This window comes from Myotis nattereri (assembly GCF_964212035.1).
Source record: "Myotis nattereri genome assembly, chromosome: 12".
NCBI classification, from domain to species: domain Eukaryota; kingdom Metazoa; phylum Chordata; class Mammalia; order Chiroptera; family Vespertilionidae; genus Myotis; species Myotis nattereri.
Window position 1 is genome coordinate 65,344,088 of NC_138087.1, and position 144,179 is coordinate 65,488,266.

Here is a 144,179-nt window from a genome sequence, read left to right on the forward strand (position 1 = left end):
ATCGTCAAACACAAAGAACAGACTAGAAGTCCATGCACATCTTTCAAATGGATGGATAGAGCAGTGATTTTCACCTCCTGGCACACAAACTAATTGCTCAAACTCTGTGGCACAGCAAAAAGAAAAAATGTATTTTTTGATGATCTGAGGTATAATTTTGATCAATTCACACTGGATGGCGTTTGTCATTTTTTAAAAAATTGACTTCAGAGAGCAAGGGAGAGGGAGAGAGAGAAAGGTCAATAATAAGAGAAGATCATTAATCGGCTGCTTCCTGCACAAATCCCCTCTCAACCCCCCCCCCCCCCCCCAACTGGGCATGCACTTTGGCCTGGAATCCAACCAGGACCTCCTGGCTCATAGGTCCAAGCTCAACCACTGGTCCACACTGGCCTGGCTGTTGTCATTTTTAAATTTGACAGTCTAAGGGAAAAGAGAGGTGAGTGCCCCTGACTCAATAGTCAGGTATTGCATTTTTTTTTAAAGATTCCTGCGGCACACCAGTTGAAAATCTCAGAGATGGAGCAACACGTTCTCAGACAGTCTCAGGAACGTTTGAACAGCCCCGGGCGGCGCTGCTGCTCCGCCCCATTTGCAGGCGCGAGTTTTCTTGGGCAAACCGAGCGGGAAATCAAGGATTTGTTGGGATTTAAATTTGCTCCCACCCAAAACCGAGAGATCGTTTTCACCGCTCGGACTTGCCCTGCATCACGTGGGAACCGCGCCTTCGCCATCTGTGACTCAGCCGCTAACCGCCCGCGGCCGCTGGCGATTTCCTGCTGCCCCAGCACTGGTCGGGGACACAGTGGCCTGGAGGGGACACACTGCAAGAGCAGCGGTCGGACCCGCCCCATCCGCAGCCCGGCTGTGCCTGCTGGGTTCTCTTCCCCAGGCGGCGGCAGCTGAGCATTCTGAATTCCCGCCGTCCAGGAGCCCCTCCCCTGCAAAGGGCCTGGCCGCAGAGGCGCGGAGCAGTTCAGCGAGCATCCCAGCGACCCGACCCGGATGGGGGGGGCCAGGGGAGCGCCTGGCCCACCCGCCCCAGGCTCCCACCTCCCGCCCCGCTCAGACCCGTGCCCGGGAATGGAACTCCGACCCCTGCCTTTCCTCTCCTTCCACACCCGTCCCAGTTTCGCAGCCCCGGAGCAGGCAGCTACGCGGTGCGGCCGGCACTCTCTCCAGCCAACACCCCTTTCCGCCCTCTCCAAGAACTTGCAGGGCACAGAGGCGTCGGAACACCTTGCATCGCTTCCTCCGAGCGCAAGGCCGGAGGTTATTCAGCCAAAGGAGGGGGAGAGCCACGCGCAAACGCTCCGCCCAGGGTGTCTAGAAACTCAGCAGGAGGAAAAAAGGGGGGGAAAGGAGGAAAAAGCGCGGCCGGGATGGGGGTGGTGGTGGGGTCTTTACTTACTGGAGTCCGCACGTTCCGCTACCCGGAGACAGCGATTGTGACTGCGCAACAGAGCACGCCCGCCTGGATTTAAAGAGCATTCCAGGGAGGGCGGGGCTGCCCAGGGCGGGGCGATCGTGAGAGGGTGTGTGTGTGTGTGTGTGTGTGTGTGTGTGTGTGTGTAAACGCCTCCCATTGGAGCCCTGCCCGGATCGTGCTGTACCCGCACCAGTGTCCTAACTGGGGACGTGGCAGAAGGATGCGGCAGAAAGTCGGAAGAGCCGTGGCCTCGGGCAAGGAGGTGCGAAGACAGGGTCCCGAGGGGCCACAGTCCGGGTCTGGACCAGTGCTGGCCTGGTCCCCAGGCTCCTCCTCACCCCTGCAGCTTATCTAGCATCCACGCTTCCACCCCCGTGGGCGCCCGCGTCCAGGTGCCCTGCCCGCCAGTCCCGGTTTGCCTGATAAACACTTGCTGACCTCTGATGAGGCAATTCAAGGGCCCCCTCCTCTGTGTGTCCTTTGTAGACGCTTTCAGGTGGCAATGAGCACTCCTGCCACTGAGGGCCCCACCGCACCCAGCCCATGACAGGCCCTCTCTCAGACTCCAGATGCGTTCTAAGGGGGGGAGGGGGGTACGCAAAGGGAAGCCCCCGATTTTTCTATTTTTTTGATAGTGAACATTAAATATCTTTTTGATGAATAAAATGTGTTAATAAATATAAAATGCTAAGTCTAGTACAGGCCAGTGGTAACCCTCAATGAACGCTAGCGTCTAGTAACAATCTTTTGACCTCCCCACTGACCCTAAGTCAGTGCCAGGCCAGCCACACCAAGTCTCATTCAATTTCACTGACCCAATCCTTATCAGCCATGTCATGCAAATGAAACAATGGAGAAGATAAACCTTCAGAGAACTTTGGAACTTCCCCTTAATTTCCTCCATTTCCCTCTCTGTAAGGAAACCAATGTTACCAGGGCAGTGTTGCTGAGACCTAGAGCTTAGATCTGACATTCACATGTGAACCCTTGCACCTACCTGTATCATTTAGGATATTTTTTTTCTTGCAAGTTACACAACACTAACACTGGGTTAAAAAATAAGGCAGATTTCTCAGCTTATGTGACAGGAAAGCCCAGAGGTAAGATGCGCTTCAGGGTTGGTCTCAATCATGACCTGGCATATTCCATTCTGATTCACTGCTTTCCAGGCATCAGCATAATCTTAAGGCTTGTTGTCCTCATGGAGACCGAATGGCTGCAACCACTCTACTAACCTAAGAGAGAAAAATACCCATGTCCCCAAGTTCCTAGCAAAAGTCCCCTACCTCTCATTGATTGGATTGTTTCTAAACCAATCTCTTGCCAATTAATGATGGAAAAACTTAGGTCTTGGTTACCTAACCAATCATGTGTCATTGGGAATAGGATTCCTTTTTTTCTCTTTGCCAGGCTTTCAATGACCAAGGCACTAAGTGAAAGATTCAGAACTCAAGAAAGAAAACAACAACAACAAACAAACAAAAGAACAACCAAAACTTCTCAGTTTTCTAAGATAAGGTTAAGTTATAATCAAATGCTAGCTATACAGTATTGTCAGTTTAGCAGGAAAGGTTTGTTGTCTTCCAAAGCTTTCAACAAAGTTGTTGAAAGAAATATGGGTGTCTCTGAAAGAGTGTATATTGGATTGCCAGGGCTGCCATAACAAAGCACCATAGGTTCAGTGGCTTAAACAACTTATTTCCTCATGTTATAGAGGCTGGTCATCCAAGATCAAAGTGTTGGCAGGTTTGGTTTCCACTAAGCCCTTGCTTCTTGTCTTGCTGATGGCCTCCCTCTTTCTGTGTCTTCACATGTCCTTTTCTCTGCCCGGGCACATCCCTGATGCCCTTCTCCTCTAAGCATATGTCCACAATACATGCTATGCAAGAATAGTTACAAAGAAAGGAAACTACACATCAACCATGTCACAATAGTTGCCAACAGTAGTAGGAGGAAAAGAGTAGGGAAGGGGGCATTCTATTTTTTCAAAGCACACAGGAGAAGAGAGAGAGAGAGAGAGAGAGAGAGAGAGAGAGAGAGAGAGAGAGGAGAGAGAGAGAGAGAGAGGAATAAATTCAGTAGACCGTGGTGACAGTGCACCATAAACTCTGGTGAACTCAACTCTCTGGTCCTGTGGAACAAAATCAAATATCAGCTGTGAAGAAACCATAACACCCTGCCCCCACCTTCTTTAAGCAGGGTAGACAAAGAGAGATTTTGCCACATCCGGGTCCATGGATACAGGACAAACTACTTCCCTCTTTTTTATCTGAAAGTCCAAGTGGTGACATCCAATTGCAACATGTCCTTTCCCATTTGGGGCACGGAGAGCTTATGGTTTCCTCTATTCTCTAACAGAAATATTGCAAAGTAAAAAAGGGTGTATATGGTTAATGGCAGAGAACCAGATATAAAGACTTTGAAAAGGGTCTCATGCTTAGTATATCTGGTGGCAGACCAAGCTGGTTCCCTGTCCAATATGCATTCGCCCCTTTGTCTTTCCTACACATATCCCCCCATTTTGTTCAGGGTAGCAGTATGCTCAGTTAAAGAACTCTGCTTTCCAGGCGCCTATGTAGCTGGGGTTTTGACACAGTTCTGATCAATAAGACATATCCAGAAATGTAGTGGGTATGTTATTGTAACAAACGCAACAGATATGCATCTCTTGTCCTTTGTCCTTCCTGCCTGGAATGTGGAGGTGCTTCTTGGTGATGGGACAAACATTTTGTGACCATGGAGAAGAAAGCCACTCACTACAGGTGGTGGTAGTGGCAGAGAATAGGAATCTGGTTTCTTTTTTAAAAAATGTGTTATCTATTTTAGAGAGAGAGAGAGGATGGAAGAGAGCAAGAAAGAGAAAGAGAGAGAGAGAGAAAGAGAGAGAAAAAGAGAGAGAGAGAGAGAGATCCATTGGAGAGCAGCATCAGTTGGTTGCCTTCCCTATGTACACTGAACAGAGGATCAAACCCACAATGTGGACATGTGCCTGAACCGTGCCCAGCACCGCCAGGGGTGAACCTGAGGAGAGGCAGTGAAGACAGTCAAGATAATACAGTTGGGGCTAGGTAGGATCACTGTGCCTGGATGAGGAAACAGTAACACAGCCTGTAAGCTGAAGCTTTGTTTTATAGTCAGAGCACACAAAGCAAAGTAAGGGGAGTGGTCAACATGTTTACAATGTTCTTGTGAGTTTCAAATCTATTTTGTTACTCAAGCCTTGTTCTGGCAGCACTTGCTGCACCTCCCGCAGCCCATTAGCTACCTAGGAACAAGGGAGGACTATAAGGTCAAGCTTAATTGTGCTGGGAGGGCTCTGCCCTCCAAGCTGGGACTTGTATGTGGCTCTGCCACAGGTGAGTCTGAGTCTTGAACCTATAGCTGCTCCCTACATGTGCCCTGACCAGGAGTCAAACTGGTGACCTTTTGGTGCATAGGACTACGCTCAACCAATTGATCCACACCTGCCAGGGTGGGGATCTGATTTCTTGAGCCCTAGATTTCCTACTTTGGGCTCCTTGTTACATGGGGGCGGAAAAAGTGCTTTATAAGCCATTGTAGTTTTGGATTCTGGAACCATTGAAAACAGCTCTGACCTCCTGGGGATGGAATCGGCTAATCCTAAGCAACAACCTGGTGAGAATTTATCAAGTCCAACTGTCTTTTAGATGAAGGAACTATTATGGCAATTGTCAAGATGCTTTTCCACCCCAGCCCTTAGCCGTTGGGATGAGACTTTCCAAAGCTCACCTGGCACATATGGAGTGGATTTTAGGTAAACTTCTATAATTAATCATAATAATCCAGGGAAGTACATATTATCTTCCTCAGAGCCTGGGGAAATTGAAGTAGTAAGAGGTAAACAAACAAACATTTACCTCTTTAATTTACCAATCACATAGCTAGTGAATAGCAGGGTTGAGATTTGAATCTTAGTTAACATGCTCTAAAGCCCTGTACTTTTTATGTTTCCATTGTACCTTCCAATACAAGTGAGATGGATTCCTCTTGTAGGTAAGAACAAATTTAAGAAAGGTCATTCTTATGGGATATTTGTAAACTATTATTGGTAATGTTATTTCTGACATACAAATATGCTGAATGTCTTGGAATGTCATTTTCTCATCCTGACTTCTCTCAGTCTCTCCTCCCCCCACCTCCTAACCACTTGGATGTAATTCTGAGTCAGGGCTTCTTTCCACCTCCTGACGGCTGGAGCTGGGACTGGAGCAGAGAAAATACAGGATGAACCTGAAACATCTTTTTGTACCAGTAGGTAAGAAAGTTTGTAAAATATGATGGGGATGAAAACAAAAGGATGGGGGAGTGTCAAAAGGACTTAGAAACCATTTAAAAGGAGCTTCCATTGGCCAAATCTAAGACAATTTGAATATCCAAATGAATAATCAAATTAACATATTAGCATCCATATAGTTAACAACAGCAATTCATATATTGATGGGAGCTCCCGGCCCAGATAAGCAATAAAACCAGCCATGGCTGACCTCAAGACCAGCTGCATGAAATAATGATTCCTTGCCCTGGTGCCCACCAGTCAGTCAGTGGAGACCACAACCCTGAAAGGACACACCTGGAAAGCTACTGAATATTCTATTGAGATCTTCCCCAGGACCACCCCTAAGATCTCTGCCCTTAAAACCCTTAGGACCAAGGACCCAGTATATTAGAGCAGGAGTTGAAAAACTATATATGGCCCTCTGGTCCAATCCAGCCTATTGTCTAATTTTCTACAGCCTGAAAGCTAAGCATGGTATTTATATTTTTTAAAAGATTATGATGAAAAATACCTAACATCAAATTTACCACTTAACCATTTTAAAGTGTGTAGTTCAAGTATTAACTATTTTCACATTATTGTGTAACCGACCTCTAAAACTTTCTCATCCTGCAAAAACAAAACTCTATGCTCCTTGAACAATAACTCCCCATTCTCTTCTCTCAAGCCCTGGCAACCACAAGATTACTACTATTTCTGTGAGTTTGACTACTTTAGATGCCTATATAATGGAATCTTATAGTATCTATCTTTTTTGGTGGCTAGTTTATTTCCGTTAGCATGTTCTCCAGTTCCATCCATTGTGTAGTATGTGACAGCATTTTCTTCCTTCCTTCCTTTCTTTCTTTCTTTCTTTCTTTCTTTCTTTCTTTCTTTCTTTCTTTCTTCTTTTAAGGCTGAATAATGTTCCATTCAAGTGACTAGAAAATACAATTTATAGATTATTCCTATTGCATTGAATACTATAGATCACCTTTCAATGGGTGTCTGGTTCATAGGACAACTTGTGTTCATAGAGTAGGTATAAGAAAGGAATGAAGGAAGGAAGGAGGGAAAGAAGGAAGAGAGAGAGGGAGAGAAGGTGTCAAAGAGAAGACAAAAAAATAAAAGAAATTATCCCAAATTTTGGAAGGTAAGGAGGCAGTATTCAGAGACATTTTAATCAGCCCTAGCTTCTCCTTATTACAGAAAGAAATCTGTCCCAAAGCTTCTTTAGTTTATTTTAAATCTAAAGAATTTTGGGTGAAGGCAATTCTTTTTAGAATGCTCTTGTTACGTAGGTTGAAGCTACTAGGGATATAAAATTTATACATTGTTCAGTAACAGTTTGCTTTGTTCTTGTTATAACATTAAAAATAATAAAGTGCTGTGTTTTTGTGACTAGGCATTTTCTAAAATGAAGGTAAATTTAAATTGGAGCCTGCCGATCTAGTCAAGTTCAGGGAAAGTCTCTCTGAATCAGCTTGTGACTTAGCAACTTTCTATTAAAGATATTTACTTAGGGAGTGACTCAGTAATTCATTAATTACAGATTGTCTTTGACTTGTTTTAACTTGTGAGTAATAAAAATCATGTTTGCTTTTCTTATTAATGACTGTGCACAAAGACTAACAGGTATCTGTACCAAGGGTGGGGAGACCAGAAGAACTGGATTTGAATGCTGGCCTGGCCTCTTACTTGCTTTGTACCTTGGGATGACTTGCATCTTTTTGGGGGGTAATAGCTTCATCTGTATCACAGAACAGTCCATACATGTCCATGTTCCTGACAGAGTCATAACACAATGGACATGAAAACACTTTCCAACCTCAAAGGCTACACAGCGCGCTCTGTGATAGGAATAAGCAATCAAAAACGCCGATTTTCAAGGAGAGACAGGATCCGCTGACCTATTTGAATTTCTGCACTTGCCCTCTAGATTACTCCCCAACCTGCTCTTCACCAACCCGGCCCCCTGGTGTGTCTGGTGATGATTCTCCCTGTAGGTTACTTGGGGTTGGTGGTGTCCCTCTAACAAAAGCCACAGCTCCTTCAGGCTGCCCCTGGGCAGCCTCCCTCCCTGCACCCCTTCTGGCCCAAGCTGGGTGGGGGTGGGGAATCTACTCAGTCCTTTACCCTTGTTTGTCATTCCATGTTCAATGTGGGCACAGAACAGATGACAAGAGGATGGTATCCAGAAGTTGGCCCCATAGCAAGTCCCAGACACAGAGGAATGGTTGTGCTGTGAGAATGGTCACCAGTAAGCATATTAGAGTCTTGCTCCTCCAAGTGTGGTCCCTGGGCCAGCAGCAACAGCAGCTATGAGCTTGTTAGGAATGGAAATGCTGAGCCTCGGGTCCTGCTTCAGAGCTACTGGTTCAGAAACTCCATTTTAAACAAGATCCCCAGGTGAGTCAGATGCACTTTCTACAGTTTGAGACATATTGTATTCAAGTTTTCTAGGTGCGGAGCCCAGAAAAATACTAGTCCTGCTTTCTTTTATTAAAAAATATATATATATATTTTAAAAAATGTATTTTTATTGATTTCAGAGAGGAGAGAGAGAAAGAGAGAGAGAGAGAGAAGAGAGAGACATCGATGATGAGAAAGAATCATTGATCGGCTGCCTCCTACACACCCTACACTGGGGATGGAGTCTGCAGCCTGGGCATGTGCCCTGACCAAGAATTGAACTGAGATTTCCTGGTTCATAGGTTGATATTCAAGCACTGAGCCACGCTGGCCAGTCTAGTTCTGCTTTCTTAACGGTCATCTGGGTATTAAGGTGCACATGTGTATATACGTGTGTGTGATCTAAATGACCTGCGGCCCCTAGGACTCTCCTCTTCACTCATCACTGTGGGCCACACTCCACCATCTCAGGAAACGTCTCCCAGCTCCTGCTGGGCATACTGGATCCATGTCATTTGTTCTGGAGGCTCTGCTTGCTATCTCGTGATCTTGTACCAGGTTAGCACCTCCCTGATGCTTGTCTGCTCCACACAATTCTACCTTTGCATCTCACTTCCACACCACCCTGGGGCAATCTCCTCCCACCAGTGTCCTACAAAACTCTGTTTGTTTGGGAGTCAAGTTTAAAGGCGAGCGCCATGTCCCACTGCCAGAGTACTACATGCCCAGCTAGGAGCTTTTGGCCAGGAAAAGTGAGTTGGCAAAAAAGTGATACATAGTCATTGGTCTTTCTGGAAGGCCTGGGAGGAGAAACCTCTCTGGGTTGGGTTCCAATAGCAGACACAGGGGGTTCTGCCTAGACCAGTGGTTCTCAACCTTCTGGCCCTTTAAATACAGCTCCTCATGTTGTGACCCAACCATAAAATTATTTTTGTTGCTACTTCATAACTGTCATGTTGCTACTGTTATGAATTGTAAGGTAAATATCTGATATGCAGGATGGTCTTAGGCGACCCCTGTGAAGGGTCGTTCGAGCTCCAAAGGGGTCGCGACCCACAGGTTGAGAACCGAGGGCCTGGACACTTCTGGCATGCTTATTCTGGGTGTGGCTGCAGCGCAATGCTGGTGTTTGGCAATGCCCTCACCGCAGGCCTTGGGCTTTGTGAAAGGAATTAGGAATGAGGAGCTGGTAGAGCATAAAGGTCAATTTTAATAATTGCTGGGTCTTTTATTTATGTGCTCTTCTCTCCCTGGTTTTGACTTTCTGGCCTTGTATTGCCGTGATAGTAGTGGGTATGAATTTTAGCCCAACTTAGTCCAAAGTGCTTCACTATTATTACTCCCTGGCAAATGCCTCCAGCTTCCTTGTTCTAGTCTTTTTCCATCAATTACCTTGGCATCCTCCCAACGCTAAATAAAACCAACTGTTGCCTTCTTCATGCCTTCCCAGGAGCATTACTGGAGAAAAAAACCACACAGCCAGACTGACTGGTTGTATTTTATCACAAGTGGTCAGAGAGGCACACTCATTGCTGCCCAGCAACCCCATAAATTCTCCAATATACTCGCCTTCTCACACAACGTCATAACAATTTCATACTTTCACTTCCATTTTCAAACCTCAGCCCTCGAGAGAGGATCTTACCTTATTGAGAAATAGAAGCCACTAGACCAGAGAGCTTGTCTTTTCATGGTCAACGTGACTAACTTATCTGCATCTGCACCCATTTTCTCCTTCCTTTCTGGGATGATGGAGGAAGTGTCTTTCCTCCCACTAAAGGTTAATGTACTTGAGTCGCAGCTCTTCTAACCTTCTTAGGCGACGTGGGTTATTTCCTTTCTTCTGCATAATCAACCTCTTCTGTAACAACTAGAATGCTTTCCACTGCAAATAAGACAAAAATCACATGTAGACTATAGGCTCCCAAATTTATTTTTTTCTTATTTATTTTTTAAAATATATTTTTACTGATTTCAGAGAGGAAGGGAGAGGGAGAGAGAGACAGAGACATCAGTGATGAGAGAGAATCATTAGTCAGCTGCCTCCTGCACGCCCCATACTGGGGATCGAGCCCCCAACCGGGGCATGTGCTCTGACAGGGAATCGAACTATGACCTCCTGGTTCATAGGTCGACGATCAACCACTGAGCACGTCGCCAAGGCCTGGGCTCCCAAATTTATATCTCTTTCCCATGCTCTGGAGCAAGACACCTGAGTGGGTATTATGCCAATTCATGTGTCCTTAAGCATCCCATGTGAAACCTTACCATAGGGAATATTTCTGAAATGGCTGTTTATCTAAACTTCACAGATTATTTAGATGAAACGTAAGTAGGAGTCGGCCTGCACATTGGAGATCTTTCTTTGCAAGTGTCTTTCCTCCTTTAAAAACAGTGCCAAACGCCAATGTTTAAATTGTATGTTTGGCTCAAAATTCTTTTAACCACCATCCTGTGATGATTCATGGCTCCCCCCCCCCCCCACCCACCCCTTTTACCTATGAAGCCAATCAGATAGATTTAGTTTCCCTAGTTACATTCTTGGCTTTTAAAAGTGCTTCATTCATGAATTGGGAGGAAAAGCTAAGAAAAAAGGGAACCATTCTAATTGTGGAATTTAGTCATTGTAACAGACAGTGCAGGAATGGGTAGCACCCTCTGGTGGACAAATTTGGAATTGGCATAGTATTTTGGGGAGTTTTCTCCAGGATCCCTCCACAAGATTTTATGGGTCTCTCTGGTGGTCAGCAAGAAAGCACTTGGCTTCTGTCTCCCTGATGACCTACTGGGCCCAGGTTATAAAGCCACTTGGAGTGGGCTGTGCTTTTTCTGCTTGCCCTAGAGAAGAAGCCAGAGGAGAGGGAGGATTGTGAAGTGGGTTTCTCCACAGAGGTAACGGAGTGGGCTGAACAGTAAAGAGTGAGTGTACGTGAAAACAACAGGAACTAACAGAGTCAGACCCTGTTCTCTAAGTGGATACTGATAGAAGAGATAAGGGAGAAACAGATATTAACTTTTAAAAAAAAAGTAGGCCTATGTCAACAAAGTAGAAGAGAGGTTCTATTCATACAAGTCTGACAACATTTAAAACTCAAATTGGCAATGAAATTTGTAGTATTCCAACTACATAAACCACCTCACTAGCAGACCTCTGGGCTAGCAGATATGACAAAAGGAAGTTTTGAGCAATGCTGGTTTTGAGTTAGCTCCCTCCAGTTTTATAATATTATTCAGTTTTTGAAAAAAAAAGAGCTTGTCGTACCAATTCCTTGTTTTTAAATATAAAGAATTTTAAAATACTGTAATATCCCAAAGTCACATGGAATAGTTGCTTTTCAATGTCTGATTTATGGATATGTAGGTGTAACTGTTGCTTACTTAATACAAATTAACTTTTCGGCCAAGTAAGTCAATAAAAGTATGAACAAAGTATACTGAATTTGAATAGAAAGACCTTGTAAAAGTCTTGTATCCAGAAATTATAACAAGAGTTCGTCTCTCATTTCAGGTAAATGGAGATTACAGATACATCTACAGTAGTCTATGACCTTTGATCAAACTAATCAGTAGTTCTCCAGCATAGTAATACAAATGCCAGCTATCTAGGAATTATGAATTATGACAATCCTACTGCTATAGTTGGACAGTGTAGGTCCATTAGGTTAAAATGAATAGTTAGAACAGTTTCTTATCTTTACTGTTTTGTCACTGGGTATGTAGACAAAGCCAATCAACTCCAAATTATCTTACCCAGATTGTTCATCTGACAGATTAGTTAACTTATTCATTAGTCAGAAAATATTTATTACATGCTAATTTTGTACGAGGCATTATGGGAACACAAAGAATTAGAGGGCATGGCCTTAATTTTTTAAAAAAAGACTTTCTAAAGAGCAGTTTTAAGTTCACAGCAAAATTGAGGGGAAAGTACAGAGGTTTCTCATATGCCTCTTGCTCCCACACGCATAGCCCCACCCATTATGCACACCCCCCACCAACTGCACTTTTGTTACAATTGATGAACCTACTAACTCACTGAAGTCATTTGGCTAAAGGTCGACTGTAAAGAAATCACTGTTTACTATGCGTATTATTGCTCCTTATGTATACCGTCTGAAGAAATTCAAAGTACAAATAGGTAAGAAATGGAACGTGGAGGTTACACCAGTCTTGTACTTTGGACTAAAACAAATAGGCAAAGGCCAGAGTTTAGGTAATAAGAATTATTTTTGGGGGCTTAAGATATTATTCCCAAAAGAAAATCTTAGACCTATGAAGCATCCGTTTGCTACGACTTTTGCTCTGAGGAGAGAGTGGGGTTGTCACAGGAGCACGAAGCCCACGGCTGAGGTGAGGAAGCTGTCCTCTGCTGAGCGCGAACAGCTGCCACCAACGCGGCGACAATCCACTGACTAGAGCTCCTAGGGCTGCCCTGTGCGAGTCTCCGAGGGCTGCCCTCACAAACGGCCGCAAGCCAGACGACTTCATACCACAGGCATGCATTCTCTCACAGAAATGGAGGTGTGGGCAGGGTTGGTTCCTTCTGGGGCCTCCGAGACAGGCTTAGTTCCAGGCCTCCCTCCTCACTCCCGGTGGTGCCTGGCGGTCCGCGGTATGCCCTGGCTTGTGGGAGCAGAACCCCGAAGTTTGCGTCTGTCTTCAGAGGGCTGTCTTCTCTGGGTGTGCATCCCTGTTTTCTTTCTTTTTAAAAATATGTTTTCCTTGATTTCAGAGGGGAAGGGAGAGGGAGGGAGAGAGAGAGAGAATCATCCATCGGCTGCCTCCTGCACGCCCCCTACTGGGGATGGAGCCTACACCTGGGCATGTGCCCTGACCCGGGATCAAACTGTGACCTCCTGGCTCATGGGTCAAAGCTCAACCATTGAACCACACCAGCCAGCCTGCATCTCTGTTTTCTTGTAATGAGCCACTGGACTAGGACCCACCCTTCTTTAGTGTGACTTCATTTTTAAAAAAATATATATTTTTGTTGATTTTTTACAGAGAGGAAGGGAGAGGGAGAGAGAGTTAGAAACATCGATGAGAAAGAAACGTCGATCAGCTGCCTCCTGCACGCCCCCTACTGGGGATGTGCCCGCAACGAAGGTACATGCCCTTGGCCAGAATCGAACCTGGGACCTTTCAGTCCGCAGGCGGAAGCTCTATCCACTGAGCCAAACCGGTTAGGGCAGTGTGACTTCATTTTAATTAATTACATCTGCAAAGACCCTATTTCCAAATAAGGTCACATTGGCAGGTCCTGAGGTTAGGGCTTGAACATATCTTTTGGGGGAGCCATAATTCAACCCACAACCGGAGCCCTCATCAGTGTGTTGGCAAAGACACTGACACTGAACAGGGAACGCTGCACATTGATCAATTTACTTGGAGTTAAATTCAGCGTTTTCCTTTTCCAGCCTGGCAGTGCGCCTCAAGCACCCTCTGTTGGCAGAGCTTAGCATCTAGCCAGGCAATGGGGAAACGCAGTCTGCGGAGCAGAGAAGGAGTGTGGGTTTACAGCTCAGGGGCAATAAATGCATAACAGCCACAGGCCCAAGTTTTGCCTCCTTTGAGGTGAGCCTTCCCTACGGTAGTTTGATCGTGATTACGAAGCTCAGCTGTGGGACTGTGACTTGGGAAGATTCCAAATAGAGGAGACACTGAGGTTGAGCCCCATAGGATATAGGAGGTGGGAGGGTGTCACAGAGATGAAATATCTTGGGCAGAGGGACCAGAATGAACAAAAGCAGATCCTAGATCAGCCGTGGGCAAACTACGGCCCGCGGGCCGGATCCGGCCCGTTTGAAATGAATAAAACTAAAAAAAAAAAAGACCCTACCCTTTTATGTAATGATGTTTACTTTGAATTTATATTAGTTCACACAAACACTCCATCCATGCTTTTGTTCCGGCCCTCCGGTCCAGTTTAAGAACCCATTGTGGCCCTCGAGTCAAAAAGTTTGCCCACCCTGTCCTAGATTGTCACAGAAGCCTGGAACCCATGCGACAGTATTTGAGAATGAAGTTGGGTAAGAGCAACATGACCACATTTGTAATGTAGACAATTTCCTTTCTCTCAAAGCAGCGTGGGGACATCTTCCCTTGGGAAGGAGAGCCCTGAACAGGTGGCAAGCAGCTTCTATGGGGAGCTTGCATGGAGGAAATGGACCGGGAAACCTGCATAACTCAAGCGCCCCCATGGGAGGCAAGGTTCAATGACAATAATCAAATGTTTCATACACAACATTGACAGGGTCCAATGGGGCGATGGCTGGCATCTCAAACACAACATGTCTCAAGAGAGTGCATGATCCTACACCATAAATCTTCTGCCCTTCCATGTTCCTTATTTCAGGGGTGGCGTCCAGTTGCCCAATCCAGAAACCTGGGCATTATCATGCCTCATTCTCCTTCACTCCTCCAGAACCAATGATTAAATACCACCCATTTTGCTTCATAAATTTATGTCAGCTTTTCTCTATTCTTTCTCCATTCTCAGTGCTCTGTTGAGACAGGCCTGTAGCATCTCTCACTTGGAATCTTATAACTGTCCCAATTCATTCTTATAAATGTCCCCACTCATTTTCTCGGAGTAATTATTCTGAAAAGCACATCAGAAGGTGCCGCTTTACTACTTGAAAATTCCACGCTGGCTTTCCATTGCTCTTAGGATCACATGCTCTGCTTTTGCTCACTCTGTTCCCTCTGCCCAACATGGAATAAAATGGCCCCTCTGGCCTTTTCCAGTTTCATCCCCTCTATTCCTCATCTCCACCTACTCTTATATGGGCTGCTTTTATTTCTTGAAAAGCTTCTTTTTATTTGCCTATGTCTCATTTTTTTCTTCTTGGTACTTATGTTGCAACTTCCTTATCCCAAAACCCCTCCCTCACTCTCACCCTTCAATTCATCCTCTATTTGTCCTTCAAAGTCAGTGTAGATGTGAATTCCTCCTGGAACTGACCTTAATGACTGACCCTGACTATAATAATTTCAGGTTAGGTGATTCTCCTATGTGTTTCCATTAATTCTATATCTCTCTCATGTATATTTGATATATAGTGTATGGTATATGCGATATAATCATATATCTTTACCTTGTTTCATTTTCTTTTTTAAAAAAATGTTTTTATTGATTTTCAGAGAGATGAAGGGAGAGGGAGGGATAGAGTGATAGAAGCATCAGTGATGGGAGAGAATCATTGATAGGCTGTCTCCTGCATGCCCCCTACTGGGGATCAAGCCTGCAACTCCGGCATGTGCCCAACAGGAATCCGACTGTGATCTTCTGGTTCATGGGTCGATCGATGCTCAGCCACTGAACCACACCGGCCAGGCTTGTTTCATTTTCTTTTCTTTCTGTTCTTTTTGTTAATCTTCACTCGAAGGTATTTTTCCATTGATTTTTAGAGAGAGTGGAAGAGAGAGGGAAAGACAGAGAGAAACATTGATATGAGAGAAACACATTGATTGGTTGCCTCCTGCACAAACCCTGACCAGGGCCTGGGCCAGAAAGGAGCCTGCAGTCAAGGTACCTTGCCCTTGACTGGAATCAAAGCCATGACCCTTTGGTCCACAGGCTGACGCTCTATCCACTGAGCCAAACTGGCTAGGGCTTGTTTCATTTTTGTAAAAGAACGTATTAATTACATATTAAAGTTTATTTGCTTATTATCTATCATCCTTCAGTAGAATACATGCTCCTCCAGGTCAAGAACCTTGCCTACCTTGCTCACCACTATGTCCCCAGTGCCTACGACAGTGCCTAGTTCATAGTAGAGACTCAATAAATATTAACTGAGGGAATGATAGAAACAATTTTTTTGAGGCAAAGATCTTCATGTTACTGTATAAGCTCATGTAATGTCTGGGACACAAATATTTGGGTAACCCAAAATTCAAATTTAACTGAGCGACCTGTATTTTTTCTGGCAACCGTACCCTCAGAACACACTTGGCAATATCTGGAGACCTTTTTAATTGTCACGCCTGATGGTGGTGTGTGTGTGTGTGTGTGTGTGTGTGTGTGTGTGTGTAAAGGACAGGGATGCTGCTAAACATCTTAACAATGCAAAGGACAGTCCCTACAAGGCTAGGAATTCTCTGGTCCAAGGTGTCAATAGTGTGGAGGTTGAGAAACCCCGAATAGATAGTCAAGAGTGAACGTACGGGTCCCTAGCAGGCAGGCAGCACCTAGAATCTCTAAATGCATCTTCCTTTTGGAAAGGCAGCATGCGGTTAGTGAGAGGAAGGCGTCCGGGGTGCAGACCAGGCTTTAAGACCCTGTGCACACATCCTGATGCTGACAACCAGAGGGCAAGAGAGCCCGACTACCCAGTGCAGCAGGTGAAATCGTGCTGCGGGAAAGATCGCGTGTGAAGGGCCTTGTGGATGGGGCAGCGCTCTGCGCACACTGGTTAGTGCTCTTTTAAATCCGACAAACACCAACCCTCTGGCCACTGGGGGGAGGAAGGCGTGCGGGGATAAAACGGAAGCTGCGGTCCGGCTCAGGCGTCCTTCCCTAGCAACGGTCGCCAAGAGCGTGGCGGCGGCGGCGGCGCCGCCCAGTGCGCCTGCGCGGAGGCGGCTCTTGCTGACTAGGTGCTGGACGCGGCGGCGTGCGGGAGCGCGGCTGGGGCGGCGGAGCGGCGGCCGAGGCCGGCATGGCGGCGCCGCTCACTGCACGCCGGGGAGCCGGGGACGCGGGCGGGCGCCGGGTGCTGCTGCTGCCGCCCCTGCTGCTGGCGCTGCTGCTGGCGCGGCCGGCGGGCGCCCTGGTGGAGGGGCTGTACTGCGGCACGTGGGACTGCTACGAGGTGCTGGGCGTGAGCCGCGCCGCCAGCAAGGCGGAGATCGCGCGGGCCTACCGCCAGCTGGCGCGGCGCTACCACCCCGATCGCTACCGGCCCGAGCCCGGCGACCCGGGCCCCGGGCGCACGCCGCAGAGCGCGGAGGAGGCCTTCCTGCTGGTGGCGACCGCCTACGAAACGCTCAAGGTGAGGCCTTGGGTCACGCGCGGGCTGCGGGGACCCCCGGGGGGAGACGCGCGGCGCCCTGGCCGGACGCCTCTACGACCGGTCGGATGCTCGCGCCTTCCCCACGTGGCCCTGGGGGAGAAGAGCCCCACGGCCCGTGGACAAAGCCAGGAAACCCCGCTGGCCTCAGGGGCCCAGCCAGCCCGCTCCTTTCCGTGACAGCCCCCGTCATGCCAGGGGTAACATACGTTGGGCATCTAACGACTTGGTGAAAGCGATTTACTAACGTGCGGCTCCCACTCGGGAGGCAGAGTGAGTCTCGGCACCGGGACCTGTGACGGAAACGCAGGAGGGGCCGTCCACCTTGGGTGACGGTGTGATAGCGCCCGTGTGGGGATGGTCCTCGTGGTGACACTCAGTTTGGGTTTAAGGGTCGAGAGGACACCTGCAAAGAGCCATGAACAGCCAGCCCGAAGACCAGATGTTTTCCTCTGGTCTCTGAAGCCCAGTGTGACCTTGGGTAGTGACTTAATATGCTGAGTAGCTGCTGCTTCATATTAAAATTAAGGCCAGGATACCTCCCCGCAGGGCTTTTATGAGGCTAAATAAGTGTGAGAAACCCCCTACATGGGGCCTGGAAATAGGTGCTTAATGACTTGGGATTCAAGACTCTGAGAGTGTCCGATATGAAATATTCTGTATGTGCGTATTGGACAAGGTTTCACGGAGTCCCCTGGGGAGCGGGAGAAGGAGCCTGAGCCTGTTTTCTTCCGCTGCAAAAATCAAACCATATAAGAAATCACAGAATATAAATCCTATTTGATGGAAGTGTTTCTGTCTCAGAGGCCCTATCGTGCTAATGTAACTGCAGTTGCTGTTGTATGGTGTTTCTTTTTATTTTTGAGGCCAGTTTTTCATGTTGCTATGTAGTCTGCTCTTACTGACTACTTTGAGTGGGTATACAATAATTTAACCATGGAATACTTTTCCAGATTAGCTTTCCAGAGCTGAAAATACTGAGTCACGGAGTTAAAGGCTCTGCATTCATGCGTCCCAGAGCAGTTTGGATAGTATGGAGTCATAAAATGAGCATGCCTAGCCCCCTGCCGGTTTAGCTCAGTGGTTGAACATATCCCCCCCCCCCCCCCTCATGAACCAGGAGGTCACAGTTCAATTCCTGGTCAGGGCACATGCCAGGGGTTTAGGCTTAATCCCCAGTAGGGGGCATGCAGGAGGCAGCCAATCAATGATTCTCTCTTATCATTGGTGTTTCTGTCCGTCCCTTCCTCCCTCCCTCCCTCCCTCTGAAATCAATAAAAATGTGTTTAAAAATAAATAAAATAAAATGAGCATGCCTAGTTCACCTCATTTTCGCTGCGTCGTTGGGGCTATAATTTTTATTGGCAGGTAACTGAGGAATGGGGGGGGGGGGGAGTGTGCTGGGAGAGTACTGAGGCGGGAGGGTTTAACTGCCTGTCATTTAGGATCAAGAGTGATTGAGGGAAGACTTCAGAAAATGGGAAGGCACTTCTCCGTCCGGGGCAGCCAGCCTCTGAAGCCCCAGTCTGAGTTTTTCTTCCGTGAGGAAAGCGAGTGGTCCAAACCAGCCTTCAGGAAGCCTGCTGCTGGCCCTCCCAGGCCCTGGGGGCGTATCAGGAGGCACTGGCAGATGGAGAACTTCCAGAAGAGAGGGCAGCAGAAACACTAGCAACTGCTCCTTCTGCTCTGGTTGGAGATGGGTATGTTTGGCCTGAGGATGGTAAACATGTTAGTGAAACATGTGCCAAGGAAGAGAGACAGTAGAGACATTCTTGCCGGGAGGAACCTCAAGATGTAAATACTCCCGACACTTTACGAAGAGACAGATTTAGAGGCTGATCTGGCGGATCAGTAATAGTTGTCTCTAAAGGTTTCTGCCCCTAAAGTTTAGCATCGGTTCGTCAGCTTATAAAAAGTGCATTAAAATGGCTTGTCCACTTGCGAACAAGGAACTTTTGGGCAGTTAAAAACGAGTATGTCTGGAGAAAGTAACACTCTTATTCTTGATTCCCACCAGTGGTTTGTGGTAGCTACTAAGCCTCCAAACAGGAAAACGAAATTGCAGTTGCACCGATGGAGGAGGGAGTGCGGGAGCGTCCTATGGTATTACTGCAAGAGAATAGGAATTATCTGGAGAGTAAAGGGATGTCTAAGGATAGTTGGATCCTTGAAAATCAGACTTAGCCAAGCTCTGTGAAGAGTCCCTTTTAAATTTATAGAAATAGACATGGATTCCATTTTCATTGGAACGGCTCAGGAAACTTACAAAAACTTGTTGCAGACGCCTTCTCCTGGAATAAGGAAAAGACTTTGACTTGCTTTGTGTCGAAGAAGTTATTAAAAACACACAGGGTGGTCTGATTTTATTTCTGTCATCCTGGAAAGCTGTGAGAATGTTGCCAGGGAGTAACATTTCTGGGTAATGCAGAGATCCGATGAACCGGGGCCAGTTTAGATGGCCCCCGCCTTCCAAGTTAGCTCTAGAGGCAAAGGGAGTGTAACTGTTTTTGCATGGATTATGTCTGCGGACTGGAAAGCTTGTGAAGGATAAGGGGTCCATATGGCCTCTGTTACTAAGAGGAGGTCAGATGGAAAGAAGAGTGGGAGAAGTGCGTGAATTCCAGTGGCTCTGGAAGGAAGACGAAATGGAGAAGCCCATCAAGAATTCCACATCTCATCTGGAGCAGGCACTGCAGACTTGGGCCACATTTCATTTGTTTGCTATTTTTGTTATACTCTCTCTCTTTCTCCATGAAGAACAACAGTACAACCCTGTGAGAGGTGTACTTATCTACGGAGCCAGCCAAAAAGGAGGGAGGGGGTTGGGAAGACTGTGCCCTTCACCACCGTGTTCAGTAGTTGCTCGCATGTTTGGAGGAAAAGGTTGATTTTATATTTGCTTTGTAGAATGCACAGGTAAATTTCATCTCGAACAGTGTAGCTAACAGAAGTTGTTTCTCTCTGAAATCTGAAATAATTTAGTTGTAAATTTCTTGGAGCTGTGAGCCTTTTTTCTCCCCCTAAATTTTTTTCATAGCCTTAATTTCTCTTATTATTGGTGTGTTCGAGTTTCTTTTATTATTTTTATTTTTTTATTTTTCAATTACAGTTTATATTCAATACTAGAGGCCTGGTGCACAAAAATTGGTGCACTGAGGGGGGGGGGAAGGGGGGCCCCCTCAGCCCGGCCTGTGCCTTCTCACAGTCCGGGACCCCTCAGGGGATGACCACCTGCTGGCTTAGGCCCGCTCCCCGGGGGATTTGGCCTAAGATGGCAATCAGACATCCCTCTGGCAGCCCAGCAGCCCTCGGGGGATGTCCACTTGCCAGCGGGGAGCAGGCCTAAACTGCAGTCGGACATCCTTAGCACTGCTGAGGAGGCAGGAGAGGCTCCCACCACCACCGCTGTACTGACAGCCATCAGCTTGGCTTGTGGCTGAGCAGAGTTCCTCCCATGTGGGAGTTCACTGACCACCAGAGGGCAGCTCCTGCATTGAGCGTCTGCCCCCTGGTGGTCAGTGTGTGTCATATTGACCAGTCATTCCCAGTCCTGTTGTTAGGGTCAGTTTGCATATTACCCTTTTACTATATAGGATAGAGGCTTGGTGCAAGGGCGGGGGCTGGCTGGTTTGCGCTGAAGGGTGTCCCGGATCAGGGTGGGGGTCCCACTTGGGTGCCTGGCCAGCCTGGATGAGGGGATGATGGCTGTTTGCAGCTGGTCACACCCCCTTCAGGGTGGGGGTCCCCACTGGGTGCCTGGCCAGCCTGGATGAGGGGCTGATGGCTGTTTGCAGCTGGGCACACCCCCTTCAGGGTGGGGGTCCCGCTTGGGTGCCTGGCCAGCCTGGATGAGGGGATGATGGCTGTTTGCAGCTGGTCACACCTCCTTCAGGGTGGGGGTCCCCACTGGGGTGCCTGGCCAGTCTGGGTGATGGGCTGAGGGCCGTTTTCAGGCTGGCGGGTGACTGAAGCTCCCAACCTCTCCTTTTTTTCTTTCTTTTTTTTTTTATTCTGGGATTTATTTACCTTCTATGGCTGTCACTGGAACTGAGAGCCGGGTTAGCTCTGAGGCTCGGCTCCAGCTCTGAGACCTCAGCTGCTGAAAGCAGGTATCTGGGTTTGTTTGGCTTCTATAATTGAAACACTGTTGCAGCTCCAGCTCTGAGGCCTGGCTGGCTGAAAGCAGGTTTCTGGGGTTTGTTTAGCTTCTATAATTGCAACATTGTTTCTTAGAGTGCAGCTCAGAGGCTGGCAGCAGCAGGCGGGGAACCTTGGCTTCCTCCATCACTGGAGCAAGCAAGCATCCTATTCCCTTCAGCTTCCTGGCTGCCAGCTGCCATCTTGGTTGGAAGTTAATTTGCATATCACCCTTATTAGCCAATGGGAAGTGTGTCGGAGGTATGGTTAATTACCATGTTTGTCTATTATTAGATAGGATTATTCTGTATTAGTTTCAGGTATACAGCATAGTGGTTAGACTTTTAGAGTCTCTTAGTATTTTTAACATATATGATATAAGAAGCTATATTATATATTCATAACCTAAAGTGATGTTCCATCAAAACTTCTAAATCAAGGATCTCTGAATGTGCGTAATACTTCACCAGATGGGAATATATGTGTGTAAGATTTAGTGGATTTATGATGCTAAGGTTGTCTGGATCAAATAAATGCCTCTTTGAGATTTTTTTTTTTTTAGACGGTGGTTGTTAAAAAATAAATACACTAATGTTATTTAAATACATTTGGTAAGACAAGGAGATAGTATCACAATTAGTCATTGTTATTGTTTTTTTCCTGAAGCATCAAGTTTATTACAAGATTTGGCAGAACCAAATACTTTAATAAAATCACCCATAAATGGGAGAAAACAATAGCAGGGCCAGGGAGAAGGGCCCCAGGAAAAAACAGTCCATTCTCTGAAATCTCATTCAAGTGGAGGCCAAGGGGTGGACCCACAGTGAGGACAGCCTCTCCTTTTGACCCCCAGAGGGCTCCAGACCATCCTCAAAGCAGAGCAAGAATTTTGGATAAAATGCTTCTGAAGGCCGTGTAGGTACCAGATACCTTCCTGATACGAACCCTCTCACTCACAGGTTTCTGCACACACAGCATGTATTTATTTCTAGCACCTCTCTGACCCGCGGCTGTTTGCATCCAGCCTCTGGCTGACCTCCCTGAAGCTCAGCATCTTGAAGTTCAGCATTTAAAATGCAGGGAGTGTAGCTTGACTTCCCTCAGAGTCTTTGACTATGGCCCTGCCTTGGCCATCCACAATTTAAAAAATTATATTGGCTTGACTCATCCTTTAGACATGCTGCTTGTTAATGGATGGCTTGCAGTACATGAGTCTTAATAGGAAACTGAAGACCCTCCTAGCCACCCCTGCTGGCCCTGACTGGCCAGAGGAAGAACTGGGGTCCACCATCAGGCTGCTCAGCATGGAAGGAGTTTTTGTTGTTGCTGCTGTGGGTGGAAGGGGATCCCCTAGGCCACGCTGGAGGGCTGGGCTGAATGACAGGCTCTTTGGTCTTCTCTCTGATGGAAGAACCTCTCAGGCTGGGGAAGGACTGCAACTGTTGGGTGAAGGGAGCACCAGGTCTTACCCTGATAGTGTGGCCCTTCACCTTGTATTCCGTGGAACTTATTAAGATCAGGTACGTGTTGTACTTTCTGTTTCTGATTCCTGGATCTTGTCCCACTCAAATCCCAGATTCTTCATTATCTCTGTTACTTGGGGGTCCATGTGGCCCCAGGGTGGCTCGCTGTTAGGCCAGAGTTCCTCCTCCTGGCCCATATTGACCCATGGGTCCTTCAATATATATTCCAGGGTTCTTCTTTTGCTGGGGTTGAGGGTCATTATTTTTAAAAAATGTTTTGACATTCTATAGACACAAGTGTGGTACATGGAAGTGCTCACTCTATACCTGCTGCTTCAGTTCCAAAAAGTCCTCCCCCACAACTATTAGAGTCCCGTACAGAACTACCCCCAGGCTCCATACATCAACAAGAGGGCTTCCCTGCTCCATCCATTCCTGTGTTCCTCCCCCAGCTCATCACGTTTGCCATCTTCATAGCACCGACCACAGTGGGGCTGGTTCTTGTTTACTGTCTGTCCTGCCCATGAAGGAGGGGCATGACTAGTGTCCCCTGTATCTAGCACAGTGAGTAGCAACAAAATACGTGTTTCATAAATGTTTGTTGACTGGATTAATAGAAGAGTTTGGGGGAACAAAAGAAGATATGGCCAACTATTTAATCAAAGTGATTCTTAAAAACATCTCAGAAAAAGTCATGTACTGTCCTCACTCTGCTTTTTGTGCAGATAAGATAGGAAAGAGGGGGGCTGAAGTCTGCATTTCCCGATATGTGGGCGCTTGGTGAAGCGGAGGGAAAGCCAACAGGTAGGAGCCTTGCTGTAAAGAGTAAAGAAGAAGATTCGTCCTTCCAGTGGCACTTGCCGAAGGATGCTATGAATTTGGATCTGCAAGGAGGCTGCAAGGCATTTTTACACTTTGAATATCCATCAGCAGATGAAAGAGGACTTCTCAGGTGACCTTGAGTAGGCCATTTAGGTAAATTTCTGTTACTTAAGTGAACCATCTCTGTGGAGAGAAGTGATGATGAGACTTGTTAATTTACATTTGTAAAAACACTTTGAAATCTCTGGATGAAAGAATTGCAGTAAAGGTACAAATTGTGAGGTAATATGTTTGGTCAAATTCTACCTTATTATGAAGGACACTTAAGGGGAGTCTCTGGCACATTATTTTTAAGAAAGCTCCCTACTCTCATGTATAAGTTATTATTTGAGTAATTATTTTCCTTGAACATTTCTCTTCTAAAATCTCAGCTTTGTGTAAAGGGAATCTTTAGAGGGATTTGCCTGTGTGGTTTTCCCTCTACGACACTTTAGTTTGTTAACTTTTACCTTACGTCAGTGGTACTCATGACAGTCTCTTGTTGAGCTGATTGGGACCCAACTGGAATCATTTAATCAATTCTAGACAGATATTCACAAGTTACAGGTCGAGATTAAAATAAGTTCAGAAATGAGAGAAGAGAATTTCAAAGAAAGCTGCCAGTCTATGAGTTCATTAAATCCATTTATAAAAAAAATAGTATTAATAGTTACTTAAGAAATAATACCAATGGAATAGAACATTTTCTTGGCATAATGATCTCTTCCAGCAAGGTATATACAGACCGAAAGATGAGACATTTATTGTAAAACTGCCAAGGCAAAAGCCAAGCTCTGGATAACTTTAATTTGAGGTCTCTAGAGTCTGGGGTGTTCAGTCAGGTGAATGAGGTTCAGGTTTGGTGTCCTTTGAAAATGATTCATGTATCCTTTTAACCCGCGCCTCAGGCATTAGTTAACATTACCTGGTATGGTCCACTGGAGGGCGTCCGTGTGGAGATGTCTTTTTGATGGACCATGTTCCATGTTTACACCAGGATGTTCGGTGTCATCTCCCTATGGAAAGATTGCTCTCTGAGCTTGCATTAATTTCAAGGACCTTTGTAAGTTCTTTGCAGTAAGTTAAAATAAGGCAGGTTCCCACACTCCTGATCTAGCTTCATAGGATAAGCCTTCCAGTAACAATTTTAAAAGGGGACAATCAATATATACCAAAAGGAATTGACCTTAAGCAATACCAAGGGAAAGGCTTTAAGCCAAGGCAGATGAAAAGTACTCTGACACAGAACTGGTATTTGGGTTTCTCTCTCTGTTACCAGTAACTTAAATAAATCCATTCCAACCTTAGTTTGGCCACACATAAGATTTTCTTTTTCAAGATTCCTTTTCTACGAACCTTCTGCAACACACACAAACTTTCTGCAACTTTTATAAACTTCTATCTTTTGTTCTATCTTTTTTAAAATTTTAGAACAATCATTTACTTTAGGACACAATTACTTTTATTTTCATCAATAAAAATGTATTTCCATTCCTCTTACCTTCTTTTACCAAGCGCACATCTTACTCTCTATATGAATCCTTTCCAGTCACCATAACATCCTAATGGGCTTTGTCACAAATGGCTCTTCATCTGAGGCATCTTGTGCCCTTCTCGCCTTGTAAAATGGCACATTAAGGCTCCAAATTTATTTCCCGGGTTTCCCATCTGGCCTGTCAGTTACAAGGCTAAAGAGCAGACAACTACATCTCCTTAATTAAACCACTATCCTTAGTTTTATTTACTAAAGATTAATCTTTGATCATGTGCACTTTGAAAGCAGTTGCATTAGTTTCTGTTATTTCTCCAATTTCTATGAGTTCTCATTTATTTTATGCCTATTAAATAAGGCCCTTTTGCAATCTAAATTAGAATTTGGCAGTCCCATCTAGCGATAGAAGTATACCATATCTATAACAGACATACATAAACACACAGCACAGTACAAAACCCAAAAGAAAAATTATGGATTCAAATATGTTTCTGGGCAGATGGACCGAGTTGAGGTTTTGCTTATGTGGCCAAAGTTTTTGCGTGCAGTAAGAATTCCTTTAAAACTGTTTGTTGTTGTTTAAATCGAAGAATGCATTGCATTGTCTCTGAGAGCGTTGAGATTCTCTCCTTTAAAATTTCTCCTTAAGGTGGGCTTATCAACAAACACAAACAAGAGGAATAAAAGCAGGTGTCCACAATAAAGTCGAAAAGCTCCAAAAGTAAAGAGAATGGCCTCCAAAGTCCTGAATCTTAAAAAGTGCAGATTTTCGGGGGGGGGGGGGGCGGGGAGATTGAAAAAATGGCTCCCCGGGTACAGTCTAGGCATCAGATGTCTGCTGCCCACCTGGAGTCAAAGGTGGGAGGGGGACTAGGTGAAGGGTAGGCAGCTGGTAGGTAGGGGGGAGGAGCTGGAAAGTGAGGGATCACCTGAGGTTTTATTAGTAAACCTGGCTTTCATGTCACAAGCACAAGGGTCAGAGGAAAAGTTTTCCTGTTTTGCCAGCACTGGTTTCTTTTTTAATTTATCAAGGCGATTACCCAATTTAGAATATTGTTTTCTTAAGGGAGGTGATAGTAGCCTCTTGACTTTATTTAGAGTTCTCAAGGTACCAGTTTCCAAAAAAAGCATCCCATGGTTTCTGGGAGGGACAGTCCTTTCCCTGTTCTATTGAGCACACAAATAAACAAGCCTTGGCGTTGCAGAAGAGCCCGTCTTGCCAACAGAGCTTCCGATCATCTTTGTGATCTTTGTCCAGCGGCCTAGCCACTTGCAGTTCTCTGGGCCATAATTTTGGTCCATGTAATCAGCCGGAACCCCAAGCGGTGGCTGATTGGCATGTGAAGCTTAGAGCTTGGGTTACCCATTCTGCACTCCTTTTGGGAGGTGCCCCCCTGAGTACCTGTCAATGTGAGCGCCCTCCCAGAACTTATGGATGGATGAGGCCTAGTCCTAACCTGGAGGGTAGCCTCCCTGGGTACCAGCCTCCAAGAAGCAAAGCCTTCCCCGGAGAATACTCTCCTTGGTGCCCAACAAGACGGAGGGATACCCCTCCCAGTCACCAAACCCGAATGGTGTAGAGGGGCCCTCTAGGTCCAAACGGGCGAACCAGGGTCCCCCACCTAAATCGAATAGTCTCTGAGACCTCATCCGCAAGAGTGGGAGATCTCGGATCTGAGAGGACCTACCCGAGGCCCCCAGGCACCGCAGGAAAGCTACCTCAGGCATAAGGGGCTCGTGGTTTCTGAACGGAGACAGGACATCGCGTCAACTGCAGGTCGCTGGTGTCAGTTCAACACCAACGAGATCCTCCAAATTGGGGTGATGAAGAAGGAAAGTTGTAGTATAAGCAGCTCAATTGTGACAGCATGGCTGGTAGGTGGCCCCGGGCCCAGCCACTTCTCCGCTAGACAGCTCTGCTTGGCTCCACTTTTCAGAGTTTCAGCTCCAGCAGGGGACACAGTGTGCAGTCTCTTTTTTTAAAAAAATATATTTTTATTGATTTCAGAGAGGCAGGGAGAGAGACAGAAACATCAATGATGAGAGAGTATCATTGATTGTCTGCCTCCTGCACGCCTCCTGCTCGGATTGAGCCCACAATCCGAGCATATGCCCTTGACCGGAATCAAACCCGGGACCTTCCAGTCCACAGTCCAGTGCTCTAGCCACTGAGCCAAACCAGCTAGGGCAACAGTGTAGTCTTCAGTGGAAAGGGAGAGTGGTTCTTAGTCATTGTTATTTTAGCAACAAAGATTCTATCATTGTTACTTTAGCAACCAAGATTCCATCTGTGCATAGAGACTGGGAAAACACCAAGAGAAGGACGGGTAATGGTGGGAGGCAAAGGCACTGCTCAGTGCTTTCAGCAAGTCGTCCTAGTTCATGTTCTCAAATAACTTAAAATCTCAGCTTTATATCCTACGAATGAGTGAAAGCATATGGTTCTGAACTTTGTCTGACTTGAAACCTACATAACCTTATTAACCATTGTCACTCCAATAAATTTAATTAAAAAAGATAACTTAAAATTCCAGATTTTAGCAGGATTTCAAACCGTTAGGATCTCACCCACTGCTTTATATTTGCTTCATAATGACTGAAGACAATGACATGGTATTTAGTGTATTTGACTACTGGGGATTCAGGGGATCAAGGACTTGGGAAGTCCAGTAAACGGACTGTCACGCACTTTGTCAACACTGGGTCTTTTTGTGTGGATATAGCACTTATCACACTGCACTGTAAATACTGAAGCCCTTCACCCCTCGCCACTCAGCCACGCTCCTCAGCTTGTCTGTGTGTGTATCCGCGGCACCTAGCACAGTGTCTGGCATATCAGGTAATGAAAGTCGGTTAAGTAAAAACTCGTAGCTGGAGATTCAGATAAAAGTGGATTTCTGGAGTTTTTTGACATTAATATGTGAAGTCTGCTTTGGCATTTTACCCCAAATTAGTTGTTGTTTTAAAGAGTGGTACAGATAAAGTTGATTGGTTGGGTATGAATGAGAAATCCCTGCATGAGAGAAAAGTTGCACTTCTATTTTTTTCAGGAGAAATTGTGTTCTGAAGGTTTTTACGTCAGAACATTAATCCATTTTTGAATATAAATAAGAATTGTATAAAATAAGAAGGATGGCATAAAAATAAGCAGATAAAGGAATCGGTGGGAAGGATGCACTTAAAAAAAACTATGATTGGTAGAAAAAGCGAAAATAGCAGAATGTGACTGCATTTTGCGAGACCACACGAGAAGAACATGGGAAAGGTCTTGGAAGTGTCGCAGGAAGGCCCTGCGGTCAGTTAGGGGCGTGTGGGGAGCCCTCTGCTGCCCGAGCTCCTCTTGGCAGCGAGTCACGGAGCCCTTTAGCTCCTTTCCACCAGTCTGATGGCTGCGGCAGGGCTTTAGCACTTAGGGAGAATTGGGCAAAAAGGGGGATTCTGAACGCCCTGCCCTTTTATGTCACTGTGTATTGTTCTCCCAGAGTGTATTTTCTTACCCCTTTCTGTAACCATACTGACGGGTGCTGGGGGAGGAGACCGTCACAGCGAAAAGGGCACAGTTCCTGCGGTCAAGCTTTTATTATAACAAGGAGACAGATACTTAGTGTTTGGGTATTTAAGTTACATAGTAGAAATGTGTGTAGATTCTATCGCAGCAGCTGAGGGAATAGGGGGGTGGAGAAGGGTGTGCTCTTTGATCTGGATCTAGAACAGTCACCAAGGTTGACGACGAAGGGACATGCCAGACATGCCGGACATGCCGGCAGAGGGAAAACGATCAACAGCAACATGCAGTCGGAGTGTGAGGCCTGCTCCAGGAGATGTAGTTTGGTGCGGTGTTACAGCAGTGAGGGTTTTCTCCACCAAGGATCACTTTTATTATTTGGTTCCCAGGGACTCTTTTTTTGGGGGGGGGAGGTGGGGAGGGGGAAGGAACTGCACATATTAGTATTACTATTTTTCTTTCCCAGCATCAATCCAGATTTTAATCAGTTATCCTTAATAATTTAGTATTCATAAAAATAATAGAAATTATGTAAATGTCTGTATCAGTTGTGATGCTGATGAACAGCTGGAGAGCAGACAGTCTCTATTTCACACGCCAACTCTGTCTGGTCACGACTCCCTGGAACACTTGTGAATGTTCTGAGGCCTTGTCTGGATTCAGTGGGAAAGATGATAAGTTTGATAGTGATTTCTCCCACGGGCCCAGAGGGTATGGTACCTCATGTGCCACATTTGCTACTTCTGCTGTGAACCCGTAAGTGTTGTTTATTTTTACCGATCCCTTAATTTCAGCTGTTCCATACCCTATTTATGGCCAAGGTTGATTACACACCAGATGTATTTAATTCTAGTGCTGTGCCCATCTGACACATGGTGTTATCAACAACAAAGCAGATTAACACAAAAACTAGAGATGATGTAATTGTAGCCAGAAACTGAGCACTTGACATTTTAATTGAGCTTGTGCAGATTTATCATGGGTAAGCGGAGCATTCTGAGATAGTCACAGCACAAAGACCTTCTTGCATCTTCTCATAGACTTTAGGGGGTGTACTGCCTGTCGGTAAGAAGCCTGTCTGGGGCATCGTAGGGAGAATGTTTCGGAGGCTGGAACACAGTCTGGGATCATATGGTGAACAACCCTTTAGCTGTGTTCAGGGATTTGAAGTTCATGTATTGAATAGTTGCCAGAGGCTTCAAAGTGGAGAAGTCACACCAGTCTGATGTTTGATTCAGAAAGGAAATTCTGGGCACAGTTTTGAGGATGGTTGGGGAAGGCTGGAAAGCACTGGTGACCAAACTGATTATTTCGTCTTCTTCTGGAATCTCATCATTCCTCTTTGGGAACTTAAGACTCTCTTCGCAAATGCAGAAATTCGAATAGGTCAGCGAATCCTGTCTCTCCTTGAAAATCTGTGGTCACAGCTTCCTTCTTTTTCCACTGTTGACTGTCTTTCCTCATCTTCCTTTCATTCAAGCTGTCAGAGACGGACATGTACATCAGCACACGTACTGAAACTGGTCCTAGGTGAACATTGCGCTCAGCCTCAGATCTGAGGGCTCTGCGTTCTTCTTCCTGGGAACTTTGTGTGGCATTTGATGCTCTTGACCGTGCAGTTAAGATATTCTCCCTTGGCTCCCTTGATGCAGTACTCTCATGCTTCTCCTACCTGTCTAGCCATTTCTCTTGGGTCTTTAGAGTCCTCTTTTCCTCTGCCTACACTTTAAACATTGCTTTTCCTTCAAGTTTTATCCTTTTGGTACTTTCTTTTCTAAGCTTTGCCTAATGAAACTTAACTAAATCCTTGACAGCTCTAAAGTCTCTGTGTTCTCTAAGGTCATATTTTCAGATGTCTCTCATCTGTAGAACAGGTGCCCCAAATTAAACATGTCTGAAATCAGTCTTGTTAATCTTGGTTAAAGCAGAAATTTAAAAATACAATGTAATTATGACTCAGACCAATACAAAATGAACATGCACCAGATTTTATTTAACTCATTAATGAGGGAACGAGTAAGATATTAAAATTGGTTCAAAAGTGAAAAAAATGCCACACATTTATAGTCTGTAGACAAGGGCTGCTGACCCGCCTATAAAACTGGCCATTGTGACAAGGCAATGGTCAGTTGCATTACACCAGACACAGTTTGTCTTTCTGTGAACAAGAAGTATTTGCATGACTTCCAGTTTTCTGCAAGTTAGTTCTGTCTCTACAAAGTTAAAATAGACTTTTCAAAGACAAAGGTGTACCCCTCCTTCAGGACTAGATAACCCCTGGAGACTCCAAGAATTGGCAAGATGTCCCATAATTAATTTCCTCCCCATTTCAAAATTTTCCACAGTTTCCCCTCGAATCTTCTCCAGATTTGCTGTCTTCATCCTCTGTTCTTTATCTTAAGAGTAACATGGTCCACGCAGTAACTGTAATTAAAAACTTCACTGTCATGCTCCACGTGATTAATTTAGTCACTAAGTCCTATTCATTCTACTTCTTAGTCTCTAAAACCTGTTTCCCCTCATCCCATTCTTTACAATACTATCAGTTATCTTTCAAAAATACATACTTCTTTCTTCTCAATGCCATTGGTCTCATACTTGAAAACATTTTATTTTTGACTAGCACAGTCAATAACAGCCTAACACCTTAGCATGGCATCTCCGATCCTCTCCCGTTCTTACCCACACTTACCTTCCTGGCACACTGGCTACTCCCTTCTTTCTCAATTTCCCCAGTGCTCCAGCTTCACTAAATCTGCTATATTCTTTGATTCTTCTATACCTAACACTTGCTGTTCTCTGTACCTGGAACAGGTTTACCACACTTTCTTTGCTTTTCAAAATCAGCACTCATTCTGCCTCTTCTGTGACTCCCATTACCAGTGGTCTCGGGCAGGGTCAGTCCTGGATTCCTTTGCACATCAAATTGTGCTTTTCTTGCTCACTAGAGGCTTCTCGGTGGGAGAGTTCCTGAGCCCTGGGCCTTATCTTACTGGTTTGTTTACCCTCTTTTGAGTTCAACACAAGGCTTAATGCCTTGCATAATAATTTGCTGAATTGAAAATAAAGTTTTTAAAAGCTCAGTTAACCAAGTTGATGATGGTACTACGCTATTAATTGAAACACAGAGGTATAGATTTAGGTTTGGAGCATGTTGAATTTGGACATTTTTGTTACATTTAGGAAATGTCCAGGAGATACTTGAAAATAGGTGGACACAGGAAGGACAGGTGTGAGTGGATTATATATATGTGATGCTATGAATCATGGGAGTTGTTGAGATCACATGTAGACTGAGAAGAGAAGACACAGTGGCTAGTGGGCAGGGAACAAGAAGAAAAATGAAACTGATAGTTGTTAATTTTCATCATCTTTAGTAGGATGTAATGGCCTGGAAAAAAAAATTTAGGGTAACAGATTTTTTTTTTTTAAAAAGATCATTTGTGTGTATTTCGTTGAAAAAAGAATTAATACATATTTTTAAGGCCAAACAAAATATTACTATGTTTTCATACATTATTGATTCCTGGCCTTTACTATCCTAAAATGGTTTTTACTATCTGTGTAATGGAAAGTTTTTAATGTAAAACTGGCTGCAATATCAAATTATTGCAATTTATGTTTCTTAAGATTAAACAATTATTTCTCTCAAGGGCAAGAAATAATATATTTTTGCCTCTGGGGCGGGGGGACTGATCTTTTCCTAAGAGAGGGAAGGATGCAGTACTTTCTTTGCTTGTGGGTTTCCTTTTGTTCACTTTTGATCTAGATATTGGTGGTTATGTTCCAGTCCTCCTGCATATGCCCAAGAGGATTGGGAGTGGCGTGGACACCAGCAGCAGCTTTTTTCCTGTAGAGATTAGAAACCAGGAGCTTGTTGCCCAGCTTGCAAAGGCTCAGGACAGAGAGGAGGAAGAAACAAGTATAAAGGTTTTGGTTTTGGAAAGAAGTTGGAATCTTCCTGACCCTGGGACCTTAAGATCCACAAAATTGCTGAAAGAAAAAGTGCTACTTGTTGAAAGGTAAGATATTCAACTGTTTTAAGGTTTAAGCTATTTAAGCCACAGTAGCATACTCTCATAAGCTATGACATCAAGCAGTCGTGTCTGCTCAACTGAAGTTTTTTTGTTACATAATCACGCATCCAGCCTTCCTGGTGAGATGGAGACCTGTGTGGCTGGGAGATGTGTATAGTGAGTTATAAGGAGTTACAAAATGTCACTCCTTTTTAAAATGATAGTTCCTGAGTGCCAGGCATTGTGCTAAGTCTTGGATATACAGAGATCACTGAGTCACCCTACCGATCTTCTTACTCCAGGAAAAGAAAAAAACTGGTGATTACAGTGTGATAAGTGCTATAATAAATAGGTGATGTGTGTGATAAGGTGGTCTAACTCTGTCTGAAGCAGTAACATTTGTGTCCTAAAGGATTAATAGGAGCTCATGAGGTTGGAAAAAAGGGATGGGCATTTGAGTTCGAATTCTGTGTTCAAAGACAGGTCTGAGAGAGCAAGCTGGATTGGAAAAACACACTAAATTCCAGGAATTACTATCTGACTGTTTGCTGTGGACAGAAGAGGGGAGAGTGATGAGGTGTTGCTTGGTAAGATAGGGCCAGGTATGGAGGCCTTATTGGTTGCCAAGGAAATTTTAACTTACCTGATTAGCCCTGGAGATTTTTTTTTTTTAAATGTGGGAGTATCTTAGTTCCAAAATACATAGGAGAAAAAAATATAAATATATGGTGTTAAAATAAGTACGTACCTGTAGCTCTCTAACTGTGTTATAGTCTGTCTTTTCTTTTTTGCTAATATTCCTGGTATCCTTGTGTGCTTACTATGTTGATTCTAAACTTTGGGTTACTAACGAGTAGGATTTTGACTTAGACCGTTGAGAGCGCCTAACTCTCCAATTTGTGCCAACCTTGAACACCTGCTAAAGTACATTATGCCTCAGCCTAAAATCACTTTCTTCGTTCTGAGGGAAGGCTATAAACTGAGTCAAGATTCTGGCCGGTTAAATGCTGTAACAAGGAGGTGGCCAACCTTCTTGTCTCTAATCATGACCAAAAGGGGGTCATAAATTTATGGTGACTCCAGGGAAAAGAAAACCATCTAAGAGAAGTCAGACTTGGCCCTGAATGAAGTCTTTGCAGGAATGAGGTGGTGTGAGGGCTTGTTCGTGGGCTCTGAGTAGACTCTACAGGTTGCAGTGGCGAGACCAGACACGAGGTCTAGGCTTTGGAGTTGCTGGTTGGAGAGCATTGAGTGACCACCCTGTTAGAGAAGCTCAGGCCTTGATGATGTCACAAATCCAGGGACCAGTGGTAACATGGTGACCCTCCGGGAAGGTGTGGGTGACAGGCTTGAGGGAGGCTGCCTTCTGTGGAATGTGACCTTCACTAAGACAAGAGAACAAAGAAGAAAGGATAACTATTGGATGTATGACATTCACATAGTGGGTTTCAGCCACACGGAGACCAGAAGTACAGCCAGGCTGGGGAAGGGCCCATGTAGATAGTGATGCTGGAGGCTTTAGGAATCTGATCTCAGTGTGGCAGTCAATTTCAAAATTACCTCTCATCTGGTCGGAGAAGAATTACGTGTGAAGAAATACATTTTTAAAGGACATCTGCCAAGATTGGGAAGCTGAGTTAAAAGCCACGGATTTCAGGCCAAACGCAGAGCATTTCTATAACATTAGCCCCAAAAGCAAAAAGAAAAAGAAAAAAAAAAAGTGGGAAGTGGCAATTGCCACAAGAATTTTTTTTTTTTTTATAGAAATGAACATATAAGGAGTGAATTTGAAAATAATAACAGCCCTTCTTATATCACACACGGTTCTCATCTTGGTCCTCTGTAGTGTCATGGGGACTTACAGTATAGCTATATCTAACCATACTAGGTACTTAGTTTATCTAATTTCAAATTCTAGTCAGAAGTTGAAAATACTTTGAATGTAATGAAAGAGATTTGCCACTGAAATTATGCTCATTCAACTTCAGAAATCTTAGTAGAAAATATGCAATGACTTCAATGGCTACAGTGAAGGTTTTTGTCATTAGCAAACTTCAAACTTACTTGAAATCTATGAAACTACATTTGGCGGACTCAGGAGACCCTGAACAGACCCCAGGACCTCTGTTCGGTAGCAGAGCGCCAGGTGTAGATTTTGAAATGTCTTTGCCTAAGAATCTGTAACTTTATGGATGTTGAGTAATTCATCTAAAAAAGAAATCCTCTAGGTGAAAAAGATCTTTGTTTTCATAATGGTTTCTGTGTACTCACTTATAAAGAATTTGTTGTGCTTTTAGTTTTTAACATTTTTTTAGACACAAGACAAAATAGGTTTTTCCTGTGTGGTAAAAGCAATTCATAACCTAGTTTAGTAGCTCTTCAACCAATGTAGCTCAATAAGAGATTGGCATTTATCCCTGTTGAAAATTGATTAAAATTATGCAAGGTTTTAAGAAATGTTTTATTTGTGAACATTTGTAAACAGAGCAGCATTTCAGAGTGTCAATTATTTTAAACATGTTGATATGTTACCTTATTTATGAACTGGACCGTGACAAGGTTTGTAATAGTAAAGTACTGTGTATTTGTAACATGATTTTATATAATGTGTTATTTGATATTCAAAACAACACTGTAAGAGCAGTATTATCCCTATTTAAAAAAAAAAAAAAAGAGGCTGAAAATGTCACCCAAAGTCACAAAGCTAGACTTGGACCACCATTCTGCATAGATGTTTCTTTGAGATGAGCATAATTCAGTTTTATAGGCACAGACTGGCTTCGTCTGCTTTTTGTTCTCTTAATCATTGCTTTCAATAGAAAGCCTTCTACCTAAGGCTGGAAAATGATTGTGAATATTTACAATAGAAACAAACATTTTTTCCCATCAACAGTTATTGAGAGCAGGTGTCAACATGCTCTTATGTTATAAGAACACAAAGACATCCTTAGTAGCACAACACTGGCTAAAAAGGCATCATTAATTGTTGTTAAAGTGTTTTTATTTTTCTAGGAGGACTAACAGTACTCAAGAATTTAGGGAGATATTTTTTATTATACTTCATAGCTAACATTAAAGTTCTGGAAACACATTAATGTGCCTTTGAAGAGGGATGGGAAATTTTTAATAAATATATTTTTATTATTGATTTCAGAGAGGAAGGGGGAGAGAGAGAGAGAGAGAGAGAGAGAGAGAGAGAGAGAGAGAAACATCAATGATGAGAGAGAATTATTGATCGGCTGCCCCCTGCATGACCCCTACTGGGGATCAAGCCTGCAACCCAGGGATGTGCCCCAACCGGGAATCGAACCGTGACCTCCTGGTTCATAGGTAACCACTGAGCCATGGAAATTTTTTGATTTTGACAGTGCTTTTACACAGATTAACCTTACATAATTAAAAAACTCTAGATTTGACTTAAAAGATTATAAACTGAGGCCATTTTAGGAAATGTCTGTGAAATTGGACATCTTGTTATTTTACAGGATGAAGAAACACGAAAAGATTACGACTACATGCTGGATCACCCAGAGGAATACTACAGCCATTACTATCACTACTACCGCAGGCGCCTCGCCCCCAGAGTGGACGTCAGAATTGTGATTCTGGTCAGTGTGTGTGCCATCTCCGTGTTTCAGGTGTGTATTGGTGGATAGGTGTGTCTCTGTGTATGTGCTAGCAGTGGTTCTCAACCTTCCTAATGCCGCGACCCTTTAATACAGTTCCTCATGTTGTGGTGACCCCAACCATAAAATTATTTTCGTTGCTACTTCATAACTGTAATGTTGCTACTGTTATGAATCGTAATGTAAATATCTGATATGCAGGATGTATTTAGGCGACCCCTGTGAAAGGGTCATTCGACCTCCAAAGGGGTTGCGACCCACAGGTTGAGAACTGCTGTAGAGTGTACACTGCCTGGGACTAGTCATTAGAACTGAACTAGAGCCATGGCCCACGTGGCTCAGTTGGTTGGGCATCATCCCATGCACTGAGAGGTGGCCAGTTCGATTCCCTGTCAGGGCATATTTCCGGGTTGCGGGCTTGATCCCCAGTAGGGGATGTGCAGGAGGCAGCCAGTTGATGTTTCCCTCCCTTCCCCTCAACCACTGAGCCATGCCGGTCAGGCTATATGCTGAGTTCTTAAAACAAGTTCCTTACCAGTTAGTTTTGCCATTTAACGCTTATTTCAGTAAGTAGACTGTACTCTTGAGAGAGAACTAGAGCGAGATTTCTTAATAGTGATGTAGGGAAGAACCAGATAGTAAAGATGTGAGTTCGCAGGTGTGTGATTCCATTGATCTATCTAACCTCTCATCTTGGGTATCTCCTGTCTGATTTAATGGCTTTTTGGCTCAGCTCAGGGCTTACCTGACTTACCCAGCCTTGTATATAGAGGCATTATTCAGTTGTATCTTTTACTTGCAGTGTAAGGTTATTGAGGTCCCTGTTTTTAATGAGAATGGGCTTTGGGGAGGGGTGGTGCTCACCAAGATGAATTCTGGTAATAAAAATCACCCATTTTTATTTGTTAAATATTCTAGTTTTTCAGCTGGTGGAATAGCTACAACAAGGCGATCAACTACCTGGCCACAGTGCCCAAGTACCGCATCCAAGCCATGGAGATTGCTAAAGAGCAGGGCTTGCTCAGAAAAGCCAAAGAGAAGGGCAGAAACAAGAAATCCAAAGAGGAAATTCGTGATGAGGAGGAGAACATTATAAAGAACATTATAAAGAGTAAAGTAGATATAAAGGGAGGCTATCAAAAACCTCAGATACGTGATCTTCTCCTGTTTCAAATTCTCTTAGCTCCTGTTCACCTGTGCTCATATATAGTCTGGTACTGCCGGTGGGTCTATAATTTCAATATCAAAGGCAAAGAGTATGGGGAAGAAGAAAGACTATATCTCATACGTAAATCTATGAAGATGTCAAAGTCTCAGTTTGATAGTCTAGAAGATCATCAAAAAGAAACTTTTCTTAAAAGGGAGCTCTGGATAAAGGAGAATTATGAGGTGAGTAACAAGTCTTCTGTGATTTTATGTCACCTTCCATACCAAGGTAAAATTAGGTGTGTGATAAGGATCACAGATGTGCACTCAAATTTCTGAAATCCAAGAGCTAAATAATGAATACACATCTTACTTTGACCCTGGCCAGTGTAGCTCAGTTGGTTAGAGTATCGTCCTATGCACTGAAAGGTGGTATGTCAGGGCATAGACCTAAGTTGCTGGTTTGATCCACAGTTGGGGCTTTTACAGGAGACAGCTGATTGATGTTTCTCTCTCACATTGATGTCTCTCTCTCTCCCCTCTCTTTTCCTTCCCCTCTAAAAATTAGTGAACTTGTCCTTGGGTGAGTATTTTTTTAAAAAGGTCTTTTATTGAAAGTATGACTATATTTGGTAGTGGGACAGTGGATTTTTAAAAAATATATATTGATTTCAGAAAGGATGGGAGAGGGAGAGAGAGAGAGAAACATCAATGATGAGAGAGAATCATTGATGGGCTGCCTCATGCACAACCCCTACTGAGGATCAAGTGCCCTTGGCTAGAATTGAACCCAGGACCCTTCAGTCTGCAGGCCAATGGTCTAGCCACTGAGCCAAACCGGCTAGGGTGGGACAGTGGATTTTTAATCTGTAATTTGTTTTTTTAAAAGATAAATTTTAAATACTTTGCTGAAAATGTTAAGGATGGCCTAATTCATTGTGTTTAACTAGAATGGGGTGATAATGTATGTTTGCAAGGGTGTCACAACAACTCTCTGTTAACTGCACTAGCTAAAATTTGGTCTTCCCCAAATTTCCTTCCAGTCATGTAAACTTAGCCACAGAGATTAAAAAAAACAAAACACAGAGAGAAGGTATAAAAGATGGAAATTTTGTTTAAATAGCTTCATTCCAAACAAAATGAGCACAGACTCTTCTACATAGTAACTAACATATGTATTAAAAGTTACTTTTATTTTTAAATTAAATTGACTTACTATGTACCTCGAAACTGTGGGCATTTTAATAACTGTATATTCTATAGAGGTCAGCTACAACAGTGACTTCGAGGTGATCAGCTGCCGAGCTAAAGTCTTAAAGCAACTAGTAATCTCACCATAATATGTTAGGTTTGGGGTAAAGTTAATTGGTTAATATATTAAATAAAGGAATAAAAAACAGTGAAATCTTCCTAAAAAATCTGAACTATAATTGTTTTTTTAGTTTCAGAGACATTCCTTTTTATATGTCATATTCTAAATAGATTTTACTAAAAATAAAGCTTCAGTCTGAATTATATTTAAGTAACTTAACTTATTGAAAATTGCCAGAATGTTTTGGCAAGTAATTATATTCAGCCTGATTATCACTGACATAAAAATGGAAGGTAACATACTATTTTGCTCCTAAATTATCTGAAAGTTTTTTTTTTAAATTAGGTTAAGCAGTCTAATTCACAAAACTGTCTTTCATAGAGTACTATTCTGGGCTTAATTATCCTATATAGTAAAAGCCTAATATGCTAAGTGTCTGGTCGTCCAGTCGGCTGTTCAACCAATCAAAGCTTAATATGCTAATGATATACTAAGGCTGCTCAACTGCTCGTTATGATGTGCACTGACCACCAGGGGACAGATGCTCTGACTGGTAGGTTAGCCTGCTGCTGGGGTCCAGCCGATAGGGACTGAGTGAGACAGGCCGGACACACCTGGAGCCCTCCCGTGGTCCTTCCTGGCTGGCCAACCTCCCGCGTCCCTCCCCTGCCCTCATGGTGCACTGGTGGGGTCCCTTGGCCTGGCCTGTGCCCTCTCGCAATCCAGGCTGAGGGGACCCCATCTCCCCCTCAACCCCCCCCCCCCCCGCCGTGCACAAATTTCTTGCACCAGGCCTCTAGTGTTATTATATGAGATTATATATATTTGGTTATTACTTCCTAAATTTGGAAGTAGAATAATTTCTTTGTAAATTTGATGTAACTCTGAAACTGGTTATGAAAACTTGTCCATTTAATGTCAGTTGACATCCACTGAAAGTTACAGAGATGCATATGTTTTGTTCTCAATCCATGTGGTTTATTTAACCTTCTTTGGTAACTTTAGTACAATATTTTGAAAAACCAATATTTATTTTTGAAGATAAAAGTGGATTGGATGTAAGTTCAATTTGGAGACAAATGTATATACCAGGTCATTTTGTTCCTTGGTTAGGATCAACAAATACTGAAAGCCACCAGTTAAATTTACAGAAAAATACGTTAAAAAATGAAGTGTGATTCTAAATATTGGACATTAATTGCAGAGAGGGAATGTTTAAGTCCTTTAAACTCAGGTTGTGTATGATTTTAATGAGGGCTAGTCCTTGTACAAGCTGTTCTTTAGTATTTAACACTGAATGTTCAAGTGCTTAACTGCTTAGTATTTTTAGTGCATGGTCTTCAGAAGACAAACCAATACATTCATTGGACACTTTTATCTAAACTTATATTTGAAAAATGTAAATATGCCATAAAGCTTATGACAAATGCTTCCCTTTGGATTATAAAGTCAGGTAGTGTTTTTTATACTTACAGGTCTACAAACAAGAACAAGAAGAAGAGCTAAAGCAAAAATTGGCCAACAACCCTCGATGGAAGAGATACAGGAGATGGATGAGGAATGAAGGGCCTGGACGGCTAACATTTGTGGATGACTGAGGATTGCTGGAATGCTACTATGCCAAACCTTAATCGTGATATTTTCATAACTGAATTATTTTAGAAATGTTTCCCCTACTCCTCTGCAGTAACTAAAATTCCTTAAGTATTTGATTCAACAGAATAATGAAGAAATTTAAACTTTACCTTAAAACTTTATACATAAGACATTTATGATTGTTCAATTTTTATAATCTATTTGTGGATTTTGTTAAAAGATTTAACATGAAGACTTATAAGTTGCCATTTAAAATTTTATATGTTTGGTTAAAAGATTTGACATGAAAATTTATTAGATACCACTGAAAATGTTTACGTGTTAAGTACTTATTCTTCAAATTTGTTTCCGTATTCTCTGTTATAGTGCTACATTTTTCTGCTTTCGTGGCCTCTGATATTTTCACAAAACATAAAACATTATAATAGCATTTCATTATATTATTCTGAGTGTCTTTCTAGACACAAACTTCAACAAAATGATTTCAACTATAACGTCATCTTCTTTATAGTCATTCTGGGATTGAAATATGTTCAAAATATATCTCCAAGAGAGCCCTCTAGCATGTCTTTCCACTCTTCCTCCCCAGTCATAGTATCCCTAAGAAGGTCATAACTCTCCAGGAGAGTGACTCTGCGTTCATGTCCTTGTAGGATGAGCTTGATTACAGTCATTATAGGACTATGACTTTTTTCAAACATGTTTCCAGAAGAGACCTTGTACAAAGGCCCTTTGTACCACAGTATTGCTTTTTACCCCCACTTCAATTTTTAAAAAGCGACGAAGCAGAAATAGTGTACTGAAAAGTTGTTAGTATATTATAAAGTCCTTGAGTGGTAAAAAAAAAAAAAAAAAAAAAATCCATTGTATATGAATGCATTTACATACATTTAAACCAGAAAAAAAGAAGTGACTATGTGCTGTTCTTTCAATGAGGTATAAACAATGAGGTATGTTTTTATACATGTGGAAGTGAAAGTAATTCACACACAGGTTGGCTGAAGCATGACTTTCACCAAGGTATCAACGCACATGCGTGGTGGCGAATCAGTGGCTGTTAAAGGATTTATCCCAGGCGTCATATGAATAAAATGGTTGCAATATGTCACGTTTGTTGGTATGACATTTTAAATCAAAGATTAACATACTGCTTTTGTTACATAACTTTTAAAGATTAGGATAGAGAGATTATTATGAGAATTAAATAAGATAGGAGGAAAGTGCTGGCAAGTATGAGTGCTCAGTAAATGTTTTTTTACCTTCAGAGGGAACAGGAACCATTCATTCTCATTTGTTAAAATCCAGGGCAGGAGGGTGTCTACTGATGATTTAAAACCCCGTGTTTCTTTACTCTTTTAGTAGGTGTTTGAATTCCTCACCTTGTTCGAGGTGTAGTACTGTGCTAGAGTGAAAAAAGCGATGCTCCTTAGGGTTGGAGTTGTGTGTTTTAAAAGCAGCTGCTGGCCTCTTCTTGCCTTGGGTAGAAGGTGAAGCAGCTAAGATGACAACTCAGGAAAGAAACTTCCAGAGACATCAGAATAATCAGCTACTCACTAGTAGAAGGCCGACATTTACTGAAGGGACACTTTTAATGAGATAAACAGGCATGCTTGAATGGTTGCTCAAAAGGACATCAAGCAGCCCTAAATTCCACTGCCTCCAAAAGTCTCAAAATGCCTCTCAAGCGCTGGCCTGTGTGGTACAATGGTTGGAGCATCATCCTGTACATTGCAAGGTTGTGGGTGCGATTCCTGGTTGGGGCACACCAATGTTTCTCTCACTCGCTCTCCCCACTTCTGTCTCTAAAAATTTTAAAAAGAAAAAAAAAAGCCCATGAAAATCTCTCTCTACAAACCTGCTGGTGAATCAGGAGAGTTCTAAAAATGGGCATAAGGAAGTGAAATAATTTTCTATGGAACATTGTTTCACACATGATAGTTGATGTGTTTTCCTGTTTCTTATGAATCATTTTAGAAAACAAAAGGTATAATTGCTGTTTTCATGTAACATGGGCAGAAACACCTTCCGGTTTCACTGTTTTTATGGAGAAGAGTGGTTTTTAGCCCCTTTGCTGGAGAGATAACCCGCCGTTGGAAGGTACGTGGCAGAGTGAGGAACTGCAGGTGACGGCGGGGAAGCATGCAGCGTGCAGGCCGCTGGCGCAGCGCCGTCTTCCTGCGTGTGGAACGCGGAGGCGCTGGGGTTCCCGGCAGTTCCCACCCAACTGCCGCTATCGCTTACCTGGCTCCTCCCCGCGGGGATCGGGATCCGGGAGCGGCCGCCGGGCGAGGGTGCTGCGGCGGGGCGAGGCCGGGCGGCGGGGCGAGGCCGGGCGGCGGGGCGGGCCAGCGGCTTCCCCGCCCCGGGGCGGCCCCCGCTCCCGGCCCGGCCCGGCCTCCCGCTCAGCCCCGCCGCTCACCGCGCCGCGCCGCCCGCCGCCATGTCCTCCGGGGCCAGCGTGTACGCCCTGCAGCGCTTGGTGGAGCAGCTCAAGCTGGAGGCCGGCGTGGAGAGGATCAAGGTGCGGCGCCGGCGCCCTCTTCTCGGGCGGAGCGCGGAGGACTTGTGAGGCCGCGGGCGGGCGGCCGCCGAGCCGGGCGCGGGGCGCGGGGCGCGGGGCCGGGGCGAGGCCGCGCGGGGCGGGGCGGCGGGGAGGACGGCGCGCTGGCCCGGCTCGCGGCTGGAACCGCAGGGATGGGAGCCCCGCGCCGGGCCGAGCGGGACCCGGGGCGGCGGGGACGTGGGCCCGAGGGGAGGGCGAGGAGGCCCGCCGGGCAGACGGGCTTGCGGCGTCCGCGGGGGCGCGCGGGGACGGGACCGAGCGCCCCTCGGCGTTTCCCTGTCGGTGCGCGAGGATGAGGCCGGAGATGCGGGGGCGACGAATGAATGGGCGGCCTGGGTGATGGGCTGAGAGGGGAGGCGCTGCCCAGGGTTCCGGCGTCGTGACCGGGGATGGCGCGGCCGCTGGCTGCCGCCCCGGGAGGGAGCGTGGGGAGGGAGGGAGGGGGCGGCGAGGTCAGGTTTGGGTCCGGGGGCTTCGCGGCGACGTCCCGAAGGCCTTTGGCTCCCTGGGCCGAAGCGCAGAGGCCGAGGCTGAAGGAGGCATTGGAGGATACGGGGGCGGGAAGGCGTGCTGGTGGGAGGCCGGCATGGAGCCGGCACCTGCAGACGGGAGGCCGGGAGCAGGGCCGGAGGAAGCCCGGGGCGAGCGCCGCGTCCAGGGTGGGTCCAGTCCGCGGGGTGAAGGCATCTGCTGTGTGACTGTGTGGCCGCGGGTGGAGGCAGCGCCCTCTGCAGACCTCCGGGCCGCGTCTCCGGGTCCGGCACTATCCCCGGTCCTGAGCACCCGGCGATTCCAGGGGCGGAGATACACGGAAACATTGACCGTAAGATAATGCCAGACAGTGAGTGATGGGAAGCGCATAAAGCAGGGGACAGAGGCGTACGGCATGCCGAAGGGGTGTCGCGGGGAGGAGGCGCAGAGTCTGGATTGTAACACGGTAGGCACACTTCAAGAGAAGTCTGGCTTTCGAGAGGAAACACCTTTTCCTTTTTCTTTTTTTAAAGTAGGAAACAAAAAGCCATGTTTTGAGTTGAGCAAAGGAACAAAGGGAGAAGGAGATTTGGAGGGAGAGGAGACGGGGGGCCTGGGATTGCGGGGGACCCTTTGAGACAGGAAGAAAGGAGGGGTGGGGATATGCACACAGGTAGATGTTTCTAGGTAGGGACTTGAGGACTTGTATGGTAACAGTTTTCTTTGTGGAATAGAGGCCTTCTTTGGGGCAGAGGAAAGGGAGCCAGTGGACCCCCCAGAGCGAGGGTGGGGCGAGGGTGCCTGGAGGGATGGGGGGGGGGTCTTTCTTACCAGGCACATCCCTAGACCCCTCGTGATGTTGGAGACCCGGCTGCTGTGAGGGGAGACTCCTTGCACCCTTTATGACTTCTCTCACCCGGCAGCATTTGGCCACCCAGGGGTCTGAGTGCCCGCCTGAAGGGTAGTTGATCCAAGTAAGTGGGTTAGCAGGGAAGATACGCCAGAAAGATGGAAGTGGGTGTGGAGGGCAAGGGGCTTGAGGGTCCAACCGCCCAGGAGGAGGCTGAGCCTGGGCTGGATAGAGAAGGAACAGGGCGAACCTCCTGGTGTTGGGCTGGAGGGAGAGGGAGGTGGCGTTCTCTCTGAGAGCCAAGAGCAGGTGTAGCCTGGGGAGGAAGCGGCGCCCTCGATGGGTGGGGAGATTGTGATCAGACAGCAGGATGCTGGAGGGTAACGTTTCCGTGTGGAGCAGGTAACAGGCCTTGGCTGTGACTGCTGGCATGGAGGAGGAGGTTGTTTGAGGAGAGGAGGTCGGGGAGCTGCAAGAGGGTTGTAGCAAGTGTTCGGGAGGATGCAGAGACCTGAGGCGGAGAGGGGGACAGCCAGATGCCTGCGCTGTGAGGAAGCTGGGGAACCCATTCTTATCTACGCTAACAAAAATAATTATGGGAGATGACACCGAGATCTAGGGAATTTGAGAGAATTGTTCAAGGCACACAGATAATACACTTAGCTGAGGGATGTGCTCAGGGTAGCAGACCTGGGGTGCTTGGCGGCTTCTCACAGGCAGCACTTTAGGGAGTCACAGCAATCCAAGGTCTGGCCTCCTCATCTCTGGGCTCGATGAGCGTGCTCAGTGCACCCAGAGATGCCTTCTCCTCAACAGACTTGCTAGCTGGTCAACAACCAGGCTACCACCTGTTTAGTTTCCCTTCCTAGTGACTGGAATGCTCCACATCCATCCCAGCACCCCTTCTTTGCTTTGGAGAAGCCTCTCAGACATTGCTGGGTGAGCATGGGCGGAAACCAAGGGAAGTCGTGGAACCTGGGTGGGCATTATCCCACCTCCAGCAGCAGGCCACAGCTCCCCAGAGTTTGGGCTTGAGTCCTCCCAATCTAAAGTGCTAGGCAGCGGTTCGCAACCTGTGGGTCGCGACCCCTTTGGCGCTCGAACGACCCTCTCACAGGGGTCTCCTAGGACCATCCTGCATATCAGATATTTACATGACGATTCATAACAGTAGCAACATGACAGTTATGAAGGAGCAACGACAATAATTTTATGGTTGGGTCACAACATGAGGAACTGTGTTTAAAGGGCCAGAAGGTTGAGAACCATGGCGCTAGAGGAATGCTGTCCACTCTTACTCTTATTTTCTCTGCGTGTCCTCTCACCTTCACTTTTTGACCATGTTGTTAGGCAGGGGTTCAGCTAGTCCCGTTTTCCAAGGGGCCCTGAGAGGTAGTCTCCTTCCACTCATGTGTGGGGTCCACCTGTTCCCTTTGACACAGAGGGTAGCAAGCATGAGCACAATTGGTTCCAAATTTCTTTTGAATTAATAACTGTTCTATATAACCATTAACTCCAATTATAATTAATGTGAAATGATAAAACTTCTATTGAGGGAAAAGTAAACGTTATTCTGACAGTGTTTTGTGTTTAGGTTTATGTAACAAATGATTATTACATGAATGAAACCAAAATTCCTAAAAGCATTCTAGAAACGAGATCATAACTGTAACATGAGTTGATTTTCCAGTTATTTGGAAGCTTGGTAAATTAACACAAAGTGGTAGTAATTCTTGAACAGCAATTAGAATCATTTCTGTACAATATAGGTGAGTTTTTACACAAAGCACCTTTCAATGCAAGAAAAATGGGAAGTGCCTGGCCTGTGGGTCTCAGTGATTGAGCCTCGACCCATGAACCAAGAGATCAAGGTTTGATTGCGGTCAGGGCAGATGCCCTAGTTGCGGGCTCAATCCCCAGTAAGGAGCATGCAGGAGGCAGCTGATCAATGATTCTCTCTCATCATTGATGTTTCTATCTCCCTCCCTCTCTCTGAAATGAATAAACACATATTTTAAAAAATGAAAAGGAAAATGGGAAGTGAAGAAAGCCTTCAAATATGCATCAAATGGAAGATAAGAAAAAAGGCAGAATAACATGGAACCAATGCTGTGATTTAAAACATTAACTCAACGATTCTTAGGTCAGCAGTTTAAGCTGGGTTCAGCTGTATAGTTCTGCTGATCTTTGGTGCGCCCTCCTGTGCATCTGCAGTCAAATGGAGGGTTGGCTGGTGGCTGGGTGATATGGGGTGCCTTCACTCACGTAGCTGGGGGTTGGTAGGCAGGGGGCTGGGGGCTAGCTTTCTGCTGCTCTTCCACAAGGTCTCGGGTCGTCTGGCTTGGTATTATTAGATGGTGATTTTAGGATTCTAATCACAGCAAGAGAGAGAGAGAACTGCAAAGGCTCTTCTAGCCAGGGCTTGGAACTTGCCCATTATTTCTACTACATTCTCCTGGTCAAAGTAAGTTACCAAACAAGCTCAGATTCGAGAAGTGGCTAAGCAGGCTCCAGCTTTCGGTGGGAGGAGTTGCAAAATACTGTGACTTTTCTGCAGTCTGCCACATATATATTGCTAATGGTGTGGCAGCACTATTCTGAGTGCTTTGCCTGCATTAACTCAACCATCACATCAATCCCATGAAGTGGGTACTGTTAACTAAATACAGTTCACCGATGAGAAAACAAGTACTGAGAAGCTAAGAGACCGGCCCATGTCCGTACAGGTAGTGGCACAGCTGAATCTGAGCCCAGGCAGTCTGGTTCCAGAGGCTGCTCTGTTCACCAACAAGCTGTCCTGCCCCCGAGTGAGGCGGGAGAACTTGTTCTGAGCACACCGGATAAAACTCCAGCCTTGTGTACATTAAACAGTGTGCTCACTGGGCAAACAGGGATACATCCATGCATACTTTATGAGTGAAAATGTGTAAAGGAAACACTAGCATGAGCTATTTCTTTACCAATTTAGTCTCAGAACTAGGATACTAAGTGCATCAGAGACGCTGCTTTTTCTTTTGTTGAATAAGCAACCAAAAATATCCTGAATCAGAGTTCATAGCAATTGTAACCTTTCCTCTTTGGAGTTCAGTTATTAGAACTTTCAGCAAAAAGGAAGACTTCCGGCATCCACAGAAAGTGTGGTCAGGCTGCAGGCGCGATTTTCAGAATGTCGAAGGAAGGGCTGCCCGGTGGGTCTGGCTGGGGGCGGCATGTCAAGCTGCAGTCCTTTGGTTTCAGGTCTCCCAGGCGGCTGCCGAGCTTCAGCAGTACTGCATGCAGAATGCCTGCAAGGATGCCCTGCTGGTCGGAGTTCCAGCGGGCAGCAACCCCTTCCGGGAGCCCAGGTCCTGTGCTTTACTCTGAAGACCGGTGAGTCTTGATCCACCGTGCCGGCCTGGGGCCATGCCACTATCACAGCGCTTCCCAGAGGATTTGGGCAACTGTGTTTTGAATATCTAGTATTCTTGGGGGAATTAAAAAGGAAAGCATTCTTTTGAACATACAAAAAAGTACACAAATAGTGTGGGAAAGTGTTTCCTTTTAAAAGAAGAGTAACGATGAAAGGAAAAAGAACCTCTGACAATATCTTTTAACTAAGATAGGTTCATTTTTGGTTTTTTGTCTTTTACTTGACCTTCAGCATGAATTTGGTGTAGTGTTCATGGGAACCAAGACAGGAAAAATGGATACAGTGCAATAACCAGCTATCTCCGAGAATAAATCCTGTCTCTGAGTTGCACAACTATCCCTGAAGGGTGACTCTAATCTCTATTTACCCTGCCTATGCATTGCATCTAATTAAGAGAGTCTCAATCCTCTTGGGCACTAACTCACAAGATGTTAATATCTTCATGTACTTGAGCTCTCTGACCGAGTTAGCTGGTGGTCATTGCTTGACCTTAATCCTACTCTCTCTGTCCTTACACCATCCCAGAGTTGTCATTTGCTGCTTGGTGCTGTCAACCCACTTGCTGCTCTTGGGACAAAGGACTCCCCAGAGGAAGAGAGTTGTTCCTACTACCAGCTGTGATGTCTTTCAAAGGCTTCAGAATACATCTCTGTTTCACTTATTTAATATTTTATTGGTTTCAGAGAGGAAGGGAGGAGGAGAGAGAAATATCAATGATGGGAGAGAATCATTGGTTGGCTGTCTCCTGCAGGCCTCCCACTGGGGATCAAGCCCATAACCCAGGCATGTGCCCTGATTGGGAATTGAACAGTGACCTCCTGGTTCATAGGTTGACGCTTAACCACTGAGCCAAACTGGCCAAGCTATCTCTGTGTTTTAATGGAGGAAGCTTTAATGTAGCTACTGGGGGAAAGTGTGAGTCTGGTTCAAAGAGCTTTAAAAGCCGATTATTGAAATGAAAATCTCTCTTTGGTGGCATATTAGAAATGTCATGGGTTCTAATGCATTATGTGGGGTCTAATTCACATTTTCCCTTTTTTCTTTTTTTGGAAGAGTTCAGTGAGTAGATTATGAGAGTCTTTTGGGGCCAACATATTCAAATTTTGTGTTTGAATGGGTTTTCATGCAGTAATAATCATCTTAGGTCCGTTTTCATACATATAAAGGAAATTATGCATATTAAAAAGTAGTCATACTATCAGGTACTGTTGTACCTTTTAATAAAAAATGCCCACATTTTTGGTATTAAAGTAGTAGTTACATGCTGGCATGGCATTTTTCTTTTTACAGAGCACTTTCATGGGTGCTATTCCTTCAGTGTTGTTGTTTGAATGGGTTTTTTAAATTGTTACTCTCTGCTTTGAGAATACTAAAGTGTCCTATGAAATGCTGACTGTTAATTTCATGTGTAAATCTTACTAAAGTGAAAATGAACCAAATTCTCTTTCCATTAGGAAAGAAGTTCGCTAAGGAAGCCTTCAGGCACAAAGTGATGAATGACTGCCTCCAAGTCTCACGAAAACATTTTTCTCTAACCAAATGACTTACATATTCAGACCTTCCCTGTGGCCTGGTCCTATAGCCAAAATTCTACAGAAATTGATGAGTTTCAACTCAAATTAGGAAACTGGGTGAAGGAGAAGACTTTTAAATAATAATGGCCTGGTTTGTTTGGTGAAGTGCTTTATACTTAAGACAAAAACCCTACCACCAAATATACAAAAATGCACCTCTTTCATAAGTGAATTATTGGTGTTTCTAGACCTGAAATATTATGTATGTTTTATTTACATTTATGTTTACATTTTGGGAAGGAAAACATTTTTATTAAAAAATTGAATACTTGTAATTTGTTGTTCCTAAGATTTTTACACCATAACAAAATGTGTCCTTTTCTCATGAATTTATAATTTCAAAATGAAGGCAAGACAGTGTAAAAGTGGGGGAAAGAACAGACTTTATTAATCAAGTGATGTCTTGATTTTTGTGAGAAGATTGTTTTATTTTAACACTAAATATGGAAGCTGTTTCTTAGCAAACTTGTTTGGAAAGATTAATGTGTTGTGTATTAGATCTCCCCGTTTTGTGTATGCCACAGATCTGATCTTTGTCTTCTTAAGTTCCTCGACTTCATAGTTGTGGTTATACTTTAAAAAAAACACTACATTATCTCATAGCTTTCAAATGTTTAAAATGTGACTTACAGAACACTGCAAATGATTAAAGGCAAAGCAATGTGAAAATCTTACAAGCTAAATGGATTCTTAATGTCATAAGTGTTTTACTTTGATGATGTGCCTTTGATCTGAGACACTAAAATGGATACTTTGTGTTTGTAATAATTTTTGAAGAGCTTGGAAATAAAGTTTCTGCTTAACTCATTATTTTCTATGACAGCAACGTTTGGTGTCTGATTTTGTTTTAAGGTTTCACAGACTTCTGTTTGCTTGTGAGATTGAATGCTGGAAGTGGGAGATACAAAGTTTTGTTATAAGTACTTGTAGAAGTTTATAAATCGTATATGTATAACATACAGAAATATCTCAATTGTTGGCATTTGCTCTTGAAATAACTATGTGTAAAACCATAAGTAAATAAATGAAAATATTTTTTGAGCGTAAGTATTGTTACAATAGAGAAAACAGAAACCATTAGGTGGGTACTCCCTTAAGTTCTGGCCACTAAACTTCCAAATCTAAGCAATCTGAATGCCTTTCATTCGATCATAGTTCAGGTGTCCCTTTCTAGTTCTTATATGTATTCTCTGGATCTGATTCACCTTCTCTGAAATGTCACACTGTCAATTATCCTTTCTCTCCCTTATCTCCAGCTTCTCTATTGGATCTTTTCTATCATCATTTAAACATGTTCCATTCTCTATCTTAATGATAACAAGCATTTTTAAAAATCTCCATTAACAAATAAATTTCAGTTTACAAGACGAGTAAGTCCTAGAGATCTGCTTACAGCCTAGTGCCTATAATTAACAATACTCTATTGTATACTTAAAAATTTGCTAACAATGCAGATTTTATGTTAACTGTTCTTATCACAAAAATAATAAGAGGGCAGGGGGAACCTTTTGGAGGTGGTGACTAGGTTCATGGCATAGATTGTGATGATGTTTCACTTATCTCCAAACTCATCAAGTTGTAAACATTAATTATGTACAGGTTTTTTTTGTTTTTTTTTTAAATATATTTTATTGATTTTTTACAGAGAGGAAGGGAGAGAGATAGAGAGTTAGAAACATCGATGGGAGAGAAACATCGATCAGCCGCCTCCTGCACATCTCCTACTGGGGATGTGCCCGCAACCCAGGTACATGCCCTTGACCGGAATCGAACCTGGGACCTTTCAGTCCGCAGGCCGACGCTCTGTCCACTGAGCCAAACCGGTTTCGGCATATGTACAGGTTTTAATGTGTAAAATAGAAACAACTCACAAGAACTCCTCTTAGTCCACTTTTTCCTTCAGCAAAATCTTGGCACTATAGTACAAGAAAACTAGAGACATCTCACAAACACAGATGCAAATGTCCTAAATACAAACAAATCAAATCTAATAATATATCAAGAGGAGATACAATGTAACAAAGCTAGTTCAATATAAGGAAATCTATCAATGCAATTCATTCCATGAATGGTTTAAAGAAGAGAATCTATGCCAACAAGTAATTTGATAAAATTCAGTGGTTGTCCTGAATTAAAACTAAGTGGACTAATGACATAGGAAAGTATATATAGAAAAATAAGCATTTTCTACACTGGCAATAGCTATTTAGAAATGGAAATGGAAACTATATCCCATTTCCACTTTAATGACAAAACGATAAAAAATACTTGAAAATTTAACAAAAGTTGCAAGTTATAAAGAAAAGCTTTTATTGCTGTTTATAGAACAGGGTCTACATAAATTAAAGTTCAGCCGAAACCGGTTTGGCTCAGTGGATAGAGCATCGGCCTGCGGACTGAAAGGTTCCAGGTTCGATTCTGGTCAAGGGCATATACCTGGGTTGCGGGCGTATCCCCAGTGGGAGATGTGCAGGAGGCAGCTGATCGATGTTTCTCTCGCATCGATGTTTCTAACTATCTCTCTCCCTTCCTCTCTGTAAAAAAATCAATAAAATATATTAAAAAAAAAAGTTTAATAATATCATTAAATCTCAATTTCATATAAACTTAGTGGCATTCCTATTTTATTTCTTTTGAGGAAAACTGGTTAAAATATCTAAAAGTTCATATGGAAAAATCAAGTGTCCAAGATAGTTTTTAAAACCGTGTGTGTGTGTATTTAAAAATAAGGAAGGGTGAAACTTGCCTTACTAGTTCTTAAAATTTACTTTGCCTAGCCAGTGTGGCTCAGGGGTTGAGCGTCAACCTATGAACCAAGAGGTCATGGTTCAGTTTCCAGTCAAAGGTACATGCCTAGGATGAAGGCTCAATCCCCAGTAGAGGGCGTGAAGGAGGCAGCCAATCAATGATTCTCTCTCATCATTGATGTTTCTACCTCTCTCCCTCTTCCCTTCCTCTCTTTTGAAATCTGGCTGGGTTGCTCAGTTGGTTAGAGCATCGTCTCAATAAGCCAGGGTTATGGGTTCTCTACCCAGTCAAGGCACATACAAGTATCAACCAATGAATGTATGAATAAGTGGAACAACAAAGAAATCTCAATCTCTCTCTCTCTCTTTCTCTCTCTCTCTCTCTCTCTCTCTCTCAAAAACCAATAAATAAAATTTTTTAACAAAGTAAAAAAAGTTTTACTTTTAAGCTGCTGAATCAAAATAAAATGATTTTAAAAATGAAAAAAACACAAAATAAACTATTGTGGTATAGGAATAGGTAAATAGATGAATGGATTATAACTGTTCAGAAATAAATAACTTTTTTTTTCCTATTCAGTGGGAAAGTATGGTTTAATTAGTAAATGGTGCTGCCATTATTGGCTATCCATTTAGAAGAAAATAAAATTGGGTCTGTATGTAAAAAAACCTACATGGGTTAAAGAAAGATAATACAAAAGCATTAGAAGAAAAATTAGGATATTAATTATACCGGTTTAGGGTAAAAGCTGTCTTTGTAAGCAAGGCGGGAAACCCAGAAATCAAAAGAGAAAAGACATCTACACTTGCCTATACGAAATTAAATTTAAAAAAATTAAATAAGGCATTTCACTTAAGTGTTAAATTAGTAACTGTTGTATGGTAAACATAATAACAAACCAAATAAAAAAGCAAAAGACAGAAAAACATATTTTTTTCAGCCTTCATTTTGTATTGCTACAATTTGCTATCCCCATCCCCTTCAACTCAGGCTACTCCATTTGTTGGATCCCTTGTTTTAGGGTGGGGTTCAATATTTGGGGAGAATATCCAGGCTCCTACAATGAGAGGCAAGGGGTGGGACACGCCAGTGTTGATCCCAGGGGTATGCTGAGTTTCAGAGGAAAGAGGAGTATCTTATGTCCATCACAATTGGAGAGACAGATGATATTCTGGTGAGGTCTACTAAGTTTGAACTGGGCCTTGGAACTTGGGAGTAAGGCCTCTCACAAGACTTCAAAGGTCAGCATCACTATCACCAGCAATGAACCTAAATGCAAGTAACTCCCTCTAACATGAAAAGCTCACAGGAAAATGAAATACTCTCAGAGAAAGAATCGAAATTTCTATTGCAAGAGCCAATCTGGGGCGTTGGGGCTGTTCCAATCAATTCCACGTGATGAGGTGTTTGGGAAAGGACCTTGGAGGCTGAACTCACACTTTTGGCTCCCTAACAAGGGTCTATCCAGAATATTTGAATATGCAAACTATGGAGCAGAATGTATATTATGAACATTTAATATAGAAAACCAAGAACATCTAAGAAGAATTGCATTTTCTTTAAGGTATGACCAACTCTAAATCATTCTGTGATTGGTCTATCAACAAAAACAATGGGATGTGGCATGTAGCACTATTCTTTCTTTTTCAAAAAAACCTCAGACGAGTTTGTCCATCAGCTCTACCAGGGACTTTTTCATACACTAGACGTCGCTTTTTGAATTGTGGTAGTTGTGAACTCGTGAGATCTGTTAAAAGGAGAAAAAGGAAAACCATTTTAGTGCTGAAAATAATAAAGTGTAGCTATTTTTTCCAACTATTCAAATGGATCTTGTCTTTTCATCATCTGAAGTTTTAAAATTTTCAAACTGGGATAAAATAATGACTATTAAAATTAAATTTTTAGCATAAATGCACCTGTACCTCATGGCCCAGTACTAATTAGTGTTATAAACACATATTTGTATGGCCATACCTTATACAAATAACTAAATCTCTCCTGATTTAAGACTCTTGCCTTTAAGTTTCCCCTCAGTAAGCCTGTTCTTTAACCCATACATGTAATGTTGTAAAATGTATCCTGAACTAGTATAGATGGTGGTGATGTGTAGACTCATCTTACATGACTATATTCTATATGATATACACTAGCCTGAAATAGCCTGGATTGATTAAATCAGTATAAAAGGAGGCTAAAATTTAAAACCATTCTAGGATTATTCCTGGAAATATATAATCTCATAATTGCAAAAGTTGGATGCCATTACAAGCAAATTAAAAAAAAAATGTAGTAGATAGTTTTGTCATAGATATCACAAATAATACACTTAAAGGACAAATGGAAATTATCTTGAAGTTATGCTAATGGCTTTGAATAAATTTTTTAGGGCTGCATCAATATGAATTCAAAATGTGTTATATCTTAAACATATTTGGAGATAATGATGTATTAGGGAAAACCACAGTAAAAAGTCAAAAGTTGCCATAGTGATATGAAGATACTAACATCAAAGATTTATGTGAACTATTTGAATGAAATTACTTTATGAAAATAATTGGAAAGTATTTATATATAATTTAAATATATATATTTATAACTAAATTAATGACTATTCCATCTATATCCTAAAAGCCTAAATATTAAAATTTATTTTAAAATATTTTCTGAAGTCTCATTGAGAAAATGGGAGGATTATTCTATATTGGGGGCCCTATATTCAAGAACATACAATTATTTGTATGCTTAATTTGTCCCAGGGTGGAAAAAAGATGGAATTTTCATCCAGTTTATTTATGAAGCTGGAATAATCCTCATGTCAAAATGCAACAAAGCACAAATAACACAATAGATTAATTTCATTATGAATACAGGTATGAAAATCATAAATATTAGCAACCATGTGTAGCATATTTTAAAAATCACCCCTCAAAACCAATTCAATTTATTACAGAAATGGCAAAAATGGTTTAACACTATTAAACTTGTCAGTACAATCCTTGACATTAATAAGTCAGTGAAGAAAACATGCTTGATTTATCCCAATAGGTGCCAAAAAGAGTTTATAAAATTCAGCATCTGTTCCTCACAATAGTTCTTAAAAAACTAGGGATAAAATACTTAGTAAAATCAAGAACAAAGAAATTATGACCATTAAAGGGGATCAAATCCAAGTTTTGTGAGTCCTGGAGGTTCTCTTTTAATAAAAGAAAGAATATAAGATTTTCAGGACCCCTCTCAGGTTTCACAAAAGGGCCTATGCAAAAGAGGAGCTTTGAAGCTTAAGCTTCTCCCTTTTTCTCTCCCATCATGGCAAGGTCACCTTGTATGACCATTAGAACTTAACATTTTGTTCTAGATGTTCAGGAGGTAGCAATAAGAAATGGCACAAAAGAAAGGTATAATTACCATAAATGAGGAAATAAAATTGTCCTTTAAAATTTTGATATGATTAAATGTTCAAAAACATGAATTGCATAACAGAGCTAATAGTAAGTATCTATTTAACAGGATTGTCAGAATTAAATAATCCACATAAGAGGCCTAAAATGGCACGTGGCATATAATAAGCTCTTGTGGGTGGGTGGGAAGTAATCAACCAAAAAACGTGTGTGTGTGTGTGTGTGTGTGTGTGTATACACACACACACACCATGGTATGTGTGTGTGTGTGTGTGTGTGTGTGTGTGTATATATATATATATATATATATATATACACACACATACATACCATGTATATATATATATATATATATATACATACCATGGACACAGACAATAGGCTGGTGAAGGCCTGGGGCAGGGGTGGGGGCAGGCTAGAAGGGGTGAATAGGGGGGAAAGGGGGACATATGTAATACTTTCAACAATGAAGATTTTTTAAAATAGCAGCTCTTGATAAATTTTAGCCCATTCAATATCCCTGCCTGACAAATTTTCTAATTCACTGATATCTCTGTTTAATCTTTGTTGATTTTAATCTTCTGATTTTTAGATTTGTTCTGTGTTTTTCACTTCTAAAGTTGAATGCTTAGTTCATCTAAAGGTACAAGAATTTGATATATTTTCTTTGCATTTATTTTCTTAGCTATCTCTGATTAGAATTCTGATTTTTCCTTTGAACCAAAAGTTATTGAGGACTCTAAGTGTAGTCATTAAAACAAAAACATTTTTTTTAAAATTTTGAGATGGTTATATCATCTTAAGTTACATTTGAGAATAGTGTATTAACTATTGAATAGCATTACCTGTTAATGATTTCCTGTCTCCTGGGTTAGATGAAGGTTCAGCATGCCTTTTCTGTCCTAAACATGTTCTACCTCTTTGGTAGAAATAAAGACTGTTGAATTCTTTTTGATTTATATTAGAATCAGAAGCACAAAACAAATCCAAACTGGGGACAGATGGTAATTCTTTCCAGAAAGTCTCTTTAGTCCCAGCACTTGAACTTCTGTATAGGAGGCCTCCTAACTCATCTGATAGACATTTTTGTTGATTAGTGAATAAATTATCTTTCTGAGAGTACCATTTGTCACACACAGTCTCCTCTGAACCATACTGTAGGTTGAATGAGTGATTCTGTTGTTCCCATACATTTTCCTTAAAGTTCCAATGAGGAGGTGATTGAGAGCCTTCTAATGAAAAGACAGGGGCAAATTCTTCTTTATTTATAGGTCTTTTTGCTTCATGTGTTCCCTTTTTCTGATAATTTATAAAATTAAGGGCAACTCTCTTCTGAGTGTTGATTGGTGATATTCTGCTTTCACAATTCATTTGTGTTAGATCTAAAGAAAAGACATCTGTCTGTGAATCATTCTGGTTTAGAAAGGAGTTACCAGCTGAGTTCCTTGATTTCATATTAATCAGAAAAGAATTTTTCTCTATGTTAGGGTTACAACTGGAGTCTTTCCAATAGCTGGTCTGACTGTAAGAAGTCACAGGTGGTAAAACGCACGGCATTTCTCTTTCTCTTAGTTCCATCAGGGAAAAGTTATAGTTTGAAGTGCTGTTTGTTTCTTCCTGCACTGTCTCTCCTAAGTGTAAATTCTGGTAATATTCATGTTCTTGAATGGCAGAGTCTAAAGAGTCAGAAGCTGAACTCTGAGAAGGGAAGGTACTGGTTTGATTCCTATTTTCCTGAGGTGATGACATTTGAGGTGATTTTGTTATGGGAGAAGAACCAATCTTGAATAAGGAAGTGATGTCACAAAAATGCTAAAAATAGTTAAAAATTAATACAATACAAATACAATATGAACATCAGTCAAATAAATAAAAATAATAATGCTTATCTATATGAAAAGGAGGCTAAATATAAATAAGTAGTTTATTATAGGTATTATATTGACCCATGTAATATTAACATAATTGGGCTCTGTTAAAAGAAAAACATTGTAATTTGCATCTATTTTCTAGTCAGTTATAAAATAGTTTTTTAGTTACACAAGTTACACATGAATACCATTTCCTTGATAAAAATTTAACATTTTACCAATGAGGCTAAAGTTCTCTTTACTATAATGAAGGGTGTCAGGATTGTTTGGAAGAGATTATGTAAATCCATTTGAATAGAATGTATAATTAAATATTTGGGGGCACAATAACATTTCACAATGATTTAGATCGTGATAAACTGACTGTACTGAATTATGTGTATAAGGTAACTTTAAAATGTATAATGTGATTGACAGCCTATGAGAATGCTATATAAAATTTAGCTCAAGGAAATTGTTTGCTATGTGAAGTCCAAAACTATTACACTTGGATACCTTCATTTTGAATACCTTTATTGTAAAAATACATACTCAGATGGAAAGGAAATAAACCTTTATAAGAATATAGATCTCAAATAACTAACCTTTAATACTTTTTCTGGAACTTCAGGTAGGAGTTCCTGAAGTTGACAAAGAGTTGCTAATAATATCCAGTGGAGTGAAGGTCCTTTATGTAACATGAGCTGAGCCACCAATGGGTTAATACATGGGAAATCAAGTAAGTACATTTCTTCCTAGAAAAGAGTTTAAGGAATAATCAGCCATTGGTCTTTTAAAAGTGACCCATTTTACTCTACTCATTCTATTGGATTAAAACTTTTGTCATTGCACCTACATTCAATTTGAGATGCCTGGAAAAAAAGTATGGCTAGGAGGGAAAGAAACTTCCATACACTCTCAGTCTAATCACGCATTCAAAAAGATGTGTTACAGTTCACCTTCTTCACATGACAATTGTTTTAACCAATGCTACATTTTCTAAAGAGAAATCTTTTACAGGACTTCGTATAGGACCTCAAGATTTCTTTATCTCTCCCTTTGTATACCATATACTATCACTGTTTGATTAAGATAAACTATGTTTCTGATACTTAAGAGATGTTATAATTTCAGGAAAGCCTTGTTGTAAAGACTATATAGGGAGAACTTCTGTCGACCATAAATGACCTTGACAGTCTAAAAATGTATGTTTTCAGGTCTAGAAATATAGCAGCCATCTCTATATTCCATTTTTTCCTGAATTGCACTGGCTTTTTGTACCCTCTCTGATTTTTATCAAATGACAGACATGTGAGCAGATTTGACATATCTTGGTAGGACACACATATACATGTCATATAATTATACCCATACTTGCTGATTGTATTGTGTTCTATTTAAGCATGTAAAAGTTCTGTGATTTAATAGATATGAACATTTTATTTTATTAGTTTGTTTTATAATTTTAGTTTTTGAATAAGTAAAAATCACATGGTTCAAAACTTTAAAAGTACTGAAAGGTGAAAAGTCTCATTCCCACCCATTACTCCAGTTCTCTTTGGAGATAACCATTGTTATCATTTCTTGGTATCCTTCCAGAAGTATTTTATTAATTTATAAATAAACACATAAATATTAATTTCCCCTTGTTTTTCACAAATGGTAGTATAGTGCATGCTCTGTCCTGCAACTTCGATGTTTCACTTAACAATCTATCTTGGAGATTATTCCATATTGGTACATAAAGAGCCTTGTCATTCTTTTTTTAATGGCTTCATGATTTGGATATATTTTAAATATAAAGGTAACAGAAACACTGAGTTGGTATGAGGTCTTGGAAATATTTATGCTCAAACCAAAGGAATTTCTAAAAATTAACTATTTAATCTTATAAGTACTTTAAAACTCTACTTTGAGTTTCAATAATATAACTGAATTATTGACAAATCATGAAATGATAAAATTTTGCTATTCTCTTAACAAATTTACTATTCTTAAATGTTTAAATTTAGGAATTAGAAAAATAGTTATGTTTTAAAATATATTAGGCATTAAAGTCATTACATCACCCTATAATAACTTAGATTTGAAAGTTCATTATAAAAGATCTCATTAAAATAGTTCTGTGAAGTTAACAAATACAAATATTTCTAGAAAATGGTCTAAGTAAATGTTGTACATGATGGTTTTGTCATATATGCTCATGCAAGCACTGGAGAACAAAATATACTACCAGAAAGAGAATTCAAATACAGGTATTCATATTTGCTTTGAAAATATCTAACTTATTTATTTAGGAAATAAACCTTAGATGGTGAAACTTCAAGCCAGGATTTATCCAACCATTCATGAGGATCTCTCTTTGAAGTCATTAAATTGTGGTCAGCAATTTGTCGGATTATCAATGCAGTCTCTTCCACCCCTGGAGCAATTATTAGCTGAAAAATATATTTTAATGTCAGACTACAGAAAATATTTGGAAGTAAATTATATCATTCAAAAATTGTTTATAATTAGAAGAAAAAAAACCCAGCAGGGTCTAATCTTTGAGCACTATTTTAGATATAATTTATTAATTTGTCTATGTGAAACCCAGGACATTTTTTTGTGTGAGGATAAGCAATTTTCTTTCCTTCTTTAAGAATGATATCCTTGTAGTTTCCAATTTTTGGAACTAAATTGTTTTTCCTCACTTCCGTTGACATTTATCAATAACATCATTTAAATGTATTTGGTATTATATTTCATCTGTATTAGAAGAAAAAGCAATTTGGAAGGCAGCTATGCTCACCACTATACCACCAACGCTTTAGAAAAAGCAATTTGGCTATCACTAGTAATGTTTAATATTTTGCTTTTTCTAGGTTAACCTAATAGTTCTCAACTAAAATAAGAACTTCAAAAATACAGTGTAAGATTTGTTAAAAACAAAGTTAAATATAAAGGATATTTGCGGATGAATTTGAAGCTTTATTTTTTAAAAAAAGAAAAAAAGCCTGGCCAGCATGACTCAGTAGTTGAGCGTCAACCTATGAACCAGGAGGTCACTGTGATCAATGATGCTCTCTCATTATTGATGTTCCTCTCTCTCCCTCTCTAAAATAAATTTTTAAAAAAGGTTTTAATTTAGAGTAGCCTTCCCTAGCATTTTTGGCTTATTTAATACTAAGATAATGCTGCCAAAAATGTGTGTGTGTATTAAACTAAACTCTAAGAAAGAATTTCTTCATTTCCCCTGCTTCCTGTCTGTCACTTGTGTTTCCCTCCATGCCTTTCTTTCTTCTGAAATGCCAGTCTTTCTCTTCCTCTTTCATTTCTATTTTTATCTTCTTTTAGGTTCGGTTGAAGGAAAGATAGTTCATGGAGTAGCAGTCTAATGTGGACAGAGAAATAACTAGCCTAAACAATCATGTCTTAGAAATATAAATACGCTGTCCTGTAGTAGAAATTTAAAAAGCAAGGACTGTACCAATCTCAAAAAATAATTATGACAATTTTTTATTTCACAAGAATTTTAAATATAAAACTGTTGGTACATATCTGGGAAATATAAGTACTCTAAAGACAGATTTTCTCTAAATTATATTAAATATGTATAGAGTGCACAGAAGTACACTGAGTACAATTTTATTTTATTGTTAAGTTTTAGGTGTTTTGAGAATATTTGATAATAGAAGAGTACTGAGCCCCAGATTTGGAAGAATGTCTAAATTTCAGAGCAATGACATTGAAAAAAGAGCTAAGAAAGAAGACTAATTAGAGGTTACTAAAATATATGTCCTAAGATTTCCATTTTACAACAGATAAGAACTTAGTATATCTTTCATAAGTGAGCATTTTTTTAAAAATATATTTTTATTGATTTTTTTACAGAGAGGAAGGGAGAGGGATAGAGAGTTAGAAACATCGATGAGAGAGAAACATCGATCAGCTGCCTCCTGCACATCCCCCACTGGGGATGTGCCCGCAACCAAGGTACATGCCCTTGACTGGAATCTAACCTGGGACCTTTCAGTCCGCAGGCCGACGCTCTATCCACTGAGCCAAACAGGTCAGGACAAGTGAGCATTTTTGATCAAGGGATATGTTTATTTTTATTCATATCCTGCTATGATTCAAATAAATATAGGTAGTAATTAAGAGATAAAATATTATTTTATATTTATTAAACTAAAGACTTTTAGGACAGAAGTTTATGTGGAAAGAATATTCATTAATTTAAAAACTGTTCTTTGACTTTTAGGCAGTTTTGACTTACCTATTTAATGTTTCTTCTCATTGGGTATATGAGTTTGAGTATAATTTTGGTTTATGAAAAATACTTATGAACAAACATATGGGGAAAAAATACCTTTACATCCAGTTCTTCTGATTTTAGTCCAAACGAAACTAAAGCTGAGTAAATCAGTGCTAGGTGATGAAGTGTCTTTTCTGTAAGATAATACCTAAAAAGAATTATATTACTATACTTCCACTCACTTGACATCTGATTATACTTACTAAAAATGCATTGTTTTCCATATTTCATGTTATTAACCCTTTGTACGCCATAAGTGTCTGTAGATGCTTTAAAAAATTATTTTTTGTGAGAATTTTCAACTGAAAATATTCAAGAACACCTGAATTGTAATATATTTATTTTTATAATATTCATTGCAAATTGATTTTTTAAATTAAATTCAAAATATCATGGCGTGTGGGGATGGTTTCCAGTTTGGATGCTTGGCAGTTAACTGGTTAAAATAACCTGGCTAACACAATACTAGTATGGGAGACTCATGGGTATTTGTCTACTTAGTATTTTTCTGAAGAAAAAAAAAAATTTCCCACCTCCATTTTTAAAAAATATTGTTAAATCTAGGAGATGCTAGGGTGTGGGGAGGAAGGGGAGAAATTTAACTTATCCCCTTACTGGTCAGTGTCTTGGCACGGATTTTTTTTTTTATAATTCTTCATTAATGAAAAAAGTATAGCAAGATGCTCATTAGTTGGTATTTTTAATAAGGTTTTAGAAGTGATTTAAGAATGACTTATCTTTTAAGAGACAAGTATAAGAATTTTAAAGTAATAAGAAGTGAAATACTTAAAGCAGCAATTCTTAGGGAGGTAGAGGAGGAGAGGATGATTTGTACAGCATGTTCAGGGGAAACATATCTCCAAAATCTTGATTTGTTTGACTATGGGCATGCCTCCATCTTGAGAATCCCTGACTTAAAGCAAACTAGATGAGCAAGCAGAAAATTAGCATAGCTACTTCTATTCACAGAAGAGGACTGAATAAAACTTAAAAAATATGAATGTGACTTTAGATGAAGAAATGTTTACTTACTCTGAGTTTGTTTTTTTGGCATATAAAACTATCCAACAATAGCTGTACTGGAATGATAATGCCATCAGTCTCATAATGATGTTGTCTGATGCCTTCTCACAATTCAATTCTTCTAGATCCTACCAGTAAAAAATAAATAAAAAAGATTCACTAGGTTAATAGTTGTTATGAAATTATTTGTACCATATTTCAAAATCTATATTATATAGATTATAGCTTGAGGAGAAGCATGGGCCTGGGCTTCTATTTTATGAAAAAAATAAAATCACACTGGAAGTATTGGGGGGAAAGCTACTGTAGATATAAAACAACTAGTGAATTTCAACAAGAAAGGCTCATGAATCTCCCAAAGTCCTAGATATGAAGAAAGCAGCCTGCAGTGTCCCAATTTGGGTGAAGTCCTTTGTAGATAGGGGTCTGGCTACTCCTAAAGGCTACAGAAACTATGTTTAAAATAGATAATTTGCTTCCAATGCTTCCTTAAGGAAAATGAGAAAGCAGCAGTTAATGTGGTTCTAGGAATCTCTATGTAATGGTCTGGAATTCTTTTTTTCCTTTAACACAATCTTAGATCGAGCAAATAATTCAGGAAGTGGCTTACTCTAATAGTAACTTATGTAAGTGATTAAAACAGTTTCCCTAAACAATATTTTCCCCAAATAACTGCTTTTTAAAAGAATCTTAACTATACGAGACACAATATCTCTTAAGAATCCCTCTGCCTGGCCAGCATGGCTCAATGGTTGAGTGTTGACCTATGAACTAAGGGGTCATTGTTCCATTCCCCAACAGGGCACATACCCCGGTTGTGGGCTGGTCCCCGATGTGGGGCGTGCAGGAGGCAGCTGATCAATGATTCTCTCTCATCATTGATGTTTCTAACACTCTCTCCCTCTCCCTCCTTCTCTGAAATCAATAAAAATATATTAAACAAACAAACAAAAACAAATCCTTAAAAAAACAACAAACCCTCTAACAGAGCTTTGTGTTTTCATCATATAATTATTATATTGTTAACATTTGCTCATAATATTTCTCATTAATTTCTATTCCATACCGTCAAACTGGTTTCTTCAATTAAGCAAACATCAAGGAGATTCAAACAAGAATTTTTATATCTTAAATTACAAACTATGTGGATTTTTTAAGAGACCCTCTCTTGTTAAAAACCAGCTATTTATTGGCAATTCCAACTTACCTCACAGGAAATGCCATATTTCCGATCATGGACTAATATACTGCCCCCTTTTAAGAAACATAGTGGCTAGGATTTAGTTTTTAAAGTTTTCAACACTATACTTATTATATAAATGCATTTAAAAATAGGACAATATACAATATTAAAGATTCTATATTTGCTTTGTCTTAAAGTATGTTAAAAATTATAAGCATCAAAGCAGCTTGGTAATGGCCATTTTTCACAGTCATGATTTTGGCACTTGTGGCCCACTTGCAAAGTTTTGGAAGAAATTGTTAATAGATCGTGTTAAGCTCTCTATAGTAAAGCTAATAATAAAATTACATAGGTATATATCTTTTTAATTTATTTGATTTATTTTTGATTGTGTAGTTTTACCTGCAAAATTATGGCAGTGTGTTCATCAACTGTCACTACTACATAACACTCCATACCTCCAAAGAATTTCATCGACTCACTGCAGCATCTTTCCACTAGTGTGATATTATAGCTGTAAAATACAATATTTGGGGGTGACATAATGAAATGGCTAAGAAAATTCTTTAAGAAAAACTATTGTCCTCCTGCATATAAAATTATTTGAACTACTGTGCTTTTTCTCTTATACATCAATTTATTCAATTTTATCAATTTGAGATATGAAATTATGATTTATTCAGTATATATGACAAATTCATTGACTATGTGTTGCCGTAGGTACTTTGCTAAGTATTACTGAACACAATACTATTGCAAATATACTGGCCAATTTATTCTGCTCTTTAAATAATAATTAATGAAACCAAAACATCATGCTATGAGACTAAACATTCTGCATTTATCAGAATTTTCTTTTCTTTCTCCTTAAAACTGACTTAGATTTTAGCTACCTTTTTTTTTTTTAAATTACCTTTTATTAGCTCAGAAGTTTCTGTGAATGCCCCACAGCCTTGAGATATAAAAATAAAAGCACAGGAAGTAAATCTGCATTTTAACTAAGGTCACAGCACAGTCATCTTTCCTTGAGATAAAGCCCAGTGTTTAACATCACTATGACAACTGTGTGTCTTGATAAAGTGTTTTATGTGATTTTAAAATTCTCAGTGTAAAAATGTGAAAATTCATTTAGACCTTCATAGTCCTGTTTCCCAGGCAGTTTTAAAGTCCTCTAAATAAGAAGAGTCATTCTTTTATTTTTTTTAGAATAGTCATTCTCAATATTATCAATGACCCAAAGTTATGAATATATAAGTCTGTGAATTATAGGTTTTTATTTGCTAGAACCAAAAGAAATACAATTAAGATATAAATTTAAACAATAATGAAATATTTTTCTTCACAAAATTGATATGTTACTGAAAAATAATATTTAATAATTATTATGGTATACTAGAGGAAGAGAAATGTACACTGACATAAGCTTTCTGGAAAACTATTCCTGTGTGATATAATACCAGGCTTGAATCTGAAAATAGTACCATATAATCCTATATAATAAAAGTCTAATATGCAAATCGACCAAACAGCGGAACTAGTGGTCGCTATGACGCACACTGACCACCAGGAGGCAGATGCTCAATGCAGGAGCTGCCCCCTGGTGGTCAGTGTGCTCCCACAGGGGGAGTGCCGCTCAGCCAGAAGCCGAGCTCATAGCTGGTGAGCACAGCAGCGGTGGTGGGAGCCTCTCCTGCCTCCATAGCAACGCTAAGGATGTCCGACTGCCAGCTTAGGCCCGCTCCCTGAAGTCAGTAGGACATCCCCTGAGGGCTCCCAGACTGTGAGAGGGAACAGGCCTGGCACAAATTTCATGCACTGGGCCTCTAGTATAGAATAATATTTAGCCATTATATATATATACTTTGTTAAAGTTATGAAATCTATAACTTACTTGGATTCTAACAACTGAAGTATTTCTGGAGTATTAAGAAGTCCTTCAGATGCAAACAACACATATGGAACCTGGATTTCCAAAAGAAAACCACCAAAACTATCCAGCAAGTTGTTTCCTAAATAACAGAAAATTTATAAATATTTCTCTTTTTTCTCATCCCTCAGCTCTTTATAATTTTTTACTAAACATGTTCAAAGTGTATGTTCAAGGAGTCATATAAAAATAAAAACATATTCACTGTAAAACATCAGAAGTCAGAATAAAGAAAGTTCTGAAGAATAAAATAAAAACCATGTTATCCTATTACTTAGAAAGAAAAGGTAACAGATCTTACTAAAACTACTATATACTAAAACAAAGATTAGTACATACTTCCAGACTTTCTCCTATATATTTGCTTATCACATGTACACTCACTTAAAAAGAAAAAAGGAAAAGAAAAAAATAGGATTATAATCTAACAATATTAAAATCTGCTTTATTCACTTAAGTATATATTGGACATTTACTGTGTAAATATGCTGATCAAAATTTAAAATTATGTACTATAACCTATAGGAAATGATACAGATCAATAGGAAAAGAATAAATGCCTCGATAGATAAATGGACAAAGGACATAAACTGGCAACTTACAAAAGAATGGCTATACAAGATCAATTCACATCTGAAAAGATATGAATAGTCAAAGATATGCAAATTAACACAACTATAAAATATTTTCTGCCTATAATTATGTCAAATATTTAAAAGATTAATAATGCCGACTTATTGTAAAGATATGGGAAAAGTATCCTCTCACACTTTCTGCACAAATATAAATTGGAATAGCATTTCTTGAAGGATATTTGGCAATATATAAATGTGTGTATACATTTGACCCAGCAATTAATTTTACCTCTTGGAATTCGAATTTCTTAGAACAAGTATATCAAGATATATAAGATATAAAACCACTTTATCTTACAGTATAATAGTGAATTGAAGCATTGTAAATGCCCAAAGAACTGATTGAATAAATTAAATTCATCTTTGAGAAAATGAAAGAAGCTTCTAAATATAAACAAGCATACTTATCTTTTATCTTTTCTTGGGCCCATTCTTTAATTGGTTTATCAACTTAACATTTAATTCTAAATATCAAAGATTCTAAATAAGAATTATGGTGTACTTTAGAATTGAGTTGGAATGACTCAGAATTCAAACTTCCCACTCATAATTCAGTTGGATAGAAAGTAACTTATGGCAAATATTGAAAGAGAGATGCACTGGGAGTAAAACTCCATGGGCTTTTTCAATGAAATGGTCTGAGAATTCACAACCTTAGTTATGTGAAGTGAGAAATGCAAAGAAACCAAAGTGGCTTTGGATTATTTTCTAAGTATTTGTGCATAATTTTTTTTGTGTATTAAAAGTTTTCTGAATCAGTCAACATACTAATTATCCAACGTAATTTTTCCCTAAAATTCAATAAAATACTATTGAATAAAAGTATCAGATTGATATTATATATAATTATAATAAAAGTATGCTATATAAGTAAAATTTAGAAGTTAAAGGGATGAAGATAAATATGATCAGTAAAGTTTGCTTTTCAGATGAGGGATATGAGTATGAGATAGTTAAAGAACGTGCTCAAGGTTACAAGGATAGTGGTACGATTAGAGCTTAAACTCAAGTCTTCTCATGCCATAGTTTATTCTCTTTCCACAGATAAGAAACAGAGAACAGAAATTTCATTCTAATGAAATAAAAAAAAAATTAGTTTATATTCTTACTCTTTAAAACTGTGTCTGGAAGCATCACTTTAAAGGCCATGTATGGAATATTCAATTGCTCGCAGTGTTTAGTCCAACAAGAGTTTTCTACGTAATTGTATTCCACAACAAATGAGAAATTACTCCAGGGGAAATCTGCTCCAATATATTGATTAGGTACCACTACACAGGAACTTGTACTGAAGACAAAAGAAAGCCAAGAAAATGTAACTATACTTGTGCAATTATTTACTTCGAATGCTAAAAGATAACTCTTTTTGGCTTATGTTACTCTTCTCTAATCTATGTCTATTTATCTTGGAAAAGCACTGGTGTACTTTCTGTTTATTTGTTCTCCAATTGTTGCTAATCTATTTTTATCTTTTTTTTAAAAATATATTTTATTGATTTTTTTACAGAGAGAAAGGGAGAGAGATAGAGAGTTAGAAACATCGATGAGAGAGAAACATCGATCAGCTGCCTCCTGCACATCTCCTACTGGGGATGTGCCCGCAACCCAGGTACATGCCCCTGACCGGAATCGAACCTGGGACCTCTCAATCCGCAGGCCGACGCTCTATCCACTGAGCCAAACCGGTTTCGGCTATTTTTATCTTTTTTGATGGTCATAGTTTTTTTTTTTTGTTTTTTTTTTAATTCAAATATAAAAAACTGTAGACTAGCCCAGCTGGCATGGCTCCAGTGGTTGAGTGCCAACCTATGAACCAGGAGGTCATGGTTCAATTTCCGGTCAGGGCACATGCCTGGGTTGCAGGCTCGATCCCCCGTGTGGGATGTGCAGGAAGCAGCCGATCAGTGATTCTCTCGTTATTGATGTTTCTACCTCTCTCTCCCTCTCCCTTTCTCTCTGAAATAAATAAAAATACACACACACACACACACACACACACACACACAACTGTAGACTATTTCACATCCTCAAATGCAAGGGACCTTAATTTTATTACCTGAGTCTTATCCATAACAGACAATTCATCATGAGAAATCAATCTCATTTTCCTACAAATGTGAGGTTTTAATCTTTGAGAATCTATATAACAGAGTATTACCTGACAACTATGAAGTGCAGTTATTTTTTTTCCTCAGTGGGCTTCATAAGTGATTTAACAACAACAAAAAAGGTGAAAACTTAAATATTATAAAGTTATCTTTCCCATCTTCAAATGCCATATGACAGCACTTACTGTAATTAAAATTCTCTACCACTGCTTTCTACCCAGAGCAATGTAGACAGAAGTTAAAAGGTATTTATGTCTAGCTTCTATGGGCTCCTATTTGATTTACATTTTCTCTTTTTATTATTTAGATCCAATATAAAGAATAAATAATTTCTATACAAAATAAGGCAAAATAAAAACATTTTTAGTCAAGTCGACACTAATTTTATCATTAGCAGAACTTCACTGAGAGAATTTATAAAAATGTACTCTAGGAAGAAGGAGAACCCAAACAAAGGAAGGAAGTATAAAAAAATAACAATGCTAAACAAAAAAACTGGCAAGTCTAAATAGGCACTTTCTGTACTGACAATAACAATAATAATGATAATTTGGGGATATTAAAGCAAGACTGAACTAAATTTCTGGACAACAAAATATTTAACACAAGGCAATAAACTGAATTAAAGTGTTCTATGTGAAGCTTTTCTCAGGTACAGGTTAAAGACATTAACTTTATTAAACCTTTCTTTAAAAGTTTAATTCTAGGAGAAATTGTGCTTTTCCTAGGGAATTTGAATGTTTGCTCCCCATAGATGAAGAAATACATTTTTACCTATTTAAAACACCTTCAGATTCCAGAAAATCTTTTCTTTTGTTTGAATGTAAGACAGTCAATGTTAAACCTGTTGGAAAAAAAGAGGAATGAAAGAAAAATTTTCCCAGTGTTTTGTTCATGTGTATTTTTAAAGTGTGTCATGTATTCACTACCACAAAAATGAATGAAACATCTTTGAACAAGGAAACTGCTTAAAATACAATTTGGGAGATTATTTTCTAAATCTAGGGTATCAGGAAGTTTAAACCATGGGCAATATTTCTGTGTGAACGTTGTGTGTATAAGCATGGAAATTCTGAGTTTACTTTATAAAATAATAAAGTGGATCAAAAACTTAATTTTAAAATAACTAAATTAAACTTACCAATTCTGTGCAGTTAACTTTATTTAACTAAAAATTATGGTAGACTTTACCTTTTTTTTCCTCTGGTAAAATTTAAAGTATGTAACTAAACATCAGGGACTGCATTTCGATTTGATGTTACTTTTTAACAAAATATATTAAACTCCATTAAATTCTGTATCCACACATACAGTTTATTTTTTACAGACATATTTAAGAATAGCTAATTCTAGTTAAAGTAAATTCTACACTCTATTAATGTACTCTGTCAATTGTAAAGTTTACAGTTGTATGATGTAGTAATGACAAAGTAGTGCTTAATAATATCACATTTACTTGAATTGACATGACAATAGTTTTGGCAGCAAGAAGAAAGGAGGGAGTATGATTTTTCTTTTATAATTTATAAGGTCATATAATTTAAAAGTTAATCTCCTTAAGTGATTTGTGTTAGCTATGAATCCAAAGCAGATTACTTGCTGAGTGCATTACTAGGATCTTACAAACACATAGAATGATGGAACTACATTTTTACTTTCTAACACTCAATAGAAAAAAGGGCTTTGCTCCTAGATATAGAGGATAGTTACCAGTTAGAGAGTAAAAACATTTGTCAGTGTATAAAGTCAATATTTTTGTGTCAGCAGACCTTGTTGAAATAAAACACTAAGAGTAGTGATGATATAATTCCAAATACCAAAAGAAATAGGGATGTTCAGTGTGAAGCCTAGATAAGAGATATATGTACAGTAATAATTTGTCAATATATCTTAAGTGACATCAAAGAAAAGGTGCCCCATTAAGCAGGTTTAAGTATTCTTCTTTGTGGAGCAGGAATATTTTCTCAACTTCTTAAAAAAAAAATTCCTTTGGTTACCCAGATCCCCTCTTTTTTTCTTTATTGATTAAGGTATTACATATGTGTCCTTATCCCCCCCATTGCCCCCCCGCCCCTGACCCCACTCCCGTTCATGCCCTCACCCTCCTGGTGTCTGCACCCATTGGTTATGCTTATATGCATGCATACAAGTCCTTTGGTTGATCTCACCCCCTTACCCCCCCACTCCCCTACCAGATCCCTTTGTGTGTTTTTTTTGTTTTTTTGTTTTGTTTTTTTTTAAAATATATTTTATTGATTCTTCACAGAGAGGAAAGGAGAAGGATAGAGAGTTAGAAATATCGATGAGAGAGAAACATCGATCAGCTGCCTCCTGCACACCTCCCACCGGGGATGTGCCCGCAACCAAGGTACATGCTCTTGGCCGGAATCGAACCTGGGACCTTTCAGCCCGCAGGCCGACGCTCTATCCACTGAGCCAAACCGGTTAGGGCCAGATCCCTTTGTTTTTAATGTTAACATTGCTCAGCATTTTCCTAATTAAAAATTTTTTTCCCAATTACTGTACCCAGATTCCAGACAACTGTGGCAGGTTCAGCCCCACAACTGTTAACTATTGCTCTCACTTTTTGGTACTAGTAAGGATCTTGTGAATTTGGTGAATATGAACTCATCTCCCCAGGATTGGAAAACTGAATGAAATAATAAGACAGTAGGGAGAGAGGGAGAGAGGGAGAGAGGGAGAGAGGGAGAGAGGGAGAGAGGGAGAGAGGGAAAGAGGGAGAGAGGGAGAGAGGGGGTGTGGGGGGAAGAGAGAGAGAGGGAGAGGGAGAGAGAGAGAGAGAGGAGGAGAGAGAATCAGATTCTAAATGAGAAGAATACAGGGAAGCAGTGTCATCTGGGGAAAATCAGGTTTTACTTAAGACGAAGGAGGTGAAGAAGAGTTTACATGTAAGCGGTAGGTTCCACAGCACCAGGTGGAATTGGCTGGCAGAGGAGGCTGCAGTGGGTAGAAGAATGAACTGAAGAATAACAGTGGAACAAGAGAGACCGAGGTTCAAATTCTGATTCCCACACTTACTGCCTGTGAGATTTGGCTTGCTACGTTACCTTTATGAACTTTAGTTTCTTTATTTGTAAAATTGAGTTAGTAAAACCTATGCATAGAGTTGTAAGTAGTCACTATTATTTAGCAACTAGTAGACATTCAACAAAAGGTATCAACTGATAATAATAATAACAACATATGTATAAATACATTTAATGTTCACATAAGTACATTATAGAATATTTATATTTTGCAGGTTTATAGTCCAGATTGACTTAAAAACTGGTTAGGTATCACTGAGTTATTTAATTTTAAAGAATAAATTTTATGGTATGTTAATTATATCTTAATTTTAAAACTTGGTTAGGCCAAAACTGGTTTGGCTCAGTGGATAGAGCGTCGGCCTGTGGACTGAAGGGTCCCAGGTTCGATTCTGGTCAAGGGCATGTACCTGGGTTGCGGGCACATCCCCAGTGGGGGATGTGCAGAAGGCAGCTGATCGATGTTTCTCTCTCATTGATGTTTCTGACTCTCTATCTCTCTCCCTTCCTCTCTGTAAAAAATCAATAAAATATATTAAAAAAACAAAACAAAACAAAAAAACCAACAGCCATATTTGGAAAGGTTGTGTGTGGCCTTTAAAAAAACAAACAAACAAACAAAAAAACTTGGTTAGATCAATACATTTTTATGTTCAAGCATATGTTAGCAAATGAAGCATAATTTAAAATTGCATACCTTCCATTTTGTTAAGGATTTCAATGAGTAGATGTTTTTCACCATCTGAGTCCATTCTTATTATAATCAGCACCTGACCAAAAATAAGAATTTCTCATAAATGTATATCTGATTGCTTATTCTTTTTCATAGTTTTGCTACAGTGACAAAATAACAAACTTAATTGGTTATGAAACGAATGGCTATACGATTACCAAGTAAATATTCATGTTGTAAAAGATATCTTTAAATACAAAGTAAGGTCAAATATTAATGAGGAAAATATTTTGCAGTAGGACATTCTTGGCTTAGGGGTGGAGTGGGGACAACAAATCAATTTCAATTTTAAATTTCTTACTGATTATTTTATTTTAATGACTTACGCAAGTTGCCAAGTAACCATAAAGTTGGAGATAAAAATATAGGAGGGACAGAGAGGAAAAAGAAGAAAAAGGCCAAATTTGTAACCAGATTCAATGTAAAACATTTGAAATGCTTTTCTGCTTGTAAATATTTTTTAAAGTATTTTCTCTTAAATATTTATTAATGTAACTTCATATGCTTGAGGTAGGGTGGGCAAAAATTTCCAATATAATCCTAGGCATAAACTAAGTGCTTTTGTTGTTGTTGTTCTTTTGATAGAATCACATAAGATGAGATTTTGGCTCAATTTCTAAAAATAAATTATTATAGTTCTATTATTGGTAAATGTTGATGAACTTACAAGGACTTAACAACATTAATATACTTATAAGAACAGACACCACTTTTGAGTTTTGAAGAAGCAATCCATAAAAAACTGTATATAATAAAAATTGTTTTTTTTTAATTTAAGACATATGAATAATGATGGAAATCATCCTTTCTCTGGACCCGATTTTATTCTGTTAACTTAGAAGAAAACTATTGAGGGACCAAACAGTATAGATCAGTGGTTGGCAAACTCATTAGTCAACAGAGCCAAATATCAACAGTACAACAACTGAAATTGCTTTTGAGAGCCAAATTTTTTAAACTTAAACTATATAGGTAGGTACATTGTTATTAACTTAATTAGGGTACTCCTAAGGCTTAGGAAGAGCCACACTCAAGGGACCAAAGAGCTGCATGTGGCTTACAAGCCGCAATTTGCCGACCACGGGTATAGACTATTTTATAATTTCAAAATTAAATGTAAAAATTTATCTTACATCCAGTTCTTGTTTAAGCTAATTATTGTTACCTGCTTTAATCCAGTACTAACCTTAATTTGCTGTTCACTTTGCATCCGATTTAATATCTGACGTTGCAATTCTTGTATTTTGTAGTTGGTTTCAGGCATTTTTTCCCTAATAAACTGTACAATCTCTAGCTGTCTCCAAATGTCATCCAAATAGGAGCCTAAAACGCTTTTGTACACATCTTTTGCATTTGACAAATATCCTGTTAAAACAAAATTGGGCGGGGGGGTGGGGGAGACTTTTTGTTCTTTGAGAAACTCCATGGACAAAAAAGAATTAAAATTTCCTTTCATCATCTTGGTCTGAAACTCTGCATCATTACCCTTGAATCTTCCGGAGAGGTAGCAAACTGAAAGCTGTGAGAAAAGACGGAATTCTGGTAGGGAGCAGCGCAGGCAGCTAGACCCCCACAGACCTTTCTTCTGCCACTATAGAGAGGGAAGGAAAGAAGAACAACCTATCTTGCTCTTTGATTTCAAGAGGTTTAGAGGAGTGAAAAAGCCCTCCACTAAAAATGTCTAAGGCAGTTAGGTTACTCATTATGGCTTGGTATGTAGAGCTTACAAAGTTAGTTTTCCAACAAGGATTTTACTTTTATAATATTCTTTAAATTTTTTTCTTTATTTATTTCAGAGAGGAAGGGAGAGGGAAAGAGAGACAGAGACATCAATGATGAGAGAGAATCATTGATTGGCTGCCTCCTGCATGCCCTGAACTAGGGATCGAGCCCACAGCTTGCACATATACCCTGACCAGGAATGGAACCGTGACCTCCTGGTTCATAGGTCAATGGTTAACCATTGACCCACACCAGCTGGGCTATAATATTCTTCAAGGTAGCCAAATAGTAATGCCAAAGTTTAATTTAGTAAATGCATTTCTTTGAGAAGCAAAAACAATTCAAGTATATAGCTCTCAATGGTCTCACCTAATCCTAGGGTAAATTGTAGAGTACCTTCAAGCAATCCTCCATAATCTCTAATCCAAAGTTTTGATTAGTATTGAGCATAGGTGAGTCACAACTCTCTCTATAGCACAGGGAGCTCAGATATGCTAGAATCTGAAAATCTGCCTTACTATTATGCTTTAACATCAGCCTGACTGTTAATGGGACTGACAGTTTTTTATGAAGCCAGAAAGACTGATGAAGACAGGTAACTAAATAGAAGGGCATGTGACACTATACCGTTACACTAATTCTACTAGGTTCTAAAAATTAGGGCTATAGCTCCCAATCCTTACTTGTCTGAGGACAAAGATAAGACAACCTGATCCAGCATCAACACCCAAGTGGTTTAACTGGAAAAGAAAGGAAAAGCACCATGCTAGGTTCTCTAAGAGTAACTATAATTTAGTTCTAATACTTGGCTAGATAATATAATACTTAGCCAAGTATTATAACTCCCAGAGGTTGCAGAGGGAGTATAACTATAACTTACTGCTGCTTAATAATTATCTCTAAAACCTTGGATTAGAGAAATAATATTTGGGTCACAGATAAAACATCTGGGTCAGAAATCAGAGAAAATTTATTTTCACTTTATATTTAAAACTAGAGGCCCAGTGCACAAATTCGTGCACCAGTGGGGTCCCTCAGCCTGGCCTGTGGGATTGGGCTGAAACCCGCTCTCAGAAATCCCCCAAGGGGTCCCGGAGTGTGAGAGGGCACAGACCAGGCTGAGGGACCCCACTGGTGCATGATCAGGGTTGGGGAGGGACACAGGAGGTTGGCCGGAGGGCTCCAGGGCATGTCCAGCTCATCTCTCTCAGTCCTGACTAGCTGGACCCCAGCAGCAAGCTAACCTACTGGTCAGACCATCTGCCCCCTGATGGTCAGTGTATACCATAGCAAGCAGTTGAGCGGCCTTAGCATATCATTAGCATATTATTCTTTGGTTGAATGGACGACTGGACTCTTAGCATATTAGGCTTTTATTATATAGGATAGGTTCAAAACATTCTAAATTATAAAACATAATCCTATAAGCATAACATTACTAAATAATGCTCAATAATTCTGCAATAAGGGACTTAAAGTAGTAATGTAGTAAGACAGATTCTGATAATTTAGAAAAGATTTTCAGGATCATAAACTTTTCAACACATTTAAGTTAGTTTTATTTTTATCACTCAAATAGTTTATATCCTCATTTACACACACAATTTAAAAATTGCAGAAGGCATTACTACTAATAACTTAGTCATATTTCATCTAGCAAAGATTTAAAGCCACAGACATTTAATAATGGCCTAAAATGTATATGGAAAATATCATCTTATACTAAAAATTAGTGCATGATAATGATTATACAATCAAATCTGCTAAGGTCATTAGGATTCTGTAATTCAGGCCTAGATGAGGGAATCCTAAACCTATTTTTTTTTAGGCAATGATAGGTGTTACATAGAAGTATAAGAAGCTACATAGTTTCTTATAAGGTGCATCTTTTTCAGAAAATTGAAAGTTATTTCAGATGAAATATTTCAATAGGAAGAAAAGGAAAATTAAAAAATTTCCCTACTGACCCAGTGCTGTGTCCAAGCTACATGTTAAAAGGACATCTCGAATTGTGACCAGAAGGTGTAATAGACCAGCATGCCTAAATGTTGTTTCTCTTTCAGCATTTGTACCTAAGTAAGCAAAAACATATTTAAATGTATTAAAAAACGTAGGATATATATTAAAATTTTAGAATATGTATCAGAATGTTTAACAATAAAAGTGAATATTTATTATTGAGTGCTTACTCTGTGCCAGGCTGTGTATAAGGTGGTTATTTCATTAAATCTATAACAATAACTCTATCAGGCAAGTTTATTATGAATCTTATTTTGTGGATGAGGAAATAATCTTAAGGAGGTTAAGTAACTATCCAAGGTCAATTTGTGAATAAATGGTGGGGCTGACATTTAAACCCAGACAGCTAACCTTAGAGCTCATACTCTTTTTGCTTCCAAAGAACATTCAATTATTTCTACTCTTGGTGGGAAAACAGGTAAATGATTCCCAGTTATGAAACAAGAAGAAAATTAAACTCATAACATGCCAACTGGTTAAAATAAAGGTAGAGGATCAGCACATAAAGCAATACCTACAAGTGAAGGTAGACACCTGGAAATATCTGTCTAAAGATATGACTTAAACAAGAGATGTATTCACAAGGACAGGCCAATGGTCTAATCAACGTGTCCACATAGCTCCACAGCTTTTTGAGGGTGATAGCTTGGATTTCACTGTGTACAGAAGTGAGACATTCTGAACCCACTGCCCTAACATAACCAGAGAAGCTCTACTTTTCTGTTTAAATAGTGGAATCCCATGAAATACTTATTTGAACAGAGTTCTGCTAAAACGTTTGAAAAATGTTGATCTAATAAAAAAAAAAAAGATGAGGCAAATATGTAGTAGTTATTGGGGATCAAGAAGCAATAGGAGAACCAATTATGGGTAGTATCTTCTGCCCTGGGAAGGACTTGTGGAAACAAGTCACTCATGACCTGGAAGTGATGAGAACAGAACAGAGAAACCAGATTTGATATCATTTTTCTCCTCCCCTTAGGAGAACATTCCTTACAGTGTAAGTCTGCAGCTCATGAATTCTTTCAGCTTTTGTATGGCTGAAAACATCTTTAGTTCACCTTTGTTTTTGTAATATATTTTTGCCCAGTATAGAAAACTAGGTTGATGGTTTTTTCTTCTTCTTCAGCATATATATATATATATATATATATATATATATATATATTTTTTTTTTTTTTTTTAAATTCTCACCCGAGGATATTTTTTCCATTGAGTCTCAGAGAGAGTAGAGGGAGGGACGAGGAGAGAGAGGGAGAGAGAGTAAGTAAAAGAGAGAGAGAGACACACACACATAGATGTGAGAGTGACACACCAATTGGTTGCTTTCCACACATGCCTCAATGAGGCCGAGGTTCAAACCTGCAACTGAGATACATGTCCTTGACTGAGAATCAAAGCAGAGACCCTTCAGTCCACGGGATGGAGCTCTAACTATTTGGTCATACTAGTCAGGGCTTCTTCAGTATTTTAAAGATGTTACTCCACTATCTTTTTACTTGCATTATTTCTGACAAGAAAGCTGGTGTCACCCTTACCCTTGTTTCTCTTATGCAACATATCTTTTTTTCCTCTGGCTGCTGCTACAGTTTTCTACTTATTACTGGTTTTGAACAATTACTGGTTTTTCTGTCTCTTAAAATGCCTGATAACCTTTGACTGGATGCCAGACATTGTGAATGGACTTTAATCTGTTTTTGTTTTTTACTTTCCCCCTCTTTTGGGGAGGAAACTAGGTGGTTCATATGCTAACATTAATAGGGGTTAATTTAGTTTCTGTAATAGGAACCTGTCAAGTAATAGAGGGTGGGACAAAAGTTGGTTTACAGTTGTGAGTATGCAAAACACAGAATTTATTTTTGTATTATTACTTATTTTATTATTTTCCATACAAACAGCTGTAAACCTACTTTTTGCCCCACCCTGTATAAGTCAATGGAGCTTCACTAAGGAGCAATGCCAGATTATATTTCTTACCCTTTCTCCCTTACTTAGCTGATTCTCCAGTTTTGGTGTATGGGTGCTATATGCTGAATTGCAGTTATGCTTTCATCCAAGACTAATTTTTGCATATTCTATATTTTTACTATCTTGATATATAATCCATAAATTGATATCATTTAAAATAATGTGACTTTTATTTGCACTCACCTTGATGAATAGCATCACTTACTACTTTCTCTTGTTCCTTTAAGAGGAATCTTGTTTGGTCAAAAAGAACGGTGGCAAATTTCCAAGTAGCAACAGGGCGAGTACAGAGGCAGGCGAGTTTTTTTAAGATAGGAGTAGCTGCGGCTTCTAGGAGACAGTACGCGTGGCACTGGCTCTCTGTAAACACGAAAGCATTGGAGGAAGTGTTTTTATAAAGATTGCATGCTCTTTTTGACAAACCAACTGAACATGTTATTTCATGGAAACCTGAACTCTATCTAAATTTTACTGAGTTAAAATATCATGATATTGTACATAAGATTGTACAGAGGTTATTTTAATATATTTATGCTGAATAAACAAACTAGTAAAAACAAAACACCTTCCCCCATAGAATTACTATAATTTTATGGCTATCTTGTTTATTAGAAAGGATTTATTTAGTAACTTAATCAACTTTGCAACTATGAAGAGCCATATAAAGAGAATTGCAATTTTTTTTCTTTTCCCTCAACTATTAGCTTACAACCTTAAGCCGAACAAATTTGTAACAATGACAAATTGTTTCTAGTTTTCACTAGAATATCAATCTTTGAAGATTTGCATAATCACCTAAAGGTCATAAGTAAAATTGAACCAAAGGAATGAAAAGATATTCAAGAACTAGTAATATACTACTTTCTTATTGACTTTAATACTGAGCATGATGTTCTTACGCAGGCTGTTCTCTTTCTTTGGATTCTAACATTTAAATTATTTTGTACTTTTTCTTTTTTTAAAAAATTTATCTTTATTTTTGAAAGTATTACATATGTCCTCCTCCCCCCTTCCCATTGATGCCCTCTACCCTGCTCCCACCCCACAAGCAGGCTGTTCTTTAGGAGTCAAAGTATATTCTTCTTTACAGAAGAAGAAAAAGTGTAATCAGAATAGAGTTCAATAATAACTTATTTATAAATATCACCCTGATAAGGGATAAGGGAATAGAGAAAGCAACCATTAGCAGATCATTTTTGAGACTGGCATAAGAGTTGGAGCAGTTTGCTCTTTTCTGATGAATGAAGGGAAGCAGCAATTTAAAAGAAGAAATAACAATGGACTGGGGTAGGGCAAAGGGGAAGGCAGAGGCAGTGAACAGGGCCTTCCAAGTTTGGAAATAACTTGAAAGTAGAAGTGGAAATAAAGAAATATCTGAAACAAGCAAAGTTACATGGAAAATGAGGTATATTCTAGATACCCCAGAAAGGACTTTTAAATTAATTTGAATGTATCTTAAAAGCATAGCATACCTGATGCTTGAATCTCAATGACATTGTCTGCTCCCCTCTCCTGATTTATTTTCTCTACAGTTGTATTAGTATAAACAATAGGACTTTCTTCTTGAAGAGTCAAAGGATGTTCTTCTTTATCTTGAAATTCTGATAAAAATATTAATTTGCATTGTTCAGAAGAAACTTAATGTTGTTTTACTTAAACGTTTTCTTCTATGATGACCACCATTGTTAAAGTTCTTTGAAATACATTGTATTAAATTGAACTATTTAGCCCCGCCAGTGTGGCTCAGTATTTGAGCATCAACCCATGCACCAGGAAGTCAAGGTTCTATTCCTGGTCAGGGCACATGCCTGGGTTGTGGGCTTCATCCCCAGTAGGGGGAGTGCAAGAGTCAGCTGATCAATGATTCTCTCTCATCATTGATGTTTCTATCTCTCGCTCCCTCTCTGAAATCAATAAAAATATATTTTAAAAATATAGTATATAGACTAGTAAGACCTAAGTATGCTCTAACTCTTATACATAAATATTTTCGTAGTTATTTCATCTGGATAACTTATGTCAAACATATTCTAGAAGTAAAATGATATGACACATTATACTACCTTTGATATGGTTATAAGCAGAATGTAAAACAGTTAACTCAAACAGTTAAAAAGACTAAGCAATTCACCAGGCAAAGTGTTCTTAGTATACATTAAAATATAATTTAAATTTCTTTTTCCTCTAAAAGAAAAAAAGAATGGCAGAATGATAAAAAAAAAAGTTAGAAATATTATGAATCTGTATGGCTAAGTTGTAGAAAGCAAGTTTTACAAATAGTGACTTTGCTTAGAAGTTCAAATGTTACTTAAGACATTTTAAATACATATCTACATCTATATCTATACCCATATCTTTCTGCATGCACAATAGATATCATGAATCAAAAACATTTTCTTTGAGTTTGAAAAATAATATTTACTACCTGGAAGAGCTTTGTTTCTTTATCTTTTTAAAAAATATATATTTTTACTGATTTCAGAGAGGAAGGAAGAGGGAGAGATAGAATCATTAATGATGAGAGAAAATCATCAATCGGCTGCCTCCTACACATCCCATACTGGGGATTGAGTCAGCAAACCCGGGCACTTGCTTTGACCAGGAATCAAACCGTGACCTCCTCATTCATAGGTCGATACTCAACCACTGAGCAACACCAGCCAGGTGTTTCTTTATCTTCTATACTAAATTATACATTTAGTCCTTGAAGCTATCATATCTATGCCAAAATATTACTAAATTACCCACCATTTTTTTCATCACTATCTGTGACTTCAGTCTTTGAGGTACAAGTTTTATGTTTATTTCTCATCATAATAAAGTCACTCAAAAGGTCTAAATGATTCTCCCGCCTTTTACTACATTTAAAAGATGCTTTTTCAATTTTTGAAGAGGACGCTGATTCAGTAGATAGTTCTGTGTAGTCAAGTTCCAAGCAATCTTTATTTTCATTATTTTGGATTATACTACTAACTAGTTCTTGATCATCCTTTGGTTTTTCCTCTTTTGTTGGACTATGAACAGAGCTATATTCATCAGAAAAACACAGATCTGGTACTTCTGCTGGAGATGGACTTTTTTGTTGAAGTAATAAATTATCACTTGTAGATTCCTCATTCATAAGTACAATAGGTGAGGAACAACTTTTATGGTCTAGCCATGCTGAAAACAGAAAACAAAAATATCCAAATGATTTCCATGTCTAAATGAGTGTTCTATTAGGATAACTTTTAGTTATGGGTTCTTATTAATATAATTTAATCCAGCACTTTGTTTACAGCTTTAAAAATCAATTTTTGGTCTGAATAAACTAAAATTATTATAGAATAAAATTCCAGCACATCTTTTTTTTTTTCTACTAAAACTAGGTTACTGAGCAAAAAGGAATTCCAGAAAAGCCCTATTGCTAGTAGACTTATAAGTTAGAGCTTTGGAGGTAACAGTTACTTTATGGGTCAAAAACTTACATGCCAAGACCAAATGAAAGTACTTGCACTACATATACCTGAAAAAGAACTGTATCCAAAATATATAAAGAACTCCTATAACTTAATTTTAAAATAAAACCAATTAACAATTTGACAAAATATTTGAACAATCCTATCTAATAAAAAGAGAAACATGGTAATTGGCGTACGACTGCTACCCTTCCCATTGGCTAATCAGGGCAATATGCAAATTAACTGCCAGCCAAGATGGCGGCTGGCAGCCAGGCAGCTTGAAACTAACATGAGGCTTGCTTGCTTCAGTGATGGAGGACTCCAACGTTCCCCGCCTGGGGCTGCAGGCCTCTGAGCTGCAACTCTAAGCAACTATATAACAAATACAGAAGCTAAACAAAACCCCAGAAACCAACTTTAGTCTCCGGGCTTCAGCCAGCAGGATCGCAACATTGTAAGCAAAGGCCATGGGCCCCTGATACAGTTATTTACTTTTTGAACATCAGATTAAACTATCATCATAATGTTATTGGGTATCAAGGCAAATTATTTATTTTAACTTTAAAATAGTTACATATCATAATAAAGACTTTATATTATTTTATAGATTTAATACATGATGCTGTATATTTGAAGACACCATAAAATCTTCCTTTCCCTTTTCTTTGTCTAGCACTCTGACCTAATCTCTTTAAAAATTCTTCTACCAGGGATAACCATCTAGGCTTTGGGTAGACTGGTGTGCATTTGCTTCACAAAGTCTATTTATTCTTCTTCCTACTATATCCAAAGCCCTCTGTCTTCTGTTTTTGAAAGATCCCTTGCTGATAACAATTCTTACCCCAATTCTTATCTCCTTAAAGCAGTATCCTAACATCCACAATAATTTCTAAAATTCACTTTTAAATATATTTATTTACTCTATAATAAACTAAAAGTAAACTTTCCCAACTCAACTATTGTTTATTAAATAATACATATATACTTCAAAAAGATATAATTCATAGTAAGAATGTTCCATTTACTATAATGGCATATATAGCAACCAAAATAACTCAAAAGATTGAAATTCAAAAGACATTTTTGTCTTCTTAAATTATACAAGTAAAAAATGCTAAATGAGTAAGCTTTTTGGTAACAAAGGAAGATTTTCTATTGTTGAAGAGAGATCATAAGATATTATTGAGCAAAGTTCAGCTGTCAAAAAAATAACACTGCTGGTTTGTGTCCAGGCTACGTAAACAGAAACTGAGATGGCAATTGTTTGTAAAAGAAAACAAAGTCACTAATTGAAAATGGCTAGGAATTTCAAAACTGTAGAATTTCAGGACAGAAAAGGATTTTAGGATTTAGCTAGTCAAATTTTCGTATTTTTCCAAGGAAGAAAATGGGGCTTGGTGAAGCTCAAAGCTATAAATTCTGGCAGAGCCAGAGCTAATATTGAACGCTGAAATTTAGTTATATTTCCCCAATCACCTGTATCGAATATCGTTTCAACCTGAAAATGCTCATACAAGTGGTATTTACTATTATGTACTTACATTCTAGTTCAGGTACTTTTGTAGGCAAAAATACCTCCGTTTTAGTGTCATCAGAAGGTAGATCCTGATTGCTGACATATGTAGTCAGATGTTCCAAAGTTTCTGTCACTCTCGGATTTAGTCCTGCTTGTTTCCACCGCTCTGGGCTCACAGGAGTAACCACAAGGCTTTCTTCCTCAACTGAAAATTTCTTCTTCAAATCTGTAACTGAGTATTGATTGTTGGGTTCTTCTGTTCTTGGCACTTAAAAAACAACAATGCAAAAAAACCACAAAACACTACACAACAAATAATCTGAAACAGTTCACAGGGCAAAAGAGATGAAAAATACAATAAATAGGACCACTGAAAATTTCTCGTGAAATAGATTTTCACACATTAGGGAAAAAACGTGAAACTTAAAGTGATATCTGGTATTTCATCTTCCAGATGCTAATATGTGCAAAAATTCAAAATATTACAGCATAGTAGCCATATAAAAGATTTACTTTAATCTGTGGAAATATCATGAAGTTAAAATTATTCTAATATTTAGTAGGAGATGGGACTACTACTTGACTATTTTAGCATTTACTAAATTAGTACATTTGACAACATTTTTAAAGAGTTAACACAAGATATATTTAAACAGAAATTCTGATTCATTATAATGAGATTAAACAAGAAGATAAACTTGATCCGATTTTATGATGACTATCAGCTTAGATAGCAAGGCACAGAGCTTTCTGCTTCAATACCTTTAGCCTAAATAGGGACAAATCATAATAATGTATGTTGGAACTGAAGTAACTACTTATCATTTTTATCTGCATTTAAGCATCAACCCAAAATTAGGATTATGAATTTTAAAATTCTAATTTTAGAACTGTGTCTTTTTATAATGATGGTAATAATAACAATAAATATTTTATCAGACAATTACATTTCTACTGATTGTACATTTTTTGTCTATACACTTCATTTAGCATTCAAAATCAATTAATCTTTACCTGGAAGCAAAAATGAGTTCTGACAGCTTCTGCAGCTTTCAGATTGCCACTCTGTACAGTCTTCATTAGCTGATTTTTCAGCAGTAGGCAAACTACTGGGGGGTGGGGGGAGTAGGAAAGGAGTTAGAGTTTAATACATTAATAATATTATGTCTTTTTTGAATAATAAATATTTTTAAGAAAAGTAGTTCTTTACATTCAAAAGCAAAGTGAAGAATTAACTATTTTATAAATGTATAGCTGAAGTAGAGAGTTCCATAGACCAAATTTCAAATTCTTCCTTTCTCCTCCCCTGGGAAGGTTTGGCAATTTGTCAACCCTTTCATTGGTCCTGCTTGCCGGTCACTTAATTACTACTTCTATCTCCCTCAGTGAACCTGGAGCCAGAGGAGGCTGACTTGGGAGGGTTTTAGCACTTTATTCCATAAATTGTGCTAGCACCAACCCTATAAGTCACTCAAAATAATTTTTTTTTTACTTAAAATTGTTCTGCTTACCATACAAAACAGCAGTTTCAACACCAACTTTTACAAAATTGCTGTCCCCAAGTCCATTCTAAACCAAAAATTTGGAGCCTCTACTGGCTGAGCATCAAAACTATGAAAAAGTTCTGTCTGCTCTACCTTCTCAGGAAGTGACAGGTCCTAACATTTAGTTCAGTTCCTTCAATTTTGATGGGTGTGTGAGTGAGAGATATGTGTCTGTTTGTGCATTTTTGGTCCTAAAGGGAGAAAATATGCAATCAATATAAATTATAGCACATCAACAACTACGAAGATGCTAGCCTTGGTAGGGAAGTGAGCATTAATTCACAACCCCCTTAATCTATGCCCCCAAACTTCCTAAGCCCTCCTAAATAACAACTGATTGTATTCTGTTTCTCTCTTCATATGAAACATACTAGAGGCCCAGCACGTGAAATCGCGTGAGACCTAAACCCGCCACACCACAAGACTCAGAGTCCCTCCTGCCACCGCCATGGGACCCATCAATGCACCTCCTGGTGACTGGTCATTTGGTCGTTATGGCGTTACGGCCACTTGGCCTTTAATAATGTAGATATGAGCATGCTAATGATAAGTACTGCTAGTTAAATTGACAGTCCTGGGCTAAGAAAGCTAGGTTTTATGTCTAAACAATCCAATTTACCCACATAATAAAATAATCTGATATGTAGTGGCCAAATTTGAGAATCTAGACAATTCTTGAACCTTACCAAGGTCTTTGGCAACTGGACACATCCGATTGTAGGTAATTATTTTAAAGTAAAAGGAAGGGGAAATATTTAGGCCGGCCAAGTCCAACAGGAGACTGTAATATAGACATGTATTCTTATGCTTAATGGAAATTTCTGAAGCCATATCTGAATTTGATATCTTCTTTGATTATATATGAAAATATTCATAATTCAGAAATCAGTTAGTATGGAAATTAAGTCTTATGCCATACAGACTTTTCTTTTTAGTCCCATAAAATTTAGCATTGAGTTTTATAGGCGGTAGGCACTAAAAATATGTGTTAACTGGGTATATTTCCAACCAAAATGTGTCCTGAAACAAAGTAATTGGGGTCATAAAAGCAAGTTAAAAATACAAAAATATTATATATTATTTCCCCCTTCTGTTGTATTTTTATTTTAATACTTTTCCTCGTTGTTTGCAGTTTCATGGTTGAGGTGTAAATCCATTTTTTAAATAGGAATTTTTAAGTTTATATAACTCGCAAACCAAATGGAAGTGATATATTGCTTGTTAATGAATGTAGTGGTGATGAGACCACTTTAAATTGTTTTCAATGACCTTAGGACCTTGGCTAATTTTAGTCTCTTGTTCTAACTTTGGCAAGTTTTAATACATAGATAAGTTTCATAAATTATCATTAGATATTTGAGTTATAACAAAAATAGATATATAACTTATTTTTAAGTAAATATTTTTATATCAAATTAAAATTCAAGATTATACTAATTTCTGCTAGTTTCTGTTTCAGATTGCCAATCTGCCTTAACAGAAGGATCATGGTATGTGGAGTAAATAAAAAAATGTAAAAGAGCAATAAAAAGAAAGTATAGGTCCTACAAAAGGACTCAAACTACTTGGACAAATTATAGGTATTTTCTATATTTGTCCCATGCTGCTTTTAGAGAGCTCATGTCTGATACAGGGAGTTCTAGTTCATGGTAGAGTTCTCTGTATCAATATACCCTCCAAATGACCTAATTCTTTGCCAGGGATGATGATGATGATGATGATGATGATGATGATAATCCCTCAATGCCAGACCCCTTCACCTTATGCTGTGACACCTTTCTCAGAACATTACCAGGAATCTGCAGCTAGGGATGAGTTGCTCCTGGTAACCCAACAGCATTCTCCTCTGATAGATCAGCCAATCACAGCTAAGAACTCAAAACCCTGCTTGTAGCTCCTATGATGCCCACTCTCAGAATAATTCATTAAAGATTTATAGACTTTTTTTTGGTAATTTTTCTGAAAATGTGCTATTTTAGGACACATTAAATTCCAGGATTAAAGTAAGGAAGAAGGGGACTATACTAGTCATGTTCCTAGTTTTTTAAGTGGTATAAGAAACAGAGGAATGGGTGACTTTATTCCAGGAGAGCAAACTAATCTAACTTGGAAAATATTAAGTTACATGTATGTCACATGGTATAAAATTTTCAAGTTGTTTATTTTTAATAGTAATATATTAACATTCAAAATACTAAAAGTATAAAAGAGCCTGGCTCTATCACTTACTAGCTTCCATATTTCCTTTTGTGTCCTTCAAAAGATATTCTATGCATGTAAAACCAAGTATGTACATGTATATTCATATATTCCCCCCAGTTGCTTACTTTAGACACTGTTCTTTCTCTTAGAATGTTTTTCACAGAGGTATCTTAGAAATTGCCTTTACATAAAGAGATTTAATTAAAAACTGCTTGATCTGAATTGCAATTGGAGTTCTATATATAATCTTCACTTACATTTTACAAACAGGAGAAAATGGAAATGTCTGAAGGCCTGTACATAATGAATTCACAGAAGAATGTTGGTTTGCTAGGTGTAGAGGAGGCAATGGCATTTCTAACTCTTCTTCTAACTCTTCTAGAATGCATACAAATTTAAAAATCATAATATTACATAAACATTGAATAAAATTAAGTATAATTTAGAATTTTTGTTAGCAATTATTATGTTTGATCATTACGTTACAACAAAAAAATTTTCAATAAAAACTTGGCTTACTTGAAATACAAAATAACTTAATTTTTCATCTATATAAGCAATTACACATACATTTCATGGTGTCTCAACTGTGATAGTGGTGGTTTTTAAAAAAATCAATTGAGCCCAGCTGGCATGGCTCAGTGGTTGAGCGTTGACCTATGAACCAGGAGGTCATGGTTCGATTCCTGTTCAGGTTGTGGGCCTGATCCACAGTCGGGAATGTGCAGGAGGAAGCAGATTAATGATTCTCTCATCATTGATGTTTCTATCTCTCTCTCCCTCTCCCTTCCTCTCTGAAATCAATAAAAATATATTTAAAAAAATCAATTGACAACTAAACTTTATTGAGCTTATTATATAAGATAAATTCTAAGAGCTTTATATGTAATCATGCTTTGAATTCTGACAATTTTGTTGTCAGTACTATTTTAACCTCCAGAATAAATATTGGTGATGTTAAGTAAGTAGTATTAATGGTGGGTAATCCTTCACCTTAATAAGTCTGGGGTCTAGGTGACCTAGCAGAGTTGCATTTTAATAGGGTGGGCCTGACAAACTGACCCTTATTTATTCATAAGTAGTATGTTCCTATCACTTTCATAAATAAATAAGTAAACTTCCAAATAGATTATTAATATGATCCAATTATAAATTATGACTAAATAACATAGTTAAATATCATCAACATAGTTAAGAAACAACACAATTTGGCATTACACTGGAACAAAAGATTATTCTAAGATTCCAAATTTGATAAAATTATAACATTAACAATAATTATAAGATTGCTTTGAGAGATTAAAAAGGTTAAATTTATAAAAATATAACAAGGATTAGCAAGATTACTTATTGAGATAAAATATAAAATTTCATTTACTAAGTTATAATATTGTAAGATTCCTATTTTTAATATTAATGCTATTTCCTCTATTTTTCTTCCTTGATCTTTGTAACTCTCTCTGTAAAGTATTCAGTTTTGATGCTAGAAGGATAACGAGTTAGTGATAGTAATACATGTAAAAGAACAGATAAGAGAAAAATATAATACCTTGGATTACAATAATCAAATTTTAAACATGAAAACTGTCCCATAGTAGACTTTGTATGTGAATGCAGTGTACTTTTACATCAGATATAGGTAACCTCTGATAAAGTAAAGTATTTTATGTTAATCCTTGCCCAAGGATATTTTTCCATTGATTTTTAGGGAGAGTGGAAGAGAGGGGGAAAGACAGAGAGAAACATTGATATGAGAGAAACATACCAATTGGTTGCCTCCTGCATGATCCTGAACCAGGGCCCAGGCCAGGGAGGAACCTGCAACCATGGTACATGCCCTTGACAGAATCGAACCCAGGACCCTTTGATCTGCAGGCCAATGCTCTATCCACTGAGTCAAACTGGCCAGGGCTGGAAAACTCAATGATTTAGTCAAAATTTCTACCTGGTTTATGGTGCTCTGGTTTGCATTGGCTTTGAATGGCCAAATTCTCTGTGGAGCTGCATTTTATATCTTCAATGTCAATTGCATGCTTGGTAGTAGGATCTGGAAAGAAAAGGAAGGAAGTCTATTTTCAGCAAAAGTACTAGTATAATAAACTAGTGGCTTGGTGCACGGATTTGTGCACATTGAAAGGAAATTAATTAGAAGAAATATTTTAATATCGCTATTTGCCCTTTCTCTATAATTGAAGTGTCAGAGATGAAAGAAAATTAGTAAAATGCATATGAAAATAATATATAAATTGATTAATAAATAATAACATAACAGACATGATATAAAAACAAAAACATGATATAAAAACAACAAAAACATGATATAAACACTGATACAATGACTGATAAATTGATTAAACTTATTCTAATGTCTTCCTGTATACCACATTAAGAGTAAAAACACTTTCAGAGTGCTTGACTAATTTCCCTTGTGATGAAGTATTTACAACTTTAAGGTCACACGCTCTTCGAACTCAAGAGAAAGCAACATATAACTGACCATGTCTGAAAATGGCTTGAGGTAGGAATATTCCTACTCTGCCTATTCCTACAGTTTGTCCTTGTGATTTGTTAATAGTCATCACAAATGCTGACATCACGGGAAACTGTCTTCAAATTAATTTAAATGGGAGGCCAGTGTCAGATGGGGACAAATCAATTCTTGGAATCAGAACAACCTCTCCTTCCGCATATCCTGTCAATATTTCAGCTTCGATTATGTTAGGTCGCAATCTTTTGATAATAAATCTAGTACCATTACTAAGACCCCATTTACTATTAAGATTTCTCAGTAGCATGATGATTGCACCTACTTTCAATTTTAATTTATGACATGGCATTCTTGAAAGAGTAATACTATTAAGAAATTTGATGGGAAAATTTTTCTTTTCGGCATCATCCATTGAATCGATGGAATCATCCCTCAAATGGTATGTTGTGTCAATAATTGGTCTTCAGATACATTCTGTTGATGACGCTGGCTTCTTTTGGCTTCAGAGGTACACTGAGCCAATAGTTGCTCTTTAGACATATTCTGTTGACGATGCAGCTTTCTTTCAGCTTCACAATGTCAACAAAAACAACCAAATTCACGATCAACAATGACAGATTGAAACACATGCATGTAATTGGTGCCAGTGAGAGCTTTATATGTATCGCACATGTGCGAGTCAACATTTATTTTAAAATTGCCAGTGCACGTCATATGTACTGGCCGGTCTGTTGGTCGGATGGACATACGGTCGGTCACTTAGCCTTTTATATATATAATAGAGGTCCAGTGCAAGAAATTTTTGCACTCGGGGGGTGGGAATGCTCCTCAGCCTGGCCTGTGCCCTCTCGCAGTCCAAGAGCCCTCGGTGGATGTCTGACTGATGGCCTAGGCCTGCTCACCACGGGAGAGGCTCCTGCCACTACCGCTGCACTTGCCACAGCTTCTGGCTGAGCGGCATTCCCCCTGTGGGAGTGCACTGACCACCAGGGGCAGCTCCTGTGTTGAGCATCTACCCCCTGGTGGTCAGTGTGTGTCATAGCGACTTGTCATTCCACTGCTTGGTTGATTTGCATATTAGCCTTTTATTATATAGGATAGATGTCTTGTAATCTTGTTCATTCCTCCGTGGTAATGCCTCTTTCTTACTTAGTCACCATTGGAGCCAAGGAAATGCTGGGAGTGTAATACCACAGTCATCCAATAAAGTTGCTTGTCCTTTACCATTAGCATTCATAGATTTGTGTCCTGCTGAAAAGCCCATGGTCACCCTGCATTCTGAGCTCTGCTATATTTTTAAGTTTGGGTATAAATTTTATTCACATACTCAGGTTGATTTTTCATTCCCTTGCTTTGACTTGTAGGCTGATTAGTAATTCCCTCAATTTAGTTTTGTCTGCAGAATTCCTTCAAGTCTGTGGTCTATGGATAGCAAGCAACCCTGTTCTCAATGGGTATCACAAATCCTCCTTCACTCCTCTAATTTTCTATGTCTTTCATAATTTCAACTGAAATTTATGAGAGGGGAGTTAAATATTTGGGCCCAAGTTGTCTTAAAAAGAATTCAACAACATGTACCAAGTCTAACTGAGATGAAACCATCTAAGTTTTAGGTTATGAGTTTCTCTGTACTTAACTAAAGTTAGCACATAAGTTGTTAGTGCTTTGTCATTTTATATAAGAAAACAACTAAAAAAGTAGTACAGTCATAGGTATCTTAGCTTTATTAGTGTAATTAACTTGAAATGGTCAGATGAATTTCAGAGACATTTTAATTTGCAAGCATATAAAGAGAAAGATGAGAAAAGAGTCTCATCAATAATTCTGAGATTTTGCCATATAACCTGCAGAATCTTTTTTAAAAATCTGGAGGTTGAGAAAAAAATGAACAAGAATTTTTATAACAAACATTATTAAGTAGTTTTTATAAGTAATAAAATTTTAAATTAATCTTCACCTTTTTTGAAAAGCTTTTCATATTCATTTTCATCTTCGTAAGTTATTATTTCTGGCACTAAGTGTAATGACTCCTTCAGTTCTGAAAGTGATGGAATACCAACTTCTTGATCAAGTTTTGGAGCTATTAATTCACACTCAGAAAACACTGATGGCTGAAATGATATATAAGTAAAACAAATTTTTAGTTAAGTTTTGCAAATAAAGATTTCTGAATTCATAAAGTTATATTTGTTTAATTGATGTAACAAATTTTAAACCAAACCCACCCTCAAAAATTGTAATACTATGCATATCTTTAAAAAATAGAAGTGTAGCAGCCAAAAATATATTCTGCTACATAATAAGCAATGTTCTGAGTAATGTCTTGTATGGTCACTGATTATATTAGTGATGTACAATATCCATAGAGGCAGGAATGTCTTCTTTTGGGCTAATACATTTAAAAAATTCTAAATTTTTAAATTAGAACATGATCACTTAATGTGCTATACCAGGTTTAATGATTAAAATAATTGGGAGAGGTTTTAAAATTCTCTATAACTGGGCTACACACCAGACCAATGAAATCAGAATATATGTGGGTAGGACCCAGACTTCAGTATTTTATTAAAATTCCCCAAGTAATTCCAACGTGTTGCCAAAGTTTAGAACTACTACCTTAGAAGTAAGTTTGATTTCTCGGCTGATATGCATTCAACCCATTATCAAGTCTTTTTAATTTGATAATAGTAGATGGTCAAAGTATATTACTAAAATTTTTTAAAGTGTGCTTTACTATTTCTGTAAAAATATTAATGAAAGTACTATAGCTTCATTTAAACCTACTGTATCTTCTAGCTTCTCCTGACAAAAGTTCTCTTTATCCACATAAAAATCTTCTTTCATAAGATCTTTCAAATCTCCTTGAAAAGAGAAACATTCCCTTAACAAAAAAAATAAAACATTAAATTAGCGTTTACTAATAGCAAGTTACATGTAATAAAATGTAGCCAAAAATGATAGACAATAATTAAAATTAGAGTTGAAGTACAACAATGATAAAATATTATTATTGGTAACAAGTAGACTTGTAAGCATACAAAGAATATTTTCTCCTCTTACAAATATTTACAACACTGTGCAACTAAGTACCTGAAAAAATCAGCATCTGTGAAGATCTGTTCTTTGAAATCTAAAAGGGGGTCCTTTATCAAAAACAGTTTCAGCCTACTCAACAGAGTATCCAAGGTTGGTAGATAACTTTTATAGGTCATCAAATTATTTGTGAAAATTATTTCTTCATCATCAAAAAACAAATCTGAAAGGAAATAAGAAATATAAAAGAATAAGAAAAAAATCTGAAAGTTATACAAAAGGATCTAGTTACTATAGTGAGCCATTAGATAAAGTTGGGGTTTTCAAATACATGTTTAATTCTTTAATTCTTCATTGTACTGTGCATATAAAGCATGTAGCACGGTACTAGTAAGTAGGTAAAAGCTCAATAAGTTTTAATATTATTTCGTACACTGAGTAGTAACCAAATATCCTAAAAGAGTTATAATAGCTTATAACTGTTCAACAAAATTAGTTTAATCAATGGAGGAAAAGCGCTTGTGCCATGATTTAAGATAGCCATGAATAGCCTAAATAAAACTGTAAAGGAATGAAAGCACTTGACTTTTTAAAAATCCTCACCTGAAGTTATTTTTCCATTGATTCTTACAGAGAGTGGAAGAGACAAAGAGAGAGAAACATTGATGTGAGAGTCTCCTGCATACACCCTGACAAGGGCTGAGAATCGAGCCTATAACCAAGGCACATGCCCTTGACTGAAATCAAACCTGGGACCTTTCAGTCCATGGGCTGACACTCTATCCACTGAGCAAAACCAGCCAGGTCAAAGCATCTGACTTGTGATGACTATAGTCTTTTCTTCTCTGCATCAGTTTGCCTCCTAAAGTCCCCAGTTCATCCCCAGAGACTCTGACATGTACTAGTAGGAAATAGAGATGGTCTGCAAAGCCTACAAGTGAGACCAACTTTGATTCTAACACTCTAAAGTTGTCAAGCATGTTGCTATAAAATTAGATACAATGAAAAAGTTATATAGCTAAGTATCTACATGAGAAGTGTGATGTATCTTACATATTACTGCTAACAATTAATTGCTGGAATACATTTCTGTTCTGTCCCCATCCTACCATGTTTGTATTACTTTAGAATCTTAGCTAATTGTGTCAGGGCTTTAACGGTTTCTGAACCTGGCCCCATTCTTCAAAAACTCTTGAGTGGAAAGAGAAAAAGGAAAATGTAAGCTCAGATGAGGAACTACTCAGAAAGCCAAGCACCCCAAAGCAAAGGGCAGCTGGAAGGGGAGCATGGTCCCTTGTCCTGGCACTGGTGTTTCAGTTAAGTAACACTAGAATGGCATGAGAGAGGGAGCATGGAGCCATGTCTCCCATGACCAACCATATCACTGGTATGCTTGTGCTTAATGAATATGTAATGTAGAGCAGCGGGAACCATCCCTTTGACTGCTGCTAACTTCAAGTGTCAAAAGAGAACCAGTTAGCCCTGGCTGGTTGGGTTCATTGTATAGAGCTTCGGCCTGTGGATTGAAGGGTTCTGGGTTGATTCTGGTCAGGGGCACATGCCTGGGTTGTGAACTCGATCCCCAGTAGGGGGCGTGCAAGGGGCAGCCAATCAATGATTCTTTCTCTTCCCTTCCTCTATGAAATCAATAAAAAGATTTTTTTTTTTAAAAAAAAGAGGAACGAGTTATATAAACTAGCTTCCTAAAAGATTGTTTATCTGAACCTGTTATGTTCCTGACAATCTCCTGGGCAAAAAAATGTGAGCTTCCCAGAGCTTCCCATTACACACCAAAGAAAACTAGCTATTGGTTCCATGTCTAAGCAGGGCATATCTGAGAAAATTTAAAGATGGTTCATTCTGTAAATATTAATAATGTTATATTAATAGTAAAAACCCAAACAGCATTTGTTTATATCCCCATTTTCACACTCCACTTTCAAACACAGACCTTCTAGCCATCTTTCCTTCCTGATATCTCTGGAAGTCCACCGGGACATTCTTCCTTTTTAGATGCAGCCACTAGATGGCAGCAAACACCACAATTAATGTTCTTTATAACTACAAAGGTAGTTTTTTGTTGTTTGTATTTAACCAAGGATGCTATTTCTTTATATTCTTATGCCTATACAGCATTCCCTTGAGTTCTTACTTATTACTGTAACTCTATTATATGAACCAACACAAATATGAGACTATTTTCCTCTATTGTAGAAGAGAGTTTAAACTGTCTTTTTTTTTTTTTTAAATATATTTTATTGATTTTTTACAGAGAGGAAGGGAGAGAGATAGAGAGTTAGAAACATCGATGAGAGAGAAACATCGATCAGCTGCCTCCTGCATATCTCCCACTGGGGATATGCCCGCAACCCAGGTATATGCCCTTGACCGGAATCGAACCTGGGACCCTTCAGTCCGCAGGCCGACGCTCTATCCACTGAGCCAAACCGGTTTCGGCTAAACTGTCTTAAGAAAAAAAAAATTGCTAGTTAACTATGAAAAGAAGCAGGAAAAAAGAGGTCTACGAGTAGGAAAGAAGATAAATTTATTCTTTGCAGAAGATAATTTTTGTTTACTTAAAAACCCCAACATAACAGAATGAAAACAAATAAAGGAATTCACTAAGGTGCTGGTAAAAGTTATAAAATCAATACACACAAAAACCTAGTAAAAAAGACTAATGGAAAAACTAATTCATAATGACTATAAATATATTAATATTGAGGGAAAACATAACAAAAATGTGCAAAAAGTATATGGAGGAACCATTAAACTTTAATGAGGATAATTTTTTAAAAACTTAAAGAAAAGGTAAGATAAACCCTTTCCTGGCTAAAAAGACTATAGTAAAATTTCTACAAAGTCCCAATAACATTAAATTTCTCAAGAGGTCTGTTTTGGAACCTGGAAAAGTGGTTATAAAGTAAATCTGAGGCACTAAGCACCAGTAATTATTAAAGTGCAAGTAGAAAATATTGCATTTTTTGCCCATCACATTGTATAAATATATTATCACAACATCAGTAATAATATATCCAGTGATGATAAGGTTGGTGTACACAGGGTATTCTCATACCATACTAGTGAACATACAGCTAAAAAATATACTTATAGCAAATAATTCCATTTCCAAGGATTCACTTTAAAAAGGAAATAATTGCAAATGGAAACACATTTGAAATTAAAGACATTAGTGTTCTCAAGTGTATGAATCATAAATAAGATTAAAAACTGTCATAATAAAAAACCAGGTTTTTGAGGAAATCTTAGTATATGGTGAAATATTCCCTAGATAATGTTAACATTTAAAAATACTGTAACACATATACAGCATGATCACAATAGTAAAACAATTTATGTTTAGATTATAGGACTATAACTTTTTAGTAAAGAGACATTCTATATATTTAAGATGTAGATATCTTAATAGTTGTAGAAAAATGTTAGTAAAATTCAATCCTCATTCATGGTTAAATGCTCTTAGCAAACTCAGAACAAAAAGAAGCTTCCCCAACCCAATAAAGTAAATTCTCTAACATTTCACCATTGAGAATAATGTAAATATTAAAAATGATTCATTTAAAATGATGTAAACAATGAAATGATATTTACATCATTTTTAATGGCGAAAAGTTAAAGGACTTCCTTTATGTCAGAAACAAGAAAGGGTCTTGTTTTCCTCTGCTTTTGTTGAACAATGTACTGGAAGTTTCAGTCAGCACAGCGAGACAAAGAAAGTTATAAATGTTGTAAAGGAAGAAACAGATGGCCAACGAAATCACTATCTCGAAGAGCTATCTGTACTCCCATGTTCACTGCAGCATTCATTATGGCCAAGGTATGGAGCAACCTAAGTGTCCATCGACAGAGATGGATAAAAAAAATGTGGTGTATATGTATACACAAGGGAATATTGTTCAGCCTTACAAAGAAGGAAATATAATGAAATAGGACCGCTAACGAAATATAGGATATGAATAGTTCATATCTATTTAAAAATATTTGTTTATTTTTCAATTACAGTTGACATTCAATATTATATTAGTGTCATATAAATAGCATAGTGGTTAGACATTTATATAACTTACAAAGTAATCATCCCCCACCATAAGTCTAGTACTCACCTGCCACCATACATAGTTAATACAGTATTATTGACTCTATGGGAATATAGGGATATACTGTACTTTACATCCCCTTGACTTTTTTGTAACTGACAATTTGTACTTAATCCCTTCACTTTTTCCAACTCCGCTCCCATCTGGCAACTATAAGTTTGTTCTCTGTATCTATGAGAGTTGCTTTGGGAAACTCAATCATATTTTCATTCAGTGAATCATAAAGAAAATTCTAATTCTTGCAGACAGTAGCTATTATAAAATTTGCCAATAATAGCTTCTAGTTTGCCACATTAATAATAGCTATGTTTGGGTAGCCTGTTATTTTTTACAAACCATCTCTTTACATATGCATATACTAGTATATTATTTGATCCCCACAAAATTTTTATAAGAAATTAGAATAAGTTAAAGAAATTATAGAAGAAAATTGAAATCCATGACATTTTAAATAACTGTCCCAAAGTTGTACCACTTTTTAAGGGTGGGTTTGGACTCTGGTCAAAGCTTCTGATTCTAAATTCAGGCTCTTCCTACTATATCATGCGTTGAAGTTTAATCTTTAATGCAATCACTCTCTCTCTTCTGAAACTATAAGAGGGATTTAACTCTCTCTATATCATCACACACCTATTTGCCAATACTAAAAACTTATACACAATTTATGTATCTACATAAAAACAGCAATAAATCAATCAATTTATTTTCCATACTCAAACTATAGCATATCTTAAATGATAATACCAATTTAATAATAAAAGTTTAATATGCTAATTAGATCAGACGTCCTTTGGGACAAAGCCAGGGCTGTGAGGGAAGCCAGAGGGAAGCTAGTGCCAGCAGCCGGGGGAAGGAAGGCCTACTCTTGCACGAATTCCGTGCATCGGGTCTCTAGTTATATAAAAGAGCTTTAAGTTTTTTCATTTAAAAAGGGAATAGGCTTCCCTACTAGGAAGGTAGCTCTTAGCAAGTTATTATGAGGCTGGAAGAATTCAGCACCCTTTAATACTATGAAAGATTTGGGACGTATTTTGGATAAAATATACTTTTAATTATTACTTTTGGTAAATTTGTAAAAACTGGGCAAATTTCCTGACATAATACTGAAATTATTCCATCTCTACTTTGAATTATGGTTTCACATATGTGATAACATTGAAAATCTTTAGGATATTTAGAAAATAAAAGCATCACTTAATAATCTACTAATTTAATATAATACCAGGTTGCTGTGTCATCAGATCCGTACCCAGATGCTAATATTATTACAGCAATATGCTGTGAGCACACTATGATCAAATCTCCCAGGCTATTTTGAGGCCCAACACACTTAAACTCCAAAAACCTAACTTACAATAAGGGGATTAATATAAAAGGGTTAATATTTCCCTAATGTGACAAAGCTTAGAATTATAATTTTGCAGATGGATATTTTCAATAAAATAAAAATTTTAATCTAATAAAACAAAATTCACTGGGATAAATCTGAATATTAGTAAGAAATATTTTAAAACAATGGAAATAAATGTTTTACCTTGGTTCTGTGCTGGAAATGCTGGACATTTTTCTAAACACCTAACAGGTGTAAAGACTTCAGTGTAGTCCTTCTGAGTGTGTAAGATGGCTTCATCGACTTCAGTTTGGGAATTTGGGTTTGAACTTGGAACAATTTCTTCAAATTCAGAGTTAATCTGAGTCACCATTCCTGTAACTGTTTTTCTATGACATTGTAAAATTACTGATTTTATGTATGTCCTATTTTAAAACATCTTTGTTAACAAATAGCATATATTCACTGTAGAAAAAAAAATACCAAATTTCAACAAATACAGAGAAAAATTACCCAAAGCCCCACCACTTAAGAAATAAATTTTAAAATTATGTGTTTTTGTAGTTACTTTTAATATTTTTATTATATACATTAGAGGCCCGGTGCACAAAATTCATGCATGGGTAAGGTCCCTAGTCCTGGCCAACGATGAGGGCTTATCTGTCGGGTGACTAGTGGAGCAATCGGGGGCCCCTGCTGGCACCCGCCTTGGCTGGCCTGGTGCTGCCCCCTCACCGGTCCCACCCCTGACACCACCGCCTGTCGGGGCCTGCGGGCTGGGGGCAGCTCCAGCATTGAGTGTCTGCCCCCTGGTGGTCAGTGAGCATCATAGCAACTGGTCGTTCCACCATTCAGTTGATTTGCATATTAGGCTTTTATTATATAGGACTAGAGGCCCGGTGCACAAAAATTTGTGCACTCGGGGGGGAGAGGGGTCCCTCAGCCCGACCTGTGCCCTCTCGCAGCCTGGGATCCCTCAGGAGATAATGACCTGCTGGCTTAGGCCTGCTCCCGGGTGGCAGAGGGCAGGCCCAATCCCTAGGTGCAGCCCATGGTTGGGCTCAGAGCAGGGCTGATTGGGAAGTTGGGGCACCGCCCCCTGTCATGCACAGAGCAGGGCGGATCGGGAGGTTGGCGCCACCCCGTCATGCACAGAGCAGGGCCAATCAGGGGGTTGGGGCGCTGCCCCCTGTCACTCACAGAGCAGGGCCCATCAGGGGGGTTGGGGCTTCGTACCCTGTTACGCACAGAGCAGGGTCAATCAGGGAGTTGGGGAGCTCTGCCCTGTCACACAAAGAGCAGGGCGGATCAGGGGGGTGGGGCGCCGCCCTCTATCACCCACAGAGCAGGGCCGATCAGGGAGTTGGGGCACTGCCACTGTCACACTCAGGGCAGGGCCAATGGGGAGGTTATGGCTCTACCCTGTCACACACAGAGCAGGGCCCGTGAGGGGGTGTTGGGGCGCCGCACCGTCACACACAGAGCAGGGCCGATCAGGGGGTTGGGGCGCCTTTCTCTGTCACGAACAGAGCAGGGCAGATAGGGAGGTTGTGGCCCCGCCCCCTGTCACAGAGCCGCAAGGCGATCAGGGGGTTTGGGCGCTGCCCCGTCACGCTGATCCCGGTGTCGGGAGGCCTCACGGCTCCACTGATCCTGGTGCTGGGAGGCATATTACCCTTTTACTATATAGGATAGAGGCCTGGTGCACGGGTGGGGGCCGGTTGGTTTGCCCTGAAGGGTGTCCTGGATCAGGGTGGGGTCCCCACCGGGGTACCTGGCCAGCCTGGATGAGGGGATGATGGTTGTTTGCAGCTGGTCACACCCCCTTCAGGGTGGGGGTCCCCACTGGGGTGCCTAGCCAGTCTGGGTGAGGGGCTGAGGACTGTTTTCAGGCTGGCGGGTGACTGGAGCTGCCAACCGCTCCTTTTTTTCTTTTTCTTTTTCTTATTCTGGGCCAGCTTTAGCTCTGGCTCCAGCTCTGAGGCCTGGCTGCTGAAAGCAGGTATCTGGTTTGTTTGGGTTCTATAATTGAAACACTGTTTCAACTCCAGCTCTGAGATCCCGGCTGGCTGAAAGCAGGTTTCTGGGGTTTTGTTTAGCTTCTATATTTGTAACAATGTTTCAAACTGCAAGCTCAGAGGCCGGCAGCGGCAGGCGGGGAACGTTGGAGTCCTCCGTCACTGAAGCAAGCAAGCCTCATGTTCACTTCAAGCTGCCTGGCTGCCGGCCGCCATTTTGGCTGGCAGTTAATTTGCATATCGCCCTGATTAGCCAATGGGAAGGGTAGCAGAGGTATGGCTAATTACCATGTTTATCTTTTATTAGATAGGATATTTACTAGTATTATTGACAATATTACAGATGTCTCCCATTCTCCCCTTTTTACACTTTTTCACTCAGTCCCTACCCATGCCCCCAGGTCTTCACCACCCTATTGTCTGTGTCCATGGGCTATGTTGAATATTTCTAAACCAAAGTGGATTCACGTACATAGTATTCTGTAACCTGTTCTTCTGCTAAACAGTAAAGCATGAGTACATTTATATGTCAATCAATGTACATTTACTTCATTTTTGAATGGATGAACAGGATCCAATTATACTGGTAAATCATAATTTATTCAACCAGTTCCCTGTTGAAAATTTAAATTTGCTTAGTTGTTTGCTATTATAATGCAAGGGATATCTTTGTGTACTTGTCTAATTGTTTTCTCAAGATATGCATGGCAAAAAATGCCCATATATATTAAGACATAGTATGCCAACAAATTAGTAAAAGTAAAATAATTGAGGCCTTACAATCAATATTAAGAAGTAACAAAAATAGAAACAAGAAACAAAGAGAGGTGAGACAGAGGAAAAGCAAGATTTAGGAAATCTAGGTTGGGCTAATGATCAGGATTTTTTTCTTAAGTTCTATTAGCAGTGGCTCCTGAATCATTTTCTCTGAACCTACTGCTCAACTTTGCTGTGAACCAAAACCTACTATAAAAAATAGTCTATTAAAAAATTAAATTTTACTGCATGAGACAAAAATTGAACTCAATAGTGGCTTAAACACACACAAAACGTCTGGAGATTTGAAGTTCATGGCTAGCATGGCAATTCTACCATTGGTCAGGGACTGAGGCCCCTTCTGTTCAACTCTGCCATGCCTAGATTTAATTCTTATCAGTATGGTCCAAGGTGGTTGCTAGAACCAGTCGTTACATCTGTATTCCAGCATCAGGAAGGAGAAAACTGAAGGAGAAAAACATGCCACTTCCTTTTAAGGACATGCCCCAGAAATTGCAAAAGCCTCTTTTGCTTCTATCCCACTGCCAAGAACTTGGGTCAAATGGCTAGGTTTGGCTACAGGGAGGTTGAGAAATGTAAATCTCATTCTGGGTGGTGCCATAGGTTCAACCTGCTTTGCCATGGACTATATATTGGCACTGCAAAATGAATGGAAGGTCAGATATGATGGGGTGTCCATTCCTGTAGGGCCTCTCATTTCTCTCACACATGAATCTTTGATTTGAGCCAAGGTAGCCTGATCATTGCTTTTGCTAAGTACTTAAATCATATTCCTGCTTCTGGCCTTCAGACATGCTGTTTCCTTTGCCTGAAATGCTTCCAAGTAGTTTTCTCCTTCAATGTCTAGCTCAAGCTCAATTCCTACTTCTTTGTGAAGCTGATCTCTCTTGCTTATAAATGCACAGCCCTACCAATCTGACCCACAGAGTGAAGAGATCATCTTATATCTGGTTACTCAACATAGGTTGGGCACGAGCCCACAGCAGGTACAGTGGGGCCGGGATAAGCAGGAGTGGCAGGTAGGAGCTGCAGGTGGTGTTGGATTGCAGGTTTCGGACCCATCCCTGCAGGCCACCCAGAGGGACCCCACCCATGCATGAATTCGTGTACTGGGCCTCTAGTAATAAATAACATTTTGACAAGGTATGTTAGAAAACAGCCTTACATCTACAGGAGAAAAGACTGTTTTTAATATAAAGAATTTTCTATATACACTTTCTACACAAAGCATACTTATTGAATAAAAGCATAATAATATTTGCTTTATTTCTGTCTGTCTTTGTAACACAAATGCATAGAGAACAGTTAATATATGATAAATGAGGGAAGGATAAAAAGAGGATATAAGTCACTTCTATTAACCTCACTTTTGTGGTCAGATTAAGGCTTTTTCTTCTGGTAAGAGAAGATCTGCCTGAGATGGTTTGATTCATGGATAGAGCATTGGTCCCGGGTTCGATTGTGGTCAAGGGCTTGGTTGCAGGCTCCTCTCCAGCCCAGGCCCTGGTCAGGGCAGGAGTGAGGCAGCCAATCTATGTGTTTCTCTCACATCGATGTTTTTCTCTGTCTTTCCCTCTCTCAAAGATCAATGGAAAAATATCCTCGGTGAGGATTAATAACCAAAAATAAAAAAAGAAGAAGATATGTGAGGATATAAAGGAAAGGATCTTCTCTCTTTGGTTGTCTTGAGGACTTACTGTTTAACTTCTAGATGTAAAAGGTAAATTTGAGGTTAAGGACACATACTTCTCAAGGAATTCCTCCCCAATGCTTGCTTTCCATTGGTCCAAGATTGAGCTATCTGTCATTCCCCAAACTGAAACAGCTGAGACTAGAAAGGAGAATGGTAAACATTAGCTTTCAGAATTTTCTTTTATACTTAATACAAGGAAGCCAAACATTCAACTTTTACATTATGGTGTTACCGTTATTTGTTCATCATGTAGTTTTCCCCAAAGTTATACCAGATTCCAAATATTCAAACAATTATTCTCATTACTACAACCCCCACCCTCACCCAAATCCCTCAATTACAGTCAGAACAATATCACCAGAAGATACCATCCTATTTTTACAGCCTCTCTTTTGCTTATACAGCACTATCCTCCCAGGTCGTGCTGCTCAACAGCTCATATTACTCCTCATAAAGCCTTTATTAACCATTCCAACTCACTCTAATGCATTCGCCATGAAGGGCAGTAATATTGTCAGCAGTACTCCCTCTGGTACTTAATCATATTCAGTCACATATTAAAATTGTATGTCTCTATACTTGTCTCTCAAGTTAGTTCCTTAAGGACAGGAGCTGTGTCATATACTAATATCAAATAAAGCAACGGAGTAAAGGAAGAGTCAAATGACCTGTATTTTACTGCCAGTGTTACTTCTTACTAGTTTTGTTATCTTGAACAAATCACTCAACGTTTGAGTCTGTGCCTCACTGAAAAAATATGAAAGTTTAGTGGAAATCTTTTATGCAGAGTACAAGTTCTAGAATCACTCTGCCTGGTTTTTAATACTTGTACTGGTACTTATTAACTATATGATCTTGGGTAAATCTCTTAGCCTCTTTGTACCTCAGTTTCCTTATCTACAAATTAGAAATAGTAATGGCTTTTTCATAGTGTTTTTATAAAAATTAAATGTGATGAGACATTAAATGTAATTTGCTTTAGAACAGTACCTGAAATATTATAAGAGCCTAATAAATTTCGAGTGTTAATATTTTTTAAAAGATGAAAAGGAAAATAAGTAGGAAGAAATTATAAACTAATTTTTTCCCTTCTGCACTTTTAGAAAAACAGTTTGATAAAAGCTATTGCAACCCGATTGAGACCTTCAATCCATTGACCCTTCCGTTTTTGTAGTGTTCATCCTCTCTCATATCCTCACTTCCTTTCTCAGTTTAGGTTCCATGGCAGCCCCATTACCACTTCCTTGAAAGACTCTTCAGTTGCCTCTTTTTCTCTTGTACTAACTTACAAGGTTTCCCCCAACTCTCCACTTTGTGTAAGTACTCTAGAGCAGCTGAAAATTATTGGGGGGAAAGTCTCCCAGCCATGCCAAATGAACTCACTTGAAATTATGATCATAAATTTCAAAAGGGCATCCAATGTTGACAGATGATAATAATATAACCTCCTAATAAAACTGGCTTTCTCATTTTTGAAGACAACTAACTATTTAACACTTCTCCCCTTGAATTTTCCATTCCCTTACCAACTCTCAGTCTATGGCCTTGCTTCAACATAGAGAACTGATATAAATCAAGAACCACCTTGTCTTTCACCACCAACCCTTCCATCTCCGTGGCTCAGTCCCTAAAACCCCGCCTTCCTGTCCATCACAACGGAAGAACCGCCCTGCCTCTTCACACCAACTCCTCCAATTGCGCTCGATACTACCCCCTTTTATTAAGTTACCCTCTTTTCTTTCCCACATCATTCTTTTCTCTCTTTTTACCAAGACAATTTCCACTGGCAAATATTTTATAGTCTCTTTTCTTATCACGCACACATTTTTTAAATCACACATTAAAAAAACAACAAGAAAACAAAAACATGCTCTGTACCTCACTTCTCCCTTTTCTACTTTGCTTCATAGCAAAATTCATCGGAAGAGTTGTCTGTCTTTACCACCTCACATCCACTTCTCATTCTCTTCTCAACACACTCTAACTAGGCTTTCTTACCCAATATTCTAGGGAAATCTCTCTTACCGAGGTCAGCAATGCCCTAAATTTAGTCAAGCTAATGGTCAGCTCACTATCATCATCTTACTTGACCTTTTAACAGGGACCAATGTTTTCGACGACTACTCCTTTCTTGAAACGCCTTCTTCTTTAGAGTTCTACACCACCACACTTATTTGGGTTTCCTTTCTCACTTGTCTTCTTAAGTGATTCCTCTTTCTTTATCAGCCTTTTAACTGTTGGAATGTTCAAAGGCTCTGTCCTAGGCTCTCTGTTCCATCTATACTCATGCTTTCAGTGATGTCATCTAGTTCCATGAGTTTATGTGCAATTTACATATCAATGACTCCAATCTGAAGCTCTAGCTGTGCTCAAGATTAATATAATCAATTGCCTTCTTGATGTCTCCATTTAGATGCTTAATAGGCATTTTAATCTGGTGAAAGCAGAGCTATTGATTGCAGCCTATGAGATACAAATTGGCTTCCCTATGAGCCTTTTCCTACCTTAGGAAATAGCACTGCCATCCACCCAGTTGCTCAGGTCTGAAACCTAAAATAAATTTTTGAATCTTACACTTTTTTAACCCTCACACTGTGGGTTAGACTTCTAAAGTAAACCCATTTTCAACGATTTCTCACATATCCATTATGATAAGCTAGTCCAAGCCACCATCATCTTTTATGTATAGATTCACCTGATAGTCTAGATCAGTGATGGCGAACCTTTTGAGCTCGGCGTGTCAGCATTTTGAAAAACCCTAACTTAACTCTGGTGCCGCGTCACATATAGAAATTTTTTGATATTTGCAACCATAGTAAAACAAATATGTATATTTTTGATATTTATTTTATATATTTAAATGCCATTTAACAAAGAAAAATCAACCAAAAAAATGAGTTCGCCATCACTGGTCTAGACTCTGAACCACTTAAAATTACTTTCAGATTGACTCTCCTGTCTTCAACTCTTGCCTCCCAATCACTATCCCTTCCATCCTCTAGACAACTAGAATAATTTTTCTAAAGCTTAAATCAGGTCATGTCACTCCCTGTCCTAAAACTCTTCAATGACTTACCACATTAGCCATACTGTAAACAAACTCCATATTATGAGCTTCAAAGCCTTATATCTTTTAGAGATGCCTACTTCTCAGATCTCCATTTTCATGAGCCAGTCACAATGGCCTAATTTTCTGGTCCTTACACACATCAAGTTTATCCCTAGTCAGGAACTTTACATTTGCTTGAAAGGCTTCTCTCCATCTTTTTATGGTTACTGCCTTTTCATCATTCTGATCTCAACTCAAATGTCCACCTCTTCATAGAAGTCCTTCCCTAACCATATTCAGAAATAGCACTCTCTACTCCTAAAATTTCATATCACATTAACTATTGTCTTATCCTTTATTCATTTCTAGAATAAGCTTTTCAATTCCTTAGTTTGCCACCCAAATAAGTTCAATGTGTTTTATTTAATAAGAAAAGCACTGTATTTCTTAATTTACTGTGCTAAACTCTAAAATAATTTTTAAAATAGATTATTAAGAAATAAAAGTAAAACATACCTCTTGTCCATGGCCTCCTAAATTTATGATCAGTAACTTCTGCATAATAATTTCCATCTTTATATAAACATGAAGGGATTCGAAGCAATAAAGCATCTCTGCAAAATTTCTTTCTAACTACATTCTATGTAAGAAAGCAAGATTATAAAATATTTTAATATATTAAACATATTTACGAATATTCAGATTAAAATTCTCTATTCTTTAAAATATATGGTTTTTAAAAAAATCCTCAGATAACCACTGCTTTAAAATATATATATATATACATATATATATGTGTATATATATGTATATGTGTATATATATATATATATATATATGTTTTTATTTATTTCAGAGAGAGGAAGAGAGAGGGACAGAGAGACAGAAACATCAATGAGGGAGAAACATTGATTGGCTGCCTCCTGCACGTCCCCTACTGGGGATCGAACCTGCAACCCAGGCATGTGCCCTGATCTGGAATTGAACCAGTGACTTCCTGGTGCATGGGATGATGCTCAACCAACTGAGCAACACCAGCTGGGCTAAATGTATGTTATTTTTATTTAAAGGTAATATATGCTCATTATAAAACATAAAATAACACAGAACCACATACTGAGAAAATCAAGGTCCCTGGTAATATCAGTATTAGTTTGGTATAGTTTCCCACAGTCTTTTTTTCCAGGTTAGGCCAAAATATGTGTGTGTGTGTGTGTGGTGTGTCTGACAAAAAAAATGGGATCACATCATTTACATACCATTTAGCAATGTGGTTTTTTTCACTTAGTAAAACATAGCTGTCTTAATATTTTTCTTCTATGTCTTTGCATTATTTCACTTGTGAGAACCATCAAATGTTTTTCTAATTTTAAAAACTCTAATAGCCCTGACCGGTTTGGCTCAGTGGATAGAGCATGCAGACTGAAGAGTCCCAGGTTCGATTCTGGTCAAGGGCATGTACCTTGGTTGCAGGCACATCCCCAGTAGGGGGTGTGCAAGAGGCAGCTGATCGATGTTTCTCTCTCATCGATGTTTCTAACTCTCTATCCCTCTCCTTTCCTCTCTGTAAAAAATCAATAAAATATATTTTTTAAAAAAACTCTAATAAATAAAGCTAGTTCTTTAAAAGAATGTTAAATCAGCTAAGCAAACTTGTAAATTGAAGTTCTCTATAATTCCATTCTGCCTTTACTTTCCTGTTTTATCTCCCATTACTCTCTAATACTAACTGTTCTCTTTAAATAGACTTGTCTCCTTATTACCTCCCTTAACATTTAGCAGTCACTTCCTTACCAGGCACACCATGGTTATTGTTTGCCTCTGAAAAATGCCCCACTACTCCACTCTATCAACAACCTATTCGTCTTTTAAGGCTTGTCTTAAGCAATAGCTCCTCTAAGAAGTCATCCCTCAATGATTCTCAACTTCCCACAGAGTTCAATATTTTAGGAAGTTGAACAAGTGATTGTTTCGTGCATAATTCCCCAAGAGTTTTATGTTTGCTGAAGGTGTTAAAACATATTAAATAACAGATACTCATTATCCAAGAATAAATGGTACAAAGAAAAGATCAGTTAATTTATATGAGAATCAAAGGTTCACAGTAAGAAGGAAAAACAGCTCGATTGGAACTTTATCTAAAAGAAACACAAAACTTATAAAAAATTAAATTTTATACCTAACAAAATTTTGTTTATAATTAGTTTATAATTGTAATAGTTTTGTCATAATTTCCCTACAAACTGTATTAAGTGATGATATGCATGATATTAGTCATACTTCACCTTTGATCATAAAAAGATATTTTTAGAAAATATTTGAGGATTTAGTCAAATTTCCCCAAGGTATCTCTGACTCTGATATTCAAACCATTCTCTTCTTTTTGTTTGTTAACTGATATAATTTTGCAAGATCCTCATTTGATAAAAGGTTTACCTGCTTTTGAGTAGTTCTTCAACACTGTTTTCATGAATTCTACAAAATCCTGCATTTTTTGTAAGAGTTGCCATTTATTAGTATCATATTTGTACTGTATTTGAACAAGAAATTAAGGTACTATGGGCAAGATTAAAGTTTGAAGATGTTTGAGTATAGACTAATTTTGCAAGTGGCCAATCCTATATAATAAAAGCCTAATATCTAAGTGTCCGACTGTCTGTTTGACCAGTTGCTATGATGCACACTAACCACCAGGGGGCAGATGCTCCAACTGGTAGGTTAGCTTGCTGCTGGGGTCCAGCCGATTGGGGCAGGGCAAGATGGGCTGGACACACCCTAGAGCCCTTCCGTGGTCCCTCCCAGCCCCAATTGTGCACCAGTGGGGTCCCTCGGCTTGGCCTGCACCCTCTCACAATCTGGGACCCCTTAGGGGATGTCAGAGAGTCAGTTTCAGCCTGATCTCCGCTGGCCAGGCCGAGGGACCCCAATGGTGCATGAATCTGTGCACTGGGTTTCTAGTATATTCATAAATATATTTGTATAACAATGATCTCTGATTTCTTATCATATATATGTTATAATGACACATTTGCCTCCCTCACTTATGAAGGAGTAATAAAATCTGAAAATGCCTTTATTTTCTGTCAAATGTAACACAATTTTGGTTATACTGGAATAATTTTTTTTCCTGGGTAGATGGGGTCAAGGTTATAAAAAACCCCAAAAATTTAACTTGTGAATTAAGAACATAAGAACAGTGAACTCTTGTATGACAAGTACTCCAGTTAGTTCTTAACAATGTGCCTTGGTTGACTCTCAGCTTTGTACAAACTATTTGACTTCTCTAGACATTAGTTTCCTAACCTTTAACACTGTAAAACCTTTATAATAATAGTATCTACCTCAAGTAGTTATGATGATCAAATGACATAATCTATCACAAGAGCAAATGATCAAATGATATGACCCATCAAACAAACAATGTACCTGGCCCATAGTAAGTGGTCAATACTGTTATTTTATCATAAAGATAACTGAGATTGCCTTTCCCTCCCCCTCCTTTCAATAAAGATTACTCAAGATTATTCATAAAAGCAGCCCAAACTTGCCAAGTTTCCTTTTTTCCCCCTAAGAGTTTTAATTTCATGTTATATTGTCAATTATCTTTCCCAAACTGCCATTTTTAAGGTATATTAAAAGTAAAAAGTAATTTTAAATAAATCTCAAAGCAACTAGACTGAGGATGATTCCAAGGACAACTGCAAAATGTTCATAATCATGTTGTGAATGCAGATAGCACTGTTTATATCACAATTCTTAGTAAGAAGGTGGTGACCCAGTAACACCCTACCTCGTATAAATAGTCTATTGCACAATATTTGAATATTGAAAACATTTCTTCTTCCTTTCAAAGCAGTACAAATTTCAACACCTGGAAAAATAAAAATAAAATTAAATGCTGATAAAATAGCGAAGCCAGGAACAGACAAATCATTCTTAATCACAAAACTTTGGTCATTCATTAAAAAAAAGGCTCTGAATGATAAAAAAATTAATTATGAACATAATACTTATTAAAGACTTATAGCTAATCTATAAATATGTTGATATAAAATTTTCACATTGTTGAATTCACTCAACTTCTAGTTGGGAGATTGAAATATATTTAATGTGATCGTTTTGTTGCAAAAGAGGCTAGAGTTTACAAAATTGATAGAGTAGTTTTCTCAGGATAACCGTATTTCTTAAGTGACTTTAAAATTGAATAACCAAGGGCAAAACTGTGCTGAAGCAGTGGAGTAGGATTTGGGAAATTCTGCTTAGAAAATAAAAAGCCTGCCTTGGCTGGTGTGGCTCAATTGGTGGGGTGTTTTCCCATGCACCATGGGGTTGCCAGTTCAGTTCCCAGTCAGGGCACATGCCCAGGTTGTGGTCTCGGTCCCCGGTAGGGGGCCTGCAGCAGGCCTCTTATATGGATGTTTCTCTTTCTCCCTCATCCTTCCTCTATTTCTAAAAAGCAGTAAACATGCCCAGCCAGTGTGGCTCCGTGGTTGAGCATCAACCTGTGAACCAGGAGATCACAGTTTGATTCCTGGTCAGGGCACATGCCCAGGTTGTGGGCTTGGTCCCCAGTGTGGGGCATACAGAAGGTAGCTAATCAATGATTCTCTCTTATCATTGACTAGAAGCTCAATGCACGAAATTTGTGCAAGAGGCTCAGCCCTCGCAGCCCCGGCTTCATCCAGAAGGTCATCTGGAAGGAAGTCTGGAAGGTTGTTAAGGTATCTGGTCTAATTAGCATATTACGCTTTTATTATTATAGATGCTTCTATCTCTCTCTCATCCTTCCTCTCTGAAATCAATAAAACTATATTAAACAAAAGTTAAAAACGAACTCTACCTAGTTTATCCATTCAGTTTATTGTCAATATTTACCTTAAATTTTCCTTCCTCGAACTTCTTAAATTTTCCAGTATTTCTCTTTTAGATTCATCATGCCCATTGACTACCTTAAACAATAATTACTGTTGTATTGAACTTAATCATTTAAACTCATCTAAATATATAGTACTTAAATAAGACACCAAGTTATATACACTCATAGAATTCCTTTAAGCTGCAATTTAATTTTATTGCATTCTAGATATTGGAATCCATCTTATAGTGGTGGATGAATAGGAAGATAAATAGGCCTTATTTCTAAAATCAAAGACAAGGGGGGGGAAATAAGCAAAATCATGGCTAGAGAAAATGTATTTTAAAATAGCCACCTTCTGAATAGCAGCAGTTCCTGAAATATTTTTCCTGACCTGTTTTTAAATATTTTATTTCTCCTGTGCTACCTACTGACCTGCATTTATTGGGCCAAAATGGAAATAAATACAAATAATTAGGCCAGGTGCTTATGCACCAGGTGGAAAAGTACAGTTTCCCAAGATTTTTTCTTCCCAGCTTTACTGAGGTGTAATTGACAAGTTAAAAACTGTACATGCCCGCCTGGCGGCTCAGTGGTTGAGCACGGACCTGTGAACCAGGAGGTCAGGGTTTGATTCTGGCCAGGGCACAGCCGGGTGTGCAGACTCAAGCCCAGTAGGGGGCGTGCAGGACGCAGCCAACCAACGATTCTCTCTCATCGTTATTTCTCTCTCTCTCTCTCCCTTCCTCTCTGAAACCAATAAAAATATATTTAAAAAATAAAAACTGCATCTATTTAAAGTGTACATATATACAATGCACGTAATTTCCGAGATTATGTAAGACCACACACAGGCGCGTGTGAATCTCCTCCCACTAGCCTAAGGCATCAGATTTCTCCCCTTCCTCACTCCGCCACATAAAAACGGCACTTTCAGTAAAATCGCGCAAGAGCAAATCAAAATTTCAATATTCAATACTTTCTCACATTGTGTGAACTATGCAACTTCTAGTTAGTGGGTTGAAGTCCTATTGGCCTTTCTGTGCCCTTCACAGCCTCTGTTGCCGCCGAATAAGGTGAGTGGACGCTGGTTCTGAGGTCCTGTGACTTATTTAAAAAGCCCCATAAACCTGTTTTCCAGGGATTTCAGAGCTGCCATCCCGACCTTTCCTTCTCCTCACATCAAGAACACTCTCCCTCCCTTCTCCCTCCAGCCTCTCTGACCTTTTACTGGAGGTTAAAACAGCTTCCCACGGACCTTCGCTGGAGAAAATGCCCGCCCACAGCACCCGTGACCTCTGACCCTGAGCTCAGCGTCCCCATTGGCCAGCCCGGCCAGAACAGGCCCGCCCCTCAGGCTCCGGCGCTTCCGGAAGCGGTTGCTCCTTCCTGGTGTTCCCAGGCTCGTGGAGGCCACCAGAGGGCGGGACCTGGTCAGCGCCGAGGTCCTCGGGGGTGAGCAAAGTCCAGGTCACACGAGCTAAGGAGGGGGAAGGTGGAGAAGGTGGTGGAAGCCACGGGTGCCAGATGGGGAAGGTCCGGGAGACCTGGCGAAGGAGCCTGCGCCTCTTCCGTAGCGGCCACACCACCATTACGCTATAATCCTGGCCAGATGCGACGGGTCCGGGTCCAGGAGGAGGGCAAGGGCAGAAGCGTTCCAGCGGTGAAAGTCAGAGGATCTGACAACCAAACAGATCCAGGGAAAGAGCAAGCAAAAGGGTGGAGGCCAGCGTGACTCAGGTGTCTGGCTAGGTGTTGGCTGGGCCTTGATGGCGGAAGAACATGTGAGGAGCGGCCGGAAGTTAGAGTTGGGGCCTCGGGATTGTAAACCTTGACTGATAGCCACGCCCTCACTCGCACACTCATTGGGGAATCTTTAGGCCCATCTGATAAGGAAAGGAATTGTTCCTTTCTCTGTGTTTCTTAACTCCTGCCTTCCTTTCCATAACATAGCCAGACATGACATTCTTTCCCAGGAGATTGCAAGAAGTAACATGCATGTATTTATTTTACTAACACGTGGCTGTCTTACAAAGCTAATGATTAACGAAGTACTATTGTGAAAGGTCAGTCAATAAACCACATTACTCTCCTAAGGTACCTGCTTTGTTTTGTACAGGTTTGTGCAGTTTGCTCCAGTGATGTGGATTTAATTGTTGGGCAATAATCAGTTACAAAGATGTCCATCTTGCATTGAGGGACATTAATTATTTTGCATTCTTGGATGTATACCTTTTAATAAGACTAAAGTTACATAAAACAAAAGCAACACCTAGTTATACTCATTGTAACAAGTGAAATCATCCAAAGATGAATATAGAAAAAGTAATGTCCATTATTATCCCGATTCCCAGGCAACCAATGCTAGTCTGAGGTGTATTTTTTCACACCTTCTTACATATTCATACAAATTTATATAGACATGCATACACAAAATAGGTTGACCAATTATATAAAAATAGGTAATTTGTTTTTCTCACTAATCAATACCTCATAAACAAACTTCTAGATCAGGATATATAGATTTAACTCATTTTTAACAGCTGCATAATATTTCATAGTAAGGTAATGCCATGATTTATCCAAATATTATACCACTTTTGGATTTAACAGATTGTTTCCAGTTTTTTGCCTTGACAAATTATGCCACAGTAAGAATTCTTGGACATGTGGTCTTGAATATTGTTGCTTTTATTTCTGTGATGTAGAATTGTGTTGCTTTGCTGTCTCAAATGATAAAGCATTTCAAATGTAATAGATATTGTCAATTAACCTTATGAAAATTTGTAGCAATTTATGTTAATAGTGCCTGAGAGGGACCATTATCCTGAATACTCAACAGAAATAAATACATTGCTTTTTAAAAGTGTTTGCTGATCTGCATAAAAAATACAATCTTGTTTTAATTCACAGTTCTCTGATTACTGCTGAGATTACCCACTTTTTTAGATGTTTATGAGCTCTTTGGATTTTTCTTTCAGGAATTAATTGCCTAATGTGTATGTGTGTTTGTGTATATATATGTGTGTGTATGTATGTTTGTGTGTCTATGAGATCAGGCACTTTTTCTGTTGAATAGTTTGTCTTTTGGAAGATCTTATATACAGGCATATTAGTTCATATCAGGTTTGGCTATAGAAATAACATAAAATTCTAAAATAATACTAAATTTATTTCTCTTTCAGTAAATGAAGTACAGAGGTGAAATATTCGGAACTGATATGGCAGCTGTGCCCCACAAAGTCCTCAGGGACTTACCTTCCAGCTCATTACTCTGATATTTCTATGTTGTGATCCTTATTTTCATGGTCTCAGGTGGCAGGATCTGTTTCAGGCAGCAGGATAGAGAAAGGAATGAAAAAGATGAGAGGCCCAGGGCACAATGTTTCTTTATATATCTGTAATTAAAATTGTAAAATATAATATCTTCTATAATAATAAAAGTATAATATGCTACTTAGAACAGATGTTCTTCTGGACGTCCTTCCTGACCAAGCCGCAGTGGGCTGAGGCAGAGGCAGAGGCAGAGGCCCCGGCCACCACAGTGGGCGGGGGCAGAGGCAGAGGAAGAGGGGGAGGAGGCCGGGGGCTGATCGTTCGGGCCTCTAGGTCATATAGAAAATACATAAGATAATGTACAGTTTAAAAATATATTTTTTAAAAACATCCCTGCAGCCTCCACTCAAGTGAAGAAACAGCATTTTGAGAATTTCAGAAACTCTTTTTCCTTTTCTAATCACAACTCTCCCTAAAGGAAATCTCCCCTTAGACCTAGAGATTACTATAATCCTGACTTTATGGTAATCATTGCTTTGCCTTGCTTTAAAGTATGCATTTCCATGTATGCATTTTTAAAGGATATAGTTTTGCCTATTTTTGAATCTTACTATTTGTGTTAGTTTGGTTTTCGCTTCTATTCAATCGATGTTGTATGTATATGTAAATTCAATTTCCTGCTGAGTAGTATACCAGTGCATAAATATACCTCAACTTATCTATCCATTCTGCTGCTGATGGATCTTTGGGTTATTGCAGTTCTTGGCAATTACAAATAATGCTGCTACCAATATCCTTTTACACGTACCCTAGTACACATATACGTTTCTCTAGAATATAAATTTGAGAATGAATTTCTGGTTTATTGAGTATGCATAACTTCACATTTATTCAATATCACACTGTTTTCCAAAGTGATTGTACCAATTTACACTCTCACCAACACTGTTTGAGAGTTCCTGTTGCTTTGTATCCTCACCAACCCTTAGCAATGTCATACTATTTAATTTTGAGAATCTGGTAAGTATTCAGGTGCCTCTTAAGGAAGGTTCCCATAAGCTGCTACATAAGACTTCTGCTTCCATCTGATTGGCCAGGACCTAGTCACATGGTCACTCAGCTGTAATAAAGTCTAGCAGATGCATTGCTTATTCTGGAGAGTCCTGTGCATGGCATAAATATGGCAGATAGTCAGCTTGAGATGGAATTGCTGATTAGTCTGAACTACAAAATGCAGAAAATCTGGATATATGGAATGAAATAATATTGCACAAATGTGTTGCATAAGTAACTTGTCTTATGGTGCTAATTTATGGGTGTAGTCTCACATACTATCTTTTGATCAGTAAGGGACTATTTTACATCAATAGATTCAGAGCAAACATTTTAGCACACCATATTTAATATAATTAAACTAGATAATAATGCTAGAAAAGAGCTGTGGTAGCATCACCATGTAAGGAAATTCTCACAAGTATAGAAGACAAACCTAACATTTCATATTCGTGTAGTTTTACCTTTTTTCAAATAAAGAAGCCAAGTGCTATTGTAGCCTATATTTACAACATTTGTCTTTGTAAATACTGACATTTTTCTGTTCCATACATTCAACACCTCAACATTTTTCTAATTATGAGCCTATTCAGACCTTACATGTTTATTGGGTCTTTTACATACATTGAACAATTCGCTTGAGCTAAGCTTCTGGCCAGGATGAAAATTTTATCCATGCTTAGACCTGATTCTGTATCCCTGAAGAAGCCAGAGTCTGGAATAAATACATACACTTGAGTGTTTATTTCCTTGGGGAAAATGGAAGGGATAATTCTATGCTTTAAAATTTTCCTGGGTAACACTCTAATATTTCTCATATTGTTTGGTCCAGTGAGGATAAGCAGTTTGCCTATAATTACATAGATAGGTCTAGACAGGTCTTCTGACTTCCATCCAGTGAGTGTAGTTGTTCATTCATTGATTTATCCATTAGTTATTTTTAAGCACATATTATGTGTAAGGAACTATGCTAGTTGGGAAGAGCAAAGGATTCTACTCTGTCAATGCGGAGACAAATTAAGATGTTTGTATAAATGACTAGTTATTCTCTGGGGAAATTTATGTCGTAAGTTATAGGAGTATAAAAAGGAAATATAGTCATGCGCCACATAACATTTTGGCTAACAATGGACCACATATACAATGGTGGTCCCATAAGATCAAAATAGAGCAGAAAAATTCCAATCTCTTAGTGATATTGTAGCCATCATAGCATCATAGTGCAACACACTATTCACATTTGTGGTGTTACTGGTATAAACAAAACTCCTGCACTGCCAGTAGTATAAGCATAAAACATATGCCCTGGCCAGGTGGCTCAGTTGGCTGGAGCATCATTCCAGGTGCACCAAAAGGTTGCAGGGTCGTTTCCTGGTCAGGGCATGTACCTAGGTTGTGGGTTCAATTCCCAGTCAGTCTTGGTTGGTCTGGATAGGGGCGTTTATGGGAGGCAATGGATTGATGTTTCTCTCACACATTGATCTCTCTCTCTCTCTCTCTCTCTCTCTCTCTCTCTCTCTCTCTCTCTCTTTCTCCTTTATGTATTGTATATTTTATCATTTTTAAAGAGTGTATTCTTATTATAAAAAAAATGTTTGCTGTGAAACAGTAGGCCGACAGCAGACTCATACATACCATGTCCAGTTGCATCATTTTCTCTTGTACTTGACTTAATTTTGTGCTGCTTTGTACAGTAATATGTTGTGCAGGCTTGTGGCCTGGGAGCAATAGGCTGCACCATATAGCCTAGGTGGGTAGTAGGTATACAATCCAGGTTTGTTTAAATATAATCAATGACATTCACAGGACAAAATCACCTAATGACGCATTTCTCAGAATGTGTCCCTGTCATTAAGCAACACATGACTGTAATGCTTTATTATTTTAACAAATAAGTTATAGAGATACAGAAAAATAATTGATTAAATAACTCATTTCAGTATTTCCCCATGTTAACACACCTATGGGAAATCTAGTTGCTTGAACCACAAAAACCATAACAGCACTACTATGTCTCTAAAGGAAAATAAACTACCTTGTAAACATATAACTTCCTAGGATCTAAACTTGCAAATTTGAGCTGTAATAAGTTATAACAAGTGTTGCAAACATTTAAGGTAGCAAACATCATCCTTACAAAAGCTGGAAAAACTATTTTAAAAAATATATGTTTTTATTAATTTCAGAGAGGAAAGGAGAAGAAGAAAGAGATAGAAACATCAGTGATGAGAATTGATCGACTACCTTCTGCATGTCCCACACTTTGGACTGAGCCCGCAACCTGGGCATGTGACTAGGAATCAAACTGTGACCTCCTGGTTCATAGGTTGATGCTCAACCACTGAGCCATGCCGTGTGGACAACTATTATTTTTTTTAATCTTCAAAAAAGTCTTTACTGTTGTATGAGGCATTCTAGATTGCAGTTATGCTTTATAATTTTTAAATAGAGGAGATAGTTCATTGAGCTAAATTTTGGGAAGAAGGATATTACATTAATAACAATTTCATGTGCAGGAAAAGTTATTTTATGAAAAGCTGAGGGTAGGCTTTTCTCATAAATTAAAATATATTTAAACAGCAATTCTTGCCACTTGATGTTTTAAATTTAGACCCAATCTTATACCTCAGAATATAAACTAATTTAACAAACAATTTTTGAATACCTACTATATGCTCAATACATACAAACTAGAGGCCCGATGCATGAAATTCGTTCAAGAGTAGGCCTTCCTCCCCCCAGCTGCCAGCTCCGGCTTCCCTCTGGCACCCGGGATCCAGGCTTCCCTCACAGACCTGGCTTCATCCGGAAGGTCATCCAGAAGGACGTCTGGTCTAATTAGCATATTCTTTTATTACATAGATTATTACATAGAATTTAATGGGAAGTTAGATAACTTGTCTCTTACAGGAATAAAAGAAAAAAAGGAAAAAGAAAAGTAGTTAGAGGCAATAACATGTAGCACTAGTGGCAACCTTCTCTTTTAAATAGTCTCTTTTGGCTTCTAGCTTCCGGGTTTCTCTCACCAGTTCTGCTTCTGGACTCTTCATAATTTGGGGAGAAAATAGTAAAACCATAGAATCAGGCTCTTTGGTTTCACTACAAATATATGTTGTGCAACTTCAGGTAGACCTTCATTGTCAATTGTCAATCATTTTCCCCTTAATTTCATATCAGTATCTTTCTACGTATTTATCTATCTCTATCGAGAGAGACAGACAGAATCAGTATGTGCCAGCAATATTGCATATGTAAGGAATAAAGTCTCAAATAAGAAAATATCTTTAGGCCCCTTACCATATTCCAACAACACCTAGACCAGTGATGGCGAACCTATGACACACGTGTCAGAGGTGACACGCAAGCTCATTTTTTTTGGTTGAGTTTTCTTTGTTAAATGGCATTTAAATATATAAAATAAATATCAAAAATATACATCTTTGTTTTACTATGGTTGCAGATATCAAAAAATTTCTATATGTGACACGGCACCAGAGTTAAGTTAGGGTTTTTCAAAATGCTGATACGCCGAGCTCAAAAGGTTCGCCATCACTGACCTAGATCAATGGTTTTCAATTGGAGGTAATGTTGCCTCCCAGGGGACATTTCAGTCATGTCTGAAGATGTTTTTGATTGTCAGAACTGGGGAAAAGGTGCTACTGGCATCTACTAGGTAGAGGCTAGGATGTTGCTAAACATCCTATATGAAGAGGAAAGCTCTCTCATCTCCCTAGGAAAGAATTATCCAGCCCCAAACATTAATAGGGCCAAAGTTAAGAAATCCTGCTCTAAACCAACTAAACACCCAAGCATTTCCACACTCCTCTAGTCGTGCATACAAAACCTGTCTCATTCCCTGCAGATGACTTCACGTACTTCTTGAATGGGAAATTGCCTTCCTTCACTTTTCTCTTTTCATCTCAAAATGTCTGTGTAACCTCATTTGGCATTTTCTTATTCTCTTCTTTCTGTGAATAGCTGTCTTCCTTTCCCAAACTGTTACCTTTCAATATTTATGTCCTATCTTATTCCCCAAATTATTTATGCTACCTACAAAAAACTCGTGTATCAGAATAAAAGCAAATTAGAAATTAGGCAGAGAGTATTATTTTCCTTGGATCCTTTATCTCATCTCTACTCACCTCCAGAATTTAGTTCGTAGGTTATTTCTTCTCATGTATATACTAGAGGACTAGTGCATTTGTGCACTGGCGGGGGGGGGGGGTGGCGGGGTGGGGGGGGAGGGTGTGGGCGGGATCCCACAGCCTGGCCTGCACCTTCTTACAGTCCAGGAGCCCTCAGAGGATGTCTGACTGCCTGCTGCGGAGGCAGGAGAGGCTCCCGCCACCACAGCTGCGCTCGCCCGCCATGAGCCCGGCTTCTGACTGAGTGGTGCTCCCCCTGTGGGAGTGCACTGACCACCAGGGGGCAGCTCCTGTGTCGAGTGTCTGCTCCCTGGTGGTCAGTATGCATCAAAGCAACCGATAGTTCTGCCATTCGGTTGATTTGCATATTACCCTTTTATTATATAGGATCTTCATTCTCTCCCATATAATGTGTTTTCCCTCTGTGTCTAAAATGTGCTTAATTGTAATCTATCCTAAAACATTCTCTAAAACTTGTGCTTTTTAACTTTTTTGTATTCCCCAGGACTCTTAAACTACTGGAATTTTCTTCTAATTATTCTCCCAGCCTGTAATCTAACCTGCATAGTGCTGTAGAATTTAGATTATGTCCACTGTGCTCATCAGAGTCCTTTAGTAGTCAACCAATGCCTGTACGTGATACCAAATCAAGCTTCAAGTAATTACAAGAGCTATGCTTGGAACTTGGCTTCAATTAGTATTAGTATCGCCATCAAATAGATGAGAGATGAGGCTTAGAGAGGTTAAGTGACTTGCTCAGAACGACATAGCCAGGAAGTGAGGAGTCAGGTTTCAAACCCAAGCCAGTCTTATGCCAAAGTCTATACATTTTATACAGCTTTTCATTCCCTTAAGGATATAAGTCCTAACTCCTTAGTTTGGCCTCTAGGACCCTGTAATCTGGCTCCAAACTTTTTCTAGTTATTGCTGACTTTCACACACCACACACTTTTGTTAAAGTGCTGTGCTCTGCTACCTCTGTAGTTTTCTCCCCCCTTCTATTTGCTCCCTCTCGTATCATACTCTCTATGTTATCCTTCTCACACTTCTATAGAGGTCCAATACCTACCCACCTTTCAAAGCCCAATTCAAGCTTCCCAGCTGAATTCTCTAATCTTCTCTGATTCTCTCTCTCTCTCTTTCTCTCTCTCTCTCTCTCTCTCTCTCTCTCTCTCTCTCTCTCTCTTCTGGTGGAGTTTTTTCACCTTCAAACTTTGTTATTAGTAGTAACATATTTGTTTAGGATTTTGCAAACACTTTCATATATGGTAAGAATCTGGCAAAGGGTAGGAGCTCAATAAATGTACTTGTTTTGTTCTAATCTTCATAGCAATTCTCCAAGGTAGTATTATACTTTACTAACAGAAAAAAACCACCTGAGGCTCAGAGTGGTCAGGGGACCGGCCAAAAAGAAGTGTTCTAGAATGACCCAAACTAACCCAAGAGCTATGGCTCTAGGTGAGGGTTCTTTCTACTATACTTCCCATGACTTCAGAGTTTTGTTCTCCCCTAGCCGAGCATGTATGTTTATTAAATACATGCTGAGTGAACGGGTAAATGACTGTTATGAACATACTCTTTCAGATAGTCATAGAGATTTATTTATTTGCCACCAAGAGTAAGAGCACTTTAGGATGTGACTCATCCTCACACATAGAATTTAATTGCTCATTTAGGCAGAAGGAAAACAAACCATCCTGTTCTGATAAAAAAAAAAAGCTTAGGCAGCAAGAGGTTGAAGTCTGTATTACCCACTTAAGGACAACAGTGCCACACACCTTTAACAAATATTGTTATACGTTATTTCAATTCAGTAGGCGGGCCCAGCCCAGCAGGCTGTCTTCCTCTCATACCTGGGCTTTAAGACAAAACAAAAAACATGAAAGACTGCTGGAGAGGTTCAACAGCCTTTCTTTAGCCAGCTGATCTGAGATGCTGCAAAGAGAACCTTTCAGACCACAATTTGTGAGCCTTTTCCAAGTATGTGGTTGTTTCTGTTTACATGAATGGCTCCATATTGTCGGTGCCCAGCCCCTGCCCTTCTGTGGATCCCCTGTGTTGCTTTGGTGTTTTTGTTCCCATTTCTAGCAAAACAACTCTGGAGCCTCATTGGAGCTGTTTTGCTTTGGAAAGTTCTCGTTGGTGGGACCAGAGCTCTGAAAAACGTTCTGCTCCCGGATGGACGATGCACCTGCAGACCTTAGACATCAGTGGTGGCAGAACCAGTGCCTTTGTGGGGCTGCCTGGCCAGGAGCAGGGAGGCGACATAAATGGTCTTCCTTTCCTGTCATCCACGCCCCCTCATTTCTTCTCCATCAGCTTTTATCATTTCAGCATTCTCTCTGGTCCATCAGAGCCTCTTGGGTTCACGATGACAAATAGTTCTGGGCGGAGGTTAGGCTGCTGCATGCCATTGGGCCTCTGTAGGTTCTGCACATAGCAGCAGCCTTTATCAGTGCAGCGTTTGCGGGGTGCTGCTTAAACTATAGAGTGGGGCAGACACAGCAGCTCTTTTGGATCTGAAAAGTGTTTCTGATTTTGAATTGAGAGTCTTTGGAGAAGCCTAATGATTAGTGTTGTCAAGGTCAAAAATGCTAAAAAGAGAGCGGGATCTTTTAGTCTTGGCTACAGCACTCATGGCATGAACAGTGCTCCAGGAGGACGTCTTCATTCGGGATTTGCTTGTTTGTTTGCTTGTTTTTTCACTCCTGACCCCGACGTCTCTGGCTGCAGATTTGATGTGGTTCCTCCCTAACCTGTGCACCCTGTTAATAATAGGTACTGTACCGGGCTCTGTGTCTGTCACTGGGGTAGGACCTGTATTAAAACATAGGTATTGAAATGCTGTACTAACATACCATTCCTAACATTTCATTTTACTAGCAAGAAATCTCTGATTTCATTTTATTCTAGACACTAGATTGTAGTTTAGCCATACTGACATTTCTAAAAAAGGGATATATTTTCTTGCAGAGTGTTCAAAAAGAGATATGTTTCAGTCCTCGGTGCTGCCCTTCTACAGGTACAAGTTTTCTAGCTGAGAAAACTAAGATAAACTGTAGGCTGCCTCAAGTTCTTACGGGTCTGTGCCCTGGGCTGTTTCTCTGAGCCGCCGACAGTGGGACTGTGATGGTACAGTGTGCACAGGGACTGTTCCGACAGACTGGGATTTTCTGTACTGAAACCTTACTTAATATCAAAAGTTAAACTTTAGTACAATAAATAAAGGTCAATTTCTGTAAAAAATAAAATAGTAGGAAGAAAATTGAGAGAATAATATTTCAATTTTTGTTTTTATGTAGCCACATTTATCATTCTCTTCCTTACTGTTCCTACTTTCAGGATCATGCTTACAAAGGCCACCTCCATCCCTAACATTGTACAGATATTTAAATATATTTTCTTCTACTGATTTTATCACATCCTCCTTTACATTTAAAATCTCTGGAATTTTGTGTGTGTGTGTGTGTGTGGCATGAAATAGATTTATAATTTAATATTTTTCTTACATAGTTTAGTGATTCATTTATTGATTTTCCCTTCTCAGTTTAACACATCTTTATCATATACTCCCATATACTAAATTCTGATGAAGTTATAAATGTATAAACTTTCTAGGTGTGTAATTTGTTCCATTGATGGTTTGCTCCTGAGCTATCTTTATTTACTAATACTGTTTTAATTATTAAAGTTTAAACTTCTGGGTGGTATATTCATTCACTACTCTTCTTTTAAAAAATATTTCTAAGGTTTATTCTTTTTAAAAATATATATTTTATTGATTTTTTTACAGAGAGGAAGGGAGAGGGATAGAGAGTTAGAAACATCGATGAGAGAGAAACATCGATCAGCTGCCTCCTGCACACCTCCTACTGGAAATGTGCCTGCAACAAGGTATATGCCCTTGACCAGAATCGAACCTGGGACCTTTTAGTCCTCAGGCCGATGCTCTATCCACTGAGCCAAACCAGTTAGGGCAGGTTTATGCTTTTTTTAAAAAAAATATATTTTTTATTGATTTCAGAGAGGGAGAGAGAGATAGAAACCTCAATGATGAGAGAGGATCATTGATCGACTGCCTCTTGCATGCCCCTCACTGGGGATTGAACCGGCATGTGCCCTTGACTGGAATCAAACCAGGGACCCTTCAGTCCGCAGGCCAACGCTCTACCCACTGAGGCAAACCTGCTAGGGTATCTAAGGTTTATTCTTAAAAATAAACATAAAAATATTTTTTTCAAGATCCCACATTTTTTCGTACTGGGATTCTGATTGAAATGGAGTATAAGTTGTAATTTGGAGAACTGCCACATATTAATATAGTCTTCAAAATCAATGAACCTGATATGGTCTTCCATTTACTCAGGTCTTCTCTCATTTCTCCTAGTGGTTCTATAATTTTACAATTCATGTGAACACTTTAATAGAGCATGGTGCTTTAGAGCATACATGCACGAACGGACTGCATGGGTCCAAACTCAGCTATGCCATGTACTACCCATGTAACCCCTTTGTGTGCTTCATTTTCCCCTCCTATAATATGGGGATGATAATAATAGTTCCTCCTGGAGTTATTGTGAAGATTAAATGGGTTATGTATGTAAAGTGTTTAAACAGTATCTGACATGTAGTGCCATGTAAGTACTACTTATTATTCTATTAGAGGCCCTATGCACAAAATTCGTGCAAGAGTAGGCCTTCCTTCCCCAGCTGTTGGCACTGGCTTCCCTCTGGCACCCTGGACCCGGGCTTCCCTCCGGCTCCAGCTCCGGCTTCGTCCAGAAGGACATCCAGAATGATGTCCGGTCTAATTAGCATATTACCCTTTTATTATTATAGATGTGTATACATACTATCTGCACTTCATGTTTCTTATTAAATATATTAGTGCTTTATATACTGTTACTACAAAAGGGTTTTTTAAAATTGTGAAGTACAATGTCAATAAACACTAAGCTTTGAAATGTCAGCCTCCAGAGAGCTCTGCTTTCTTGTGAATTACTGTCATTTCCCACAGCTTCCTTTTAAAGAATTTTGTGTTACTAAGAGGCAAGTGATGAAACAGAAAATGAATGTCTGATTTCAAAATGCTTTTGAAAGGTCAAGTAAGATAAATAAACTCAACAGATGGTCCATTGAAAATACTAACAGAACACACAATCCTCTTGCAAAACTGATGAAAGAGAAAACAGCTGAAAATGCAAAAAAAAAAAAAAAAAAGAGGAATTAACAGAAAAACTTAAACATCCAAGACGTTTAAAACTTACAGGAATACTCAAAGTTTAACCTGTCAATAAAGTGGAAATTTTGACAAAGTAGAATATTATCTAAGAACTATAAATTATGTAAATTGATACAAGAAGAGCAGAAAAACTTAAACTGATCACTAACAGTAGAAGAAATGGGGCTGCCACCAAAGTTCTACCTCTGAAAAGACACCAGGTCAAGATGCTTTTAAACATGGATTCTATCAACAGTTTTAGGGACTACATTATTAACAGAACATTGAGAAACATGGAAAACTTTATAACATATTCTACAACTAACAACTATGAAAACAAATTAGTAAGAAATAGCAGAAGAAAAGGAAAAACTGTAGGCCAATCTTAATAATGAAATAATGGCAAAAATACTAAATAACATGAGCAAAATGATACAGCAGCATTTTAATAGTTAAATGTACCATGATCACATAGATTATATCCAGGAATGCAGAGATAATTAAGACACACATATCTTTCGACTTAGAGCTAAATAATGAGTAAATTTTTAAATATTTTGTCCTTTTCTCCCCGAATAGTATCCTACTTTGCTACTTTGTTGATCATCCCTGCCTAGAACATTTCTTACTTTTCTTCTCCATCCAGCAAACTTCTGCTTTTCTTTAAGTTGGTATCACTTCTGGGTCTCTTTCTCTGACCCCTCTTCACCTGAGACTAAGAAGCTGCTATTCTTGTGTTCATCCACAATACCCTGTATTTACCTCTATTGCAGCACTTACCATACTGTTTAGTAATTGCTAGTTAACTTGTTTGTCTCCCCTACCAACCTGTGAGCTCTTGAGACACAGTCCATTTATTTGTTTTCTGGAAGCCTGGCACGTAAAATCTGGCAGACTCGATTGAAAAATAGACACAGAACCAGACTGAAGTAAAAATGTTAGCTAATTACATACTATAAAAGCTGTATGGGAGGACATGGTTTTGATGTATGTCTAAACTGGACTTCCTCATATGCCACCTTAAAATTAAACTTCCCTATCATGTTGCAGGCAAATTGGACAACCTCAGGCCTCCCTGGAAGACACAGCTTCTTACCACATGGCAGAGAACAGGCCGGTGTTAAGCTTGTCTGTAGAGAGCCAGAAGATGCTGAACCGTGCGTTTCCCATTTCTTCTCCTAAAGGTACTAACAGTTAAGTCATCCCTCCCAAAGGCGAATGAAGGGGTGACGATAAAGGCCAGGAATATTATTCTAACTGAAGTTCTGCATGGAAACCTGTAGTGGATACCACTCCCCCCCCCCTCAAAACCTCCAGTAATATCTACCTAATTTATGTTTTCCTTTAGGACTTAGCTGCCTAACACTTCAGTGAGAAATTTCAATTGCAGCAACTATATTTAGCCTAAGTGTTCTAATATTAGCAGGTCTTTGTTCTTTAATTTATAATTTCATTTGTATGTGTCCTCAAATTTCTGTTGAAATAGGTAGGGTAAAATAGTGAGCAAAAGCACATAAAATTTTCTCACAAATTTATTTGCATTCTGTTATGTTCTCAGTGTACTGAAGATTGCTTTCCAGGCACTCTTAACAAGCTGAACTGTTCCTTGTGTAGCCTCATGAGATCAAATAAGAAGGAATTGTCATCACCATGTATTCTGGATCTCTTCAACCTAATCACATGCTCTGCTAATACTGGCGGACAGGGAAGGGCCTGCAAGAGGAAGAGAATGAGGATGTTCTTGACATACGAGCACTGTACATTCACTTAGCATTTGCCAGAGTAGCTTTTTTTCTCTACTACCGATACAACTAGTAGGTAAATAAATTCTGGGGATCTAATGCACAGCATAGTGATTATAGTCAACAATACTGTATTATATACTGCAAAATTGCTAAGAGATTAGATCTTAAATATTCTCACTACAAAAAAGAAATGATAATTATGTGATGTGATAGAGGTGTTAGCTAAAACACCTCTATGGTGGTAATCATATTGCAGTATATCATGTATATATCAAAATCAACACATTATACACCTTAAACTTATACAGTGTTACATGTCAATTATATTGTAACTAGAGGCCCGATGCATGAAATTTATGCAAGGGGGTTGGCCCTCGCAGCCCCGGCTTTGTCCGGAAGGACATCTGGAAGGTCGTTCGGATGTCTGGTCTAATTAGCATATTACGCTTTTATTATTATAGATAAAAATATATAATAATTTGTTTCCACCTGCTGATGGACATTTCAGTTATTTCTAGTTTTGAGCTTTTCCAAATAAAGCTGCTATAAATGTTTGTGTAGGAGTGAATGGCTAGGTCTTATGGTTTCTGTATGTATACTTTTTTATTAAGATATAATTGACATGTCACATTATATTAGTTTCAGGTGTACAACATAATGATTCAATGCTTGTATATATTGTGAAATAATCGCCTAAGTCTAGTTAACATCCATCACCACACAGTTACAATTTTTTCTTGTAATGAGAACTTTTAATATCTACTCTTTTAGCAACTTTCAGATGTATGATACAGTATTGATTTCAGAGAGGAAGGGAGAGGGAGAGAGACAGAAACATCAATGTTGAGAGAGAATCATTGATCAGCTGCCTCCTACATTCCCCCCACTGGGGATCTAGCCCAAAACCTGGGCATGTGCCCTGACTGGGAATCCAACTGAGACCTCCTAGCTCACAGGTTGATGTTCAGCCACTGAGCCACACTGGCTGGGCTACAATACAGTATTATTAACTATAGTCACCATTCTGTACATTACATCCCATGACTTATTTATTTCATAACTGGAAGCTTGGAACTTTTGATCCCCTTCAACCATTTCATACATCCCACCTCCACTTAAACCCTTCCTCTAGTAACCACCAGTCTGTTCTGTATCTATGACTTTTTTGTTTTGTTTTTTAGATTCCTTATGTAAGTGAAATCATACAGTATTTGTCTTTGTCTGACTCACTTAACTTAGCATAGTACCCTTAAGGTCAATCCATGTTGTTGTAAATTGCAATATTTCTTTCTTTTATATGGCCAAGTAATATTCTGTTGTGTATATATATATACTACATTTTCTTATCCATTCATTCATTGATGTACACTTAAGTTGTTTCCATGTCTTGGCTATCTGTATATATAAAACCCTAATATGTAAACAGACCCAATGGCAGAACAACCGAACAACTGGTCACTAATGACGTGTGCTGATCACCAGGGAGTGCGTGTGGAACATGGTGGGTGTCAGCAGCAGGTGGCAGAGCGCGGAACATGGCGGGCTTTGGCCATGGTGGGATGGTGCAGGTGAGCAGGGATGCCAGACCAAGGTGGGGTGCCAGTCGCTGTCATCGTGGCAGGTCTCTGGTGGTTACTGAAAATTCTTTGCTCCTGCACGCCACGGTCCCACCCAGTGCTCACACCTGCTGCTGGCACCAGCCCGGCTCACACCCACTGCCAGCACTTGGCGCTGGTCCCAATCACTCGGCGCCATCAGCGGGTGAGAGCAGCGGCTGCCAGCTCTGATTGCCCCTCAGGGCTTCTCCACCTTTCCCTGCTCCTGAGGGGCGATCGGGGCAGCAGCTGCTGCTCACACCTGCTTCCGGCACCAGCCCTGCTCACACTGCAGCTGGCACCGGAGCTGCTGCTCATACTTGCTGCTGGCGCCCAGCGTTGGTCCCGATCGCTCGGCGCCATCAGTGGGTGCGAGCCGCAGCTGCCGGCTCCACCTCCCCCTGAGGGGTGATTGGGGCAGCAACTGCTGCTTGCACCTGCTGCTGGTGCCGACCCCAATCGCTCTGTGCCATCAGCGTGTAGAAGCGCGGCTGCTGGCAGACAGGAGACCGGGGGCCACGGAGGGAGGGGCGGGGTGGGGGTGCGAAGGATGAGCAGAGACTCACCCCTGTGCCCACTGGAGCCTTGTGGCCCGCAGTTCCTTTCAAGCTGCATGAATTCATGCACTGGGCCCCTAGTTGTAAATAATGCTTCAATGAGCATGGGGGTGCGTATATCTTTTCAAAAAGAAGGTTAGACATAAATAAAAATTTTGACTTGCTGAAATATAATCCTTTATAGTTAAAAAAAATACTACATTGACCAGTAGAACTTTGGAGATGAGATTACAAATAAAGTAACCATATAAGTTACTGTCCAAATCTGAAACTTTTAAGAATGGAAGAAGCAAATTAATCATAATTGTAGGGCAACAGGAACAAACTGAGTTTAGTCACCCTAATTATAAAACCACATTTTGTGTGAACATGCAGGATTTCACAAGTGGAGGAAGAAGGAGTTCTGGAGAGTCTCTCTGCATTTACTGTCTCACTTTCCTTCATTGCCCTAAAGTTTCCCAGTGACTCCTCCAGTATCCCCAGCCACTTTTTCTCATTCTTGTACACTAGAATTTGAGCTGAATTCAACATGGAAATAAAACACTCAAAGCAGTTTGACACATAGTGGAATCTAGTTGACATACAACATTGTGTATGTTTAAGGTGTGCACATGTTGATTTGGTATATTTATATATTGCAATATGATTATCACTCTAGTGTTAGCTAACACCTCTATCATGTCACATAATTACCATTTCTTTCCTGTGGTTGTGGAGGAAAGACTGTCCCATGAAGTGACCACTGCCTGAGAGCTGCTGGACCTGCCAGCTAGATCAGGGGCAGAACAGACATTGCCTCCCTTAAATCCCCTCGGAGCCCGTCTGATCCACCCCTCCCCAGTGCCCCAGAGCCTGCTGGTGTGTACTTCTTCATTGAGCTGGCTGTTGCCCCACCCAGGACAAGCATGGTAGGCATTTCCCCTTATCTGGGGCAGGTACCCTATCCGTCCTGCTCTGTCCTATATATAACCTCTTAGCGTCTGCCACGCTGTGTGGAGGATATCCATGTTGTCTTGCCGCTGCTCAGGATGTGCCTTTTATGTCAGTTCCCTTAATAAACTCTTAATGTAATGACAGAATTGTCAGTTTCTCCTCTGGTCTCTCAGCCCCAGGAAATTTTCCCAACAGTGGTGAAGGTATTCTTGAGTCTATCCTATGTGGCAATCACATGGCTTTCATATCTCCCCCAAAAAAGAGAGAACAAGTCTTCCTTATTCATAAATTTGCATATCTGTGCTGAATTCTTTAGATGTATAAACCAAGTATATCACAAGACATGGTTATGTCTCACTAAGATTAAAGAAAGAAGGAAACCTGTGGCGGCCAGCCCAGTGCCCTCTGGGGGCTTCAAGAAAATGTCAGTAATTTCACATCAGATAGAAAGGTCAGAGAGAGTAAGCAGTACTCTCAAACAAGTTGAAAACTGGCTTTTACAGTGGGAAACAGTGTGTCCTATCCATAAATAGGACAAATCCTTGTCTTAAGTTCTTGGTATGAATGAGAGCGGGGAATAAAGTCATCTCCTAGTAGCATCTCCATATTGATTGCAGGCACACGAGAGTCATTGTCAAAGGAAAGAGGGGGCAGTCTTTTGAGAAACACTGTAATTAATAGCAGTGACTTAAAGAAGATCCAACCTGGGACTTGCTGTGAATCAGGGACTGTTCTGAATACTTTTCATATATTATCTCAGGAAAAACCTGGGCTTGGACTCATACATTTCTGAGTCTGAGTTCTGGTTCTGTCACCTCATAGCTGTGTGGTCATAAGAAGGCGGCTGTAAGCTCTCATATTAACTTCCTTCACATGTAAAATACTCTTAAGGTAGTTGTGGAAGCAGATGAGGAGAGTATGCACAAACACCAGCAGGTGCGGGCGCAGAATGGTGCTTTTCCTCTGTTGGATCCCCTGTGAGCCTGCAGGTGACAGATTGGGACCAACTGAACATTGTCTGAAGACCAGGGAGTAGATAGCTGTTCTGATATCACAGGATATGGGATATTCACATGAACGCTCATTAATTTTAAGAAGACTGTGTGCCTCTTTCTGCAATCCCTATTTCTACAAACATGGAAGCAGAGAGTCTGGTACGATTCACCAAAGCCAAAGAATAAGATGATGCATTTCCTTTCAGGGTCCTGAGATTTAAGATTGTGTTAAGATGAATGGAGAGGTATCTAAGTGTCTCCACGACAAAGAAATGTTGATTTCTTATGAACTGGCACTTGCTGAAAGAGACTGACCCTTATCTGGTTTCCTTTTGTCAAAAACTTCAGATATGTGACATTTGCATTTCCATTCGTACAATTACTGGTAAAGCAGGTAGATGGTTGATGTTCATAATTCTTAGTACTAAACGACTTACTAATTACAATAGTCAACAACCATAACCACTTTGGGAGTGAGGCTAGTCCTTATCATTAACCTCATTTTACAAGTGAAGGAAGGAACAGGAGCACAGAAACAGACATAATCTACTCAAAGCCATAGCTTGTTAAGGGCGAGAATAAAGATTAGAATTCAGTGAGCCCTGAATCTCAAATCACAATGCCTGTTCAACCTTAACTTCTGTAGGGATTCAGAATGAGTCACCCGAATAAATGCCTCTGTGGTATGAAGATCATTTTGAGCTAAAGGCAATCAAGACCCAGCAGGCTCAAGAGAAAACTTCTACGCTGTCCCACCCCATCCTCACACACTCACTCAACTAGAAGAATTTGAATCAGGAGCCTTGCCCATAATAAGAGGTTATCAGAGATAACTTTTTATGACCTTCTATAGGGCAGGGCAAACTTCTGTTCTTATTGTCCTGCAATGACTCCTCCCCTCTGAAGGCCCAGGGTGATCCTTAGCTCAGAATGTCATAAATACCTCATTTTCCCATTCTGCCTTCCAGCCTCTCATGTATGTGGGTCTCTGACTCTGTTAGTATATGGGGTTCCTATATATATGCATGTAATTAAATTTGGTCATTTTCTCTTGTTAATCTGTCTCATAGACAGATTATTAGACCAGCCGAAAGAACCTTGAGGATAGAGTGAAGTTTATTTCTCTCCATACCTTCAACAATTTTATGGTTCTTTTTCATAGCTATGCTTGTGGGATTCAGAGTGGGCTTTGTTGTTGTTTCTTGGTTTATATAATAAGCAGACAAAAAATTATATTTGAATCTATTTCTTTCACACACACACACACACACACATTTATTGAGAAAACCTTTTCCTAAGCAATGACTTTTCTGTCATATGTACTGTCAACGTAAGGCATATTCAAATCTATAGAGAATTTTTGTGAGTTTATTTGAGCCAAACTGATGACAGTTGCCAGGAAGCAAAATCTCAAGGAATTGAGAAAATGCTCCAGAGAATGGCAATTTTGCACCTTATTTTATACATTACAATAAAAAGAGAAGACGTTAAATTGGTTACATGAAATCCATTGGTGATAGATTAAGGAGGTGGGAGGAAGCAAAAGGGGTAATGGGGGAGGATCACCTCTGGAATAGGATAAAAGTAAAATGATAGACACATCTTTTGCATAGGTGGATACAGGATAGTTAACAGTCAACAGTTAACATGGTAACAATGAGGATTTGTGGTCTCCCCTCTGGTTCATTGGGTATGCCCTAAGGGGTCTGGAAAAAGGGAAGCTACCCTGACATTCCAAAGGTTTGTTATAGTAGACAATATACAGGCTTAATTAAGGTAAAGATTGACTTTTTTTCAGGGAAGGTTCTAGCCTAGGACATGACTGCACACCATAAACTGCTTTTAGTTTAAGTTTTACTTTCAGACCATCCTATGTGCATTGGGCCCCTAGTATTTTTATAATCATGTTCACAGCAGCATTGTTCACAATAGCCAAAAGGTGGAAACAGCCTAACTGTCCATCCACAAATGGATAGGTACTTTAAGTAAAATGTGGCATATTTATATGACAGACCCAGAAAAGCATTGAAATCAGGTGAAGCAACACCATGGCTGGCATCAGGACCAGATGCAATGATCAGCCACCCCCTACCCTAGTGCCAACCAATCAGTAGAAAACATGACCCTAACTCCCTTAGTCACCATGATTAATGATTTCCCCCTTGAATAATTCATCCCCTGGAAGCCATCAGGAGCCAGGTCTTTGAGCACTAGCTCACCAGTGACTCTGGGTGTGGACCACTTCTGTAATAAATTCTGACTCTTTGATGCAAGCTCCTGTTTGTGTCCTATAGGCCTTTGATGAATATAGGCAAATGGACTCCTTTTACCTGATAACAAGTTTGGGATGATGAAAAAGTTGTGGAAATGAATAGTGGTGATAGTCGTACACCAATGTGAATATGAACAAAAGTGCCACTGAATTATACACTTAAAAATGGCTTAAATAGACATTTTATGTGATAATATTTATCATAATTTTTTTAAGTCAAGGGGGGAAAATTCCCATGTCCACAGTAAGAAGACATAAATGCCTGAAAGACAGGCCAGTGGACCTGGAGAGGTGAAGACAAGGAGGCTGTAGAGTGACTTTGATGACTGGTGACCCAAGGGCACGCAGACATTTCAGCATGGTTATGGTGGAAATAGGCAACCAAAACAAGAGAAGTGAATTGTTCCTCCCAGCAGAAGCCACCTAGGTGGTTTGCTAATGGCATTTCCCATCAGGAAGGATCTGTGCAGCCTGAACAAATTATTGAGAGTATATGGCTTGAGAGGAGCCATAGCTCCATGGGATTTCTGAGAATTTTTTTTTTTTTTTTGTATTAGCTTTGACACAGGAGTTTTGGTTCTACCATTGTTAATAACAACCACACATTCTCACATCAGCTAACATTGAGGTCAATGAATATTGGGTCCTTTGTGTTTTAAGTGGTATATATAAGCTTGTTTCTCTGCCAAGGGGCAGAAGTCAACAAATCATTAGGATTTTTAACTGCATGTTCAGAAAACTTATTAACGGCACTGCAAAGATCTTTCAGGGTTTTTATGTTCAGCCAGAATGCTTCTCTTTACAGATAAAACTTCCCATAAAGAATAAGTATCTCTTTGAGGGGAATTGGAAGAATAGATGACAGGTATGAGGAAGACTTACTTTTCTCTATACCTCTCAAATTTGGGGCATGGATTTTCTTTTTTATTTGAAGAGTCTATGGAAACCCACCAGCTTTAACCTCTAAATCTTAAGTTGATAACATGACTAATGTTTAAGGCTCTCCTTATGGCCTTCCGGAACCTAAACCCAAAGATCCTGTTGACGGTGTTACAGAGAAGGCACCCAATAAATATTTGCCGACATTGTTGTTGTCAGTGTTGATAATGATTATGATAGTGCCAATGGTGAGATGAGCAAGCACTCTTTTTGTCAGTACACAAGCCAAAGCACTGCAGCTTTGTGAGGAGTCTACACTGATTTCCGCAGAATGGTATGTCAACAATGCAATTGCCCATTTCCCTCAGGGCTGGGCACTACCCTTGACAGGACTTCCACTTGCTATCAAGAGTCTCTCTCCTATACTTTCTCAGCATATTATCCTGCCCCCAAAGGGGGTTTTCCAGCTATCTCATCATCAGGTCTGGCAGCACTGACTAGGAATGCCCTCCACTCAGTGGTTGATGCTGTGGTTGACAGTGACCCAGGCATTTGGGAGGAATCTAGCCTTCAGGAAGCCATAAGTGCTCACTATTTGAGCAAAGCATCATGCATAGAAAGCATATTATTAAGTGGTGTGTTCTTATCTTTTAGGTGCCAAACACATCCACTAAAGCATTGTCTGGCAATTACACACCTGCAGACTGGAGGTGGGAGGAGAGACATATAGAGATCATTGCCACCTAGACATGCAATTTAGCGCAATTAATCATGCATCAGCTGTCTGAATACATATGGCCCACGGCTGATCCTGGTAGTCTATCCTTCATCATCACATTGACATGATCTTTGTCCAGAGGATTCTCCATCTCTTCTCTTCCCTCCCTTCTCTTCCTTCTTCCCTTTTCCCTTCCTTATCTCACCAGACATCCTTTGAACTATATGTACCACGCACTGCTTCAATAAAAAAGGTGCTAAGAATCATATGCCACCTTTAAATTTAGGAAAGTCTGAAAGACCCCAACATCAGGAGCTGAAGTGGGTTTATGTCAGACTCTGACTCAGGGATAAGTGGAACAAACGCCAATTAAAATTGAGCCATTCCCACCAGGGTTGCATCTGCCTGAGTAACGCCCGCTCCTACACCCACACCTGATTTGGTTATTAAGATTCTGTGGGCAATTATAAGTACAATGAATGGAAGTATCAGGGTTCTTTGAAGGAGGAACAGAAGGGGGCACTGCACAGTATGGTTGTGCAAGTTGGGTTATGCAAAGGAGTACCTGCTGGAGGTGAGTCAGGGCAGAAATCTGGCCATGCACCCAGCTGCCATGGCTCAGTGGTTGAGCATCGACTTATGAACCAGGAGGTCACAGTTCAATTCCGGTCAGGGCACATGCCCTGGTTGTGGGTTTGCTCCCAGTAGGGGGAGTGCAGGAGGCAGCTGATCTATGATTCTCATCATTGATGTTTCTTTCTGTCCTCCTTCCTTCCACTCTAAAATCAATAAAAATATATATAGATTTTAAAATCTGGCCCATGCTCTGCTCACTAGGCTAGACGGGTTAGGAGTGCAGAGGACAGGCACCTTTTTCTCATGCCCACAAAGGTACTGTATGTTTTAAGAAGCAGATCTGTGTTCTCTGATTGTAATTTCTGATGGGAAGGTCTGTATTATTACAGAGTTATAAGTCAGTCAGAACATGGGTTGGTGTGGAGAGGCACAGTCTTCAGAATGGACATCACCATCCGCATGAGGTCCCCTGCGCTGAAGCAGCCCAGGGCCAGCGTTTCTCTGAAGATCCTAATACATTTCTAATTTAGGATTCAGACTTCATAATGGGTCTTCTGGTTTCTAGTCACTCCTCATATTAGTTCTATTGATGTTTAACTTCCAAGTAAATACTTCTCCTGAACATAACTATATTATCTTCATCCTCACTGACATTTTTATATGGGATACTTCTAGAGAATCCCCAGAAATATGCAATTGAACTTGAACACTGAGGAATGAAGGAGATGTAGCTTAGAACTGCCAATTTCTCAGGGCCCTATTGTCACCTGAAAAATCTGCCTGGGAGAAAGATCCAGGTTTTAGTTGTAGCTTTCATCCTAACGCTATGCCTGTCCTTGAATAAGTCCTTACCTCGCTTTGGGCTTCAGTCTTTTGGCCAGTACAATGCAAGGATTGGGTCATTATTGTTCTGTCTGGCTGTGGTTATACTCACTTTGACTTCCAGAGATTAGAAGCATAAAAGCGACTTGGCAGCAAGCCTTGGTTGGTAGCCTTGTAGAGCCTGCATCTAGGACAGGAGGGAAAAATACAGTTGGGAGGCTCAGAGCCCTGTGCCTCTCTCCCTATTCAGTTCATGCCAAGTGAATCAAGGATATAATTGTCCTTGGCATAATAAACATTGCTGTACTTACTTCATCTCAGCTTCTCCTGTTGTTCATTAAGGCCTTGTGGAAGTTGCCAGCCCTCCCACCCATACATGAGTATGCAGGATGCTACAGTAAAAAAAACCCCAGGAGCTTTGAAGTCAAGGTTCCACCCCTATTAGTTATGTGATTGATTTCCCGGTTTCCTAATCTGTGAAGTGCAGATAATGTGTATGTGATGGAGTTACTATGAGGATTAAATGAGATTTTATCTAAAAAATCTGTATGTAGCAGAGGACCTGGCAGATACCTATAACTTTCTTTCCTCTTCTTCCCCTCTACCCTTCTTGCCCCCACCAGTGCACACATGTCAGTAAAGATGATTACAATTGTGCACCCTGGAGGAGTGGACTGACTGACGAATGACAGAAGTTCAAGCATGAAACAAGTACATACTTGACTATTTGTGGTTGAAATTGCACCCCTGCTATTGTTTCATTATGAGTTTCATCTGAAGAGATGTCTCATTAGAATGATAAAAGCATATATTTTCCTCTCTGAAGTGATGGATGCCTTCAGCTATTCTGGATGTGTTAATCCTACATGTGTGTATGGGAGAGGTTAGCATCCAGTGGATCCAACTGAATGGTATTGGGAAGATCCCTTAAGTTTCAACCTCACTGCTCCCTAAGTTGACTGTCTTCCACCATCATCCATGATTTGAAGACCCATTGTGTTGTCCCTGATACCCAGCCACTGCTTGAAGAATTTTACCCCCTCACTTAGGCAGCCCATACTACCTGTGGAGAGTTCTCTTTTAATGAAATATACAATCTGCAACAACCACATACCGTTCCTATCTGTATAAGACAAGCGAGTTAGTATAATGTACTGGTCAAGAGCAAGAGCTCCATATTTGATTTTGAAGACTGACTTTTCCACTTATTAGCTTTGTGACTTTGGGTATAAATTCCCAGTTTCCTTATATAAAAAATGGGGGGGCTAATGGGGCCAATCTGATAAGGTTGTTAAGATGATTAAATGAGCCAATATATATGTATAAAGTGTCTGATACATAAGTTCTCATAAATGTTTATTATTATTATTATTTTAAAAAAATATATTTTATTGATTTTTTACAGAGAGGAAGGGAGAGAGAGAGAGAGAGTTAGAAACATCGATGAGAGAGAAACATCGATCAGCTGCCTCCTGCACATCTCCTACTGGGGATGTGCCCGCAACCCAGGTACATGCCCTTGACCGGAATCGAACCTGGGACCTTTCAGTCCACAGGCCGACGCTCTATCCACTGAGCCAAACCGGTTTTGGCAGTTCTCATAAATGTTTATTATTATTAGCAATGATAATGATATCTTCTCAACATGATAAATTGTCATATCCTAGAACCGTGGTCGGCAAACTGCGGCTCGCGAGCCACATGCGGCTCTTTGGCCCCTTGAGTGTGGTTAATAACAATGGACCTACCTATATAGTTTAAGTTTAAAAAATTTGGCTCTCAAAACAAATTTCAATTGTTGTACTGTTGATATTTGGCTCTGTTGACTAATGAGTTTGCCGACCACTGTCCTAGAACAAAGCTGAGAATAAATGGCTCAGTTAACTGCAGGGTAGGTGGAGAGGAGCCAGTACCTAGAACTTGAACCATTTGTTTCAGAGATATACCCAGCTGCATGTCCCAGAAACCTTGAGCCAGACCATTGTAACAGGAAGGAAAGACCGTAGGCAGCAGATGGAAGATATTCAATGTGATAGTGAAGATATTCTGCTTATTGCTCTCCTGCCTGATCATATAAGAGAGCTCAAGTCCCTCTCTCTGCCAGGTGGGACACCTAAGCTCAGTAAGATCAGAATGGCTGTGAATTCCTGATCACCAGTCATCTTTGCATTGTTGGTTTGATGGTCAGGACCTGACCCTCCCTGGACCTTCTAGACCAGTGATGGCGAACCTATGACACACGTGTCAGAGGTGACACGCGAACTCATTTTTTTGGTTGATTTTTCTCTGTTAAATGGCATTTAAATATATAAAATAAATATCAAAAATATAAGTCTTTGTTTTACTATGGTTGCAAATTTCAAAAAATTTCTATATGTGACACGGCACCAGAGTTAAGTTAGGGTTTTTCAGAATGCTGACATGCCGAGCTCAAAAGGTTCACCATCACTGTTCTAGACCATGGCCTTTACTTCAATCTGCTGCTGTGAACAGTATACGCAACTTGTGCCAGTGACCAAATACTTGGACTACCTGATTGACAGAATTTCTTGAGGGGAGGGGAAGAAGCAAAAGAGTTGCTCTTGGCTCTAATCTCATGCCTAAATCCTAACAGTGTGCTTGCTTTTGGTGCTGAAGGTCTGAGTACTTAGAAAGGGCAGACACGGTGGAGAATCTGTTGGTAAGGGCTCCTCTGGCTTTTGGTTAACCCTGCTATGGAAAGAAAGGAAGGAAGGGAGGGAGGGAGGGAGGAAGAGGGAGGGAAAGGAAAGGAGGGAGGGAGAGAGAGGGAGGGAAGGAAGGAAGAATACTAGTTGGTTTGGCTCAGTGGATAGAGCATCAGCCTGCAGACTGAAGGATCCTGGGTTAAGTTCAATCAAGGGCACAGGCCTGGGTTTCAGGTTCGATCCCCAGTAGGGGGCATTCAGGAGAAGTCAATCAATGATTCTCTCTGATCATTGATGTTTCTATCTATCTCTTCTCTCCCTTCCTCTCTGAAATCAATAAAATTATATATATGTTTAAAAGAAAGAAAAGGCAGGAACCAGGATGCATTAGGATTACTAAGGCATCTTGGCAGCCAGAGCATGCAATAACTACCCATTCAAGTTGATCATTCTCAGCTTGCTGGACCAGCTGAGGAAATATAGGATATGAACTCAGGGAAACGCATAACTTCATCGGAATCTAAGAGGATGCCTGGAAGGCAGCATTGTACAATGACTCAGACTATCTGAATACTTCAGTTTCTGTAATTGAAGACATTAATATTTAGAAGTGCAGAGAATAAGAGACAAATAAAAACTGGATTGGTGGGAAAAAGTTCCCTGGAGGAAGTGGTCCACATATTCTACTACCACTTCCAATACCAGGTTCCCACTCTCCCCTCACTCCCACCCCTGGACCATGATAACTAAAGTCCTCTACATCTGTGACCTCTTCTCCTGTCATAACTGACACAGGTTCTCCCCTAAGGACACCACTTCCTCTACTGCCTTTCCGTACTCCATCCTCCACAAGGCCCAGCAGAGAGAGCAGCGTTCTTACATCCCAATGTAATTTAGACTATTACTCCTGTACGCACTAGTTAAAATTTTTTTCTCTGTTGAATTTTAGGCCACTAGTTATACTAGCTCCCTTCATTGACTCAAACTACTATCTCCTGGTCACATCCCCACATTTACCTCCAGTCCCAAAATCACCATGAATGACCACAATATCCATCTGGGTGATCTATCCAACAACTTCTTGACCATTCAGCCCCATGACCACCATGTAACTAGTCAGCCCCATTTATAGACAAATCTTGGATTTTGTCAACTGCTCCAAACTACTCCAACTCCACAACCTTAAACTCTAGTGTCCTGCTTCTGGCTTCAATCTTCCATTTCTCTCAATCTTGCTCCTTCTAGACCATTTTCTTCCAGCCTATTTGTCTCTCCCAATCCAACCTAAATTCTTAGCTCTTCAGATCAATTACTGTGTTGATAAAACTATCTGTTCTTTTGTCCCCTTAACCTTTTCTAACCCACCTGGAAAAATAGATTGGCCTTCCATGATACATCACTGGTCCACTCTCTCTTCTATTCCCCATAACAATTATTTCCAATTTCTCTATTCTCTTCGAATTCTCTACCCTTTCTGTGACCCACCTTACCTTTTCACTCGTACAAGATGACCTCATTTAATACCTTAGAGAGAAAATAAAAGGTATTAGAAAGAACCTTAAATCTCTGTTCTCATCTCCATTATGTGAAATTATTTTCATCAGTCCATCTCCTTCCTCTTTCCTCTGGTCTAAAGCAAATTCTCTGATCTAAAGTTGTGTTCTGAATTTTGTCCCTCTCTTCCTCCTCATGCGCCTTACTCCATCAGTTAACTCTCTGGTATTAATGTCCCCCTTTCTTTACCTGGATCTCAGAAGCTTCTGTACCAGATAGGTCCCTGTTCACTAGGCCTTTGCCTTACCTGGGAAATATCCTCTTTGAGCATTTCTTCAAAGGCACCACTGATAGAAGTAAGAAAGTCAGAAAAGGGGAAGTATTTTTTTAGGAATAAGATTAGAAATTGGAACTTCAGTTTTTAAAATATAGAGTTTGATGGCCCATTCCAGTAGAAATGTAAAGTAGGAGGTTTGGAGATGCAGACATGTATCTTTAGGAAAGAGAGCAATATTAGATATCCAAGTGCTTCTTTAATCTGACACATCAAAGGCATGTGACCATATATTAACTTGGATGGGGTAGGGGTGACCCTGAGTATTTCTTTTCCTAGTGCCTTTAAGTTTGGGCATATTAACACCTTTAATTTAAATGTATTTCAGTTGTATTGAAAACCCAGATGCTATAATTCTGAATTTTATCTCAATCTTCAGAAAAAATTCTCTAGTCTATGACTGAGTAAGAAATGACTGTGTCATTTTGGGTCTTTATTAAGAATTCTTATATTTTGGTGTAACTAAAGAACTACTTAGGGACAGTGTGCAGCCATGTTTATCAAAAGAAAGGCTCCCATAGTCACAGGGGATTATGCTGCAGATATTTCAGCCTCCTTTTTTGAGTTCTACCTCCTAATAAAGTATATGCTACATTTAGAGTAGAAAGAAGCAGGGGCTGAGAAACGCTGATGAACACTTGGGTAGCATGCCTTTGGCCTCCTGTTGAAACTACTCCTCAGAAGTTTATCATATTCCAAATTCTCTCTGATAAAGTTGAGCTTTATTTTTCTGATTGATCATTGCTTTGTCAGTCTCAATTACCTCATTATTTATTTTAAATTATTTTATGTTTCTTTGAACTACTACAGTCATAACACTTTTTTTTCATGGTAACACACAGGTTACAAATAACATCACAAAGTAGACTTGAACATTCACCAGAAATCTGAAGATTTCCTTGAACTAACAGGATGATATTAATCAATGTGCTTGAATATCTACAGTGTAGCTCTGCCAAATGGCCATCTATCTTCTCTTGGAATCATGGTCATTTTTCAGAGTTCAGATAGAAGAAATGTGTAAATTAAAAAATAGACTATAATGATAAGACTAGAAGAGTCTTTTAAAGGCCACCTACTCTTTCCAGGCACTACTGTACAAGCCATCACACAGGATGGGATTTTATAACTTATTCCTGTCTTCTTTACTTTCTTCCATCCTCTCTTCTTCTTAGTCCTCCTCTTTACAAATTTACTGAGCACTCACAAGGTGCCAGGTCCTATGTTAAATATTGAGGATTTAGTGAGGAACAATAATCAGTTCCTGCCTTTAGTACTCTGTCTCATAGAGAAAAGAGAGACTATATTACTACATCCAGGAACCCAGGTGGGGCATCTATATTCCTCAACTCAGCTGAGTCAGGAAATATTTCTAGGGAGATAATGCTTAAACTCATCCTTTAAAGCAGTGGTTCTCAACTTCCTAATGCTGTGACCCTTTAATACAGTTCCTTATGTTGTGGTGACCCCCAATTTCAATGTTACCAATTGAACATAATTAAAGCATAGTGATTAATCACAAAAACAATATGTAATTATATATGTGTTTTCCGATGGTCCTAGACGACCCCTGTGAAAGGGTGGTTCGACCCCCAAAGGGGTTGCGAACCACAGGTTGAGAACCGCTGCTTTAAAGCATTAGTTGCAATTAGCCAAGGAGAAAGGGAGGCAGGGACATTTCAAACAGAAGAGTTGTCTTGAAACACCATGGAAGAGTGAGAGACATGGTAGTGGTCATTATAAATGGGTGACCCGACTGAGCAAAATGTGTAAATGTGGGTAAAGGAGAGTCCTGGGCACCTGTTCTGATCATGGCATTTCAGTACAAATAAAATGAGCCCTCACTTTAACCCTCTTCTATAGTAGAATTCTGAAAAAGCTGACAAGAATAAAATCTGATTCTGTATCATTTAATCAGAAGTGCCTTAATATCAAATACAGGAAAGGGATACTAAAAGGAAGTTTTTCATCTCTTCAACTTCCTTTTAATAGTTACTCTTTCTATATGCCCAAGGCAATGGTTGCTAATTGAAGAAATCAAGAAAATAATTTCTCAATTATTCTCAGCTGATTTTCCTGGCAGTATTTCATCAAAATAAGAAGGATGTTCATTTTTTTTTTTTTAAATAGAGGAGCATGACTGCTTGTATCAAAGAGAATCCAAACTTTAAAGAGTTCCAAGTCAATTTGGATTAGCCCCAGGAAATGCTGATTTTTATCTGATGTGGCCCAGTAGTCCAATGATTATATCACAAGAGAGGTTGTTTAGCTTCATTATGCATTCAGAGGCAGGAAGTACTAAATCTTAAAATAAGGTCACATGGCTTTTAAAACGTGTCACCGAGGTCTCTCTATCTCTCTGTCTTGATTTCTCATCTATTCTTCCCTTTGATCCCATCCTTCCTCTTTGCCCATTTCTTTTCTTTTCTTTTCTTTTTTTTGTCTCCTTTGATTTTTCCTTCTTAATTTACATCTTATGTCTACCAGTATCTCTTTGGGCACTTAAATTTTCTTCTAGTGATATTTCCTAAAAAAACACTTGAAATAATTCTTCAGACTGCTTACTTCTCAAGGAATGTCAAATTAGTTTCTCTTGTGATTCCTCACATATTTACATGTGACGGAAGCACACCTAGAATGGGATTATTGTCTGTGTCACTCGGGAACAAGTGGAGGATCTGGTTTACCCTTGTCCCTGTCCCGTTTGCCCTTTTTAGCAGGGATGTGTATGAAGACATAGATGGCAGAATTGCCAAATCTGCAAGTGAATCGAAGCCAGGAAGGATAGATAAAGTCATGCATGACGGAATCCATTTCCACAATGATCTCAATTGGCTGGAATGCTTGTATGAAACCAACGAGCTGAAATTTAAATTAGGCAGCCATCAAGTCCAAAGTGTTCAATTTAAAGAGAACCTGTAGAATCTCAAGTCCTGACTTAGATTAGCTCATGTGGACTAGATTGAGGGGTTTTAATAGCATATTTGCTTAATATAAGCCCAAAGCATGAAGCAGCTATTGAAGAGGCTAACATATTATTAGACTGTGAATTAAGAGTAGGGTGCAGATCAAAGAAAGGAATCATCATACTGTTCTCTATGTTGTCATATCTGAAGCATGATTTTCTATGGTGAGGCAGAACAGGTGAGGTAGATGGTGAGGGAAAGGACAATGAGGTAACAAAACTAAAAGAGACTCTAAAACCATGTCAGATGAAAGTGGTGGAAAAACTTGGAAAGCAACAAGAAGGAGATCTGCTAGATGAATTCATCTATTCCAAGGTCAGTCCTACCTGTGTTCCCTGTTTCTGCCCAGTTCCTCTTCTCCCTGTGAGTTCTAAAGAGTCCAAACTTCTTCCATCACCGTCCCTAGCTCTGAGTATACGGATTTATCTCTCTTATTATAATTAAGGGTCAATTTCATGGGAATATGATCTGTGTTATTGCATAGGGCCCTGCACTTGGACGACCTATGCTCTGCTTAACATCTTGAAATCTGTAACAATTTTCAAACAAGGGGCCAGGCATTTTCATTTTCCAGTGGTTCTCAACCTTCCTAATGCCGCGACCCTTTAATACAGTTCCTCATGTTGTGGTGACCCCCCCAACCATAAAATTATTTTCGTTGCTACTTCATAACTGTAATTTTGCTACTGTTATGAATTGTAATGTAAATATCTGATATGCAGGATGTATTTTCATTGTTCGCGACCCACAGGTGGAGAACCGCTGTACTGAGCCCTACAAATTATGAAGCCAGTCCTGGGTATAGAACACATCCTTTTCTTCTTAGACCAGTTGGAGTTTTCTAAAACAAAGTTTTGCTATGAAAATGAGCTAGCAGACAAACCATGTCAGATACACCATCACTAGAAAAAGAATAAAATTTCAGATCACAGGTTAATCCCACAGTGAACTAGAACTCAGCCAAAAATGCAATTAGAATAGTTCAGAGAACCTATACCTTCTGGCTCCTCTTTTACCTGCCCAAAATGTTAAATTAAGATATGCCCGTGATCTGAAATGGATTTTGGTTTGGCAACAAAACCCATCTGTAGGGTCTGTAGCACAGGGTCTATGCCAGGAATGGGCCCTCGGTCATTGGCTCTAGCTTCATCTTCACTTGCCGGTTCCCTGGTCCTGACCTCCTCCTTTGGCCTCTTTATACCCAATGGAAAGCTCCGGGGCTCTGGCTTTTTCAGTTTGACTCCATTTACGTCCTTTCTATTTACTTGTCAATTGAAAAGGCCAGTTACACAAAATGGAGAGCCCTGGCTTTCTCACCTCCCATTGGCATCATGGAAGGTTGCCAGCTTTAGCAAATCAGAGTATAGGATCCCCAGTTAAATCTGAATTTTAATAACTAATGGATAATTTGTCGTCTATGTCTCACTAGTGCATAACATATACTTATGCTAATTTTTTGTTTTCTGGCTGAAATTAACATTTATTTGAATGTCATATATTTTATCTTGGAACCTTAGCATCACGGACACCCATGGATCCAGGGCTGCCCCAGACACCCAGGAGATGCCCATCATCTAACCTTGTTGGACTCCATTGGCATCTCCAGTTTTCTCTGGGACCAAAGCTCTCTCCTGGCCTTATGTCAAATTGTGTGCTCCTGCAATTTTTGCTTCCTCTCTAGCTCCCATTTCAACACGAGAGCAGAAATGACTAACCAATCCCGAATTATTGAACAATCATGTATCTTTCCTAATTCACATTACCAATTCTTCCGATTTACTCAAGTTCTCTTTCATAATTCCATCTCCATATCCCAAGAGAAGTCATTGTTAGTAGATTTTGCAACAGAGGTTGGGACAGGTGGTTCTGACCATTATTTCCCCAATAGCTACTATAGGGCATGACATCCAGTGCAGTTCAAGAAATATTGAAAAAGTTAATTAAAGAATGAATTCTGTGCAGAATATTTGTTAGAACAGATGGAACAGAAGGTTTCATTTTATTGGGACATGTATACCTATTTATGAATAGGATATGTTTTTGAAAAAGTGGTTTGTAT

The 144,179-nt window shown here is 39.6% G+C and overlaps 4 protein-coding genes across 4 annotated transcripts in view; 2 read left to right on the forward strand and 2 right to left on the reverse strand.

The window, feature by feature from the left end:
• PTGR1 (prostaglandin reductase 1) overlaps nt 1-1,494 on the reverse strand; it is a 23,003-nt gene extending 21,509 nt beyond the window's left edge. Inside the window, exon 1 of the mRNA XM_081104046.1 lies at nt 1,412-1,494. Within this exon, the coding sequence (XP_080960172.1) occupies nt 1,412-1,491 (80 nt within the window). The 5' untranslated portion in view covers nt 1,492-1,494. The remainder of the gene's footprint in view (nt 1-1,411) is intronic.
• A 15,252-nt stretch (nt 1,495-16,746) lies between these two features.
• On the forward strand, nt 16,747-42,083 carry LOC308527858 (dnaJ homolog subfamily C member 25). Its single transcript, XM_081103280.1, has 4 exons — nt 16,747-17,113; nt 36,091-36,243; nt 37,150-37,620; nt 40,165-42,083. The coding sequence occupies exons 1-4, from the start codon at nt 16,781-16,783 to the stop codon at nt 40,285-40,287; spliced, it is 1,080 nt and encodes a 359-aa protein (XP_080959406.1). The 5' UTR covers nt 16,747-16,780; the 3' UTR covers nt 40,288-42,083.
• Nucleotides 42,084-42,584: 501 nt separating this feature from the next.
• GNG10 (G protein subunit gamma 10) lies at nt 42,585-49,974 on the forward strand. The gene is made up of 3 exons (XM_081103281.1): nt 42,585-42,806; nt 47,407-47,538; nt 49,033-49,974. Exons 1-2 carry the CDS (start codon nt 42,726-42,728, stop codon nt 47,530-47,532), a joined length of 207 nt encoding a protein of 68 aa, XP_080959407.1. The 5' UTR covers nt 42,585-42,725; the 3' UTR covers nt 47,533-47,538; nt 49,033-49,974.
• Nucleotides 49,975-53,402: 3,428 nt separating this feature from the next.
• SHOC1 (shortage in chiasmata 1) lies at nt 53,403-108,853 on the reverse strand (the record flags this gene model as incomplete). The annotated part of the gene is made up of 27 exons (XM_081103149.1): nt 53,403-53,647; nt 56,144-57,110; nt 57,754-57,903; nt 59,455-59,586; nt 61,500-61,593; nt 62,478-62,596; nt 64,054-64,165; nt 65,543-65,660; nt 67,323-67,501; nt 69,096-69,165; nt 72,066-72,138; nt 73,288-73,466; nt 75,791-75,895; nt 77,994-78,170; nt 79,283-79,402; nt 80,559-80,972; nt 82,792-83,034; nt 83,781-83,875; nt 86,770-86,878; nt 88,458-88,559; nt 90,958-91,111; nt 91,764-91,881; nt 92,091-92,256; nt 97,686-97,870; nt 102,023-102,107; nt 105,535-105,658; nt 108,809-108,853. 27 exons carry the CDS (start codon nt 108,851-108,853, stop codon nt 53,547-53,549), a joined length of 4,536 nt encoding a protein of 1,511 aa, XP_080959275.1. The 3' UTR covers nt 53,403-53,546.
• Between the last annotated feature and the right edge of the window lie 35,326 nt (nt 108,854-144,179).

Bases quoted from the DNA above. Each gene is read 5' to 3' on its own strand.
- LOC308527858 (XM_081103280.1), top strand. From the start codon at position 16,781: ATGGCGGCGCCGCTCACTGCACGCCGGGGAGCCGGGGACGCGGGCGGG. The intron at 17,114-36,090 runs GTGAGGCCTTGG...GTTATTTTACAG, and splicing joins CCGCCTACGAAACGCTCAAG to GATGAAGAAACACGAAAAGA. The intron at 36,244-37,149 runs GTGTGTATTGGT...TAAATATTCTAG, and splicing joins GTGCCATCTCCGTGTTTCAG to TTTTTCAGCTGGTGGAATAG.
- GNG10 (XM_081103281.1), top strand. From the start codon at position 42,726: ATGTCCTCCGGGGCCAGCGTGTACGCCCTGCAGCGCTTGGTGGAGCAG. The intron at 42,807-47,406 runs GTGCGGCGCCGG...CTTTGGTTTCAG, and splicing joins CCGGCGTGGAGAGGATCAAG to GTCTCCCAGGCGGCTGCCGA.